The sequence below is a fragment of the Peromyscus maniculatus genome, chromosome 7 (assembly GCF_049852395.1).
Source record: "Peromyscus maniculatus bairdii isolate BWxNUB_F1_BW_parent chromosome 7, HU_Pman_BW_mat_3.1, whole genome shotgun sequence".
In the NCBI taxonomy this organism is placed as follows: Eukaryota; Metazoa; Chordata; class Mammalia; order Rodentia; family Cricetidae; genus Peromyscus; species Peromyscus maniculatus.
Window position 1 is genome coordinate 77071668 of NC_134858.1, and position 122851 is coordinate 77194518.

At 41.6% G+C, this 122851-nt stretch overlaps 1 protein-coding gene and 2 long non-coding RNA genes across 3 annotated transcripts; 1 reads left to right on the forward strand and 2 right to left on the reverse strand.

Annotated features, from left to right (window-relative positions):
- Window positions 1-11860: 11860 nt before the first annotated feature.
- LOC121831121 (uncharacterized) lies at window positions 11861-13047 on the reverse strand. Its single transcript, XR_006074517.2, has 2 exons — window positions 12918-13047; window positions 11861-12218 (listed from the first exon to the last, which is right to left on the reverse strand). It is a non-coding gene; the product is annotated as an uncharacterized LOC121831121 (long non-coding RNA).
- Window positions 13048-29777: 16730 nt separating this feature from the next.
- Window positions 29778-47857, reverse strand: LOC121830910 (uncharacterized). Its single transcript, XR_006074231.2, has 3 exons — window positions 47763-47857; window positions 30375-30469; window positions 29778-29896 (listed from the first exon to the last, which is right to left on the reverse strand). It is a non-coding gene; the product is annotated as an uncharacterized LOC121830910 (long non-coding RNA).
- Window positions 47704-116373, forward strand: Cep162 (centrosomal protein 162). The gene is made up of 27 exons (XM_006983709.4): window positions 47704-47961; window positions 49178-49294; window positions 52402-52513; window positions 55312-55458; window positions 55748-55931; window positions 57769-57836; window positions 63276-63394; window positions 64846-64876; window positions 65299-65415; window positions 69583-69774; window positions 70493-70574; window positions 76381-76663; window positions 78321-78582; window positions 84980-85110; window positions 85400-85627; window positions 86266-86406; window positions 88059-88171; window positions 90113-90218; window positions 94105-94231; window positions 95708-95871; window positions 96627-96731; window positions 100485-100697; window positions 105525-106177; window positions 107687-107828; window positions 109452-109550; window positions 114273-114407; window positions 116002-116373. Exons 2-27 carry the CDS (start codon window positions 49238-49240, stop codon window positions 116209-116211), a joined length of 4221 nt encoding a protein of 1406 aa, XP_006983771.1. The 5' UTR covers window positions 47704-47961; window positions 49178-49237; the 3' UTR covers window positions 116212-116373.
- The last annotated feature ends 6478 nt before the right edge of the window (window positions 116374-122851 follow it).

Below are 122851 nucleotides of genomic sequence, written 5' to 3' on the forward strand. Positions count from 1 at the left end.
TCTGTGGCCCAGGCACAAAATGCAGTTGCTATAAGTTCTGAACAAGCCTTGTTGTGATACAATTTAAGGATCAATAAGGCCCTGTAAATTACTATGACATTTTTAGTGATGCCATGTCAATGGACCTTCTACGTTCTAACAGAAGCATGTTGTTGAAACACTTAAAATGTCTTGGCACACTTTAAAAGTGCTTTCTATAAAGGAGACATGAAATTAATGGTGTGTTTCAGTCAACACATCCTACATGATGCTTTCTTTCCCTTTCCTCAAAGCCACAGAATTAAACAAAGTGGGCCTACAGGAGCCCTTTAGACATTTCTCTGATGGTAAGAACATGTGAGTAGTGAGGAATGAAGTCAGTGTTACAATCTCTTCTCACACTCCTATGTGCATGTGGCCAGCATTGAGCTAGCCTTTATCATCTGATTTCTTACTTAGAGAAGTTTTAGATATAAGTGCTTCTCATGTCATTTCTGTGGTGTGCTGGGAGCAGGGCGTGGTTTACTTCTCATTTCTGTACCCTAGTCTTTGTTTTGGTGGGCTCTAGCCTGCCTCTTTCCCCACCACTTTCTTCATGCCCCGTTCAGAAACATTCACACCTACTGTGACTGCTCTCACTCCACCCACAGCATGTTTTCAAGGCTGTTTTTCTGCCACACAGCAGTCTCCAGCCATCCAGCTTCTAACTGTAGGTGTACATTAGCTTGGAAATGCACACCCCACCCTTGGTTATCTTATCCATAACATGTATAAATATTACCTCATTCATACTTGCCCTGGCTCCAGAGATTAACTCTGAAGTGTCATGATAAATGTACAATTTAAAAAAAATAATCGTTTCCTCAAACTTGGTCGGTCTCATTTCAAACTTCATCCCTGTTGCGATGGGGCTACAAGAACTTGTCATCTTTTACACTGCTCCATTTCCAAAGACTGGAGCCAAATATGATGTCATATGTTCTGGTAGCCCAGCACTTATCTAAAGGAAAGGGCTTACCCAGGGCTCTTAATAATGTTTTTATTTGTTATAATAACACAGAGAGCATACGCTGGAAAACATATTTTTAAGGGAAGCCAGTGAGACAGGCTTTAACCTTTAGCCATGAAAAGGGTTTTTTTTTATAATATTTCAAAAATAAGACAAATTATACTTGTCAGACAGAGTAAGCATTGATTGGCAGAGGTTTTAGTCACTAGCTTTTAATGCTGGAAAAATGTGCTGGCCAGCGTAGCGCTGTGCAGGGGTTACAGCAGGCATCAAGAAGTGAAATATTTATTCCTACCCAACATACCTGAATAGTTAGTTTTTTAAAGGAAAATAAAAACATTAAGATTCTGCCATGTTCTAATTAGCACCCATTGTATAGTTAAGTCTCATGAAAAGGAGGTGATGTCATGGGAAACAGCAGATTTGCAGAGAGAGAACAGGACGTGGCCTTGGAGGGGAATGATCCTGAGAAAATATCTTCCTTGAAGATAATCAGTTCCACCTCCAACCCAAGGATGTGGAAGTACTTGTGGTGATATTTTATTTGTGCTGAAATGTGGTGATATTTTATTTGTATGCTAATAAATAAATAAAGCATGCCTGGAGATCAAGGGGAAAAAGGCCAACCATTTTTAAGTAAATATAGAAGTCAAGTAGTGGTAGCACACGCCCTTAATCCAATCACTTAGCAGTCAGGGTCTCTGTGTGTTCAAGGTCACACTTGGAACAGAGCCAAGCGTGGTGACACACGCCTTTAATCCCAGTACCAACCATAGAGACCTGGAGGTCTGTACAGACAGGCAGTAACAAGGAAGTGAGGTTGCTGGGCTAAGAGTCAGTGAGAGAGCAGAATGGCAAGGCAATAAAAAGGCACGGGTAGACAGGAAGTAACTCACCTTTTGGTAGCTGCAGAGCTGGAGAGGTACAATTGGTGGAGATCACTATTTCCCTGATCTCTAAGGCTTTCACCCCTATATTTGGCTCCATGTTTTTCATTTAATAAGACCATTTAGAAATTCATCTACAAGTACTTAAAAAGCCTGAAAAACAGTGCAAATATGTAGTATAGTTTGGTCAGTTCTACGCACACTATTCTTTCCCTTCATATTGAAAATAGATTTTTTTTCTAATACACTATATCCTGATTATAGTTTCCCTTCCTCTACTCCTCCCACTTTCTCTCCATCTCCCCTCTCATCTGGATCCACTTCCTTTCTGTCTCTCATTAGGGAAAAAAAAAAAAAAGACAGGCTCCTAAAAGATAACAACAAAATATAACAAAATAAAATACAATAAGGTAAAATAAAAACCATCACATCAAAGTTGGACAAAGCAAACAAACAGGAGAAGAGCCCAGGAGAAAGCACAAGAATCAGAGGACCCCCCCCCCATTCATACACTCAGGAGTCCCATAAAAACACTAAACTGAAAACTATAGCATATACACAGAGGACCTGGTGCAGACCACTGCCGGCCCTGTGCATGCTGGTTCAGTTGCTGTGAGTTCATATGTGCCTTGCTTAGTTGATTCAGAGCGCCTTGTTCTCCTGGTGTCCTCCATCCCCTCTGACTCTTACACTCTTTCTGCTTCCTCGTCTGCAAGGTTCCCTGAGCTCTGAGGAGAAAAACTTGATGAAAACACCCATTTAAAATTGTCATGCTGCTTACTATTTGCACATCCCATCCTCTCCTCCCTGACCAGCCTGTGCTGGAATTATATCTACAAAATCACCCCTCCCACTGGTCTGCAAGTTTCTGAAACTCAATTCATTATTCCATCTCCGGTGTTTAGGACAGTCCTGGGCAGCAGGCCTGTGAATGATTTACTTGCTCAATGAGTATTTTGTTGGTCCCCAAGTTTTCCATAATTCATGTCCGATTTCCTTTCTTCCCTGAAAGCCCAGACTTATTGTCTTTGCCTCATTACTACCCTGTCTATACAACATAATGTTAATTTTTGACCTATGTCCCAGAATTTCCTTCACTGTTATTTTGCCATGGTGTCCACCTTAGACAAGACATAAGAATAAATACTATAAATAAAAAAGTTACCCACAGCAGAAACTTTCTCTTCATTCTTTGGAGTTAAACTTTAAATACCATGTACATTTCAATAGAAATATACACTATAGCCAAATTTAACTTAATCAAAACAGTATTCTCCTAAAATACTTAATTAAATAACTGCTCCAGAAAAGGGCCAGATTCATCTTGCATAATCGAAGACCCAATATTATAATAACGTCCTCCAAGACCCAGCAATAACTTATATTGAGTTTTATTTTAATATATTAAAATTAAGGGGGAATCTGAACTCACAATGTAGCTGCACCTTGTAAACCTCCCATGACCAACAAATTACTGCGTTAAAAAGTCCAGAGGCCATCCTCTTTGTGACTGGACTTGATATTTGTCAGAGTAATCTGAATTTCATTTTTGCATTGCCTAGGGAAGTGTCTGTTTCATACAGGAGCCAAAAAATCCATTGTTGAGCATCATAACAATTTATGAGCTTCCAAGATGCTTCCTATTGTTCTGACAAAGTTGAGAATTTCTGAAGTATTTTCAATTAAGACATACCAAAGGCAGGATAGTTGGAGACCTTAGGAATGAGGAACAAACATCATCTTCTGGAAGTTAATCCAACAGCAGAGTCCAAAGCCAGGCCTAACTTTGGTATCAGAACAAATTTCTTGCTTCAAAATGAAAATCAGCTAAGGAGCATTCTGCTTTTGGAAGTAACCCAGTCTCAAAAAATAAGGAAAACACCTGACATTGACCTCTGGCATTTATATGCAGAAGCACACCCATGCACACACACATGAACATGTACACAAAGAATCACATTGTGTCCAGAATAAGTATTATAATCCTTATTGAGAAAGGAATCAAAAAGATGAATATGACATGATGACATGCTGTTCAGAGGAAAACTCCTCTGTCCTTCAAACAGTGTTTTGTGGAAAGAGCATCACCATTGGGCAAGATGGTGTAAAGCATGCTGGTATTAGATTCAAAATGACCTCTGGCTAGATCCTGACTGGATCATGTGTCAGCTGTGTGACCTTACAGAAGTCATTGAGCCTCTCTGATCTTCACAGACTCACCTGCAAAATAATTTAATATATATTAACATAAATCCATCTAAGTAAGTACAATGGCTGCTCTGGAATAAAAGCTTGATGTTGGTGGCTATTATCATTATTATTAGATATTAGACTATTCACCACAGTCATTAAAATTATTTAATTCATACTCCATCCTTTTTGCACTTACAAATTACTTAGAAATCACCTCTTATAAAAAAAAATATGTCGATTGAGAAAGAATATAAGGATTAGTGATCAGAAGTATATGCTCTACCCCAAAGTTTCTGATGCTTATCATAATAAGGATCACCAAAATGCCAGAATCACTATTTATATATACAAATCTTCTGTTAATGGCATTAGTCAATTCCCTGAAACAAAACAACTGTGCTTATTTAACTACAAATACCTCTTTAATGTTGGGTTCTTCCTTACAACCTTCCAGGGCTACCGCAGTTAGTTGAAGAGGATTTAGTAATGATGACATAGAAAGACCAATCAACGTTATCCAATCATTTCAGCAGACATCTGAAGTGAGAGAATAAAAGAACAAAGAATAAAATACACACACATATGCAAGAACAAAGCAAAGTATCAGTGCCAAAGACCTGGGATGAAAGGCAGTAAGTCAGTGAGCCTAAATGCTAACTTAGGGAAAGCAGGAACAACATCCACCAATATCCTTGGGGAACAAGAACAACAACAAAACACTTTGTCTTGCATTTCATGACACTGTGTGCTTACAGAAGATATCAGGAAAACAATAAAGACAGAGCTAAGAGCGGGGATGTGACTGAGGTTTGAGAGACCACCGTGGTTGGAAAAGAGACAGCACACACATAAATGTTATCCCTACACCATGGATCGACCAATGGATATTTCTCCTAAGGAGGTAAAATTTGGAATATCAGGTATACCATGCAAGTGGTCACAAGCATCCAAAACGAGGGCAGGAAAGACACTGAGGGAGGCAAAGGCTGATTGCCATAAAGAGAAAGGCAAGTTGTTGGTTGATGTGCAGCACTATGACTGCTCCTGACTGTATGGTCATTTGTATGTGCACATATTAAAAATGATAAATTATGGCATGTGACAGGGCTTGGGGTTTGTTGCATTCTTTTCCAAGGGAGTGCAGTTCTTGAGATCAGTCTTTAATGCTGTCCTGGTTGTGTTTCTCTATGTTCATCTGAGAAAGAATGGTGTTTCTTTCTCCCAAGTGGTGAACCGCATAAACAATTTGAGTTAATTTTGAGAACTTCAAAAGCAGTTATCCATTTTCCTTTTCTATAACATACTACTTGAGTCTGAATGGCTTATAGAACAGAGAGTGAGAAGCCCAAACAACCTGGAGTGGCACTGGGTATGGTGAGGGCCTCATGACAAATGGCTATGATGGGACTACATAGAAGATGTCATATGGCAATAAGGAAGCCAAAGTTTAAGGCAGCTCAGTCTTGCTCTCTTTTACCAACTCTTTCCCCAGAGCTGGCCAGAGTCCCAGAAGAGCAGATTTAATCCCTTCAGTGACGTAATGACCTCTCACAAGCCCTACCTCCTTTTTTCTCTATTTATTCTCTATAATATTGTGTTCAGCAGTCATTTGCTAAACGTAGCTGAAAGTTTTCCTGTACCCTGCCTGATCTGCAGCCACTCAGACCCAAATAAACACACACAGGCTTATATTATTTTTAAACTATGGCCATTGTAGGCTTCTTGCTAGCTAGCTCTTATATCTTAAATTAACCCATTTCTACAAATCTATACTTTGCCACATGGCTTGTGGCTTACCAGTATCTTTACATCTTGCTTCTCATGGCAGCGGCTGGCAGTGTCTTCTCTGCCTCTCCTTCCTCTTCCTGTCTATCTGTATGGATTTCCTGCTTGCCTCGACACTGCCTTGTCATAAGCCAAATGGCTGTATTTATCAACCAATCAGAGCAACATATATTCACAGCATACACAAAGACATTCCCCCATCAGCTAAACTCATGGATGGAGATATATATATATATATTCATATATATATATGAAAAATAGTCATTTACCTCTTAATAATTTCTTATCTTTCCAAAGACCTATCTAGTGCCAAGTGTGAGTCCTTTGGTTCTGGAGCAGTAATACTATGTACAAAGCGAGAATGTGAAGACCATGTAAAGTCATCATAGATATTACTTACATGGTTGCGTAAGGTATCTTCAGAGTTGTGCTAAGGTGTCTTTTTAAAAAAAATCTTTGAGAATTTCACACAATGTATTTGATCACATCTACCCTTTACTTCCTTCCCTAAATCTTCCCAAGTCTACTGCCTACTCCCCAAAAAATTTATGTCCTTTTTTTTTCCTTTGTGATAACCCACCAATTCCAGTTTGTGCTCCCATTTACTCCTGGGTATGTGGCCATCCACTGAAGAATGATCTACCTATCAGGGGCCACACCCTTCTGACTCTCCTTTCTCCAGAAATCATCAATTGTCAATGGTTCCTCAGGCATGGGGGGCTTATGAGCTCCACACCTATCCATGTTAGAATATTAACTGGATTGATCTTCTGTAAGTCTTGTGTAAACAAACACAGCTCTTGTGCATTTCTGATCACAGCAGCCCTGTCATGCCCAGAAGATACTTTTCACTGTGGTCTTCCTCTACCTCTAGCTCTTAGAATATTTATACCTCTTCTTCCACAGCGGCCCCTGAACCTTGTGTGGGGAAGTGCATGTTATAGGTGTCCTAGTTGTAGCTGAGCACTCCACTGACACATTTTTTTTATACTTTGGTTGTACATTACCCACCATCCACAGCGAAAGAAACTTCTCTAATGAGAGCTGCACTAATCTGTGAGTGTAGAGACATGCATGTAGAGGGCAGTTTGTTACTATGTCCAGTTAACAAAATAAGAATAGTAGGTTCATCCTTGGTAGGCCCACCTCTTAAAGTTTCTACCCCATCATAATATCACCATATAGATAAACAAGCTTCCCTGATGTGAACCCACGAAGGATAAACCACATCCAAATCATAGCAGAATCTATTTATGGATGATATGTGAATTATTTGAATTTTTCTCTAGAAATAGCTTTGAGTGTACAGCATTATTGGTTAAGAAATAGCTGAAGGAGTCTACCATTCTAGACACTTATTTTAAGTATACCCAGAATTCTACCTTGTTAATCTTTGGACATCAAAAGAAAATGGCCACTTCCATAGTGATATACAGCACCCTCTTCAGGCAAAAGGAGTAGAATTACCCATAAGGGAAACATCTTTAAAGGGAATTTGTGCATGAATTTCTTTATTGTTGTCCTTTGACAGAAAACAATCATTTTTGCTGAGAGAAAAACAGTGGCATGAAAGGAGTATTGTGCATCTCTTGATCATCTCTATTTTGGAGTCACAGACCCTATGAATTGCTCCTTTCCTCAACAATTAGCAGACACAAAAGTTTGAGGTCAGTTTCTGGGGTTTGTGGACCTTTGGGTCTCTGGATGTACAATCAAGCCAAGGCCAAGCATTTCTGCCCTAAAGGACTTCAGACCTGACCAAGGCAAATTCATGGTCCTCTCTGACAATGGCCAACATTTAACAGTCTTATACTTTTTTGGGACTCAACATGTAGTTAAAGGTACATAATGTTGCAAAGGAGAGAGTCAATTAATGAGATAATTTCTCCTAAGAAAGACAACTGCAGGCAGAAACCACATAGTGTCCATGAATTTGAAAAATAATGAAATCTTATAAGAACCATTTGGCAACAGATACATTTGTATTTACAAAACAATATGAATAGACCTAATTGGTTGTATTTAATAAACATTTGCTCATTATAACTCCCACACTGATAGGAAATTCCATAACATAGGAATATTGTTATCTAAAGACAACTAGTGAACTTTTGTTACACAAGAACCAGGTGATGCTTTCAGCAATGGTCCTTGCTTATAGTTTAATCATATTCACCCAAGATCTGAAGAGATATAGTTAGGACTAGAGAAAAGAAAATTCTGAGAGTGTGGGGTGTAACTTCCTATGAAGCATTCTATTCTCATACACCCTGTGACCTTATAGAAATGGGAACCATGAAAATATTTTCTAGCTTGGGGGGTTAATCTATAGTTCACTTTCTCCAATGTGTTCCACCAAAGACCAGATGGGATTCTAAAATGAACTAGGCTCTCACTACAAAGCACCCTTGTAGCCTGAGGCATGAAGAGGTATTGCAAATATGTGTGCTATGTGGAGGTCCCAGCAGGATTTCCACAGAGAGCCTGTCTAAAGATGCATGTCCACTCTGGGAAGCACACCACTTTGAACTTCTCAGTTCACTCTAAGCACTGACCTTGTAGCATGGGCAAAGAGGCCAATTCAAACCATGTGTAAAGAATAAGGTCAGGGCAGACCCAGTACTCCCACCCCACTGCCTGGCCATGGTCCCAGCTTCAGACACTTCACAGCTCCTTGCTTGTGGGACACGCTCTCTAAACGCACTACAGCATCATAGCAAAAGCACACATCTCACCACGAGGAAGTTTGGGCATCATTTGTCCCTGGATTGAGTTGTGGCGCTACCAGAACTCTACCAGAACGTCTCCACTGCATGACTTTAGACAAATTACTGAGACTGGGCCTTCAGGGCCCTCACATGTATAAAGGGATGCTTACACCTAAGTTGTAGGATACTACAAATGCTAATTAAGATAACAAAACATACAGGGAAGCAGTCTAGTGCCATCATCAAGCTCTGTCAGCCTCAGTTTCTTTGCCTGTTAAACGTCAACAATATTTTCCCAGTGAGATCCTCATGAGCATCCAGCGAAGGGCAGCAGAAAATATTGAGCAGAACATGGCAGTAAAGTGGAGGCTCAAACACAGCAGTGCTATTTCCCTTCTATTTTTTCCTACACACAGCGCAGAGGGAAAAACTAATTGTTTTCCTACTATCTCATGGTCAAATTAAGAATGTTGAGTGTTCTTGGGCCAGTGAGTCGAATCAGCAAGTAAGGGCACATGCCACCAAAGTCCGATTACCTGTCCCCAGACCCCACGTGGTTAAAAGAGAGAACTGACTCTGGGAAGTTGTTCTCTGACCTCTGCAGGCATGCTGTGGCATGGGGGAGCAGATACACCAGCACAAAAACGAGCAATCAAACAAATAAATAAATAAAGGAAAAAGAAACCTACAACAGAAATTTAGTGTTCTCAAAACTATCTTTTTACATGCCCTGAACATTTTTTTTTTTTGCACAATGTCTACATTCTCTAAAAAGTGCTAGCATGTGTTGAATACACACAGTTTCTAGGACTACAAAGCAGAGGCAGAGTTATACAGATTCTGTGAAACCTAAAGAAAACACACCAGGAGAGTATCAGTTTGGAATTAATTATGTGTCATGGAAAAATTTGGCAATCTTAGCCAATACATATCTGGGTACTTCTTCAAAATCTCATCGCAACTGGTGTTTAAAAAAAAAAAAGTTTGGCCATCAAATGAAAGATTTATATAATATTTTCATAATAGCGATTTTCATCCTGTAGCCAGGTTACCTTAAGGAGGAGAAAACCCAGTTGTGCAGCCTACCATGAAAATAATTCCAGGAGCAACCAGACCTCGGTATTTGGAGAACTCTGCTCTCAATTCATTTCCTCTAATTCACTTGATTTCCCCAGCTCTCAATTGCCAGTGCATGTGTCTCAAAAAAGGCTATTGTGCCACCAAACTTCCAAATTAGGTGCTGGACATGTGCCTTCCAGATGCCCGACAGAAAAGTGGTTAGGAACGCAAGAAGATTTATGTACACTTGACATTGGTTAATGTTTTGTCTGCATGAATATATGTGCACCACGTAAGTGTGTAGCGCCCTCAGAAGCCAGAAGAGGGCACTGGATACCCTGGAACTGTAGTTACAGATGGTTGTAAGTGACCATGTGTCTGCTGGGAACTGAACTGAATCCACTGAAGGACTAGTAATAAGTGCTCTTAACAGCTGAGCCGTTCTCCAGCCCCACTTACAGTTTTTAATAACCATCTCCCTTGTGCTAGTTCCACGGAGAAAGCAGTAGGTTTTTAGTGCTAACTCACTTCCATCTACATGAGACTGCACATGTGCACGCAGTCACTGAAAAGCGGAGTTACCAGTCTCTGTTGTGACCTTCACTCTTGGGTTTGAGCACAGGGGAAGCATTGACAACTGCAGCTGCTCTGTCAAGTGTCACATAAGGAACACGGGTCACAACTGCTGACTTAAAGTCCATTGCAACCTGTTCTTTGTAGAAACAATGACATGGGGAGATTACCAAGGGGCTCAGTGCTGTCATGGTATCCATGTCAGGAGCAAACCAAGATGAATTTGTCCCAGGGAACACCAGGAAAATAAGGCAAGTTTCAGTGCACAAACCTTCAGACTCAGTTGCTAAACGTCAGTATTTTTGAAGGGAGTAAAGGCTTTTCTCTAACAGAAGTCCTGTGTATATATGAGCCTACTAGTATTTCTTTACATGGAAAAAAACTATTTCTTGCAAACAACTAAATAAACAAAAAGAACTATGCAAACAGAATAGTCTTCATTACAATGTTTAAAATTACATTTACAGAAAGCAAAATATAGGAACACACAATCAGATTGATAGTATTATTATGTTGCTTTAAGAGAACTGGGTAAGAGTCCATCAAACTGGGAAGGTAATGCCTCAATGCTCCATATGAAAAACAATGATCAAGATTTTCCCTTTTAATATTAAATAGTATTTTATGCCTTCCTCTCTTACAATAGCAACATCTATTTATTCTGCACCATTAGGTGCCACTGAAAAGACCATTCAAAGCCCCTTTGTTACTTCTTGGTGACATTTTGGGGCCTTTGGGAATACAAGTTATTACTTCTTGGTGACATTTTGGGGCCTTTGGAAACACAAGCAACAGTCACTTCTCACTGTGCAATCGGTGATGACAATTTACTTTTTAGGATAGAGCATCCATCTTAGCAACTTTTCACACGACGTGCATGTGATGCTCGTGTCAACATCAGGCAGAGCAAACAAGGCTTATGAGCAGGGACTAAGTAACAGATAAATCACGTCCTGCACCGCGGATGTAAAATGCTCCGTTCTTCCCGTGCATTATTGGCTTTGTGCTGTCTCGCCACTGCCACAGCTTAGGCGTTTTTTCTTTCCCTCTCTTTTTTAGTATGACTGCCAGCATTTTGATGTCATATGTTTTGCCTTACTGAGCCATTTGGACCACAGGTGTGCCACTGTGTTTTTGACGGAGTGTTGCTATTCCAGAGTGCTCCATCCAAAACACAGCCCCACACATGTAATCCAAGCCCAAAGATGAGTCAATCATTGCATTTGCTGTGGTACTCACGAGAACTTTGTACCAGCTTTACAGCCCTGCTAACACATATCCTAGTAAAAGGACAAGCCTGAAATTTTAAAGACTTACTCTCTCTCATATGAATTTTTAAGGGAGAATTTCTTTGTGTGCATCCACTCTACTGGAGTTAAATTGTTGTCAGATTGCAAAAGGCTTTTTTTTTTTTTAACAAATAATCCCCCTTTCACATGCCTTTTTAACACCCTTTAAATAGGAACATTTCCAAAATGCCGTTTAAATAGTCTTCGAAGTCAGAACCAGGAACTTTAAAAGAATTTCCTAACAATGAAAATGCTGGTTAAGATTCTAGCGACCCTGATAAACACACAACAAATTTCAGGAACTGCATGCCAAAGGCTTTAGTTTCTTATTGCATGAAGGAAATGCCCGCTTTGAAAAAGCTCACAACAAAGAGAATGGCCCGGTTTGGGAGGTTTAATCTGGGTATTATTTTCAAGGCACACTTTGGAGAGGGTCTTTGAGCTCCTCGAGCACTCCATTAGAATTGTAGACTTGCCTTCGCCGGTGTTTATTTCTTGAACTGATTGCGGTTACGACATGATTAGTGGCAAAGATGCTTAAAGGGAGGGAGGGACCAGAAGGACAGGTGTCACAATCTCTGCACGCTTGTTTAGCGCTTGCGCGGCCAGCTCCACAGTGGCACATTTGGCACGATGTGGGTGGCGGCCTGACTTCAAATACTCAGCTGCTCTGGCTCCCAGGGCACTGACAGACTGTCTCCTCCACTTCAGAATCCTCCGGTGATGAGTCTCCGACCTTTTAAACAGAAAAGCCTGACAACCATATGGTGATTTAAAGAGTGCTATCTAACGACACGAGGGCTTTATGAAGCACATCCCTACGTCACGCCACTTCATGCGGTCAGGATTGTCTGCTGTTCTTGTGAGAAGCCACCTCCCAGTCTGTATCCTTTAACAAAAGCGTGGGCCTTGACTAAATGGGAGGGGGTGGGGAGGATGTGGCTTGTAAGGCATCTATCCCAAACTTCTCAGAGGGGCAAAAAGATCATGTGTGTAAACAATTCATAATCTTAAAACTTCTTCCCTCCAAAGCAATTGTTTTTTATCTCAAAGATGTCGGGGGCTACCACTGCAAAGCCGTGACTTTTCTATTGTACCATCAGTTGGTAGACAGCCTCGTCATCAATCTTAACATTTTGTTGAGAAGTTTTAATTACAAAGTTCTTACAATGTTTGGAGTGAGTTCATGAGTTCCATGCCTTCTGTTTTGGATTAGGGGTTCAAAAACTCAGTGCAAATAGATGACCTGGCCAGCAATTCATGATGATACTTCAAACAAAATCCTTGTCAGCCAGATAATGCCTCTGTATATGCAGGTGTTCATACAGCCAATACTAAACATCTCCCAGGACAGAATCATACATTTAACCAAGTTGTTTTCCTTTGGGGAAAATAATGAGAGTTTGGTGTAAAATCCTGGGTAATGTTTTCATACCAGAAGCTTCCCAATGTCATGAGGAGTTGTTACATTCCAGGAGGCAGAAAGGCAGAAGTAACTGTGCATTAGGCCCCTCCTCTTCGAGGCTGGCTTCAAGGCTCCCAAAATTGACTGTGTTACCAAGCAATACCAGGTTCCCCTCCCATGTGACATCACACAGGGAGGCTCCAGAGCACTGTCTAAAGCAGGCTTGCTTCGGTCAAGGTATCTCTGACGAGCTTCTCTGACAGGGAAGCCAGGAAGTGTGTCTGCCTCTACCACTAGGCCCTGGCAGTGGTGCTCACAGATTTGCTGGAGTTGAGGGAAAGGGGGTGCTCTTTGATTCTGATGTTCACAGCACCCTCTGCTGCCACAGAATTGGGACTGTGCACCAAAACCAGCGGTGCCCAGGGAACAGCCCAAAGAGGCCTAGATAGCCACAAGTGGAATCTGAGAGCATCACAGATGTACTGAGATGTTGGCTGAGCCCATTTCTCCATCACTCCTGTATCCCCAGGATACAGACTGCAGGGTTGCCTGGCCCAAGCACAACCCAGTCCCTCTACCGGAACCTTCTCACACCTGCTACCCTGCCTCTCAGCTTCTCCATAGCAGATTAAAGAACTGGCATGCTGTTGGGGAAGGAGGGAAGCTAATGGGTTCTGAAAGAAAATAGGAAAGACATGTAGCAGGGTTGACTTGACTCAACCCTAAGAAATTAAAAACCTGCTTCCATTTTTTTTAACCACGTTGTAGTTTCACAACAAATTTACACATGAATGCTGTCACTGTTGGAGGAAATGGATAAGAATTTGGAGTGATTTCCAAGTTAGCAAATGAATGTGACATGTAAGACAATCTCCATGTCTTAAACCCTGTGGCTGGAACACAGTATATTCCAGCAACTTCCAAAGCAACGAAGATGCCAGATGTCCACTGTCTTGTATTTCAGTACCTGGGGCCCTTTTCATTTGTTTTCTTTTACAATGTGATGATGCTGGAGATGCATCCTGTTGTATAAGATCTGTCAAAAGCCGCAGATGACAAGTGTCAGTACACTGCCCACTCACACCTCCTTGGTTAGACTGTGCCTAGTACTGGCCAGGCAAAAATCTGGTATGCTGTTCTCAAAAATATAAGCAGCCAAACAGGAATGGATTTTCTTTCTTAACTGGAAGGGGGGGATGGGTGTCGGCCCATGGGTTTATTTCCATGGTTCTCTTCCATCTTAACTAAGGGAAAAGCTTGCAAGTCCGTTACTCCAGTATTATATTGGGAATTTTTAAACAAATAACCATTTTTTATAACATAAAGTGTGTCCCAATTCACCCCAAGCCCATGAGAGAAAGGAAAACCGCTTAGTACAGAGGACAAACGCTACTAGAGCGAGGACCTCTCCCAGTGTGGTGCCGAGAGCAAACACACATTCACATACTGTTTATTATACTTCGGGAATTAAGAAAAGTTCCGTGTGGGGAAATTTTTCCTAGCTGTATTTAGAGAGTGATCTGAGATGTGGGAAAGTTGTCTATTGCTTATGTTATTTTTTTCACCCACTTTTGAATTCTTTGAGGCTCCATTTCCCCTGAGTTCAGCGGATTGCCACCCACCTTGGCTCTTCCTGCCTCTGCCCCAACAGGCTTTCTTTGTTGTTTTATCTAATCAGATTCAGAGGCCCTGCTAGGGTTGGCCCACTTGGACTTTGCAAGGAGGTTATATTTCTGATTTCCCAGGCTTCAGAAGAACTAAAAATAACTGACTGAACATCTGAAAGGCAAAGCTGTTCTATCTGCCAGTATCATCAGGAGATGGAGTTGGGCTTAACCAAGAGAGAGGCTCTCTCTGCTCTATGCAAACTTGTAGCTCATATCAACCTGCGTGGCTGGAGCTTCTGTGTGTTTCATGCTCATAGGCGACATATTTTCCTTACGTTCATCCATTAAAATTATCCATATTAGGGGCTGGGGAGATGGTTCAACCGTTGAGAGTTCTTCTTGCTTTTCCAGACACCCAGAGTTCAGTTCCTACCATCCATCTGTGTCTCACAACCACCTGTAACTCCAGGAAATCTGACGATTCTCCTCTGGCTCTCGAGAACCAGCACCCAGGGTGATATACCTTTACACAAACATATACATGTACACATAAATACAAGCAGATCTTTTTCAAAGTATCCATATTAGCACCTATGCTTCAATGACAATCTTAAATATAAAATTATTCATGGGTCATGTTGACCTTTCTCCTTGTTGAGTCATTAGACTTGGTAGACAAGGTGTTCTCCACATATGAGCTAAGGCCCCGACCCCCCAAAAAAACTAGTCTTAAATAACACCAATGGAATGAATGTCCTCTGTCTGAAGGATCATTATTGCCATCTAGAACCACATTCTACGTTTTAGTCTCATGTTAATTCTTTTCCTATTTAATGTGGAACCTAGCAGAGAAAATTGAACAATGTGTGCCCCTAAGACTCATTATGAAGGATTTGCTAATCAACACGAGCAAGATTCATTTCACAAGCCTCTGCTGGCTGGGACTTCCACCCTTGTGTTCTCTAAAGATGGATAATGCTCATGAAACATGGTGAGGGAACATCTGTCATACATGAAAGATAAAAGATATCTGGCTTTTCTTTTTCATGTTTTATTTTTTTAGAGCCATAAAAATGAAAGAGACTAAGTCAAGGGGAAAAGTTAAAAAGGGGGTGGGGTGGGGTTTGTACTGCTAACTCTGCTAGGACATCAGAGAAGATATAGAATTTCAGTTCTGAACAAATATATGAAACTAGAGACTATGAAAATAAATATTTAGCCATATTCGTAGTTATACTATTGTAAATGTTAGGCGGTTCAGACTGGATTAAAAGGCACAAACAAACATTGTTGGACCTGCTTTCTCTGTCATGTTGACTATAGTAATCCTGTCTTACAAGACTAAGCAATAAAAAAGATGGTAGACACTCCAAGATAATATTAAATAGCATCATTACTAATAATCATTGAAAACATAGAAATGTTACATGGAAATTGTAATAAGTCATTGTAAATATGGCATTAATACCCCCTGTAGGGAGTGAATGGAGTCCTTGGTGAATGTGTATTGTTGGACATGAGTGTAGCCTTGTAAAGGACTCCAATGCCTCAGACCCATGGGAGTGGCAAAGCCCCGAGTTGGGAGAGGCTTAGAGGGATGGCAAAGTATTCCTCTCATCCTAGGGAAAGTGTTGACAATGTGTGTAGAAAATGTCCATCATGCCCAGATGTCCATTGCCTGAAGATTACCCCCCTACAGAGTTGGCTACTACTGAGATCAAGCTAAACCTGCCTCTTTGTTCAGTTGTATATCATCCTGCTTCCTTGTTCATCTGTACGCAATAACCACACCTCCCTGTTCAACTGTATACAATAACCACACTGAGCTTCGACACCCCCCCACACACACACACACACTTAGGCATAAATAGCCAACTGGCCACTGTATCCCCATATCTGTGCTGTCTCAGTCAGTACTTTGGAATAATAAGAGTGACATAAGTGGGGGAAGAATGAGTGAGACCGTCGCTGCACAGGAACAGAAATGAAATCTCCCACGCTGAATCACAAAAGCTTTAGTAGAGATTCCTCACTCTCTGCATGATTTTGTAAACATTTATCCAGTTCTGACCATCTTTTAAGCTGCACTGGGACAAGGATGATATCTGAAACAGTCCCAATTGTCCTCCAAGACCCACCAGCACACAGTAAGTACTTGCAAAATACTCACCAATGGTGAAAGAATGAATAGGTGAATAGACTAAGTAGATGTGGCTTCCTTCCCATGACATTTTTTGGTGAGAAACATGAGATAGATCGATGTTTTCTGTGAACATTGGCCACATTTCATTTTCCTCCTTGCTAATACGGCTTTTCAGTGTAAAATTTTGCAAGGGTTGAAACAGAACTCCAAAGCCTTTTTCCTGCAAACTGAATCCCTCTGTTACTATATAGCCATTCCAGGCAGAATTCTGTTTGAAATGAAGAAAGGCTGAATAGATTAGGGAGGAACAGGAAATCCCTTTGAAGAAGAGCCTGAGGTACAAAAAAGCCACAAGCCACAAGCATTGACACTTGTTAAAAAACAAAAATGATCAATATCTCCATTCTCTTTCCTGCTCCAGTAGCTTTCATGTTTCTTTTCACTCCAAAAGCTTCTTTGGCTAAAAGAAAAAAAAATATTTTAAAGCATACAAATTTATCTCAAACCATGTTAGATGTTTAGGGTATCAAAAGCATGAATATTTTTGTAAAAGTATTTTCATAGGTCTAGACTTGCTCACAGAATAGTGTATACATATATATATATATATACATGCTAATATCAATATATTATTAATAATATTTAGTTATAATATATTTAATTTTATATAATATAAATTATATATTATTACTAATAATATATTCATTGCTAATACACAGACAGCTAATATTTTATTTTATGTAGCTCAAGTAACTTTGAAGTAGAATCTTGCATGCATTGAGTATTTTGAATACGTTATCTTCACAATAAATGGAAGAAAGATTTCCCCAGACACATTAAACAATGTCACACATTCAAAACCTCTTTCTTTTGCATGCGTGTATGCATTTCTTGTATAAAACATCTATTAACATATACAGAAGTCTATCAGAGACAAGTGTGAACTAGGGTGTCACAGGGGGAAAAAGGATGTTTCACTGATGAGCACATGGGAAGGAATTGATCGGCTATACTGAATGGTGTTGTTGGTTGATTTTTGCTCTTTTGAGAAACCCACCACTCAACTCCCAAATAAATCACACATGGAGGCTTATTCTTAATTATAAATGCCTGGCCTTAGCTTGACTTGTTTCTTGCCAGCTTTCCTTAACTTAAATTATCCCATCTACCTTTTGCCTCTGGGCTTTTCCCATTCTCTTACTTCTGTAAATCTTACTTTTACTCTATGGCTAGCTGTGTATCTGAATGATTGGCCCCTGGAGTCCTCCTCCTCCTCTGGCTACTTCTTTTTTCCTCCCAGATTTTTCCTTCTATATATTCTCTCTGCCTGCCAGCCCCACCTATCCTTTCTCCTGCCTTGATATTGGCCATTCAGTTCTTTATTAGACCATCAGGTATTTTAGACAGGCACAGTAACACAGCTTCACAGAGTTAAATAAATTCAACATAAAAAAATAACACATCTTAAAATAATTCTACAACAGAATGGAGCTATGAGGATCTGCTGGGTAGGTAGAGGATATTTTGTACTTGGAATCTTAGACACTTTAGGAGGTGCTTAAGGGCTAACTGGGAGTCAAGGGTGAGATCTGCAGGTATATTCTGGGTCTATATGCCTGTTTCTCTTTAAAGTTTCTTTATCTGTATGCATTAGTTCTACATGTTGGTGGAGTGTGGGGGGTTTGTGCATATATAAAGAAGTCTGCCTGTTCCAACAAAAACACACTTATTTTCAAGTGTTTGATAATTCAGGGCTCCATGAAATGGGTCATTTGAAAAATTAATCAGCTGCTTAACAAAACTATAGTACCTCTTCCTCCAGTTAAAATTGAGTTTCACAGGTTACACAAAATACTTTACAATGGATGACAGAAATTTCAGAGTAGTTTTAAGAGTGATTGCTAACTGACAGTGATGAAGGGTTCCTTAAGCTAAGATGCTTAAATTCAGTTATCCATCTACACCTACACACTGAACATCTCCAACTACTCCTTGCATCCAGCAATTCAGTGGATGTAAAACTTGCTGGATTATGTGCTCAGTGGCTATACTATCCATCCATCCATCCATCCATCCATCCATCCATCCATCTATCCATCCATCCATCCATCCATCCAATCATCCATCCATCCATCTATCTATCTACCCATTTATCCAAACTATAAATCTTCAAGTTTTCATCAACTTCTCTCTATACCCCAGCCTACAGGTCACCAAGACCAATACAGTTTCTTCTAGACAAGCTCATGAATTGACTTTTCCCTCTCTTTCTCAATACTCCATTCTTTTAAAACCTTGATACTTCCTGCTGGACCATCAAGGTTACCTCCAACATGAATTTCTTGTCATCATTCCCATCTTCCTAACCAAGCTCAATTCAAGTACAAGAATTCTTAAGCACAAATATATTTTAAAGACTTCTATGTGGAGAATATTACCAAGGCATATGAGGCCTTTCACATTCTACCCTTGGCCTTTTCAGCTCCAATATGAGCACCTATTGATCCATATAACATTTTTAATTGAAAGAAATATTGTCAAAGGTGTAGGAAAATAATTTGTGACAAGATATATCCTGAGTAGCTCACAGAAATTTTGTTAAGGTTGAGAAACCAAACTGAAAAATAGGTGGGGGAGACCGGGGGATTATCCAGGAAGAAAAAGAAAAACAGCATCAAGGAAAACCAGTCAAAAGCAGAGTATGCAACTAAGCCAGCTGAAGACCCTATCGCTACCACCATAGAACAATGATCCTGGGCTGCAGAGACAGCACTGCTGTGCTCTCCAGACACAGTCTGTGGCCTAGTGTCACCCACCCTGCCATCACCGTCACCAAAAAGTGCAAACCCTGTGATGCCATGAAGATTATTCCTCTTCAGTGTGTTTTTCTTCTTCTTTGTCCCATTAAACTAGCTATAGGTCCACCCCTTGCCTAGGGGTAGAGACTCGGGGTGTAGGAACAGGGGGGAGGCATTCCATCTTCATAGAGAAGCTGGTCGTAGAAAGCAGACTCTGATGCTCAACGGTAATGGCATCACTGCTTCTACTGCTCAAGCTATGCAACTTTCTCAAAAAAAAAAAAGAGAGAGAGAGAGAGAGACATGCTCATTTTGCCCTCTTTAAATAGAAAGATAGGCTCTATTTGATAGTAGGTGATGCCTACCTATCTGCGACCTAACGCCATCTCCTCTGTGGGAACACTGATTGGTACCTCTGAGCAGAGCTGGCAGCTCTTTTGGTTTTGGGCCATGGCACTCAAATGCAGCACCATTTACATCATTTGTCACATGTCATTCCAAGTGTTTCCCTCATCTTCAGTGAGTTCCTGTCTCTAGGGATTATATGTTTCATCTCTGTACCTTCTAAGATCAGCACAGTGCTTGAAGCTGAATATGCCATCCATTACATTTGGTGAGTAATTTTGGTGGCTGTCCTTAGGAAAATACCTTGGACTCTGTGGTCCAGAGGCCTAAAAACACTGATCTTGACGCTCAGTAGTCAGGGCACATCTTCTTCTACCTAGTGACAGAGAGTAACAGTTCATAAAGCAACTGCAAAATGGAGGTGCTCTTGGTGTGAAGTTGACCCTCACCCTCTTAAACAGCACTCCTCCACTCCATTCTCACTCCTGCATCCATTACAGCATGTTGTTGCAAGATATTTGATCACACTGTGTAAAGAATGTCACTGTGATTGGTTTAATAAAAAGCTAAATGGCCAACAGCTGGGCAAGAGGTATAGCAGGGACTTCTGGACAGAGAGAGCTCTGGGAAGAAGAAAGGCAGGGTTGCCAGCCAGACATGGAGGATGCAGAATGGGCAAAATGGAGATAGGGTAATGAGCGCATGGAAGAATGTAAATTTAAAAACATGGGTTAATTTAAGTTATAAGAGCTAGTTAGGTCCTGAGTTTGATTCCTAGAAACCACATGGTAGCTCACAACCACCTGGAGTCCTCCTCTGGTGTGCAGGCAGAGCTTTCATAATTACTAAGTCTCTGTGATGTTTTATGAGTTGGTGGCCCAAAGAAAAATCCATTTACAAATGGCGTCCAGGGTGGGGGTTCAAATACCCAAAAATAGGGCCTAAGAAATCTAAGAAAAGCTCTGGACAAGGAGCTAGATGTGGATTTCTAGTCCTGCACTTGGGCCAGTGCTCAGCATACAGAGGCGCCTCTACTGGCTGCTGCCTGTGGGCTGGAGCTAACTGCCAGAGCCATGTGCTAAGCTGAGCCATGCTGGTGGGTAACAGCAGTTTAAGATTTATCTCACACAATCAGAGAAAGCTGTAGATGTTCAGTAAAGATAGATCCAAATGGGAAAAACTTCTAAACAGGTTACAGTATGTTTTTAAAATGTGCATAAGCTTTAAAAAAAAGAAATTGGGTATTGTCAGTGATAGTAAAAGTAAATGGTTTATAAATGAGATAAAGTCTTTAAAGAGAGACTAAAATAATATAAAAAGGATAAGCCACATAAAGATGGAAAATACACAGACTCTGTGTAAGTGGACTTTTCTGTCCTGCTAGCCAGTTTCCAAATAACCACACAAGGACTTAAGAATAGTTATAACTGGTTAGCTGATAGCTTAAGCTTGTTTTTAGCTGGCTTTTATAACTTAAATTAATCCATTTCTATTCATCTATGTGCTGCCCCAAGGCTCATTTGCCTCATCTACATACTTCCCATCTTGCTCACTCTGCATCTCATTGCATTCCTCCAATTCTGCCCTCCTCTTACCAGCATTCTCTCTGTGCCCCGAAAATCTTTTATTAACAATGAGAGCAACACATCTTCACAGTGTACAAAAGGATTATTACACAGCATTTCCCCCTTTTTATCTATTAAAAAGGAAGGTTTTAACTTTAACATAGTAAAACTATATATAACAAAAACAGTTATCAAGTAAGAATTACAGTTATGCCGGGCGGTAGTGGCACACGCCTGTAATCCCAGCACTCGGGAGGCAGAGGCAGGTGGATCTCTGTGAGTTCGAGGTCAGCCTGGTCTACAGAGCTAGTCCAGGATAGGCTCCAAAGCTACAGAGAAACCCTGTCTCGAAGAAAACAAAAAAAAAGAATTACAGTTACAATGTCCAGTCCATTTGTTTTTTGTTTTGTTTTTTGTTTTTTTTTTTTTTGCAAAATTAGAGAAAATACTCTAATATCTATCATATCTTTGTGAGTCTAAAGTTTTATATCTAATTTATCTTTTATCAAAGAGTTTAACTATTTAGTCTTTAATTCCATCAAAGACCCATAAGGGTGTAATGTTATCTAATGACAGGGACATCCAGCTGCCTGGTCAGTCACCCAAAGTTCTTCTGTAATGTTGAGGGATCCACCTTCAACCTAGAGGCCTAGAATATCTGACAGACTTTTCTGTGAAGCAGGAATTTTGAAGGACTTGTCTTGGCAAAGTTCAACAGTCACTTTCTTTTGTGTCCTGCTGGTCCAGTTTGAACAGTATACTCTCAGCAATTGAGGCAAGGGTGATTTCTTTGCTGAAATGGCTAGAATTTTGCCACAAAAAAAAGCAAACTCCATACGGAAGTTCTTTGATGTCCACCATTTTCTTTTGAAGTGAATTGGTGCTATCAGGAGCAGACGTGTCTCATTGTCATGAAAAGCCTTAGGTTATATATTAAATGCCATATTATGTAGGTCTTTGAAGTGTGTGAAGACCATATATCTATCAAAATATATCTGTTTAACATTGAAAACATACCTAATAAGACTACAAGTTTGATTATTATACATGTTTAACTACTAGCCTGTATTTTTAATTATACATTACATTTTTAAATGAGTTACATAAGCATAAAACCCCAAACAAGAGTAGAAACATAAAGTGTAGAAAAATAACTGTAAATTTGTATCAATAAACCAAAATCCATACCAAAGTAAAATATTTTGAGATTCATAGTTGTTTTTGGATTAACATAGATTCAATAATTGACCCTTTTTCCCATGATTTCTATATCATATCCCCCTTTTCCTTTAGAAATTTTCTTTGAATTTAACTCTTTTGTTTAGCTTTTTTTCTATGACCAATAACAACTTGTAACCAACCCCCCTAAACAATGATAAACATCCGTAATATATTGAATAACCAAAACCCACCCATACCCGTCCCTTGGGAATGTAGGTGTCATTTTCTATACTATTTCCTGTTGTCTATGGGTGCTGGTATCTTTAGGGTAAACTTCAGAAAATTAGGATAATGGTTAAGTCTTGGCTGGAGTACTTTGTGAGGCTAGACCATCTCAGCCAGCCCCTTTGAAGCTGTTCTGGATGCAGCATTCTGAGGAGACTGTAACAGAGCCATTTTGAAATGCTGGATCACCTGGGCCATCCATTTTCATTGCCCTATTCTGAAAATACATAAACTTTAAAAGGTAACATACATGTCTGCATTATATAGACTGTGTCTTGTACATAAGTTAACCAAAGATGATTTTTTTGTTCTATGTTTGAACAGGTAAAAATATACATTATGGGTTTTATAGTTTTTCTAGGTTTATTTTTTTATGTCTTTAGCCAGGGTTTTTTTGATATTTTTATTTTATAATTAATTTAATTTTACATATCAGCCACAGATTCCCCTGTCATACCAGTATAACATGAGCATGTAATTATTTTCAGGATGTATACAGCTTTCAAGATTCTGAAGATAATAAAATATATGGTAAACACTGAAAATTTTATCAATAATAAAGACCCAATCCCTGTGGGAGTCCACAACTGACTCAGTTTCCCAGTTTGAATCTGAGGTCTATTCTGAGTCAATAGAGTTCAAGCTTGTTTGCTCCAAGGCTGTGAGAAAGTTCTGATTAGCCCATAAGAGGGAACATACTATCTGGCTAGATGCAAGCTGCTGATGCCCTCCAGAGGTACATTGAGATAGAAAATGAAACTGCCTGTTCCTTGGTGCAAGGCAGGATAGATAGTTGTTGAATGCCTGTGCTGTGCATTGTTTTACCTCTGTCCTTCAAAACTGTATATAAGCTGGCTGTGAAATAAACTTGGGGATGTTTGGCATTGCTGTCCGGCATTGACCAGAAGACTTCTCAACTCTTTTCTGTCTTCTTCATTGTCTCTTCAATCCGCACGTCTCTACCCAGCTACCCAGCTGACTGTCGGCAGGCCGGACAAATTCCCCAGTCTCATCCCTATCTCTGTAACAGAATACCACTGCAGCCTTCCCTCACCCTTCCCTTCACCTCCTGTGGATCCCACTGACCATCCTCTTCTACCTCCCTCCCAGTCCCCAACTCCAGCAGGCACCCCTGGCTAACCCAAGGGCAACTCTTCCCAGGGCAACAAGTAGACTGAAGGCAGACCCATACCTCTCCTACTGCTCCTGAAATCCAAATCTCCAAGCCTCATTGCCAGCTCTGTGGCAAGAAACCTATTGTGGTCTCCCTTTCCTTTTTGATCCCATCTCTAATGCATCACAAAAGTATTCTCCAACCTTCCCTCCCCCAACTCATCCCAGTTACCCAGCTTCCAACACCAGCAGGCATTCCCTATGAACACACCAGCTGAACAAGCCAGAAAAACAGACAATGCACAGCCATCACACTCTCCAAAAATTCAGAGAAGAAACAGAAACCCAGGATCAAAACACCCACCCAACAAAGACAAATCCAGAAATCAGCTCATAGAACTTTAATCATCCAAATCCAGATGCCAAGATGCCAGCATAAGAACACAATCAACACCAGCCAAGGCAATATGTCTCCACTAGAACCCAACTATCCTATTTCATCAAGCATTTAGCCATCAGGACAATGCAAATCAAAACTACTTTGGGATTCCATCTGAAACCTGTCAGAATGGCTAAGGTCAATAACACAAATGACAGCTCATGCTGGAGGGGATATTGAGCAATGGGAACATTCCTCCATTGCTAATAGAAGTGCAAACTTGTACAGCTACTATGAAAATCAATATAGCAGTTCCCAGAAAGTTGGGAACTGATCTACCCAAGACCTAGCTGTACCACTCTTGGGCATATACCCAAAGGATGCTCCACCCTACTACAAGGACACTTGCTCAACTGTGTTCATTGGGGGTTTTATTCATAACAGCTAGAAACTGGAAACAACCTAGATGCCTCTCAATAGAAGAATGGATTTAAAAATGTGGTACATTTACACAGTGGAGCACTACTCAGCTGTTAAAAAAAAATGGCATCATGAAATTTGCAGGCAAATGAATGGAACTTGAAAAAAATCATCCTGAGTGAGGAAAGCCAGACCCAGAAAGATAAATATGGTGTGTGTTCACTTATAAGGGGATATTACTTGCTAAGTAAATGGAAACCAAGCTACAATGCATAGACCCAGAAAGTTCAGGCAAAGAGGAAGGGTCTGGGAGGATGCAGGGATCTCCCTGAGAGAGGGAAATAAAATAGATTTTATGGACAGACTGGGAGTAGAGTCAGGACATGGGGGGAATCAGGTGAGAAGGGGAGATAAGGTGAAGGGAGAGAGTTCAGGGAAAGACAACTGGAATGGGGGGGCATGAGGAGGTGGTGTGGAAACCTAGTGCTGTGGAAGCTTCCTGGAGTCTATTAAGGTGAGTCTAATGAGGACTCTCAGTAGTGCGGGATACAGAGTCTCAACTGGACATCTCTTGTACCCAGGCAAGGCTTCCTGTGTTGAGACTAAGATGCATTCAATTGAGTCATTGGCCCAGGAGGGTGGGATCCTGTGGAAATCCTAAAACAACACAGGCTGTTGCTGAGACAAGCTGACAGTAGGGGCCCCATTGCCAAGGACAACACCCATACAACTCATTGAACATGGAAAAGTTGGTGCTTACTTGGAGCACTTACCTCACTCCTACATTCTAGTCTCTTCGGCGCAGGAAGGTACTCTGCAGGATACGGAAAGAGAAACGTGGACACCAACCCAGCTACAACCTTTGAACTACAATCTGTCCTGGCTACAAAATTATGCTGGGCAATGGTGACACAGAATGTGTGGGAGTAGCCAATGTTATTTGCTCTAAGGTCCACTCTGAGAAGGAACACACACCTAATACTGCTTGAGTAACCAAGAACTAAGGACTAGACAGCCCAGAGACCTAGGATAAAACCAAACACTACTGGTCTTTAAAAAAAAAGTTGCTGGGAAGGAGGTGGTGGTGCATGCCTTTTAATCCCACCACTCATGAGGCAGAGCCAGGCAGATCTGTGTGAGTTTCAGGAAAAGCTCCAAAGCTACACAGAGAAATTCTATCTCAAAAAAAACAAAAAGGGAGGGGGAGGTTAATAAAATATTTCCTAGTGATATTCTGCTATACTCATAGGTCAGTGCCTTATCCAGTCGTCATCAGAGAGGCTTCCCCTGGCAGCAAATGGGAATAGATACAGAGACCCACAGCCAGACATTATAGAGAGGTTGAATCTAAAATTAGAGGTCTCCATCAAATCCCTCCCCTCAGAGCTCAGAGAATCCTATTGAAGAGGAAGTATAAAGATTATAAGAGTCAGAGAGGATGGAGGAAAACAGGAGAACAAGGCCCTCTGAATAAACTAAGCAAGGTGCATATGAGCTCACAGACTGAAAGCAGGAGGCACAGGGCCTACATGGGTCTGCACCGGGTCCTCTGTGTTTATATTATAGCTGTGATAGCTATTAGATTAGTATTTTTATGGGATTCCTGACTGTGAGAATGAGTGAGTTCTGATTCTTTTGCCTTCTCTTGGGACTCTTTTCCTCCTGTTGGGTTGCTGTGTCCAACTTTGATATGATAGTTTTTGCTTCATCTTATTATAATTTATTTTATCATGCTTGGTTGTTATCTCTTAGAAGTCTGTTCTTTTCTAATGAGAGATATAAGGGGAGTGGATCTAGAGGGGAGAGGAGATGGAAAGGGGGACTGGGAGAAGTAGAGGAGGAAAAACTATAATCTGGATATATTGTATGAGGAAAAAAATCTATTATTAATAAAAGGAAAAAAGAAATTTTACAATAACAGATGAAATGCTAAATATATTTTATGTTACTAATATCAACCAAGAGATACTAAACCAATATGCTCATTGGCCTTAGAGGCTAATTTTTTTGCCTTTAGAGTGTTTGGGTTTTGTATTTTGGAGACATAGTATTTCTACATATCCCAGGCTGGCTTGGAACTTGCTGTGTGTTGTGGAATATTTTGATCACACTCTGACACTCCCAAGACTGACAATAAAGTTTACCTTGAATCAAGGGCAGAGCTAGCTAATAGCTGACCAGAATTAGCCAAGAGGTTTTGGAAGACTGAGGACATATAGAGAGACACAGGAAGTAGTAGGCAGGGGCTCATAAAGATTTGAGAGCCCTTTTTGGATTGAGGAAAGAGAGAGAGAGGAGGTCATTGGTGTCATTGGTTGCTTCTCCACAGCTTTTCTAATCCATCAGGTCTTTATCCTGATATCTGATCCCTGAGTTTTATTTAATAATAGAACAATATAAGTAATCGCTTCAGCTGTGTGGCTCAGAGTGGTCTCAAACCCATGATCCCCAGTGCTGGCAGATAGGCTCCACTGTGCTCAGATCCATTCATTGTTCTTAGCACTAAGACTTCAGCAGTATGATTCTTCAACTAACAGGATTGTGAAGGTCGGTATCTCTTAGAAAGTTCTAGGCATCTAATAAATGGTGAACATGGCACTTACTCTCCCTATAGGCTCCAAACTTGCTAAAATAAAATTGGCCTGAAACAGCTGACATTGGGACAGAAATGATGCAACAGTTGAAATTGGAAAACTGTGTGAACAATAATTATGCCTAAATTCAGGGGAATGTGATTGTTCTACTGTGCAGCCTGTTATCTCTCTTTTACACACACACACACACACACACACACACACACACACACACACACACATACACACACACACACACACACACAACTACTTTCTTGTACAAATTACAGCTTTCATCAGTGTGCCCGGAAAGCACTGGCAGCAAGGTGTAGAAATTTATTACAGTATTTTTGAAGGTGGTGTTCTGAGCACCTTTATATTGCATACGTTCTGAATAAGTTCTGTCCAACTGTGTCCTGCTGGTGGAAGTACAGATAGTATTTCTATGAAACTATTAGAGTATATTGTTTACCTTAGTGCATGGGGCCCCCTGACTTAGACCCAACACACTAAAATTAAAATACTCAAGTTTCCACTTTATGACCTAGATAAAGAAACACTGGGAAGAATTTGGTTACAATCCTCAACTGATATCTTTACCCATTCTCATCTTTGTATTTATTTCATTACAGTCTGTTATTACTTTAGATTCTTTCCACAACATGAAATCTTTATTACTAACATAACTTACTCTATCTTCATGTATCCTAAAATAGCTTTATAAATTACTTATAATTCCTTATTCTGAAGTTTCAAAATATAAAACTCTCACATTTATGATATACCCAAGGAGTAGGCATAAACCTGAGCAGCCCTATTGGTAACAGCTCAGAAATGTTGTCATTTTCTTTATGATTATGAGAGTAGTTATGTGGCTGGATAAATGGCTCAGCAGTTAAAACCATGTACTGCTCCTACAGAGGACCTGAGTTCTGTTCCTAGAGTCCATCGGTCAAGTACCTCCAGAGGATCCAATATCCTCTTCTGCACTATGTGGGCACCTGCACACATCAACACACAATCACACGCATGTACACACATTTTTAAAATGAAACAAATATGTTTTAAATAAGTGTATTTAAGAGGAAATAAAAGCAGAAAGTTTAATTTTTATCTATTTTATTAATTTTATCTCTAATAATTTATGCTTCAAAAAATAAATCTCAAGTAAGAATAATACATTGTTAACTAACAGTTATCTATATGCTGGTGATTTGTATTTTAGTCTAAGTGTCTTCATTGTTCAAGCTTCATAAAAGGTTCCTTGTTCCTTGTTCAATAGAGATAGCTAAAAAGAAAAATGATAAAATACAAATAAATTAAATATGGTTTCCCAGCTCAGAAAATCTTGATATACATCCCATGCATTTTTCCATGACATTCTACACACATACTTAACAAAATTTGAATTATAATTCCAAATTTAATATTTGAAATTCTGCCTCATTCTAAGATTTCATTTCATAAAGCCTGGGGAACTTTTTGAAAGAGAAAAATAGCCTTTCTTCTCTTGAAAAGTTGCCATCACTAAATAATGTAAGATGAACGCCGAGTACTATATGTTGGTGGTATTATCCAGGCTTTAAAAGGCTGTTGAGTTGAGCCAACACTATTCAGTCCTCTACAGTTCAAGAAGCTACTGTTCCTGGTAGCCTGCTCCTAATTGGCTTGCATTTCATTTCCTGAGAGTTCCTGCCAATTTGCCCCCTCCCCGCATCATCTACCAGGCTGTGGCCTCTGCGGCAGGCAGTGCTGGGAGCTCTCAGACCCTCCTACGTAATCCTCCGTGACAGCCCACATCAACTGGTGGCTTGTCTGTCACTCCTGGTACCAAAACAAACCCACTAGATGTTTAGGTTCAAACAAAGCAGATTCATGATGGTGACACGTCCAAGCTCTACAAAATGAGGTCTGTGCCTTAGAGTTAAACCACAGCTGGCACTCTCTCCTACGCGGCTTTCCCTCTGATTCCACCATAGAGTTACACAAAGAAGTGAGTTTCAAACCAGGGTTCAAGTTTGTAATGTTAATTAATGATTGTGTCTCTTTTGTCTCTTTGTGCAGTAGTTTTGTTACAGATTTTTTTAAAATAGAAATTCTGTTTAAGGATAAATAACATAAAATGGTCAAGATTCTAAAACGACTTCTAAATATCGAAATCTCGGTGTTTTTATTCAGTTTTTTTAAAGAAAAAAAGTCAAGTATTGACATCTCTTTTGTTTGGGGGGGGGGAGAGTGGAGCGTAAATCTTGCATCTTTACCTAAGGTTTCCATAACTTGTATTCACAGCATACTGGTGGCATTATTCAGGACTTTAGAGGATGCTGATCTGAGTCAGAATTACACATTTTTCTGACATCTGGGTACTACGTTCCTGGTAGACTGGCCCTCATTTGTTTCTGCTCCATTTCCTATGAGCTCTTGCCAACTTGCCCCTTACTCTGCCAAGCTGTCTCCCACCCTGCCAACCTGCCCTCACCCTGCCACCCCACCTTGACCTGTGGAATCCACCAGGTTGAAGCTCTACAGCAGACAGGAATGGGGACTCCCGGGCCTTCCCACTTAATCCTCCATGTGCAAAACAGCTTTTCAGAGCACGTGCTTTGCCAAATTGTGCTTCCTGTAATGAGAGGGAAGAAATGAAGCTGATGAAGAAATTTGCCTTCCTTCGAGTTACATTCACTTATAAGAAAACCATGACACAAAGAACAGTCTTCAAAGACACAAGGACCATAGCTTGAAGGCCATTAGCAACAGTTATCTTTACTTGACTCCAAGGAACTCTCTACAAGAGTAGTAGAAAATTAGTAAGTTTTTTTTTTAACTTAATACACATTTGTCAGAATTGAGGCCCAAAATGAAAGAATGTTGCCATCACTATAGTATTGCTCAGAGTAAAAGAATCAGCTTTATTCCTATACTAATTTGATCCTGGAAATCAAGAGACCTTGTGGATTCAGAGAGCTGAGCAACTGCTGAGCAGGTTAAATAGATTCTATGATCCCTTCCTCTCTCACTGTTCTGCCTTAGAGACAGTCATCACTGCTAACATTGGAATTAGGGAGAGTGATACAAGATCAAAGTGTCATCGGACCTACCTAGCAATAATGCAGCTCAGAGATCAAGGTCTCCGTCTATACACAATGATGGTTGGCACGTAGTAGAGGACAGAGGGAGAAAGGGAAGGATCCGTCTGTAATAAGACATTTGGTCAAGATGTAAGAATATTTTTAAAGTATCCATTTAAAGCTTAATCTGTCAAATCATAAAAATTAGACCAACGGACAATAAAGTCAACAGTTCAACAAAATTCTTCTTATACAAAACACTGGTGAGATATGAAAATTAATAACACAATGCCACCCTGAAAGAGTTTATGATCTGATTAAAAAAAAAGAAATGGAGAAGAACAGAAGTTAAATAGATATGTAAATAAAATAGGGGAGGGGAGAAATAATTTTTCTACCTGAGGTAGAAGCAATAAAGTGTTGTCTCCAACTTCAAGCGTCAGAAGGTTACTGCAGAGTGGTGTGAGTACAGAATGACTCCAAACTGAATGGTTCTCCTCATTGTTTAATCTGTGTAGATGTTCACGTGTGTATGAGTAAACTGTGGGTGCCGTTCCTTGTGACCCGAGGCTCACCAGTTTAGCTACACTGACTGGCCACTGAGCCCTGGAGATCCTTTTGCCTCCACCTTCCCAGCACTGGGATTATAAGCACATGCTACCGCACCTGGGTTTTTATATGAGTGCCGGGGGTTTGAACTCAGGTCCTTGTGCCTATACAGCAAGTACCTTAGGGGCAGGGCTATGTCCACGGGCCTCTGAGCTACTCTCCAGCCCCCTCCGAGACTTTCCCAGTGTCTGGATTCCTCTAACAGTGAGTGGTGTCGCACGGCCATTGCTGCTCTCATCGTTCATGACTGTTGGATATGGAATATTGTGAGTGACAGATTATTCATTCATGACTGTTGGATATGGAATATTGTGAGTGACAGATTATTCATTCATGACTGTTGGATATGGAATATTGTGAGTGACGGATTATTCATTCATGACTGTTGGATATGGAATATTGTGAGTGATGGATTATTCATTCGTGACTGTTGGATATGGAATACTGTGAGTGACAGATTATTCATTCATGACTGTTGGATATGGAATATTGTGAGTGACGGATTATTCATTCATGACTGTTGGATATGGAATATTGTGAGTGACAGATTATTCATTCATGACTGTTGGATATGGAATATTGTGAGTGACAGATTATTCATTCATGACTGTTGGATATGGAATATTGTGAGTGACAGATTATTCATTCATGACTGTTGGATATGGAATATTGTGAGTGACAGATTATTCATTCATGACTGTTGGATATGGAATATTGTGAGTGACGGATTATTCATTCATGACTGTTGGATATGGAATACTGTGAGTGACGGATTATTCATTCGTGACTGTTGGATATGGAATATTGTGAGTGATGGATTATTCATTCGTGACTGTTGGATATGGAATATTGTGACTTTCCTTTCTTTGACTGTCACCCTGAGAACCATTCTGTTGCTCATTAAAACCTCCTGCTGTGGGCAAGGGTAGGATAGAGATGAAATTCATTTTGGAACTTGTTAGAAGCACTGATGAAAGGTTTGCTGGGATTGTGGAAACAAGTCTCTTTATATTTCCTTATTCTTTTAAATAAACCTTGTTTTCATCAGTAAGATTTATATGGTGGCTAGAGAACATATGTGTGCTTTGCCTTTCTGCTTAAAGCAGTTCCCCAAAAACTTCATGGAAAAAATTCAAATTTTCTCCCAATCCATATGAAATACTTATTTATACTTTTTCTGTTAAAATTGACTGCATAACTACAAACAAATACCTGAGCAAAATGGTTTCAACCCACTGAATACGTCAATATTTGTGTAGGTAGAATCTGCTTTCATGTCTAAATAGCATGCTTTTAATGTCTATACACACTAAAAATATCAAGCAAGTATGAGCCACACAGGTCTAAAACTATTTTATAAATATCCAAAGAATTAAGAACAGTTGTTACTATCAAGAAAAGGCCATGAATTAAAATGATGAGGTCTCCAGCTAGGATTTTTTTTATTCTAGATCATGCCAGGAGTTTACTGTACCTATCTGAGGCAAAGAAAGTGATTCCAGATATGAGCAGGCCATCCCTAGGAGCAAGATGAAGGCTTCCTAGATCTGAGAATTGTGATCTCGGATAGCAAGCCCAGCAAAATAGAGCTGGCTGGAGGAAGAGGATGGAACTTGGGGCTGGGAGATAACCACATGGATGTTTGTGATGGTTAATTTTTGATTGTTTAAGTAAATAGTCCTTAAAAAAGAATTTCATCTGTTTAGTCAACAAACTTGTCCCTGAGTTGTTATTAAGGCTTTTTGAAACACATAAAATTTCCTGGGATTCCAAGACACAAACATTAAAAAGTCTTTTATAGCCCTTATTAGAAGAAAATAGTAATAATGGTAGTTATCAAATCATTGATTCTACATACACTAAAGGGTGTGATTTAAAAAGAGTAAATTTATGTACAACATGTTATTAGGTACGTGGTTTTGTTTAAAATTTCTGTGTTTTAGGGTATTTAGAGCCTACAACAGTGTAGTGTAGATGGTATTCTTTCTGTCGAATCCATGAGGAGTTTGGAATAGCCTCAAATTTCAGTCTAAATATCTTATCTGGATCAAACATAATTTCTTTCAACCAGACCTCAGTCCTTCAGGGGCTCCTATGTCCACTGGTGGCTTCTTAGGATGGCCAGGGCCTAGCTAGGCAGAACCAGTGTTGCTGAGAAATACAAGCAGATCACTGGTAGTAAAAACAATCTTACAACTCCAGACAAAGGATCTGGTTGCCCAATATCCGCTCATATGCCAAGCCACTCATTAGAGTTTGGTTTTTGTTGTTGTTGTTGTTTTTAGATTTATTTATTATTTTGTGTATACAAGTATTTTGCCTGAATGCATGTATATGTACTATGTGTGTGTATGGTACACGAGGAGGCCAAAAGAGGGCATTAGTTCTGTAGAACTAGAGCTATAGATAGGTAGTTGTAAACCACCATATGGGTGCTAGGAACTGGACCAGATATCTGGAAGAACAAGTGCTCCTAATCACTGAGCATCTCTCCAGGTCCTGCTCAGCAGTTTGTTTGTTTTTTTAATGAATTAAATACGTATCAGCTAGTGTTTGCCATATTGACTATTTTTAAATTTACAGTTTAATAGCAAGTACATTCACACAGCTATGCAACTGGTGTTCAGAAATCATTTGACGTTGCAAAGCTGAGAGTCTACATTCTTTAACAACTCTATACTCTCGCCATTCCAGTTCTCAGCAATCACCACTCTGCTCTGCGTCTACTACATGTACTTCATGAAAGTGGAATCACGCAGTAGGCTATATGTGACCTGCTCCATGTACCACAGTATCTTTGAACACAGTATCTTTTGAGGCACAACAGACTATACCGATAATCATCTCATAAGGTTTTAAATTATTGTATAACAAAGAGTAGCACCAATGGATAACCTTATGATTTAAGAAAACATAAGTGCAAATGATTTTAACTTGCATGGGCTTTCACAGTTCTAATAATTTATCTAAAGCAAAAGAAAAAAGCCTCAAACCAATATATGTTGCCCATAACTCAACCAAAATACTTATCAATAAAGGATCTTTGGGGCTGGAGAGATGGCGCAGTGTTTAAGAATACTGACTGCTCCTAGAGAGGACCTGGGTTCAATTCCCAGCACCCACATGGCAGCTCACAACTGTCTGTAACTCCAGTTCTAGGGGATCTGGCACCCTCACACACACAAAACACCAATGCACATAAAATAAAAATAATTTTTAAAAAGGGTCTTTAAATTACAATTTATTGTAAATAAGATAATACATTTTACAACAGCAGTTTTTCCAATGAAAAGTCTGAGACACATTTTACCACTTCTCATGAAGTACACTAAGAAATGTATTCAAATATATTCCAGAGCATAACTTTACTTCCTTCTTTGCTTCTTATTTTCAAGAATATTTTTTGCCCATTATAGAATTACAATACCAACTAAAATTATAAATTTATGTTTCTAATCCAAGTAGTTACTGATAGTTTTTATTTTAAATGTTGTTCTTAAAAATGAAAGTGAGTATACATGTCAAAAAAAAACCAGCTGATGTTCTTATAACCCACCAGATAACCCCATTTCCCTTAAAAAGTTGTCCTTATTTACAAATGGCAATGTGCTGTGATGTTTTCTTTTCAAGTGTTCTAAAAAAAATTACAGTTTTAGCTTTAGTTATTTCCCACAAAACTCCAGATTTCAACTCTGCATTGTTCTTTCATGACCTCTGATGGTAAAAATGCAAAGTGACATTATAAACACTACCAACAAAAATACCTCAAATCCCATTCACCTCAGTAGAGTAAAACTGTATACCCCTTTTCATGTGCACATATCTTGACAAGGCGATATCCTTACTGATGTGAAAGTAACACTGGACAATTTCAAACTACTTTAAAGAATGGAAGAAGTTCTCCTAGTTGAATCCTGTAGGTAACAGAAAGGACATTTTAGTAATATAGTAGCTTACAACTCAATATGGCTACAATCTATAAAGTATAAATTAAAATATAGATACGTAGGATAAATAATCAGTGCCTATATCTATGTGTGCATAAAGAACAATAATGAAGCATGATTATATATTAAGAATTGAGTTATTTGTGCTTATATATTAGTTCAACTTAGTAAGATTACTGTCAAAGCCTTGGTTTCTCTCCCTATAAAAGCTTTCCCTTAATCAATTTACCTGGGACTATAATCCCAGAGAATATAATCCCAGGAATAATGAAAAAAACAGGAGTTAAATCAGAAAGGAAGAAAATACTGAGATAAGAATGCATTGTCAAATGATAACTTCTGTGGCCAAACTATGCCATTTTTGATGTCTTCTGCAAAGGCTTAATGAAATGCCTGAGGCTGGGGAGAGTATCATTTCTTCATGGACTGCCACCCACCACCGGTGAAAGTGGCCCTGGGACTTTGACTAATACATAATTATTTGTCAGTTGCATGTATGTAGTAGCTCAATGGACATTTTATGCTGAATTTGAAAAATTCCAGGGAAAGAAGTCTCCACTCTGGCCAGAGGTGAAGCATTTTCCAATTACACTTAAGGGCAGCTGGCCAAAGTTTGTGAGAACCAATTGTGAAAGTGATTGTTGCGTGTGGCTAAGGGGACTTGTGACGGACAGAGTGACATTGGGGCAATAGGCCCTTTGCACTTCTCCGATCCACCTTCTCTGCTCATTAAGTCCGATCTATCATAGAGACTCCTGTAAGGGGCTGGTCAGCCACAGTCTCTGCAAGAGGTTCTGTGACATTAGCTAGCAGTCCTGCTGCTCTCGATGGTTCTAAGGCATTGCTAATACCATCATCTCTTTCTTCCCTTAGCTATTAGAATGCCTCTCACCTTTGGCCAGCACTCTGATGGTCTTCTATTGCCTGATAGAGAGACCCAAACAATCCTTCTTGTCAGGTTATGGTTGCTGCAACTGCAACAGAGTCATCATCTGTGCAGTCACCTGCCACAAAACCACTTCCCTTGCATGATGACGGGGCATTTGGGGGACCTACATTCACCCCTTCCCAAGACAATGGCTGTACAGATATAGGATCCAAAGAGATGTTCCAGTGAAAAAGTACACTTGTAAATTGTTTACATCCCTATTATTCATTTAAGGTCACAGGGTGAACCAAAGACTCGTTGTGACCTTCATGAGACATATTTGAACTTGGGCTTGAACTTGAATCTTACATACCCTCCATATGGTTCTCACTCATATCAAAAGCCATGGTGACTTTCCTTGTCCTTGTCTTCAGTGTCAGCTCAGACTCCTTATCAGAGAGCCCTTAAAAGATCTAACGTCCTTTCCTCAGTGTGATATCATCTTGGTAAATGGCCATAGTGTGGCCTCCTTGTGGAAAGAAAGAGAGATCTTCTGATATTAGTCCTCACTCATAACCACTCATCTTTCCTTTAACTGATGTGGTCTTGGTCTAAACTAGGCACCAGCCTGGATTTTTCATTGTGATAATGTTAATCTCTCTCTCTCTCTCTCTCTCTCTCTCTCTCTCTCTCTCTCTCTCTCTCTCTCTCTCTCTCTCAGATATAAAATTTTAAATATAGAGAGTTAAAGGAAATACAGTACTTCCAAAAATAATTTTCTGGTTTACTTTTAGTCACAAAATGAATTTATATCAAAGAAGGGACTATATATTAGACATTTGAAAATAATTTTATCTTTAGTCTTCTATTGCTATAACAAACTACAAAAATTGGTAAATCCTTAAACATAATAATCAAAGGCTAGTTTTGGTTGCATCGAAAAGACACATCTTTTCATGTGTGTGCTGGTTAGTTCTTGTCAACTTGACACAAACCTAGACACATCTGGGAAGAGAGAATCTCAACAGAGGGATTCCCTCCATGAGGTTGGCCTATGGCCATACCTGTGAAGCATTTTCTTAATTGCAGCAACCTGCTGTGGGAGGTGTCATCTCTAGGTAGGCTGGCCAAGACTATAGAAGAAAGGTAGCTGGGTGAGCCAGAGGAAGCAAGCCTGTAAGCAATGTTTCTCTGTGGCCTCTTGGTTTCTACCTCCAAATTCCTGCCTGAGCTCTTGCGCTAATTTCCCTCCATGATGGACTGTGACATGGAAATGTCAGTTATATAGAACTCAGTTTCCCCAACTTGCTTTAGCTCATGGCATTTATCACAGCAACAGAAATCAATCTTGAGAAATGTACTTATTAGCCAATCTCATATCCTCTTTCATAAAGTTCCTATTCCTGCTTTTACTCCATCTTTATATTTTATTTTTACTACTGAGCCTGGAGGATTCTCTATATATTCAAATATTTTCTCTGAGTCTTTAGCTTATCTTTTCATCCTCTTATAAGGGCTTTCATAAAATAACACTTTTTTTTAACTTGATGAAGACCAATTTATCAACTTTGTAATTTTCCATTTATGTAATGAATATAAAACCATGTTAATTATCTTATTTTGAAGTGTAGTCAAATTGTTATGGTTACTGGCACCCCCAGTGGCCATTTACAGAATTATTGGAGAATTATTTTTAAAAGTTTCATAACTGAATCATCATCCATGTCGTCACAATATAATTGTAAATTGGCAGCTCTGCATGCCCTAAGGAAAGATCATCTTCCTGTGTTTCAAAAACATTTAAATAATTACAAAGATGGCTGTACAATTTCTCAAAATTTCATTATGGATAATTATTTTTATTTTTCTTAGGGAAAATTATAGCATCAGCAAAACTTTGAACACCAGATTTCATATGTAAAAGAATTAAGAAAAATTTTAATTAAAACAAAAGCAATCAGGATATGGACAAATGAAGAAAAGTAAACAGTAACAATAAATAAATAAAAGCAGCACTATATGGTCTTTAAACTTAATTTTCTTGTGACCAGAATAACACAAAGCTTTCAGTGTCTTTCCTATTACCTTCCCAAGTAAAAGGAACCCACATCTTAAGAAGAGGTAAAGAAACAGGACTTTGTTAAATTTAACTATTGTATAACTAAATTTGCTGCTCCTTAATGCAATCCCAGGATGCCCTTGGTCTGCATCCCTCTGATGTTTCAGGTCTCAGTTGCAGCTGTGCTGTGGATGCTGACCACATTCTCACACTGTACAGTGTCATCAGAAAATGAATTGAGGGCTTTTTGTGAGGTATAGTTCTTATCCCTGAGAGACTCAACTTGGAGCGAAACAAACACATATATGTATCAAAGTTGATACATATATGTGTATCATATATGTATAGCAGTCCAGGAATCACTCACACAAAAAGCACATAGGAAAGCTGTGACAATTATGAAAAACTATAAATGTAGGAACCTTTGATCTATCCAAAATGGTACCTACTGGCATTGCCTACTCGCTTCTCCATTTCATAGAGATCCTAACTAGATGCATGCTTACCATGAGAGTTGATATTATGCAGTACTTAAAATTAGTCATCTTTCAGTCAGTATGTCAGAGCTGGAATCTTGGATATGCTTCTTTTTAATTGTGTGAACTTCAGAAATTTATTATTTAAATGTTGGCTTCTATAAGGTGTAGTTAATACTACTTACTTTAAAAGGTAGCCAGGAAAATTGAGTTACATGAAAATGTATGCAGCCATGCCTAGCACAAAGCTCTCAAAATATAACTAAAAAATAATAATAAAGTCTAACAATTAAACAGAGCATCAAAAACTTAGTGAATGGTATACCATATAATTCAGTGTGGCAAACATTTGAACCTTATAAAAGTGTTTTGGGGGTCAGACCTTGGTTCAAAACAATGGCTATTCACTCTGTAGACACAGTAATATTCATTATACATCCTCTACATCAAAGCTGTAATGATTACCCCTACAGGACTACTAGTAGACTATTAGTCTAACAAAAGGACTAAATACCACAACTGAGCTTCAAGTAATAGTGTCAGCTTTAGTTAGTACAAGGGAGATGAGACTATATGAATAGGTCACACCAAATGCATCATATAAGGCCTTATAGATGTTCATAGAAGTTTAATGTAAGTTCAATAAGAAATCACTGAAGAATTCTTAATAATGAACTAATCTTATTTATGTTGTCAAACAATGACCTCTTAAATTATATAAACAATAGTCTAGAGGTGGGTAAGTGAAGAAGTAGGAGGCTAGGAAAGTAGTTCAGGGAATAATGTGGTGGGTCAAGACATCAACACTTAAGATTTAGAGAAGCAAATAGAAGGGAGACATGCTTTGAAGGAACACTGACATTATCAATTATGTATAGGGAAGAGAAAACTCCAAGACTTCTGTCAACAATTGCATTCTGTACAACACACTGCAATGGGAAGTATCGGTAGAAGAAATAGGCATAGAAAGGGAATAAGAGCCAGGCTTCTGGGGCTGAGGGGACAGCTCAGTGTGTAAAGTGCCTGTGGTACAAACATGAGGACCGGAGTTCGGATCCCCAGCACCATGTCAAAGCTAGGTGGAGGTGCAACCTGCCAGTAATCCCAGCACTCAAGAAGGCAGAGACAAGAAATCCTCAGAGCAAGCTGGAGAGCTAGACTAGTCAAAAATCAGAAAGCTCTGGGTTCAAGTGTGTGCTGTGGAGCATTTGCTATAATGATGCAAAGATGTGTTGCATTCTTTTATGTTGCATTTGTTTAACTCTGTGAAGCTGTGTTACTGTGCCTGTCTAAAATACCTGATGGTCTAATAAAGAGCTGAACAGCCAAAGCGAGGCAGGAGACAGGATAGGTGGGCTGGCAGGCAGAGAGAATAAATAGAAGGAGAAATCTGGGAGGAGAGGGGAAAAAAAGCAAGAGAAGGAGGAGGACACAAGGGGCTGGCCACCCAGCTACACAGCCAGCCCCAGAGTAAGAGTGAAAGTAAGATATATAGGAGTAAGAAAAGGAAAGATGCCAGAGGCCAAAGATGGATGGGATAATTTAAAGTTAAGAAAAGCTGTCAGGAAACAAGCCAAGCCAAGCTAAGCCTGGGCATCTATAACTAAGAATAAGCCCACTGGACCTGTAACCTACAAGCCCCAATTTTGAGAAAATCAACAAGATAGACAAACACTTATCCAAACTAACTAAAAGGCAGAGAGAGAGAGAGAGAGAGAGAGAGAGTCCAAATTAACAAAATAAGAAATGAAAAGGGAGACATAACAACTGACAATGAGGAAATCCAGAGAATCATCAGGCCACACTTCAAAAACCTCTAGTCCAAAAAATGGGAAAATCTAAAAGAAATGGACAATTTTCTGGATAGGTGCCATATACCCAAATTAAATCAAGACCAGATAAACAATTTAAATAGACCTATGACTCCTATGGAAATAGAAGCAGTCATTAAAAGTCTGCCAACCAGCCAGGCGGCAGTGTCACACGCCTTTAATCCCAGCACTCAAGGGGCACACCCAGGCAGATCTCTGTGAGTTCGAGGCCAGACTGGTCTGCAGAGAGAGATCCAGAACAGGCACCAAAACTACACAGAGAAACCCTATCTTGAAAAAACAAAACGAAACAAAAGTCTCACACAATAGAAACAGAAGAAGCATTGCCAAACCCTTTCTATGATGCTACAATTACCCTGATACTCAAACCACACAAAGATGCAACAAGGAAAGAGAATTATGGACCAATCTCCCTGATGAACATTGATGCAAAAATACTCAATAAAACACTGGCAAGCTGAATCCAAGAACAAATAAAAAAAAAATCATCCATCATGATCAAGTAGGCTTCATCTCAGAGATGCAGGGATGGTTCCACATACAAAAATCTCTCAATGTAATCCATTAATAAACAAACTGAAAGGAAAAAAACCACAAGATCTCATTAGATGCTGAAAAAGCCTTTGACAAAGTCCAACACCCCTTCATGATAAAGGTCTTGGAAAGATCAGGAATACAAGGAACATACCTAAACATAATAAAGGAAATTTATATCAACCCGACAGCCAACATCAAATTAAATGGAGAGAAATTCAAAGCAATTCCATTAAAATCAGGGACAAGACAAGGCTGCCTGCTCTCCCCATAGCTATTCAATATAGTACTTGAAACTCTAGCTAGAGCAATAAGACAATAAAAGGAGATCAAGAGGATACAAATTGGAAAGGAAGAAGTCAAACTTTCACTATTTGCAGATGATATTGTGGTGATATTTTATCTGTGTGCCCCAATGAAGCTTATCTGAGGATCAGAAGGAAAAGCCAGCCATTATAGTAAACATAGAAGTCAGGCAATAGTAGTACACACCTTTAATCCTAGCATTCAGGAGGCAGAGATCCATCCAGATCTCTGTGAGTTCAAGGCCACACTGGTAATAGAGCCGGGCATGATGGCACACACTTTAATTCTAATACTAATTAACCATAAAGGTCTGGAGGTCTGTAAAGACAGACAGGAAGTGACAGAGCTGAGCAGAAAGAGGAAGTGATGTAGCTGGGCAGAGAGAAGAAGTGAGATGGCAGGGACAGAAAGGCATATAGGTGTGAGTATACAGGAAGTAGATCTCTTTGGAGGCTGAGGAGTTGGTAAGGTGAGGTTGGCTGTTGCTTGTCCTGTTCCTCTGATCTCTTGGTTTTCCCCCCTGTATCTAGCTCTGTTTTTTTTATTAATAAGATGATTTAGAAATTCATCTTACATGATATGATAGTGTACATAAGTGACCCCAAAAATTCTACCAGGGAACTCCTACAACTGATAAACACCTTCAGTAATATGGCAGGATACAAGATTAACTTTAAAAAAATCAGTAGCCCTCCTATACACAAATGGGAAATGGGCAGAGAAAGAGAAACATCACCCTTTACAATAGCCACAAATAATATAAAATACCTTGGTGTAACTAACCAAACAAGTGAAAGACTTGTATGACAAGAACGTTAAGTCCTTGAAGAAAGAAACTGAAGAGGATATCAGAAAATGGAAGAATCTCCTATGCTCATTGATAGGTAGAACCAAGATAATAAAAATGGCAGTCTTACCAAAAGCAATCTACAAATTCAATGCAATTCCCATCAAAATCCCAACACAATTCTTCACAGACCTCAAAAGAAGAATATTCAACTTCATATGGAAAAACAGAAAAGCTAGGATATCTAAAACAATCCTTTACAATAAAGCAATTTCTGGAGGCATCTCCATCCCTTACTTTAAGCTCTACTATAGAGCTATAGTGATTAAAAAAACAGCTTGGGCCGGGCGTGGTGGCGCACGCCTTTAATCCCAGCACTTGGGAGGCAGAGGCAGGTGGATCTTTGTGAGTTCGAGGCCAGCCTGGGCTACCAAGTGAGCTCCAGGAAAGGCGCAAAGCTACACAGAGAAACCCTGTCTCCAAAAAACCAAAAAAAAAAAAAAACAGCTTGGTATTGGCATTTAAAACTGACATGTGGACCAATGGAATCAAATAGAAGATCCTGACATTAATCCACACACCTATGAATACCTGATTTTTGACAAAGAAGCCAAAACTGTACAATGGAAAAAAGAAAGCATCTTCAACAAATAGTGCTGGCATAACTGAATGTCAACATGTAGAAGATTGCAAATAGATCCATGTCTATCACCATGCACAAAACTCAAATACAAGTGGATCAAAGACCTCAACATAAATCCAGCTACACTGAACCTGATAGAAGAGAAAGTGGGAAGTAACCTTAAATGCATTAGCACAGAAGACCACTTCCCAAATAAAACACCAGTGTCACAAACACTGAAAGTAACAATTAATAAATGGGACCTCCTCAAAATGAGAGGCTTTTATAAGACAAAATGACAGCCTACAGAATGGGAAAAGATCTTCACCAACCCTACATCTGACAGAGGACTGATCTCCAAAATATATAAAGAATTCAAGAAATTAGACAGCAAAATACCAAACAATACAATTAAAAATGGGCTACAGATCTAAACAGAGAATTCTCAACAGAAGAATCTCAAATGGCCAAAAGACATTTAAGGAATTGCTCAACATCCTTAGGCATCAGGGAAATGCAAATCAAAATGACTCTGAGATACCATCTTACACCTTGTCAGGATGGCTAAGATCAAAAACACTGATGACAACTCATTTTGGAGAGGATGTGGAGCAAGGGGAGCACTCCTCCACTGTTGGTGAAAGTGCAAACTTGTACAACCACTGTGGAAATCAGAATGGCACTTTCTCAGAAAATTGAGAATCATTCTACCTCAAGACCCAATGATACCAGTCTTTGGCATATACCCAAGGGATGCTCAAGTATATCACAATGACACTTGCTCAACTATGTTCATAGCAGCATTATTCGTAATAGCCAGAACCTGGAAGCAACCTAGATCTATCAACAGAAGAATGTATAAATAAAATGTGGTACATATATGCAATGGAATACTACTCAGCAGAGAAAAACAATGACATCATGAGGTTTGCAAGCGAATGGATGGAACTAGAAAATATCATCCTGAGTGAGGTAACCCAGACTCAGAAAGATGAACATGGTATATACTCACTCATAAGTGGATACTAGAGGTAAAGCAAAGGATAATCAGACTACAAACCACAGCTCCAAAGAAGCAAGGAAACAAGGAGGACCCTAAGAGGCATGTATGGATCACCTTGGGAAGGGAAAACAAAGGAGATCCCAATGAGAAAACAGGGGATGGGGGGGGGCAGCAATAGAAGATAGGTGGTGGGGGATGAGAACATGAGGGAATGGGATGGTCAAGCTGGGGGAGGGATGAGTGTGAGAGCAATATAAGAGATATCTTGATAGAGGGAGATTCCACAAGGACAACCCCAGATTAGACTACTAGCAATAGTCGTGAGGGTGCCTGAACTGGCCTACCCTGGTAATCAGATTGGTGAATAACCTAACTGTCATCATAGAGCCTTCATCCAGTAACTGATGGAAGCAGATGCAGAGATCCACAACCAAGCACCAGGCCAAGCTCCAAGAGTCCAGTCAAAAAGAGTGAGGAGGGATTATATGAGCAAGGGGAGGTCAAGATCATGATGGGGAAATCTACAGAGACAACTAAACCAAGCTCAAAGGAACTCACAAACTTTAGGCTGACAGCTATGGAACTTTCATGGGACCGGACTAGACCCTCTGTATTGGGGATGTAGCTGAGTTTGTTTGAGGGGCCCCTGGCAGTGTGATCAGGATCTATCCCTGGTGCATGAGCTGACTTTCTGGATCCCATTACCTACGGTTGGACAACTTACCCACCCCTCATAAAGTGGGAGTGGGGGGTAGAGCTTGGTCCTGCCTCAAATGAATGTACCAGGCTTAGCTGTGCCCCCCATGGGAGGACTTACCCTGTTAGAGAAAAAGATGGGGGAGGGGAAGGCAGGGGCGGGAAGAGGGATGATAGGGGAATCTATGGTTAGTATATAAAATGAATAAAAAAAATAAGCCTCCATGTGTAATTTATTTGGGAGCTGGGTGGCAGACCCCCAAAAGACCCAAAAGAGTAAAAAACAACCAACATTTTGGCATTTCAACATGAGCCCATAGAAAGCTGACCTACAAGGAAGACACTCAATAATCAACCTCTGGCCTCCAAATACTTGTACACAAAGGTTCACCCATGCACATGTGAACATGAATACACACATGCAAAAAGGAAGGCTTCCATTACACTAGAGATGTTTGTAGAATATCATGTGAATATATATAAATTGGTAATTGTATATAGAACACTAGAGCTCAAAAGGAAATTTAGAACAAGATTTTTTATTTTTTACAACACCATTCAGTTCAACATAATAGCCACAGATTCCCCTGTTCTCCCCCTCTAGCCCCCCTCCCCCTCCCCCCAGCCCACCCCCCATTCCCACCTCCTCCAGATCAAGGTCTCCCCGAAAACCAGGATCGACCTGGTAGACTCAGTCCAGGCAGGTCCAGTCCCCCCCTCCCAGACCGAGCCAAGCGTCCCTGCATAAGTCCCAGGATTCAAACAGCCAACTCATGCAACGAGCCCAGGACCTGGCACCAACACACAGCTGCCTCCCAAACAGATCAAGTCAAATGACTGTCTCACCCATTCAGGGGGCCTGATCCAGTTGGGGGCCCCTCAGCCTTTGGTTCATAGGTCCTGTAATTCCATTCATTTGGTTATTTGTCCCTGTGCTTTATCCAACCTTGGCTTCAACAATTCTCGCTCATATAAACCCTCTTCTTTCTCACTAATTAGACTCCCAGTGCTCCACCAGGGGCCCAGCCGTGGATGTCTGCATCCAGATTCCTCAGTCCTTGGATGGGGTTTATGGCACAACTATCAGGGTGTCTGGCCATCCCATCACCAGAGTAGGTCAGTTCCTGCCGTCTCTCGACCATTGCCAGCAGTCTTTTGCGGGGGTATCTTTGTGGATCTCCGTGGGCCTCCCTAGCTCTCTGCTTCCTCCCCTTTTCATGTGGTCTTCATTTACCATGGTCTCCTATTCCTTGTTCTCCCTCTCTTTTCTTGATCCAGCTAGGATCTCCCACTCTCTTTCCCTCGACCGTCGCCCTTCATTGTAGAATAAGATTTTGATATCAACTAAAGTTAAGTAGTAGAAAACCTTTTTCTTCAATCTAGCAACATTCTGTGATAAAATTAGGAATAGCACCAAGAATTGTTTTAGTAACTTGGTGTGGGCGGAAGGTAAACTGGAAAATCTAACAAAAGAGGGACAAGGTGGAAATAATTCCCCAGATTAGAAAACACTCAACAACAGGTAAATACAGAACGAGGTATTTTGAAAGTGGCATCTAGAGAGAGGATCCCACAGCGTGTTTTAACTCTCACTGACAACTAGAGTGAGACATGAAAATAACTAGTAAGGCTTAAGGTCAGGAACCATGGGTGACGCTCCAAGTCATATGTCGGAAGATGGATAGGAGCGTCACTGGAACAGATAAGGCAGGTCAGGATGGTGCAGACACAGACATGGCTTTCAGATTTAGTGAGAAAGGGATGAAGAAATTACAGCCTGATGAACTCGATCCTGAGAGACAGTCAAGGACATCTTCTCATAATGGTTGTGTGCTATCAGAGGACGGATCGATAAAGGAAGAAAGGAATGGGGTAGGCGAGACCACTATGGGTTTGCAATGGACTAAAGTTGTTCTTGTGACATGGGGAGCGTCTTAGTTAGGGTTTGTATTGCTGTGAAGAGACACCATGGCCACAGCGATTCTAATAAAGAAAAACATTTCATTGGGGTGGCTGGCTTACAGTTTCAGAGGTTCCGTCCATTATCATCATGGCAGGGAGCATGGTGGTGTGCAGGCAAACACGGTGCTGGAGAAGCAGCCGAGAATCACACATCTTACAGGCAACAGGAAGTGGACTGAGACACTGGGCAGCATCCTGTGCATAAGAAACCTCAAAGTCTGCCCCCACAGTGACCCACTTCCTCCAAGGCCATACCCACTCCAACAAAGCCACGCCTTCTAATAGTGCCACTTCCTATGAGATTATGGGGCTAATTACATTCAAACTACCACATTGGGAGTTTCAGCAATCCAAACCTCCAGGAAAGTCTCAGCAAAATGGTGGAGGGGGCTAATTTCAGAATCTGAGCAAGGCACAGGTGGTAGAAGATGGTTTTCATATACGGCAGAAGCAGAATCTACTAGTACAAATAGTGACATTACTAGTTGAATGCTCAGTTGATGGTAAAATTGTTGTATGTTGAGCGAGACTGAAATTAGATACAGATGGAAAAGTCCCCAGACCTTCCCCGTTTGTCTACACCAAGTGTTACTATATTTTTTTTTCACTGAGGTCCTTTGGCAGCTGTCTGGGTCACTCGTCTGTTTTACAGTACCAACATACACAGGGCAGGGACTGTGTTCACTCAGTATGTACTAAAAACAGAACCATAAACAGAATTAAATTGACTCATAAATTGTAAGAATTTAATAATGCACAGAAAGCTTCCAGCAAGTGCTCAGTAAATGGTAGCTTAAAACATTGTTAATATAATTCTTGCCTATGGTTATTGTACTTATTATATTTAGACAAAAAGGTGGAAATGTATGATATTTTGTTTGTGATCTGACAAAAGAGTTTGCCTGGAGATCAGAGGGCAGAGCTTTTATCTGTCAGAACACAAACAAAATATTATATGATACGGGTTTCTATTATATTTTTATCGGAATGTTTCTGGCTTGTAAATACTTGGATGGCAATATGTATTGTTGAGTGAAAAGTTCAGAATTTTTGGAAATTTTTAGAAATACAAAGGAGGTACAGAATTAGGTCTACCAGAAGCAAGCTCCTCTACTGTTTGAAGATTTTACTTTGATTCCTGAATGGTCCTCTGAGACGCGGAACGTGTCTGCGTGTATATGTATTGAGAGAGCGAAAGAAGGGGGTTGGGGAGAGCAAATGGGAGAAAGAGAGCGCAAAAAACCCAAGCAAGTCACTGGAGAGGAGAGCTTTGAAAAGTAGGATACCAGAAAAACCAGAGCCCCTGTGCAAGTGCGGCTGGCTGTCTCACTGGGAATCTTGGTATTGTGAATTTAAAATGCCTGTCCACTAGGTGGCGGACCTCTCTTCTTCAAAAACTAGAATTATTTCTACCAGGTTTGTGTTTCTCTCACAACACCCACACATGACTTGTTACGTGAAGGAAATCCAACCTCACAAATCGTTTTTGAAAACTTTCAACCTAGAAAACAGGGTTCAAATGCAAGGAGTGAGAAGGACTAGAAAGAGGAGCAGCCCTTTGCGGAAGGAGAAGCACCGGGGGATTAAACTACAACTCCCAGGAAGCCCTGCGCTGCCTCCAGATTGTGTGCTTGCGCCGGGTTCCCGAGTCAGGCTTTGCTGCACTCGGGTTTTTAGGGATCAAAGGAAAAGCTGCTGCCGCACCCACGTCCCTTACCGGCCGCAGCATCCTGCGGAGCCTGGTGGTTCCATTCTCCACTTGCAAAGTCACTGGGAAACTGACAGCTTGTCGGAGGGCTCCCGTGTGTCACGTGACCTCACGTGACTCCCGGAGCCTGCCCGCCGGTGGAGGTCTGTTGCCCTGACAACAGCTGGCCTGCCGGGACTTTCCGGAAAGCGCGGGCTCCCGGTAGCAGGTAGGTCAGGCGCTGTCGCTGCATGCGACCCTGTTGATATTTCCAGGTTGTATCTCAGGCCGGGTCCTCAAACTTTTATTTGCGCGCTATTCCGCTCCTCTGACGGACTCCAAGTCGGATGCGTCTTTGCTTCTGGCCAGCCCCCCAAAATCTGCGCTTTCTGCAGCCTGGACACCACCAGACTGAGGGCCCTTTCGTGGGGTCCGCTTGTGACCAAGCTATTTGTGCAATGCCTTATCCAGACTCCCTGACCTCTCGGTCAAAAATGCAAATAAAGACATTAGTTATTTATTGTCCTGCAGGTTGGAGGGGATATTATACGCTCGAGTCCTCCCGCTCCTGTCCCTTAGAAAAGGCAACCAGGGTTTGTGATGCCCCAGGGAGTTAAATCTGAAAGCTAGAAGCTAGCACAGATCTGAAGGTGGCCTCGCAGAGGGGAAAGAGTTGAGCTTTGAGCTGCAACCAGGCTAGATCACACTCAAGATGTTCAGGGCATTGTTTCTGTTAGCCTGCCTTTGCTTCAAGAGAAACAATTCATCATGATTAGCGCATCTGATTAACTTTCAAGGGTATTTTGGACTTGTTTGGGATGTTTTAAGACAGGTGTTTAGCACCCTGTCGCTCAGGCTAACCTGGAACTCACGCTGTAGCCCAGGCTGGCCTCCGCCTAGATAGCCCTCTGCCTCCTTATTGTAGGGATTTCAGGTATGCACTACTAAATTCTTTATTGTATTGTCTTATAAATTCACTTTGTTTATGTCTGGCGACATCCCTGCTTGTAGGAAATCTGTTTTGCAAAACCATTAATTTGAAAATAACTGATTGAATCAAGCAGCACAAACTGTACTGTGCTTTGCAAGAAAAAAGTGCTCTCTCCACTTCCTGCTTTTTTTTTTTTTTTTAATGTCTGTGAGGACCTGGCTTCTGAGAGGTATTAGCAGAGACAAATATGTATACAGTGGAAAATATCTTGGGGCCCAACTCTTAACAATTGGGTGAAATGTAATTACAGACTTGAGTAGAAGGTTAAACTTCACAAACTACTTATTTTCTCAAGTCAGTTTGCTTCAGAGAATTAGGACTCCCCTAGCATGTCATAATTGTGATTGTATCCTGTCTTGATGAGATTTTTCTGACAGTTAAGTAGTGTTGTTTTAATGATGATTTCCTCAAGAGGTGTTTTGTTGTGTTGTGTTTTTCTGTTTCTGTCATTTAGCGTTTCCAGTGCCTTAAGTACTTTTAGGATGCTTTCTGTGTGAAGTGAAAATTACTAACTATGGCTCACTATTCCAAAGAAGAACTTGATGAAGAATTTGAACAATTTATGAAGGAGGTAAGTTCAAGCTTTCTAAAGGTAGGTTGTAAATTTGTCTCATAAGACCCATCCTTAAGTGCTTTCATTTGAAAACATAACCACTGTGGAGGGATCAGCTTGACCACACAACTACTGTGACAGGCTTAGGGGCCCGGACACAGCTGCTGTGACAGGCTTACTGGCAGGCAACACCTGGATCCAGGACAAGCCATAAGCTGACCCCACCCAAGGATGGGGAAGTACCTGACATGCCAAACATTCCAACTGTTAGATAAGGTTAGACAAGATGGCCGGATGTCCCTGAGCCTAGTACACGCCTTCTTTTTGCTGAGATACCCACAGACAAATGTCAGCCAGTCAGGGTCCTGAACCCTGGAAATTCCCTCACCCCAACCTCTACTATGATAAAAACCTTACCCCACCTGGACTCTCTACCCTCACCGCTGTGTGAGACAGACAGAGATGAAGCTTGGCCTCTTTGCTATTACTTATGGAATTCAGTCTCTGTAGTGGTCTTTTGGGGGTCCCCGCGAGATCTGGGCATAACACCACCCCATCAGCAAGTGCATTCCTTCAACTCCCACCTACAGAAGATACCCAGCAGCCCTTGGTTCCTTCTCATTTCAAATGCTGGTACCAGTTAGCTCAATGCCATCATACCTAGTCCACCCCCACAGTTCCCAATGAATATAGCATTCTTTCCATGGTACGTGTGGTATACATACACAAGTGCACATGCACGTGTGCACAAACCCAGAGAGAGAGAGAGAGAGAGAGAGAACCATCATTTTAAGAGGCATGCTAACTCCCTTGATCATTTTGATAAATTGTTGAACAATTTAGTTAATTTGGATCCCACTAGATATCACTCTTTAACAGTTTGCAACTGGGGCAGTGGTTTCCCTCTGGGTTTGTTTCTCATCAGTAATCTGTACAAGATTGTTTAAAGATAAGTGAGGTAAACCAGGTGTGGATCCTGACACTGGGAAGCCATGCGATAAACATGATTTCTTCCTATGGAGTTGGAGGTGGGGAGGGGGTTGTGGAATGAGGATGGAGAAGGATGAAGAACATAGTCTAGGAGAAATCTTACGTTGAAGGGGTGGGCTCAGGAGCCCCTAACTAGCTGTGTGAGGCCACAGGACTGAAGAGGAACCTAGTAGAAGGATGCTCCTCAATTCATAGGTACAGCATCCCAGGAGGCGTCAGTTCCCATAATGGGGTCAGCGGATGACTGGTCCTATTTTTGTCTTGGCAGGCATTTAAAAAGTCTTCTGGTCCCTGGGGGAAAACGTTTTGGATGAAGCCACATTTTATGGGACTGAACAGTTAATTCAAGAATTGCTATGTAAAGGGAAAGCTAGGTAGAGTACGAGAGAGGTAGAGATGAAGAACTCATCCTATATCCCCTAGCCTAAAGTAAAGCAGACTCCGGTATTCCTCCCTTAATTCCACAGTTGTGCCAGGTACTGTTTGCTAGGTACTGGAGACCCGGTGCTGAGCGGGTTATAATCTGAGGGAAGTGGGAGGAGAGGAAGCGGAGGAGGTGAAGGTAGGGAGTTGATGTGTGTGTGTTGCTAAGGAGCAAAGAAATGCAGAGGAGAGGTGACCCTGCTGCAGGTTCTCCTGAGAGCAGAGGAAAAGAATGGACTCTCTGAAGCGGGGAGAAGGGCCTCCCAGAATGAGAGCTTAGAGGCGGGATAAGGAGAAGGGTGATGTCTAGTTCGCTTTTCTCAGAAGAGGGAGGCTACCTTATCGTCTGGAAGGGAGGAGGTGTTGGAGTTAGAAAAAGAGATTCAGAATTGTACCAAGGAGTAGAAAGGGACAAATACATACATGTTGCTTGATATCGGGGACAAAATGTTTATTTCTGTGGTCACTACATCTCCACCCCTTGAGACTCTAGAACTCTGTGTTTTAGAATCATTGTAGTAAGTTTGTTAAATTGCTACTTGTTCTTGGACCCTAGGAAATATACAGAATATAGGATTTTATCGTTTGTTTTCTAAGCAAATATGTTGATCATATGTTCTTTGTTGTTGTACCTATCTTAGTTAGGGTTTCTTTCTTTTTCTTTTTTTGATAAATGAGGTCATTTTATTTACTTTTTCATTTTTATTGAAAATAGATTTTTTTGTTTGTTTGTTTTTTTTGGTTTTTTGAGACAGGGTTTCTTTGTAGCTTTGGAGCCTGTCCTGAAACTCGCTTTGTAGACCAGGCTGGCCTTGAACTCACAGAGATCCACCTGGCTCTGCCTCCCAAGTGCTGGGATTAAAGGTGTGCATCACCACTGCCCATCGAAAACATATTCTTTTTCCATTCAATATATCTTGACTATATTTTCCCCTCCCTTTGCTTCCCCCAGTCCCTCCCCATCTCCTTTCCCATCCAGATTCACTCCCTTCCCGTCTCTCATTAGAAAAGAACAGGCTTCTAAGGGATAACAAAGCGTGACAAAATAAAATATAATAAGATGAAGCAAAACCTATCATGTCGGAGTTGAACATGGCAAACCATCAGAAGAAAAAAAGCCGCAAGAGCAGGCACAAGAACCAGAAACCCACGCTTTCTCACTCTTAGAAGTCCCATAAAAATTTAGTCAGGGTTTCTGTTGCTGTGAAGAGACCACGGCAACTCTTATAAAGGAAAACATTTCACTGGGACTGGCTTGCAGTTTCAGAGTTGTAGTCCATTTTCATCATGTCAGGAAGCATGTGCCACTCAGGCAGACATGGTGCTGGAGAGGTAGCTGAGAGCAGGAAGAGAGAGACAGGGCCTGGCTTGAGCATTTGAGACCTCAAAGCCCACCTCCACTGACAAACTTCTTCCAACAAGGCCACACCTAATAGTGCCACTCCCTATAGGCCCATGGGGGCCATTTTCATTCAAACCACCATGGAACCTTACTTGTTTAATTCTAGATATGAAATCAGTAGTCCAAGACGTATGTTCGATTTTGAAATTTGGTCACTTATGTCTGGAGATGGAATTTATACGTTATTTCTTAGACTGTTGTTCATGTGATAATTGAACTGTGAAAGAACTAAAGGAAACACATGTAGTTATAGCTGGGATTTTGTAATTTGAAATGTATTTTAAAATTTAACCTTTTGTATCTAATGCAGCTTTCAGATGATTCTTTTGAAAATTCAAACAAAACACTTAGACAACCTAAAAAAGAAACGAAGAAGAAAGATACAGTGCCGTGGTGGATAACCGAAGATGATTTTGATGATGGTAAAGCCTGCTAATTTTTCTTTGTTTTAGATGACCACAAGAGGTCAGTCAAGACTTTTAATTCTGCAGTTACTGCATTATTAAACTGTAAAGAAGACTGAGGTTTGAGTTGGTTTTCATAATATCCCACTTTGTTACACATTATGTAATTGAGAATGTCTTTTTATATTAATTTGCATTGAGATCATTTAAATTAAGGAGATTAGTCAAGCATATTTCCATATTTACTTACCTTGTATATGATATAAATAGACGTTAGGTGGTTTAATAATCTGCCACTATATTCATGTAACCACATAAACAAATAAGTAGAATTTGGAATCACAGTTTACTAATAAGTAATGAAAAGCAATAATTGACTGCCTCAACAGTAACACGTGCCTTTGTTTTCTCTGACAAGTGTTTAGACTTTTCCCAGGATGTCCCTAGTCACATTGTGCAAATGCAGTGTGACTTTAAGTATTGCTTACATAAATAATAGGTGTGCATCATATGTAGTGCTGTCTAGGACTCGAAGCAAGTCACACTGGACGACATAGACTTCTGCTTACGTTGCTGCCACAGTTGTAAAGAATCATGACTACTCCCATGTTCTCAGTACCCATGGGTCAGGGTTAAATGCAATTATGTTGACTAGCAGTATTTCTGTTTCTCCTATCTAGGGGAAGATTGTACCTATGGCTTTTATTGTTGTCGGTGTGTGTGTGTATGTGTGTGTGTGTGTGTGTGTGTGTGTGTGTGTGTGTGTGTGTGTGTGTTGGGGGTTGTTGTTGTTGTTTTTCTTTCCATTTTCCCCCTACACGATCGAGCCTGAATTCTCTCTAATGACAGTTGAGGTTCTGCATCATCTGATGGTAGCCCTCCTCTCTACGATATGTGATCTCGCCACACTCAGTTGCTCTGTCTTCTAAAAACACCTTTGGATGCCCGCCTCTGTGCCTCGCTTACTGCTTCCCTGTGTCATAGGCCTTCCTCTCAACCTCCTGGTCCAGGCCTGTCACTGCTCTGCACAGTCCTGCAGTAGCTCTTCCAGCTCCCCATTAGCACAAGTGTTTTCCCCAACATCACAGGACGCCCCCACATTGTGTGGCGCTCCTGGACTTGGCAGCTTTGGATGGGATGGGAAGCACTTCTTTTCCTGTGTTAGCATAGAATTCACAGTGCTCCTTAGTTGTTATTGTTGGTGATGGTGTTGTTTATTTGTTTGCTTGCTTTTAACACTGCAATACATTAACAGAATTTCTCAGTGAAAACTTCAAGGTTTTTTTCATGAATTCCTCAAACCACATAACAATTAATTATGCCTACATTCTTTACAAAGAATTTTTTTTCTAGAATCATTTTTCCCATTAGTATTCAAAAAAGATGTAATAGGATAAAAGTACTTTGGAAATTGTTGCCAAAGATTTGGGACTTAATTAGCATTGAAGCCTTTTTTTCTAGAAGGTACCAAATCAGAGTAGAAATATGCAAATATCCCAGAAGGAAAGAATGGCTCCTAGAACAAAAATACTTGCCTGTAGCAACTAAAATTACGAGTTGTTTTTAAGAAAGGTGTCAGTCCAGAGTAGGTGCAGTTAATAAAAGAAACAGGCAAAGCTAGGCGAAGCACAGACCTTCAGACTTCACTAGTACTGGAGAGCTGCGCTACACTCCACCCAGAGTGTAGCCTGCCCCGTTCCCAGTCACAAGCATTTAATGAGTTCAAAGTGCGTTCCGTGTACCAGGCACTATCGCACTCACTAGATGGGAGTCCTGCAGCAGATTGAGAAGCTTCTGAGACACCTGTATACCCATCCTAAGGAGAGGGATACATTCATTACCAGTCTTGAGTAGCTACCAGTAAACATTAAAACTGAGCAAATTCTCATAGAATGTTGGATTTTGATTTTTTTTTTCAGTTGTCTTAAGGCTAGAGTGTTCTGCCTAGTGAGTGAAACTAGTATTTTCTTATTGTTCAGTAACTAAATTATCTGTGAGTTTCTGTTGTTGGTCTGGGTCACAGCTGTTGGATCCAACTTTAGAGCCAGAGTGAGGCATTACCACAGCAGCACCCCAGCTGTGGTTGGCACTCAGTCATCTGCAGGGTCTGTGGAGAGATCGTGACTTTGTACAGCTGTGTGGAAGTTACTGCGTGATCTAGTAAGATCATTATTCACATCAAGCCAGAAAATAACTTGATTCTGGAGCCCAAGGTGTTTTTGTCAGGTTGATAGCTGAGGCTAACTATGACACAAATCAATCATAAAATACATGTAATATCGCCATTATAACTTCGTTTCAGAGAAAGTGTGACATTCAAGAATGTTATTAGAGACTGTGATAGCCTCGCCTCTCCAAAAAAATATTACACATAACCTGGTGTGAAACTTTCCTAGTGTTTGTGAAATGATGACTTCAGAGATGTCCTGGCGTTTTCTTGAAATGATATTTACAAGGAACTTATTTAGCTCTCATATCTGTCCTTGAACCTACTCTCCCCGTCTTGAGTTTGGTATGTTGGTTCATAACCTCCACAGTCTGTTTCAAGCAGCAAAACTGGGTAAAGGAATCTTATGCAAACTTTTAAAATGTTCTTTTTAAAACAAAGGGTACTGTAATCAAACAGAATTAGAGTTTTTCTTTTGTAAATTCTAGGTCTAGTTGTTTTGTTTTTATTCACTATGACAGATTTGTAGCCATTATGTACAAAATCAATAAGACAGTTTCCTTGTATTGGCATAGTGATCAGAACAGCTCCCTGAGTACAACCACCTGAGTATAGATATGAATACCAACTCATCAAGTCTCGTTCCTAGGACTGCTTGGGACAAATGTGAGCTATTTGAAGACAAAGAAGACGTCTCAGCCTATTATGGACTCAGAAGAGGAGTCTGCTGAGAAAGCTCAATTTCTTAAGAGCAGTGGGACCTCCATCTTAAGCGTTGACAGCCTAGAAGCCAATGGTGAGGAGGATGTGAGTCGGGAAGTCATTGTCACGGTACTTCAGAGACTTTTGTAGCAGGGGGCTCAGCCATCCTGAAGCTTCCATCACAGATGGTACGGACAGATTATATGATCCCCCCAGAGAATCAGAATCACAGCTTAGAGACAAAGTCTACCCTACAGTCTTTTGTAGATCTCCTTGATGGGGGCGGGGGAGAGGGTTCCTGTACAACATCAGCAGAAGCATCGCTTAATTTTATCAAAGTCGTCCATGTTAACAAGGTATGTTTGTCATTCATTTCTATGTAGAGTTAGTCGTTTCTGAGCTCCATCATAGTACCCTGGGGCTGGGCTTGGACACATTAGAAGAAGAAGAAGAGAAGGAGCAGTTCTTTGCCAGACTTGAAAAAGGCTTGACATCTTCTATTGATTATTCCAAATTAAATCAAGAACTGGATTCTGATGACTCCACACAGTTCAGAGCTTTACATAGGTAAATACAATAAAAACGTTAACTAATGTTTGTGCTTTTCTGTATTTCTATATGTGCATGAATTCTAGTAGATAAATATATAACAGACAGATCCCATCCTGTTTTTTAATGTGTGGAGGCCAGGGTTTGGTGCCAGGTATCTTCCTTAATTACTCTCCACGGTTTCTGAAACCATGTCTTTAGTGAACCTGGAGATGGCCCGTTCAGCTAGAATGGCTGGCCAGCAAACTTCAGGGATCGCCTGTCTCCAGCTCCCCATTGTTGGGATTACAGGCACACGCACTGTGTGTGGCTTTTTATGTAGTTTCCTGGGACATGACCTCAGGTCATCTTGCTTTATCTTTTGAACTGTGTTCTATGTTGATTATAGTCAAGTTTTTCTAATGTATGGACAGAGTATGTGGATGTGTAGTTGAATCTCCATTCTTCCTTTAAATACATGACATTTCATACCTAAGATACTATGGAAACTAATAGTACACTGCCAGGTCCTTGCTGGGAAAAATACTGGCTTTCTATGGACAAAGGAAAATGAAAGTCCATATTATTTTAAACTTGGATTTAAAAAAAAAAAAGAAGAAGAAGCCAAGACAAGTTTGGTTTGTGTCTTACCTCTGTGCATAGTGAGTGTTGATTATCAGAAACCTCCGTTATCTAGAGATGCTAGTTGACTGAGCTGGCCACTCTCTTTAGAGCACAGTAAACCATTGCCACTCTTTGTCTTTGTAAGGCCTTGAATTTCCTTAGTTTAGCTATCCATGTAGCTGTTTTTCCTCTCATGAATGAAAATCAGGTTGTGGTCTTCTCTAGGTTCTTAAGAGCACAGAAGTAGAATTGAAAGAGTTGGAGGATCATGGCATGTGAACATGCACATGGTTGGATAACCATGGCATGTGGATGGCCAGAGCCAAATCTCAGCAGATGAAGTGGCACCTGGACCAGCATGAGCTCTGACAAGCTTCCAGCATTGTAGATAGTGGCAGTTAACAAGTCTTCAGTCAGAAGCAGTGGACTTTATTTCTCACAACTGTACCAGTACCTGGTTTAAGGCTCTGTCCTGGTTACTTTCTAATGCTATGATGGAAAACCGTGACCGAGGCAGCTTATAAAAGGAAGAGTTTACATGGGCTGAACGATTTCAGAGGGCTAGAGCCCGTGATGGTGGAGCAAAGGCGTAGCGGCCAGCAGCAGGGACACCCCCAAAGCTCACCCCTAGATCCACAAGCACCAGGCAGGAGAGCTAACTGGGAACGATGGGTTTGGGGACCTGAAAGACCACCCTACTGACACATCTCTTCCAACAAGGCCACACCGTTTCTCATCCACTAACTGAAGAACAAGTGCTCACATATGTGAACCTGTGGGGTCATTATCATCCAAACCACTGCAGGCCCCCTATTCAGCTTCCATTAAGAGTTCAATTGCTTATTGGCATACAAATGCTAATCCTATTTTGTGGAGTTTTGTTGTTGTTTTGGCCTTCTTCTAAACTTTGCTTAATTCTCATAGCTCGTAATTCCTAATCTCTAGTGAAGAAGAGGTGTCTGTCTGGTTCATGGGATGATGTGTGTTCATATTAATGCACACACGTGTAAAATTGTGTGTGTTTGTATCTAAAAAATGGCATTTTCTTTTGATTACTTATGCAGCTACAAATTAGTTTTAGGCTTTAAGAATCTTTTGTTTTCAAAAAATTTTCCTTCTATCACCCTAGTTTTTAGCTTTGATAAAACTTCGGTAGAACAATGGTACTTTAGAAAATTTGAAACAAATAATGCAAAATATATTGTATGGATATATATTAACCCATGATATTGCATGTTAAATGTTTTTCCAGTTATCACACTAACACAGAACCAGCTGAAGATGGACATGAGAATGAATCAGAACATGAGGGACTGCCAGGTAACTTCACTGAAAAGATAATATAGTGTATATATAGTACAGACATTGGTAAGAACGGTACTGAAAAGGTAGACCACACTGTCTCTGAAAGTGCTGTGAGCAGCAGTGTGCAGAGTGCCTGTGCTATTGTCTCAATAACTAAGAAATTAGTAAGAGGGAACCACTGTCTCATATAAAGTTTGTTGTGAAGACAGTGGGGATCCAAAGGCAGAACCAAGACCTCCAGTGTGTGGTGCCAGAATGTGGTACTTTTCCCTCCTTTGGGCTTTTTTTTTAAAGATAAAGTCTTGCTTTACATTGCTGGATAGCCCTGAAGTTACTCTGTAAAGCAGGCTAGCCTTAAACTCACTGCATAGACCAGGCTATCCTTGATCTCGGAGATCCTCTTATCTTTGCCTCCCAAGTGCTAGTAATAAAGGTAGGTGTGTGTGGGTTTGTCTGCTTTTACATTTAAAGTGGTTTGCTTGGCTGGGCTGCGCTTTGCTTCTCTGACTAACATGGATGGCTGCCTTTGGTGTGTAATTGATGAGTGTCTACCCTTTATAAGTGGTGTTTAATGTTTTTATTGGTTTTGTTCTGCATTCTCCTGGTTTACTTACAGAATTCACTACTCCCTCTTTTGGCTTTTTATTAACCCTTTTTGTTGTATTTTTGTCTTAAGTGCTACAAACAATACACATTTTTAATCTTATTTGAGGGTATTCAAATAACTTTCTATTTTATATGCATTTTAATAACATCAAATCCCCCGCCCCAGGTGCCCATTTTTAGGTATTTTTTGGTTCTACTTCTCTTAAAATACCAGCATATGTTGTTACTGTTGTTGAAAATCTTTTAAGGAATGTCAAGTACATCCTTGTAAAGGTTTGTGTTGGTCCACTGCTCACTGTGGGGTCCTGTACTCTACTCCTGTGTGTGGATTGCAGTTTCTACACATACTGTTTTCTTCAGCGTGAAGAACCTCCTTTAAACCATCTAGTTTAAATGTTGTTACAAAGTCTCTTAGCTTTTCTTGTTTGAAAATATGCTTTACCTTCATTATTAAAGAGTATTTTCAGCCTGGGCTACAGAGTGAGTTCCAGGACAGACTCCAAAGCTACACAGAGAAACCCTGTCTCGAAAAACCAAAAAAAAAAAAAGTATTTTATATGAGTTATGATGGATCATATCAAGGCTTGGGAAGCTGAGGCAGGAGGATTGAGAATTTAAGACCAGCTTGGACTTTGTAGTGAGACCCTGTTGGAAGACAGAAATAACAGGACACTACTTTCTTGATGTAGGGTTTGGTTTTTGTTTTTGTTTTTGTTTTTTTGATAGAGTTGGATTTTATTTTCAATTTTTTTCTGACCACATTTCTCATGAAGTCTCTCATAACTTTTTATAGTTACTCTGCCTGTACAGCCATCCCTAGGTATCTGGAGCTATTGGCTTTAGTCCCCTGCAGGCACTAGATGCCAGGTTCCTTTACAATTGGCTTGTATTTACATATGACCCATGCACATCCCTGTGTGCCTTGTCATTTCTGGTTTACTTACTTTACACCTGTAAGTGCAGCGTAAACAAGTGTGGCTCTGCATTGTTTACAGAATGATGACAGAGAGGGAAAGGTACATGTCTAGTGCAGACAAGGTTTGTTTCCAGATATTTTTACTCCACCGTTGGTTGAACCCGTGGATGTAGAACCTGTGGTTACCATGGGCACGCTGTGCAGCCTGCTTGCTTTTGTTTCCAAGGCTTTCCCTTTGCTTGTATATTTTAACGTTCACGTCGCGGCTGTCTAGGCTGCCTTTCTCGTTTGCATCCTGCTGGAAATGGTTCAGCATCTTCGCTCTGTCATTGGTGGTGGTTGTCACCATATGGTGCTGTGGCCGTCCCTGTTGCCCCTTCCCTGTGCTCCTCGTCACAGGTGCGAGAGCAGTGAGCTCCATCCCTCAGGCCACCGAGAGCCTTTTAACGACTTTCCACCCAGGCCTCTGGCTCTTGCTGCTAAGCCCTAACATTCACTGATCCTTTCTTCAGTCACTTGACATGCATCCATTTCTTTCTTTTTCCCTAAGAGCTCCTTTGGATTTAAGTTTCTTCATTCTCCTTGTCATGTTGATTTTTATCAGATCGCTACAATATTAATCCTCCTACAGATTACAGGATTTGTTCTAGTCTAGGTCTCTGGACTGCTTGCTCTGGATGTGGAATCCTATTCTTCGCTTGCTTTTGTTGGTGGTTATGGATTCTACAATATCTGGATTTCCTTGTCTTCTTTAAAAATGTCCATCCTGTTCTGGTAGACAGTCCGTGTGCAGCCTTTCGTGTTTCACGTAGGGGTGGTCTGGAGCAGCCCCTGGGGGTATCATTTGTCTGCGCAACTGTGGCATTCCCTCCTGAGGTTTCTTCCAATGGTTCACAGTGATCAGTGAGGGCCTTCCCCTCACACAGTCCCTGCCATGTGTCACCTGAAGGAACTGTCCAAGCTCTACTTTCCCAGCGCGTGACACAACCTTCACTTGAAGGGTTTAATTTAGTGATGACCCAGAAGGACCCTCATCCCCAGGGACCCATGCAGATTTCTTCTGGAACTCCTTCTGCCTGTGTACGCCCATGCCTCATCACGGCCCCACGACTTCTGCGTGTCTTGGCCTCTCAGAACTCTTATTTCCTCAGCTCATTGAGACTCCCCCATCTTCCCCCATACTCCAAAAATGCATTCACCTTCAGTGATTCTGGAGCTCATGTATCATTGGTTTATATTTCTTCAGAATTATTCAGTCTCTAAAAACAAGTACTTCCTATATTTTGTGCCAGAGTCCAGCCACATCTGAAGAGGCCGAAGTTAATTCTTCTCTCGTCTTTGTTTTTCTCTTAACTCTTTTATAGTATCTAAAACAAAAATCCCTACTCAAGAAGGAAATCACCTCACAAACACAAGTTACATATTTTCCAAAAACAAATTAAAATCTTTACATAGGAAGAGATCACATTATGATCACAAGTTACATGTTTTTCTTAGAAGCCACATGTGGTTAAACATTTTTCTTTGTATTAATTTTCCCACTATAACGTCTTCACCCCCAAACAATGATTCTTTTATTGTCGGTTAACAAAGTTTTAAGCAGGCCGAGTGTATTTCAGCCAGTTCCTTTGTATGGGCAGGCAGCTGTCTGCGGTTTCAGGGTAGCAGATTCCTCTCCTATTTCTGCTCTACAAAACTTGACTCAAGTGTTCTAGCTAACCATCTTTTTTTTTTCTCTATACACAATAGAGTCATTTAATTTCCTTTCACAATTTTGTTTTTTCAAGGTGTATACCGACACCTGTGATTAATTCTGTAAGCTACATGACCAAGGAACTCAGCCCTAACCCAGGGTCCAGGGCCATAATTGCCTTCTTTGATCCTCAGCCCGGTTTTCCACATGGGTCTATACTACATGAAACTTCCTTGTTTTTATTTCCATCCTCAACAAGTCTCACATCTCTGTGCATTATTGCTCTATAAAAACCATCCCCATTAGGATTTGCAGGTAAATTGCCCAGTGCAGAGTGGGTTTTTTCCTATGAAACAGTCACAACTATACTAGATACAGTCGGATTCTCTCACACAGTAATCACACCAGGCCAGATACAGTACACACAAGACAGCAGCGAGCAGGAGACACACACACACACACACACACACACACACACAGGCTTTGCTTCTCGGGAGTGTGTCCATCATAGCTGTGCTAAGCTGCACTCCATCAACCCTGTTGCCGACTGCAGCTTCTCTGACATGGCCACTGCCAGTTTTGTCTCATTGTTCACGATGGATTTTAAATCCAGTTCCTTCTATTCTAGCAGACAGAGATTGCACCATGCGCATAGTTTACAGGTACATTTGCCAATAAAGGATAGAAATATCTCCAAATAGGAGTATTTAGACTGTAATTGTCTCTGGTTTACGTCATCTGAATTTTAAGAACATAGTCTTGTTTGGAAAATTATAATTTTGAAGTGAAGCATAGGGAATATTTTGAATGTATAATATACTGTGGTGTATATGGCTCTCAGTGTTGCTATGGTTGGTGAGGCTGGGGACTGACCCAGATGGTTCTCAGAGAATGACCACCTGTCTGGGTTGTTCCTTGGGCTTTATGTCAGTTTAATTCACTTGGATGTTTCTGAAATCTCTGACGTGTTTTCCTTCTAGTGACATTTCCTTCTTATTTCACACTAACTCTGTTCATGACAGATACCCATGAAGGAGGCTGGTCAGTCATATGTTAGATGGTAATATTTTCCTATAATTTGTTCAGCTACTAAGTGAAGACATTAAAGTGTAGTTGGGATAATGTACATTAGCAATTTTCCCATTTAGAAGGAGAGGCTGGGTACTTGCTTGGCATGTCCAAGTTCATTTCCACACTGCAAAGAGAAAAAAGAAAAAAAGTGATGTATGGCTTCATTAGCTTTAATGTAGACTAAGCAAAACTAGCTATAATACTGCCAATCAGTACTACTGCACATCATATTTGGCCCTTAGATTGTGCATGTTATGTATGAAATACTCCTTAAATACTGCTTAGCTCTCGGATCTCAGTGTCCCTTGAGATCATTGCTGTTGTCGTCTCTATGGGTGAGAAAATTAAGGCCAGGGATTTTGTGATGGACCATCATTCTGAAACTGAAAGTGGTGGGATAAAGAACTGAGTCTAGGCCTTCCGGCTCCAGGTCCCACTCTCAAGCACGACTTTCACATACTATCTCTATACACCCACACTGTAACTCTTTGCATTCTGAAAAAGGATTCCTTTCCTTTAGCCCACTGATCTCAATCAGTTTCTTGATTTAAAAATAATAAACAGCCAGGCGTGGTGGCACACACCTTTAATCCCATCACTCAGGAGGCAGAGGCAGGCAAATCTCTGTGAGTTCAAGGCCAGCCTGGTCTACAGAGTGAGTTCCAGAGCAGTCTCCAAAGCTACACAGTGAAACCCTGTCTCAACCAAAATCATCATCATCATCATCAACTTAAAAATTGATGAAAGAGATGTTGGCCATTGAACTCCTGCCCTATCTGCCCCATGAATAGACTGATGAGATCAGTTAACTTGGAGATGCCTTTTTCTCACACTACAAAGACACTAAGATATAGTCAGGAGCTTTACACCAAGAATTGTCCAGGAATGAAAAACAGAGGAAGTCATACAGGGCCAGGATTTATGTAAGGGACATGTCAAAGTACAGAAAATAAAATAACCTAAAATAGCCTTCATTTTAAATTGAACTCATTCATTTAAAAAAGAAGAAGAAGAAGAAAGAAAGAAAAGAAAAAAAGATCCTGGGAAGTACCTTATTGCTAATACCTCAGTGGATTATATTTGGAGATACCTTCTTAATAAGCCAGTAGTCCTTCCTTGAAACTTACTTTGACAGTATGATCCTTCTGTTTCTAATAATTTCCTTCAGAAACATACAGTGATGATTTTGAAGATGCTGAGGATGTTGATGCACCTTTGATTACTAAAGATGAAGAGACCCATCCCAAAGAAAACTCAGAGTCAGGAAAAGCGAATGTCCCCACACAGGTATTTCTCAGTTGTCCTTCAACAGTTCTGTAACTGCTTTTATCTCGCCACATGACCACTTGAGGTACAGAGTTCTTCATGGCCTTGCTCATTGTTAACTTCAAGTCTCAGGGTGTCAGTATAACTTAAACAATCATAATAGTTGATGCTTTTAGATAGGATGACCTTTGCTGTATTAAAACCTAAGGTACATTTTAGCAATTGAACACAATTAAATGTTGATACTGCTTTTCAGTTGGTCTGTGAACTGGCATTGTTGTATGACTTGACCTTGTGTAAGCTGTAAATAGGCCTTCTCAGGATTGGCAAGAGTGGCAGTGTTAGTGTCTGGAACTCCTGTGCTTAAGATGAGGGGCCACACTGCTCTGCTCACAGCCAGTCTGCTGTTCCCTAGGTCTGTCATCCCTCAGTTCTTACCAAGGTGTGTTTAGGGCTACCATTAAATATTACCTATGTACTATAATTTATCACTTAAGCTATATAATAGTCATTAATGGAATCATTGTTATTTATTATTTTGGTTTGATCTGGACAGTTTTTGGGGGGACTGTTAGGACAAGATGTTTTAAGCTTATGTAAAACAGTAGATTCTCTAAATAGAAACACTTGGAGGTTATACATAAATGGCTTTGGTTTTTTAATTTATGTAATACATTTCCTCAATATCACTCAGTCTGCAAGAAGCAAGATGATTTTTAAATTAACAGCAAAATTAATGTGACCTCATGGCATCTTTAGAAATAGATGGTATTTATGTTTGAAATTTGGCAATCCCAACATTTTATGAAAAGTAATCAATAAGGGGCATGATATTACCATTTATCAAGAAGATGTACTCTGCATAATAATGTGGAGCCCTCCCAGAGAGCTGAGTAAGAATCAAAATAATAAGAAAGTAAAGTTGTTACTGTAGGAGACCCTACACTCTGCCTAGCCAAGAAGGGAATCCAGGGCAATGCTACTTAAAAACCTTAGTACTGAAGAACTGCTTCTCTCCTGCCATTTGGTAGCAGCCTGTCTAAAGTGATGTCCTTCAAACTGTAGAGGAAATGGGGAATTGGATGCATGTTTGGTAATTAATTTTTGAACAGTTAATTGATTGATAATGTTATAATTGTAGGCTCCTGTGTAACATAGCCCTGTTACTTTGATATTTTAAAAAAAAAAAAAAAAAAAGACAGAATTTTTGAGCACAGTAGATGAGCTGGTGACCTCTAACTACTTTAGGCAAAGCTTCTTAAGGCCTAAAATAGTTTTGGTATTTGCCCAGGTTTAGAAGAGACAGGTAGACATTCCTACACAGCTGTGGCCCAGACAAGTGTTGGTGAAGGAACCTAGAAAACATGGTTCCTGATCTTCTTGTAGCTCCTGCTTCAAAGAACTGTGGGCATTTCTGGGGTCATTCATATAATTTTGCTTCCACAATATGTAATTTTCTTCTTTTGACTTAGGAGGAAGAGAAAACCGGCATGCTGGCTAATGGTAAATATTAATTGGCAAGTAATTAGGCTGTTTAAAAACCTCATCTATATAATTTTGAATGAAATTCTTTATTTTGAATATCTCTCTAAGGAATTAAAATTCGTAACTTTCTCGGTCATTTGTCCTTTATGCCTATCTTGACCCCATCCTGTTATGTTTGAAATATTTCCTTTTCTGTTTTTCTCGGGCCTTTTACCTTCTAAATAAATGTATAGATATAAAGAATCACTTGTGTTTGTTTTGATGTTAGCCTATTATCTGGTACATACTATTCAAGTCATGCATGTGGAAACACATGAGTCTACACTAACAACATTTATATGTAAACATTCACTTTTGAGCATTGCATGTGCCTGATTGTACTGGACCAAAAGTCACACAAAGTCTCCCACACGCCCTATGCTTTTTTTATGTTCCTGCAGTTGAGCTGCTCGATTCTTTAGACTCCGTTGAGGATGTTCACCTTCCTGATCAAAAGAAAGCAGGCCTGAAAGCAAAGGCCCTCCCAGAAATGACTGGTGGGGAGCTGACGGGAACAGGTAACGGATGTGAAAGTTTGATTCTTCTCTGACTATGGAATGCTCTGTGACTAACTGTCTTCATTTCTTGAAAAATCCATGAAATAACCATCTGGACATTAAAGGCATTCAATCTCATAGATTGAATATGCTGTCAATACAAAAGGAGTGCTCTAGGTGAGGATGAATTGGTTGTTGTGTCCTTCCGTGGTTTTCTGTTCAGCTCACCATGTGCAGGAGAAATGAACATATGTCTCAGCTGTGCTTTACATAGTTCCCTCCTTAGGAGAAGACTGGGTCGTGCCCTTAAATTCGGAACTATTTTCCTTAAAGCTTGTAACAATTTTGTGATAATGCCCTTTCAGCACTAGAATCATTATTGCCAATTGGCTCTTCCATGAAATTAGGATTGTGCCAGGCAGCATATTTTGTTTTAATGTAGAATATAATATATTCTTGATTTCTCACATGGGTAGTTGCAAATGGGAACTTTTTAACTGTCTTGCTTTGGGGGTTGGTCAAGTAAACTGAGACACTTCGATAAAAACAGTAGAGATCACAGACCTACTCTAAGTATCTTGTATTTATTTATACTAATTACTTTCTTGTTGTAGAAAAGCTCATGTAATCCCAGCATTCAGTAGGCTGAGACAGGAGAATGGCGAATTAAAGGTCAACCTGGGCTATATAATAAGACCCAATCTTGGAGGTGGCAGTGTGGCTCAGCCAGTAAAGGTATTCGTTGTCAAGTCTGACTACCTGACTACCTGAGTTCAATCCCCTGGAGCCCACATTGATAGAAAGGGGGGGTTGGGGGGTGGGGCACCAGCAGATTGTCCTCAGACCTCACATGCACCATGGTATGTACACATAATACACATAAATAATGTTTTTTAATTTAAAAAAGACCAGGTCTCAAACAAATAGAGAAAAACAAAAAGTACTTAAAATGAAAAGTTAGACATTTCATCAGGACATAGTTTTGACACCCAAAATCTACCCTGACGACATGTTTGCAGAGCACGTCTCTTGGTTTTACTACTGTTGCCTTATGCAAGCATGTTGCCTCCATGCTAGCACAGTCTGTCTGTCTTCTCACAGTTTTTGGTAAGCCATCATGAGCTCTTTTAAAAGATGAGGATAGAACTATAGCTGTCCTACTCCCAGTATATTCTAGGTTTGTGTGTGGGAAATGATCAGGAGTGTTAAAATGTGCAGGAAACAAGTAAAGAAGGCAAGAGTTATTATGTGATTTCTGCTGAGGACTACAGAATTATGGAGGTAGCACACTTGATTGTTTAAATTGGCTTTTGTTACAATTTTAATTTTCAAAGCAGGATTTCAGCCAAACATCTGGGGATTTATGATTTTTTTCCCTGAAACACTGATGTTATAAAACAATAGGAAAACCACTGCTATGGGCTATAAAGAAAGACTCAGAAACCAAAAGTATATTACTCAAAGTAGTAATACATTTGTTGTTCCTGTTTCAATGGTTTTGAATCTGTAATGATTCTTTTAGGCTGTCACTGGGAGCGCAGTGTGATTTTGTTATACAGATTTGTGTTCATATTCCCAGCTTTGCTGCTTATGAGCTGGGACCTTGGACAACTAATGACTTTATCCTATTTCCTCCTCTTTAAAATGAAGCCTTGTAATGGTCAGCTGCTGAGGATGCAGCATAGTACATTGTTAAGATCATGGCTCAGTGAGATGGCTCAGAGGTAAAATGGCCTGTTGTGCAAGCCTGAAAAGCTAAGTTTAATCCTCAGAATCCATGTAAAGTCTGAAGGAGAGAACGGATTCTACAGAGTGTGTGTTCAGTGCTGCTCTGCCACCCCCTCAGCGTTCAGGTCATTCTGTAATGTATTCAGCAGATCATTCAGTGACCTCCTATTATTATAGAAAAAAGAAAGCACATTATACTTTTTCATTTTTCATAAAAATTACTTCCTCAATTGTCCCCCTGTGGGTGTGACTAGTGGGCGAGTAGGTTCACTTCTACATAAAAGACAGCAGAACAGACCTTTCCCTCAGATCATCTTCAAAATACCTTGCTCTTTAACTGTCGGAAATTCTGCTGTAATAGTACCCTCTACTTTTAGGCTTTTTTCTGTTTAAGATGTTTGTTATTTTGTGTATGTGTTCCAAACAGTCTTGGTGACTGTGACCTGGAGCATTAAAAGCCTCACTGTAGGGCAATACTACACATGCCTCCGTGACACTCATCTCCTCCTACATTTTGAAGCCCTTATCTAATTATTCGTTTGTCAATAAAAACCCGGGAGTCAGATATTAGGGTGCAAACCTGATTGATCAAAGAAGCAGTGTCGAAGCAACCAGTGACCCCTCTCTCTCTCCTTCCTTAATCCAATAGCCAGAGAATCTTTATGAGCCCCTCCCTACTACTTCCTGTGTCTCTCTATATGTCCTGGGTCCTCCAAAACCTCTATGGCTGATTTTGATCAGCTAGTAACTAGCTCTGCCCTTTGATTCAAGGTAAACTCTATTGTCAGTCTTGGGGAGTGCAATGAAAATAGCCCACAACAACATTTAATGTGGAAAAAAAAATCCCTTATGAGCTGTGTTCTGTACAGTTTCTATTGTGTATATAGAACATGAGGTTCTATAAACTGTATAATTTATTTTATTATTTAAGCATTAATCATAAATGTCAAAAGAGGAGACTGGTTGTTCTATTTATATTTTTTCCCATTCTATGGCTTATTCTTTAATTTTGAAAAGTCCACTGTTAAAATTATCAAATATTAAGAAAATATTCATGAAAGTATTAGGTCATTATTCCCATTAGTTTTTCCCAACATTTGTCAGCTATTGAGAGGGAGGGTCCGAGGGCAGAAAGAGTAAGAGGTGACATCAAGGCTTCTGGTTTGGGTGACTGAGTAAATGATGTTGTTGTTAGCTAAAAATAGAAAATTCTGGGAGCAAAGCAAGTTTCAGTGAGGAATATAATGAGTTTAGTTGGAAGTGTATTGTCTCTTTTAGAGAGTTTGGTGTTCAGAAAAGGGATGACCGATGTAGATTTGGGACTACTGAAGCAGGCATACATGAAGGTGAAGGGCTAGCTAAAACTAGCTGGGGGCTACAGATACAGCTTGGTTTGTAAGAATGCTTGCTAGGTATTCACAAGGCCCTGGGTTCAGCCGACAGTGCTTTCTAAGACAAGCATGATGGTGCATGCCTTTAATTCCAACCCTTGATCAGAAGTTCAAAGTCATCTTCAGCCATATAGCAAGCTCGAGGCCAGCCTGGGCTACATGAGACCCTTTCTCCAAAAAAAAAAAAAAAAAGGGGGGGGGGAGTCTAGAGTGCTGGCTCAGTGGGCAAAGGTACTTGCCATGCAAACCTGGTGAGCCAATCTCTAGAACCAACATAGGCAGACAGAGAGAATCAATTCCAGTGCTGTCCTTTAACCTCCACTGTGTAATTTGTATTTGTATGCGCATACCATATACATCTAATAATAATAACAATAGAGTTTTAAAACAAAGGGAAGATGGAGGGGAGGAGAAAGGGAAGAATGAATTGGATTTTTTAAAAAGTCCTCAGAGGGCTTTAAAAGAGGACTAGAGATAGACCACTCTTGGGCCATTGATAATAAGAATGGAGAAGCACTGACTGGAGTGGTAGGAATGACAGATAGAAGGAAAGGTGTAAAAGAAACGACCAGGTAAAGGATAATGTCAGATGCTCAGAAAGGACACCTGACGGGCTTGGCCATCAGGAAACAGCTCTGAGTCGGAGCAGCTTCGACAAGATGATGGAACACTCGGGGGTTTGCAGAGTTGGAGGAGCATGCTGGTATTAGAACCATCCCAGGCTGAGATTACCACACAGCAGCATGAGAATGGGAGTGGTGAGGCAAGGAGAGGACCCTTCAGAGGAGCGTGTCCACTTAGGAAGTGTGAGAACAGCTGTATCCGGCACAAGGAGGCTGGTTAAGGACAATGAGAAGGCCGGGACAATTATATCACCAGGACCGTCTTCACTTGCTGTGACTTCATAATGATAGCCTACCCAGGTTTCTGCTCGACTCTGCTTTTCTAATATTGCCATTGTCCCGCAGCGCTGTTCACCATTCCTGAGAGACTAAGGAATGACTTGGGTGCTTCATCTCTCCTGTGCACATCACCTTGTGATACCTAGGAATCGCATTTATCTCAACAGGCGTTTCTTATGGCCAGAGCAGTGGGGACACTGAAGCCCTGCACCAGGCTTACTGTCACGTAGCTCATTCTCTGGGGGATACAGACGAACCAAGAATTGAGGCTAGCACTATGGGAAACGTCAAGAACTCAGGAAAAGATCATCTTCAAGAAAATGAAGAGTCCTCAAAGAACATTTCTACCACAGAATCTGGTAAAGGCTGACAGCTTTAGCAGAAAGATGCTGGGTGGATTATGAATGGACAGAATGCCTCTACTGTTTGCCCTCTTTAAACAGTGTCCATTGAAGCATATTTTACATACGGTTTGCTGCGGTGATGGCTACTCAGTATTGGATATAAAGGGCATGATCAAATGGAACCTCACCTGGATTAACTCCAAAGTTAGAACTAAACACAGAATGTAGCTCACCTTCTAGTGAATGTGCCTTAACCAAATTAAGCAACAAACTTGGCATACATATATATGTGTATTAATGCTTTTTAACAGAAAATAGTATTTTGAGATTTAAAAAAAATTCCATAGCAAGTATGTATGTGAGGTCTGGATATAGATAATGGAGATGTATTTTATAAGTTCAAAGAAAGGCTTCCTGGTGCAGTTTTGTGATGCAAACTTCATTTATTGTGCATGCTATTTTGTTAACTAAATGAAGTAGAGAAAATTTTGATTTTTTTTTTTTTTTGGTTTTTCGAGACAGGGTTTCTCTGTGTAGCTTTGCGCCTTTCCTGGAACTCACTTGGTAGCCCAGGCTGGCCTCGAACTCACAGAGATCCGCCTGTCTCTGCCTCCTGAGTGCTGGGATTAAAGGTGTGTGCCACCACCGCCCGGCCAAATTTTGATTTTTGTGGCACTCCATGTGTAATTTAGGCAATGTTTTGGTTTTTAATTTAACTTTTCTCCCCTTTTAGATCTGCCCACAGTAGAGGAGCTGATGAAACCCATCAGGATAGACTCCTATGGGGTCAGTGGCTTTGACTTGCCACCCATCAGGTATGAGGTTTGCCAGTGCCCTGTGCAGGATGGTTGCTCAGCTGAGTGGTGTTCACTGTTTCCCTTCTTGTGTTGTCACGGAGACCTTCAACCAGCTGTTCTGTGGTAGACGGTTAATCAAAAATATGGGCTTGCACGTGTCTGCCTGTGAGCCACTTTATGTCTGTCTTCCATCCATCAAAATTCTCCCAGTACTGCAAGAAAAAGAGCTGCAGAGAAAGTTGGTGCCATTAATCAGATCTAATGTTTTCACTGAAAATATGATTTCCTCATCTTTCAATGGCACGTGGATAATTGATTCACCATCAGGAAAATTAATTGTATTTTTATATGAATCATAGGTTTTCTATTTTATGAATCAGTTAGTTCTGACGTAGTCACCAGCTGGCCGTCATCTCACAGGGCTAGCTCTGAGGTCATGAGAGAAATTGGCTTTGTGGAAATCTTCCAGCTCCAGTGTTTAGTGGCAGTGTGCGCAGGGTTCCATTGTTCATCAGCACAGGATGACAATCACAGTAACCTGTTGCAGACAACTTTGCATTCATGTAGCATTTATACTATCCTATCCTCTCCCTCACGTCCTTATAACATGTAGGACAGGCATCTTCAGACTCCTCCCTCAAAGATGACTCTGAATTAACTGGATCTAACTAGAGCCAGATGATGCTGATGCTGGCACCTGACGTACTTTACATGACAGTAGTGGACAAGAATGGCACATTCTTTATGTGCGTTAATTCAGCCCTCCAGCAGCTCTGAATGTAGCCCACTGTTTCCCTTAGTTCACAGACAAGAAACCGAGGTTTAAGGTTAAAATAATTGTCCAAGGTCAGATGTCTGTAATCAGAGAACCCAGTTAGCCCGTGTGCTTAGCCACTTGCATGGTTCGGTCTGTGATCCCATGAACTATTTTCATGAAATCATCCTGCCCCCATCTCATTTGTGTTTTCAGATACATTTTTGAGCCCCTACCTTTACCGTGTTCTCATTGGGTGAATCTGCTCGTGGGTTCTTGGCCTTGTCCCACACTTACTGTAGTCGAAGGGAAGATGACACGGTGAAGCCCACACTAAAATCCCCCACTCGAATGCTAGGTCTGGTCCTCACACTGCTCTCTCCAATGCTAGTCGGCATTTGGAACGGGGAGCCTGTACTCCCATCCATGTTTGAGGGCATGTAAATGTTGCTGACGGATTTTCTTATATGTAAAACTATTTTAGCCCTATGAATTCTAAAACATACATCTTTACATTTGTTTAAAAGCTGAGAACAGACAGCCCTTGTAGAGTAGACCTGTTTTCAGTTATTCAAGGTATATGCCCATAAAGGGAATTGCTGGCTCACACAGAAATCTGTTTTTTACCAAAACTATTTTTAACAGGAGCCGTACTTTCTGACATTCCCACCAGTAGTGCACAAAGGATTCTAGTCCCTCCGTCCTCAACACCACCAATTGTTTTCTGGTAACTATTTTAATGGAACTTTGAGGTCAGGAACCTAGAGGCAGAAGCCAATGCAGAGACCATGGAGGGATGCTGCTTACATGGCTTGCTCAGCCTGCTTTCTTATAGAACCCCCAGCCCAGACATGGCCCCACCCACAGTGGGCTGGGCCCTCCCCCGTGAATCATTCATTAAGAAGATGCCCTGTAGACTTACCTGCAGCCCCATCTTAGGGAGGCGTTTTCTCAGTTGAGGCTCCCTCCTCAGATGACGTTAGCTCGTGTCAAGTTGACATAAATCTAGCCAGCAGACAGCTGTCGTGCTGAGGGAAGTAAGTCAGCCATGAAAAGACAAACACCAAATGCTCCTGCATGTTTGAAGTCCATGAAATAGAAAAATCATAGGACAAGAAGAAGAAAGGCAGGCGCTGCAGCAGGAGAATGGCAGTGGTGGGGACGGGGTGGTCTTTGATCCTTCTAGAGTTTCATCTGCACAAATTCAACAGAGTATGGGGATAGATATGGTAAAGTTTGTTCATCATTATAAACAGATTTTACCACTGAAACGCACACTTACAGTGGCTAAAATGGTAAGTTTTATGTCAAATACATATAACACAAGAAAAATAAATAAGCATAGCAAAAAAAACCCCAAAGGGACAATAATTTCAGAAATGTCAGTAATGCACCATTAGAATATTTAAAGCCTTTAGTGAGCTGTAAGGTAAGTAACTTAACTGCTATAGCACATAGTCCTTGAAGTCCTCGTAGTGTACCTTCAGACAGTTATTTCTCACTCACTCATGAGTCAGTGAGGTTGGGTGGGCTCTGCTCTACGTAGGCATTTAGTGCCCTGTGTCTCAGTCACGACCTGTAGCTGTGAGGCTGTCATGTTACCCAGCCAGTAAAGACATCGCATGTCACTTTGCTTGCATTCTGTCAGTCAGCACTACCGCTCTTAGGAAATCAGTTGAAGGAAGGTGGAAATGTGATTTGCTTGTGTGCCTAGAAAGAAAAGCGTAGTAGTTTGGTAGTGTCTAATTAGTACCTAATGACCAGATGGCCGATAGCCGTCATTCTTCTTGACACAAAGTCCTACTCGGAGCTCTCGCCATCTGAAAGGCCATGACACCCTAGTGAAGCACAGCCCTCTCCAGTTTGGGTGTGATTCTTTACCAGTCAATGAGTGAAAAGACGGGTAATGTGCTTCCTTACCCCCAGTCAGCATCTAATAATGGAACTGGCTCCATTTAGAAACAGAAAGTCTGAGGGAAACAGAGCATCAGTGTAACCACTTAACAAAGAACTAAAGGACCTCCTAAAAACCATAAATAATGGGATTGCTGGATCAGCTCATTGTGCTTTTCTAGAACTACATCCTAATATATTGCTCTGGATAGCCGCTGCTCCTGTTCCTTGGAGGATTTATCTCAGATTGTCAACATTGGCCAAGCCAAAGTGGTTTTGTGAGGAGGATGTGCCGTGTTGGGTGACATGCTTTTTCTCAGTCTCCTTCCTGCCTCAGGTAGTTTTGGGACTCCCATTTTCTGGCTCTGGGGAGTTGTTCTGCTCTGCTTTGCTCTTGACCATGATTGGTGGTCCTCCATCCACGTTGGGCGCCAGATGTAGATGTAACCAATCGTCTTTTTAAAATAAGAAACACAGAGCCAATGTAAAAGAGAAAGCCGAGAGGTCAGAGCTCAGAGATAAAATCTTACCTCCTGCAGTGCTCCTAACTTCCCCGAGAGAGAGCTACTTCCTGTTTGTCTGTGTTTAAATAGTCTTTCTGTTCTGCCTTCTCATTGGTTCTAAACCCAACCACATGACTGCCTCATCACTGCCTGTAAGTACCGCCCTCCCTCTCCATGGCTTCTCGTCTGTCTTGCTCCATGTGCCAGTAACCAGATTTAAAGTTCCTTTGCTAGATGAAATTTTAAATCTACTTGAGGTATTTGGTTCTTGACCCTCTGGGAACAGTAACCCCGTGTGAAGAAGACACGGGATCTATGGCCCTGTCAGAAACATTCAGCACTCTTTCAATTGAAAAATCTAATGAAATTCTATTTCTCATACCATCTTTCCAGAGTGAGTCCTTTGCTGATGTGTATACGTGACAAGTAAACCCAATAGATCTTAATATTTCTTAGTATTTCTTTTCAGTTCTGTCAGTTCTCTGGAAGAGCCCATCTGTCCTGCGTTCATCTGGTTTTTTATAAGATCTTGCTGAAAGCAGCCAGTAATAGCCAGCACATAGTATCATTATTCCTCTCCAGCCTTTTATTCCTTACTGCTCCAGGTGTGGCATGTGGTCCCCTCACAGGAAGTTAGAAGTGGTAGATGAGCAAGTGTTTTGCATTAAAATGCCTCTCTCCAGCTTCTGCCATCAGTTTCCTGGCACCTAAAACCCATCCATGCTAGTGCCCACATCCTAATGGCAAGAATTAATAAATGTCCGAGAAATGTAGCTGAACTGGTACCCAGCAAGAACAGGAAACAGTTTGCATTGGCATCTAGACAAGGAAGGAGCTGATGTATTTCCCACTGACTCCAAGTACTTTAGAAGTTTCCAGCATTTACTGAGTAGCTTGTCTACATAGTATAAAAATGGTAGCCTCTTAAAATATTCTTCAATCACAAATCATAATATATTCGCATTTTTAAAACCCCTGTGGCTTACTGGTGTTTAACTAAATATAAGACATTCTCTGGAAATATAGTTCCCAAATTTAAAAAAAAAATGATATAGCCAGGTGTGGTGGCACACGCCTTTAATCCCAGCACTAGGAGGCAGAGGCAGGCAGATCTCTGTGAGTTTGAGGCCAGCCTGGGCTACAGAGCAAGTTCCAGGAGGACTGTACATAGAGAAAGTCTGTCTTGAAAAAAAAATCTTTATTAGTGTTGGAGTGTATTATTTCAGGTCACCATGTGCATCCCTGATACCCATAAAATGCCAGAAGAGGGCACTGAGTCCTCGGGAACTGGAGCTACAGGCAGTTCTGAGTCACTCTGAGTGCTGGGAACTGAACCTAGGTCCTCTGCAAGAGCAGCAGTGCTCTTAACCACTGAGCCACCTCTCCAGCCCCTGTTTCTGACATTTTTAATACTTGTCTAATTTATTTCAGTTCATTAAATGGTAAATGGTCTAATTTTAAAATCCTGGTGATTTTTATGTTTTTATTTTGAAATTTTCCTATGCTGTGGTTATTTCTATGCTTTTTAGTACACTCTATGATTCCCTGTCATAAATTATAGTCCTTTAGAGTCTTACAGAGATATATAAAAAAATTCCCCTACTTCAGATATGTGTTGATTGATATAAGCCAGGCAGCGGTGGCACAGCGCTCAGGAGGCAGAGGCAGGTGTTATCTCTGTGAGTTCAGGGCCAGCCTGGTCTGGAGAGGGAGTTCCAGGACAGCCAGGGCTGTTGTATGGTGTTCTGTTTGTGTTCTGACAAATAAAGCTTGCCTAGAGATTAGAGAGCAGAGTTAGCCACTAGTTAACCCCCAAGGCCAGGCATTGGTGGCACACACCTTTAATCCCAGCACTTGGAAGGAGGAAGCAGGAAGATCAGGAGTTCAAGGCCATCCTGGGCTATAGGAGATTGAGCCAGTATAAAACAAAAACAGAGCCAGGTGGGTGGTGGTGGTGGTGGTGGTGGTGGTGGTGGTGGTGGTGGTGCTGGTGGTGGTGGTGGTGGTGGTGGTGCATATCTTTAATCCCAGCACTAGAGAGAGGGGAAACAGGAATATAAGGCAGGTGGAGACGGGATCTCAGGCCCTTTTGGTCTGAGGATTCAGAGAGGTAAGAAGTGATTGTGGCTTCTCTGATCTTTCAGCTTTATCCCGATATCCTGACTCCTGGTTTTTATTGATAAGACTAATTAGGATCATGCTTCACAGGGCTGTTACACAGAGAAACCCTGTCTTGAAAAACAAAACAAACAAACAAACAAAAAAACCAAATACATATTGATTTAGTAAGAAGTTGTGGTAAAAGTTACTGTGCTGCATTAAAATTATCTGAAATGAGTCAGGCATAATGGCACATGCTTATAATCTCAGCACTCAGAGGTGGAGGCAGGAGGATCAGGAGTTACGCATCCCCTTCTAAAAGGTGAGTTAGAAGCCAGCCTGGGCTTCAGGAGACCCTGACTCAAAAGAACAGAAAAAAGTATAAACAGTTACAGGATAACCTGGGAGCGTCCCAGACTAACTGGTATTGCGTTGTATTGTATGACGTGTTTAACGTTGTAACTTCATTTGAAGAGTTACAGCTCCTATGTCTGTACAAATGGGGGCGGATAACCATGGAACTTGAGGGATTATGCTGCATGCAGTTTATACTGTGCCCTCCCTTCATCTGTAGCCGTAAGAATGCAGCTGAGAGTCAAGAAGGGGACTCTGTGAGCTCCATACCCCTGAAGATGCACGCACACACCGTGACTGAAGACCTCACCCTCAGGAGCCCGTTTCCCCACAAACCGGGTGAGAGTGCGGCTTTACACAGGACAGTGGGGGCCAGCGTGGGCGGCGGCTGTCCGGCAGCAGCTGGTATGGAAGAGCGGTTGGACAAAATGTACCTTGAGATTTTGAGGAAAAAAACAGCTGCTAACCCTTCACTATTACCTCAGGATGACAAAACGAACCAGGTAAGAAGTATATGCTTGAGTTCGTGGGGCTGATGTCATCATCCGTGGGTGGCGCTTATTACTAGACCAGCCAGTCTCCCAGTTCAAAGTGCCACCCTACCATTCACTTGCTTCTTCTCTTTTATTCTTCTCTCATACATTAAACCCCAGCCACAGGTTTCCCTCCCTCCATTCTTCCAACACCCCCTCTACATTCTCTCTCCCTCAGATGCACTTTTCTTTCATTACTCTTCAAAAAAAGAGCAGGCCTCCCAGGGATTTAACAGACACAGCATAACAAGTCACAGTCAAACTAGGCACAAACCCTCATATCAAGGCTGGACAAGGTCACCCAGTAGGAGGAAAAGGGTCCCATAAGCAGACAGACGAGTCAGAGACACCCCCAAACCTCACTGTTAGGAGTCCTACAAAAACACCCAGCTACACACCTATACCTATATGCAGACCTAGCTCGGACCCATACAGGGTCCATGATTGTCTTCAGTCTTTGAGCCCCTATGAGCCCTGCCTGGTTGATTCTGTGGGCCATGTCCTTGTGGTGTCCTTGGCCCCTCTGGCCCCTGCACCCTCCCCTCCCTCTGCCCTCCACAGGGTTCCCTGGCTCAGTCTAGTGTTCAGCTCTGGGTCTCTGGATCTGCTCCCGTAGGTTCTGGTCGGCACCCCTGTGGTAACAGTTGGGATAGGCACTGATCTCTGAGCACAGCAATATCCGTGTCCTCTTGCCCTTTCTCTCCTTTCTCTTTCCTTTGAGTAACTGGTTTAAGACTTGGGTAGTTCCAGAAGCTAGTCTCTGCATCAGTGTGTTGCTCACGGCTCGTCTGCCTCATAGTCTGCACCACAGGAGAGTTGGCATTTTATAGGATTGTGATTAGCAACTGTGACGAAAGGCACATTTCATTGTTCTTTCTGTTTTTATCTTTCTGCTTTATAGTTCCTATGGTTCCAGTGTTCTATTTTTACCTTCTAATTTTGTATTTGCTATAAAGCGTCTAGGCAATGTGCTGTATTTCTTTTTTGTTACTGTGATAAAATACTCTAGAAAAAAAGTGACTTGGGGAAGAAAGGCTTTGTTGCTTCACAGTTCACGGTGCAGCCCGTCGTGGTGGGAAAGTCAAGGCAGCAGACATGAGAGAAGATGAGAGCGATGAATCCCAGATGCATCACAGTTCCTTTCCCCTTCTGTATAGTCCAGGGTCCCAGTCAGGGAAAGGAGAGCCTTCTCACCAGTCAGGAGAACTTCTCACCCCAGGCTCCCAGGCCATTTACCAACCAGACTCTGTCAGGCTGACAGTTCACTAGCCATCAGAGTATTGATATTTTCAATGTCCCTTAAATCCAAACAAAATTGAAATGACAATTTCAGTTGTCATTTCAAAATCACTTCCTCCTTGATGTATTCATTATTCTAGTAACTACACACACCTTACTTTCCAGCAAGTTTATTTTGCTTTAAAGTACTTTGTCCTAATGCTAACTTTGAAGATGGGCTTCAACCCACCGAATTCTAATAAATTAGAGAACCTTGCTGTAGTAGTATGTCCTTCTCAGTCCTCGATTATTTGCCAATCACAGTCTTGCCAAGTGTTAAATTTTCATTAACAACAACAGTCATTGAAGTTTATTTCCATACTCAAGAGTTTTTTCTTGTTGTATACAGACTTCCAGGACTCGGCTCAGCACTGGGGAAGAGGGACCTGTAACCGGCAAACAAGTTCTGTATAAGAAGGTCAGAAGTGCACCTCCTCTGCTTAAGAGAAAGCCACAGAGTGGACTGTATGTTTCCACTCGGAGCTCAGGCTATGGCAAACCCAGTTCTCCGCTCCAGTTACTTTCTGCTCTTGAAAAGAAAACTTCGAAGGACAATACAAAAAGTAAAAACGTGAGGTCCATTCCCACCTCAAATCAGTTTAGGAGAAAAGGTGAGAATACATTCTTTTCAAGGTAAGAGTTTGATGCATATAGCATATTATTTCATTTCCTTTGTTTTTTGTGGAGGAGAATATTAAAGAACTGGGTGTTCCGTTTAGGGTAGGAGTAGTTTAGAGCCTTTGACCTAGGGTGGTGGCGATGAAGACAGCGAAAAGTGGTTGATGAAAAGATGTGTAAAGGTAAAACTGATAATATAAAAATCTGATTGGGTCGCTGCAGTTTTGGGTCCAAGCAGCTGAAGTACTGAGCTGCCACTCCCTGGGGTGAGGAAAAGTGAGGTAAATTTTTGGGCTGAGAGGAAGGAGAGATTCTAACTTGAAGATGACTATTTTGATTTACAAGTAGTGATGAACAGAAGGCAGTTAGATTGAAAGTCTGGCATTCAAGAGGAAGTAGACTCAAAATACCATTTGAGAACTTACTAAGACCAGAAGAGGCATTTTGTTTTGTTTTGTTTTGTTTTGTTTTGTTTTGTTTTGTTTTGTTTTGTTTTGTTTTGTTTTAAGCAGTGATACTTTCTGAGCATGAGGATGTCCTTGTTAGCTCTTTCTCTTGTTATGATATAAAACCATGACCGAAAGCAACTTGGGGAAGGAAGAATTTGTTCTAACTTACAGGCTACAGTCCCTCGTTGTGGAAAGCCAAGGCAGGGGCTTGAAGCAGAAACCACAGATTACTGACTTGGTTGCCCTGGATTTCTCAGCTACCTTTCTTATACATCCCAGGTCTCCTGGCCTAGGGGTTGCACCGCCCACAGTGGACTGACCCTTCTACTTCAATTAGCAGTCAAGAAAATGCCCCACAGACATGCCATCCACAGACCAGTCTGTTAGAGGCAATTCCTTAACTGAGGTACCTTCTTTCCATATGACCCTTAAGTCTGTGTCTTTCGACACCTGAAGCTATGACAGGGTACCTGGAGGGTAAACCCAAACAGCTCACTAACTAGCAGATCCCACAGGACCCAGGGGATCTGCAAAGCTGGCAGAGTGGGGCAGGAGAACCCTGACAGAACCTTCCATCTAGGGACGTTGTGTCTCCAGGGGGGTCTCTCCTGCCACTCGCTGCCCACAGGGGAGGAAACTGGACTCATGAGAACTGCTCTTCGGTTATAGCCAGCCGGTGGTCCTCAGCAGGGCAGGGCAGTTCCCTTGCAGCACTGACTGAAAGGCAGATTGAATGGGAGTGTAGGGGAGGATGTGGGTGGAATTAGTGCTTCAAGTAATAGAACGTTCTGGAGGAAAGTTCCTGTGGAAGATGGAAGCTGGTGTAGCTGACTTGGGAAGAGGAGTTAAGAGATGCCTTGGGGGCCACCACAATAGCACTGTGGGTAAAGATGTTGGCCGCTCTAGCCTAGCAACCTGAATTAATCCTGGAACCCACATGAAAGTGAAAGATAGAACCAACTCCTAAGGGTTGTCCTCTGGCCTCTATACCTCCACACATTTATACACATATTATACACACAATAATAATAATTTTAAATTTTTTTTTAAAAAAAAGGAGAGGCTGGAGAGATGGCTCAGCAGTTAAGAGCACTGGCTGCTCTTCCAGAGGTCCTGCATTCAATTCTCATCACTCACATGGTGGCTCACAGCTTCTGTAATGGAATCCGATGTCCCCTTCTGGTGTGCAGATATACATGTAGACAAAACACATACATAAAATACACAAATGAATAAGACCTTTTTAAAAATTTGAAAAAGAAACTTGTGGCTTTACTCTTAGTAGCTGTAGTGACTATATGTGTGCCATTAAGAAAGACTGAATGGAAGGAAAAGGAAAGGATAGTGCAGTAGATAGAAGGAAGTAGGGCAGTGCCCTTGCCTTAGAAGACCTATAATGGTGCACAATAGGACTGCATTATCGAGGAACGTGGACAGTTCTGAGTTCTAGGAAATGCGGAGGCACAGGAAGAGAGCACAAGCTGGCAGTTGGCTAGATGTGGGAGGGAGGAAATCTGGATGTTCCTTCTGTCTGCTACAGTCTTCTCAGAAATCAAACGCCATGCCATTAGATAGCAGTGAAGAGGAAAGAAGGGAGGATGAGAAGTAGGCGTCCAAGAGGTTACTAAGCTGGAGGTTAGAAGGTCATTGCATGATTGGTGATGATAACGTAGATCATGCCCGTGTGAGTGAGCAGCTAAGAATTCGGAAGGAACATTAAGGAACCAAAGGCAAGGGGTTGCCAGCCTGAGGATGCTGAAAATCATTGCACATGAAGACAGAAGTGTCATGGTGATTGAGAAGAGATCAAGGTAAATGATGGGTTGATAGTTGAAGGCAACAATATTTTTATAAGTTAACTAACATTCTAAACGTGTTTTTCCATATTTTAAAATCTTACAGTATTTGTGACTATCAGAATCTAAACACATTACTCATTTTTATACTAAAACATGCAGTGATGGACTATACCAGGCTTTTTCTTTTGAGTCACCAACCAGTTCCCAAATCATGACACAGAGACTTCGTATACTTATGAATGCTCGGACCTAGCTTAGGCTTATTTCATGCTAGCTCTTATAACTTAACTTGTTTCTCTTCATCTACATTTTGCCTCGGAGCTTTTACCTTTCTTTCTGTATGTCCTACTCTGTGTCTCCTGGCTGGCGGCTGCCTAGCTGGCCCCAGGCATCTCCCTCTCTTTCTCTCTTATTCTCTCCTCCTGCTTCTCCCCCAAGTCTAAATTTCTCCTTCTATTTATTCTCTCTGCATGCCAGCCCCACCTATCTCTCTCCTGCCTAGCTATTGGCCATTCATCTTTTTTTTTAGATCAATCACATCTTTACATAATTAAATAAATGCAGCAGAAACAAATGTAGCACACCTTCACATAGTTAAAGTAATATTCTGCAGCATAAACAAATGTAACACATCTTTGCCTAGTTAAAATACTGTTCCACAACAATGGACCTTGTCTAGCTATTCTTTTACTGAACTACTTTAACCTCTCTTTAGACTGCTAAGTATGGTTTTTGTATCTATCTCTTTATTGATACTCTGCCCAGAGTGGCTTTAGTTTTATTCAGAACTGTAATTCTTTTGGAGTGATTGTTACAGGTTGGGTTCCTTGGGAAGCAAACTAGTGTAGAGAATGCAATTCAGATCAACATTGGTTAGAATTAAAAAAAATTAAGCCCAGTTGCTTAACCAATTGAAAGTCTTTTCTCTTTGATGTAATGGTGAGTTTAGAGATAGGGAGCTGAGAGATACACCGGAAAGAAACCAGATCCCTTCTTCCTTATTGCAAAATCTGTACAGTGTGACTACTGTCTTCTTTGTAAGAATTTTTTTTTGAAAGAGTGTGTCTATGTGGAGTTATGTGCATGTATGTGAGTACAGGTACCCATCGAAGTCAGAGGCATCAGATGACCTGGAATTGGAGTTACAGGTGATTGTGATCAGCCCCCTGGTGTGGATTTAGGGAAGCAAACTTAGGTTCTCTGCAGGGAGAATGCATGCTCTTAACCACTGAAGCATTTCTGCAGTTCCCTCTGTCTCCATTCTTACAAAATGATGTCTGTCTCCACGTTCTGTCCATGAATAACAATAGATGAGCCAAACCCTTAGCATTTTCTTAGAATCTCTGCCCTGAAACACCTACCGAGGAGACTTTTGCTTCCAGCATTTGACTAAAACGTGTAGCCACCCCAGTTTGCATACAATTTGGGGGGACAGTTGTGTTGAGCTGAGCACATTGCTGCCTGTGAGAGAATTAGGTGTCTGTTAGTGGGAAGTGGAGGTGAGTGGCTAGCAGACTTGCCATGCGGGGCTGCCTTTTTTTCCAGTTACCTTTTATTTAGCATTTCATGTTTATATTTTCTTTTGTAAAGTAATACTGTTATGAAAAGAAAACTTGCTGATGAGTTAAAATTCAAAAATAGGAGAAAATAAGAAAAAGGAAAGGTAACAAGGAATACTGTGCAGTGCTGAGTGCTTAAATGAGGGGAGAAAATGAGTGGGTGGGTGGGTGCGTGGGGGTGGATGGGTGGGTGAGTAGAGAGTAGAAGTAGATAAATGGACTAAATGTTTTCTAAGAGTAATACCTGAAAATGCCAGATGAAACCCATTAGTTTATATACTGACCTAAAAATCAGTTTATAACATATGATGAGATCACACTTTATAAGTTCTTTTTATTTTTTTAACTTTTTAACTTATTTTATGTGTATGGGTATTTTTGCCATTTTGTGTGTGTGTGTGTGTGTGTGTGTGTGTGTGTGTGTGTGTGTGTGTGTGTGTGTGTGTACCATTTGCATGCCTGGAATGTGAGAAGCCCAGAAGAGGGCATTGGACCTCCCAGAACTGGAGTTATAGACGGCTGTGTGCCACCAGATGGGCACTAAGTATCAAATCTGGGTCCTCTGGAAGAACCTTCTCCCCAGCCCCTAGAAGTTCTTTTTAAATATATTAGATGTAGGTTACTTAAATCTCCAAGGAGATACACTTCATCCTTAAAAATTACATGTTCTAAGAGATCCCCTTAAGAAAATAGATTTTGATAACTTTTGAGAGATTGCTAAAGCCATAATGTTATTTCCTGGCTTTATTTTCAATTTTATGTATTGCCAAACACTTCCTTCCCTTCTAGGAAATATGAAGTAATATATTCTCCTTCCCCACGCCACTCAACCAGTGGTTTTACTTTTTTCAAGGTATATTTTCTCGCACAACCGTATCTCTCTCAGTTTGGAGATTTAGTTCTTGCGTCTGGTTGTTAAAGACATTTTGGATGTCTGTTACTGATAGTAGCTCCACTGTGGAATTACTTTGGTTCATTTCTTTTTGATTGAATGTTATTAATGCATCGTTTCTTCAAAGAGGGCCTCAGGGTTTTAATTCTGCAGTGTTTTTCTGTTTGAATTTCATATTGAGAATTTTTCTTTCTTAGGTAATGGGGGGTGGGAATACCGGGTAGAGTCTTGCAGAGGACCTGGTTCTTTTGCCAGCACCCACGTGGTGGCTCCCAACTGTCTGGACCTCCTGTGCCAGAGGATTCAGTGCCCCCTTCTGGCCTCTGTGGGCACCAGACACAAGCACGGTGCACAATGTACGTTCCATAAACACTCCGACATATGGAGAAAAGATTAAGGAATGGAGATTCTGGTGTAAAAGGACTGGTCGGCTACACTTGTACACACAAAACCACCTGGTTTTGGCTGTCTGGTCCTAACAGTGATGTGCTGGCAGAACACACCTAGACCTTGGTCATGGTATAACCTGCCAATGATTGGGAGGGATCACATGTTCTTCTGCAACGATTCCATCTTTTTATGAATGCTCTAAGAAACTTCTTTAGAAACATACATGAAACACACTAAGTATGATGATGACTATAAGGAAAACTTTTATATGCCTACAAAAAAAAGATAGAAATGAATCTTTCTATGAGGAACTATTGAATTATTTTCTTCTTTTAGCTTATCTGTGTTTTCCAAATATATGATAATAGTTTTAATTTTAAAAAATACATTTAACAAATCTTCAGGAAATCATTGTTAAAAAATAAAATAAAATTTGAAGTTACTTATTCACCTTTAAGGCATCTGGGTAATGTTTATGGAATGTACAGAGCCTGTCACGTTTGAATATGGGCTTTAAGATTTTACAGAAGCATGTCCCTTACAATGCTTATTGCTAACTGAATACCATACTGGCCTCAGAATTTCTTCCCTCGTTAGAGTTTACAAGTTACTGTAAAAGCAGAAAATTAGACCAAATATATATTAGTCACACTCTTTTCTAATGCTAGATGATGCTATTGAATTATAACCGTACTAATTACCCTTTGAAGTCAGACTTAAGCTAACTGCTGTGGTGTCCTCCGCGATGGACGTTGCTCCATTGATGCTGTGATGCCCTGTCTCACACTGAATATCAAGAGTGCTCAAGACACTGACTCAGAACTAACAGTCTTCATACTACCAGCTGCTCTTTCTGATTCATCATGTGGGCATCCTTACTGTGACTCTCTTAAAGAATAATTTGTTTAAAAGTGGGAAAGTCTTGAAGTTACCCTGTTCCACAGTCCCCTCGCATTTATCATTATCCCCATCTGTAGATGTTGATTGTGGTGGTTGCTGGGGTGCAGTGGGTGGCTGCTGGGGTGCAGTGGGCGGCTGCTGGGGTGCAGTGGGCAGCTGCTGGGGTACAGTGGGTGGCTGCTGGGGTGCAGTGGGCAGCTGCTGGGGTGCAGTGGGTGGCTGCTGGGGTACAGTGGGTGGCTGCTGGGGTGCAGTGTTGTGGTGTGGTGTCTCAGCCCATGTAATGATCTACATTTTACCTCCACATTGCCGCTGTCCTCATATTTATTGTCCATCATTGCTGAATGCACATTCAACCTTCCTTTTATTATGCTTTCTTCTGTTATCTATATAATATTTAGAAATATTATCTGGAACAAAACTCATCAAGCCTGCAGCTTTGAATAAACCATCCCCCCAAAGTGAAGGTAGCCTAGCTACTCCTAAGAGGCCTGAAGATGCCACAGCTGATGCCTCTGACCAGTTTCAGACTGTAGGTATTGAAGTTCATGTTAATAATTTTCATATCTTAAAATCATTTTAAAACTAGATTATAAGTAAAGAATATATTCATTGTATACTGTTAGAAAATATGACAATTGAAGTTGATTAATGTGTACAAATGAAATAAGAGATGTCTTTCCCTTATTCACATTGCTCTTACTGGTTTCTTTGTAATAGAGCATTATTAACCGTGTTGGTCCCAGGCTCTGTGTTTCTGTTTTTGTGTGCTAGTCTTAACCATACAACTAGGATAATAAAGTCATGCTTCTTTTTGAAAGGAGCCTTCAGGATCCTCTGGTGGGAACAGAGAGAAAGAATTGCTAATGTTGAAAAGAGCTCAGGACGCAGAGGAAAAATGGAGGGGTGCACAAGCCCTAATTGAACAAATTAAAATTACATTCTCAGAAAAGGAGAAGGAGCTGGAGAACGCGCTGGAAAATCTAAAGAGACAGCAAAAAGAGGAGCTCTTCAAACTGAACCAAGAAAATTACATTCTTCAGGCCAAGGTACCGAACACACTGTTCTGTGATTTTCCTTCTTTTTTTTTTTTTTTTTTTTTTTGTTGTTGTTGTTGTTGTTGTTTCAAGACAGGGTTTCTCCATGTAGTGTAGTTTTGGTGCCTGTCCTGGGTCAGCCTCTATTTGAGGCTGGCCTCAAACTCACAGAGATCCACCTGGCTGTGCCTCCCGAGTGCTGGGAGTAAAGGTGTGCACCACTGCCGCCCGGCCTTATTTCCTTGGTATCCTGGAGCCGGGAGCTGTTCAACTTGATGTATGTGCCGCATACAGTACAGACTTGGTTCTTGGTTCTCTCCAGAGTGAACTGAACCGTGGAGAAGTCAAACTTGGCCCATTTTGATGATTTTTCCTGGGTCATCTGTTCTTTTAGACACAAATCGGTGAGTTCATCGACCTTCAGAGAAGTGAGAGTTTTAGCAAGAAGTGCAGTAGAAGGTCTAGAACCAGAGCCACCGTGTTTGTGGGTCCTTCTCTCACCAGAAAGCCACCCTGCTGGCTTGACCGTGCTCACAGCACTTCCCAGACGGTCAGTGACGGAGACTGTCTGGGTCTGAGAACCTCTTTATCGCCCTCACTTCTTCTTCATCTCCCTGCACAAATAAAACGATTTCTCCATTTTCTTCAAGTTAAGTAGCTTTGAAGAAACAAACAGAAAGCAGAGATGGCTGCAGCTTGGAGAAACCTCGGATCCCATCACTGGAGAAAAACTGAAACAAATCCAAAAAGAGATACAGGAACAAGAGACGCTTCTTCAAGGATATCAGCAGGTGGGGGGGTCCATCAGCCTCTGACAACTTGGGTTTTGATCCTTTAACTATAGAAGTAAGGTATATTAAAATACTGCTGTGGTCATTCAGCGTGCAGTTATAGTGAGGTAACAATTTGACTAGTGTTCTTACCCCTCACCTTTCTCCCCCTCTCCTCCTCCTTCCCTCCTGCCCTCTCTCCTCTACCCTGGAACTCACTGGTTAGCCCAGGTGGGCCTCAAGGTTGTGATCCACTTCCTAAGTGCTGGGTAGTTGCCCAATTGGCCTGCACATTTCTTATTAGCCACATTAAAGTAGCTAAGAACATCAGTTCTGGATTCAAATAAAAACTTCATTTTAAGTCTTAACTCTAACACCTGTTGTGGAGCCATGTGCAACCCTCTTGCCCCTCTGTCTTTATGAGTAGGGATATAATAAGACAAGGGACTAGTGAAATTCAAAATAAAACAATACAAACCAGCCTCCTAACCTGGCACACAGTAGCCAATCAGAAACCGTTGCATGCTATTTTAATAGCCATGTTCCTTAGAAATGAGTGTTTTTCCTTAGCTTTCTACAAAGTTTATAACAGGTTTTGAGCAGTTTGTTATTATTTTCAGCATATCAGTCTGCACTCACGTGCTGACGCCCCAAGGATGAACATTTTTTCTTTAGTGTAAGCTCTGTTTGTTTATAGTGGCAGGGACTTCTGGTGTGTATAAGTCTGGGCAGGTTTAAGATCTGGCATCCTCACACAGACACACATGCAAACAAAACACCCACGCACATAAAATAAAAATGGATAAATTATATTTTTAAAAAAGATGTAGCTTCCTTCTCTGCCTCCCTTCTTGTCAGATTCCTCCAGCTCCTTAAACTTCTCTTTGCAACTATAATCTGAGCTCGGCGCCATTCTTTATTGCCCAGAGAAGATTGGGAGACAGCATTTTCACACCAGTTGCTCTGAATGTTTGGGCCATAGGTGCTGCCCTCAGTTTAGTGAGAGCCATTCAGGTCCTACATGCACTGTGTCATCTTGCCATACAGGGAGGGACTTAAGATTTCAAGGGCCCTAAGCATGTCAGCGGTCCCCTCAAAGGACAATATACAAGTTTTGTGTGTGTGTTGACATGCCATCTGCCAGGTCCTACTCCACACGTGACAAGATAATCCATAGTTCTTGTTACCACCTCAGAAGCTTTTAGTTTTCAGCAGATTCTCAATATAAAGTGAGGTCAGGAAGTCAGAGCACCTAATCACAGGTCCATTTGTTCCATGTCTAATTACCCCACTGTTAGAAGCCAGGCTCCCGGAATCGTCCTCTACCCCTGAGTCTTTTTCCTGCTGCCCTTTCTCTCCCTCTCCCATCACATAGGTGATAGGATGCTGGACTCCTTCTCCACTCTGCCTTCTGCTTTTACACTAACGCAGGACTCTTCAGTTTGGGGGAATTTTGTAACTGTTTTTCAAGGACGTGTTTTTAGCACTTTAGAAAGAGTTATGTCTAGGGAAGTTGACTTCTAAGATAATAAAAGATATGTGAAAAGGATTTTGTAAAATTAAAATTAAGGAAATTTTAAAGACCACCTAAGTGATTTATCTATTAGCATTCTATTTTATGTTATAAAGTACTGCTAACTTTTAACTAAAAATCATTTTTCTGTTTTTAAAAGGAAAATGAAAGATTGTATAATCAAGTAAAAGATCTCCAGGAACAAAATAAGAAAAACGAAGAGCGAATGTTTAAGGAAAATCAGAATTTATTTAGTGAGTTAGCCTCTTTAAAGTAAGTTCTCTTGAATATACTTACCTGTTTCTAAGCATATTGTTACCACATTAATACTGTGGTTTTTTTCTTAGAAATGGAAAATACTTTTATGTGTATCTGTTTTCATTTGTGTATTGATTTCCAGTCTTGTAACTGTTAGAGTGCATATTCAGAGGATTTTTCTTTTTGTGATTGATAGCTAGTATATACTCCAGTATTCTCAATATATCCACATGTGAGTTTGACATTTTAAGAAAGTGAAAGTAGAACATTTGTCTTTGTCAGTAGATAACTATTCCTTAAACAATGATTTGATTAATTGATTAATAGTACAAAAGTAAAATTAAAAGCCACTCTGTCAGCTTGGCCTTAGGTTCTGTAGAAACAGAATAACTCTGGAAAGAGAAAAAGAAGTCATAATTCTAGAAAAAGAAAAAAGAAACAAGGTGAAGAAGGAGAGGGAGAGGATGCAAAGGGTATGGCTTAGCTGGAACCTGGCTTCACACTGATGCCACCAGGGAGCTCTAGAGAATAGACCACGCCACAGTTTGTGCCACTGGCTGGGATGTACCTGGGAGGGGACTCAGAATGTCTTCGGGGTCAAAGGCTGTGGTTTAGATGAAGTTACTTGTTGAAAAGGGGCCAAAAAAAAAAAAAAAAAAAAAAACCCACCTATGAGTTATTACTCTCCAGCACTCACCACAGAGCAGTGGACACCAGAGCCTGCTTACTCAAGGCCGACCCTGGTCCATCACCCTACTGTTGGAAGAACAGACCCCAAACCTACAAACATGGGCACACTAGAACACTGCCTTCCACTAGGAATGACTTCAGTGCATCACTCCACATAAATGCCCAATCGTTCAGGACGGGGCCAGAAGTTTTGGTGACCATGATTGTCAGGAATGCCAACCATATTTGTTAACAGGCTCCCTTTTTTAGATGGCTTATAACATGAAAATTGTATCCATTAGCATATACTGACCTTTCATGTAAAATAGAAAAATATACACCCTGTAGTAGACAGGCGTGACAGCTCTACAGATTGGTGAACAGAGGGAAGGAAGAAAGGAGAGAGAGAGAGTTTTAATGTCCCTTTTTCCTAGTCAGTGTGGCCCCAAAGCCAGGTGTGCTGATGGATGCTTGAAAATACATCTTACTTCAAGATGCTTCTCATAAGGATTTCTGGCAAAGATCCTGTCTGAACTGGAGATGTAGCTCAGTTGATGAGGTCTGGGTTCAGTCCCCAGTACCACACACACTAGGCCTGGTGTGCGTGCCTGCAGTCACAGTACTCTGGAAGGAGGCTTGCAAGTTCAAGGTCAGCCTCAGCCATATAGCCACTTAGAGACCAGTTTGGGCTCTGTGTCAGTTATTGGCTAAATAAACATAACTTTAAAATTACTACATTTTTACTACCTGACATCTAGAAAGAGCTACGCCAAAATCTCAAACTAAGTGAACTTCCGTGATAAAATAATTCACTTAAATAATTATTTAAATAATTTATTTAGAGCATTAGGACTATATTATTTTATAGAAATTTCTTGAAAAAAAAAATCTAAAATTTGAATCTGAGGTCCAGATATGTTTTTGGTTTTGTTGTGTATAAAGTTGGGATTTGTGTTTGTCAGAAGAAAAGAGTCAGCAACTGTAAGACCCAGAGTATACAGAAAGCTCTAGAAAACAAGCTCCACTTCATTTTCTCTGAGAATTAGAAGCAAATGTTTTTAATTTCAATTAATTAAATACCAAAAATCTTAGTATTTCTGTTCTTCTAAAGTGAAAAGTATAAGCATTTCCCTCAAGTCTACTTCTCCTTAACATGTCCATACTTTTCATCTTTAGACTAATATTTTTTCCTCCAGTGATACATATAGTGTGAGTTTATTAGGATATTTTATATTAAAAGGAGTATCTTGTTTTTTAAAGTCTTTTCATTTTAATTTTCATAATCAGAGAACAGATGCACAAGGATCGTTTCCTGTCTCAAGTAGTTGAAAATGCAGAACCCATCAAAAACCAGAGTTTTACAGAACTGCTAGCAGAATTACGGGTGGTACAGGTAAGTTGAATAAGATTTAAACTATTGCATTCGGTGAAGTTATCACAGAAATTCCAGTACGTGTAAAAAATTATACTTGTAATAAATATGTAAATAAAATATATTTTAAAAGATGTTATTTGAAAACTAAGAAGTCTCTAAGATGAGCATTTAGTGTGCGTGTGACTTTAATGTACAGAAACCCTGGGAACTGGTTGACATGGCTCCACTCTGCAGTGCATCATCTCCTCAGGCGTTTACCATATAGGACCACAGCAGGGGCATTGCACTTGGGCCACAGATATACATTATTTCAAACAGATTCCCGGGGCTGAAAAGATGGCCCAGCTGTTGGTAAAGAACATGTGACTGACTACCCTCTCAGAAAACCCAAGTTCAGTTCTCAGTACCCATTTCAGGCAGCTCACAACCATCTCTAACTCCAGTTCCAAGGGATCCAGTGTCTCTGCCATCCAAGAGCACCTCCACTCATGTACACACACACTTACACACATAATTAAAAATAACAAAAATAAATCCTAAAAAAATCAAATTCTTCATTGTAGTACATACTCTGTGCTAAAATAGGAAAACAGTATGGCAGTGACCGTTACCTTTAAAAGTAACTTTTCTCCTGTCTCCCAAAGTGTTCAGTGCACATCTAGACAGCAGATTGTATTACAAATATTTATATCGCAGATACCCAGGATAAAGGTGGGAATCAGTTGGTGGTCTTAGTTCCTGGACAAACGATCTTATTCATGAAGTCCTTTCCTATGCCTGTGTCTTGAAGGGCACAGCCTATGTTTTCTTACAGCAGTTTCAGTGTTTTGGGTTTCCTGTTGAGATCTTCGGTCCACTGAAGTTAAGTTTTTTGCAGGGTGATAGATAGCGGTCTATTTTCATTCTTCTACATGTGGACATCCAGGTTTCCCAGTACCATTTGTTGAAGACACTTTCTTCAGTGTGTATTTTTGACATCTTTGTCAAATACAAGAAGGCTCTAGTTACTTGTTTTCATATTTGGATTTTTTCTTTTGTACCATTGGTCTACCTGTCTGTCTGCTTTTGTACCAGTAACATACTAGTTCTATCACCGTGAATCTGTATGTTCTGAAATCTGCAATGGTAATCCCTCCAGTGTAGATGTAACCAACCATCTTATTAAATAAGAAACACAGCACCAATGTAAAAGAGAAAGCCAAGAGATCAGAGCTCAGAGCTAAAATCTCACCCTTCCTCCTGCGAGCTCCTAGCTTCCCGAAAGAGAGCTATTTCCTGTGTGTCTGTCCTTTCAAGTATTTTGTTTTGCCTTCTCATTGGTTGTAAACCCAAACACGTGACTGCCTCGTCACTGTCTGTATGTACAGCCCTCTAGGTCTTAAAGGCGTATGTGTCTCCAATGCTGGCTGTATCCCTGAACACACAGAGATCTATGGGATTAAAGGCGTGCGCCACCACCCACCACCGCCACTCTCTGTCTATGGCTCTAATAGCTCTGACCCCTGGACAACTTTATTTATTAACATACAATTAAAATCACATTTCAGTACAATTAGAATACCACCACACTCCAGCGTGCTCCCTTTGCTCGGGATTGCTTTGGCTATCTGGGGTCTTTTGTGGTTCCATATGAATTTTAGAACTTTTTCTCTATTTCTGTAAAGACTAAGATGGAGATTTTGATTGGGATTACATTACATCTGTAAATAGCTTTCAGTAAAATGGCCATTTTCACAATATTAATGCTACCAGCTCATGAGCAAGGGCTGTTTTTCCATTTTCCAGTGGCTGTCTCTTTCTGTAGAGGTTTGAAGTTTTCATTGTGTACACAGTGACTCCCAAGGGAGGCAAAGTCCTATTTGCCAGGTAGAACCCCCACCCTGTACACCATACTGACACGAGGCAGCCTCTGTCTCTGTATCTACGCAAACCTAGAGCAGATTCATTATCTACTTAAGCACTGATTGGCTGAATTCAATAATACTTCAAATTCTGTAATGAAGTAGGCACCACTAGACAGCATTTCTTTTTTTATTAAATTGTTTCCATTTATTTTACATACCAACCACAGTTGCCCCCTCCCTCCTCTCTTCCTGTACCCTCTTCCCACCTCCTGTCCCCTCCATCCACTCCTCCGTTCAGAAAGGGGCAGGCCTCCCATGGGAGTAAACAAAGAATAGACAGCATTTCTAAGTCAAAAGTAATTAAATGAATGGTATTTGCAGAAAGATACATAGATTTTGAAAACTTGGAAGCTCATTTCCTTGAAAAGACATCCATGGATCACACAGATTAAACAATGAAATGAGTCTGAGATGTCCATAAAATCCAAAATGACATGATGCTTTATGAACACATTTATTTTCTTTTATCAGACTTAACTTTAAATCATAATATAGTATAATACAGGAATTGTGAGAATTTGTAGTTTTATTACTGTGAGACATTCTTCAGCAATTTTAAGTCCAATGTATTTGTGTATGTGTGTGTGTATGTATGTATGCATGTATACACAGAGAGAGAGTGTGTGTGCATACCATGTGCTTATACCATAAAGTAAGCAGAAACTGTAAGCCAATTTCATAGAAAGTGAGAAGAATCAGTACACAGATCAGGTTGTATAAAACAGAGGTTCAGGTTTGTGTGGGCGTAGAAGGGATTCCTAGGAATCTCTTCCCCAGCTGCAGACTGAACTCTGAAGGGTAGGTATGAATTTTGCAAGCCAGAGGAGTGAACATAGCCGAAGTATTGACAGTAGTATGGAGTACAGGATACTTGGGGATTCATTTAGCTTTCATTTCAACTTTTAAATCATTCTTATTTTATGTGCATGAGTGTTTTGCCTGCATGTATGTCTATGTACCACACACATGTCTGGTACCTATGGAGGCCAGAAGAGGCCATCAGATCCCCTGGAACTGGAGTTACAGATGGTTGTGAGCCACCATGTGGGTGCTGGGAGTCAAACCTGGGTCCTCTGGAAGAGCAGCAAGTGCTCTCAACCACTGAGCCATCTCTTCAGCCTCTTAACCTTTATTTTAATGTCCAAACTTTTTATGTAAGTATGATACAAGAGTTATCAAAATAAGCCAGGCATAGTGGCACGAAACTTTAATCTCAGCACCCAGGAGGCAGAGGCAAGTAGATAGATCTCTGAGTTGGAGACCAGCCTGATCTACCTAGTGAGTTCTAGGCCAGCCAGGGTTACATAGTGAGAATCCTCCATAAATAAATAAATAAATAAATAAATAAATAAATAAATAAATAAATAATCTGCTTTTAGGTATATAGGCAGTAAATCAGGTAATGATGGGAGTGCTAGTGAGGGAAATTTTGCATTTTCAGAGAAAATGGTCAGGCAAGGTCTTCCTGGGGCTTCTTTGAGTAGTTCTGACAGGAAGGAGCAAGCTACCTACCTGGCAGAGGGATACGTGGCAGATCCTTTGGATAGGAGTACTCTGGGTGTCGGGGGTGTTCAGAGAACAACAAAGAGGCTTCTGTGGCTGGAATGAACAGATTTATAGTAGTGTGCCCAGTCTAGTCATGCCTGGGTTCTGTGACACTCCAAGTCACAGTAAGTACAGGATTGACCCTAAGAGACTGGAGGGGTGTGGCTGATCCTGCTAACTGCTGTGAAAACAGGCATAGGGGTGGAGAGGGAGAATGCTTAGATGTAAGGTTATCCCAGCGGTCCAGGCAAGGGGCTTCGGGAAGAACACATTAGGATGATAGAGCAGGGCTCCAGTGTGATGCCGAGAAGACAGGAACCAGAGCCAGAGACTGCAGGAAGTTAATGGTTCGGGGGTAGAGCACCCTCTGTCCCTTTTAGATAAAATGTGACCTGATGGAATGAGAGGAGAGCGGTTTGGAAGTAACCTACTTTTGTATTCCATCAAATATCAAGAAAGAGAAAAATCATCTGATGGAAGACATCAAAAGACTGAAGCAAGACAAACAAGCTCTGGAAGTGGACTTGGAAAAAGTGAAGAAAGAGAGGGACCAGGCCAAAGACCAGATTGCTTATGCCACAGGTGAGCACGGCTGAGACCGTTCTCTGTTCTCTGATGGATCCAATAGTGAATTCAAGTAAAAAAATGAATGGTATCATTAAAATACTTACCCCGACAGTAACTTGAAATCTTTGATGCTAGTGATATGCCCCGCCTGCAGGGCTACAACGGGTTCTCAACCACCCTAAGGAGGGAATGTAGGGACAGGAGATACAAAGGAAAAGACACCACGTCTAGATTCTGATCAAGGTGCCACTTTATTTTTCTTCCAGAAAGGTTTATATAGTTCCGCAGGGTGGGGGGAGCAAGAAGCTGTCATCTGCATAAGGTGGGGCAAGCTAACAGGATGTTTGTATAGGATGTTTACAGGGTGAGAGGGTCAAGGGCTCTGAATCAATGTCCTGTTGCTAGGCAACCTGACTGTAAGCTGATCTAGTTCCCTGTCTTATTGGGGGTCTGTATTTTTCCACTAACTAGAGATTTTGTCATTGTCCCTGACAGTGATAAAATGATGTATACTTCTTATTTTTAACTAGAATAATTGCAATATCAAGGGGGAATCAGGCATTAACTGAATCCATAGCTTTGTGTTGAGTCATTTAGAGGCCTGTAGTCTTAGCCTGGCCGAGAGCTTCCTGAAGGCAGAGCTGAAGCCTGCTCTGAAGGATTTGCCACGTGAACCCATAACCCTGTATTATTTTATAGGGATGAAAAGAAACATGGCATGGCACCCACCAGGAAAAAATGGGGGAGAAAGATAAGAATGAAAGGAATTTAATATGCGGGAGCGGGGAGAGGGGGTTTACAAACAAACACCAAGAGTCTTGGAGAATGGCACTGGAGCCAGGCCCAGACAGTGAGATTCGGAAGTAAAGGACTAGAGGGAGGCTCAGGCCACACCCTCAGCACATTGCTGGCTCAGGGCGGCAGAACACAGGCTGGGAAGGTCAGAGGAGTACTGTTTGTGGGTCAGTCTTCTCTCTACAGTACCTTCGGCTTCAGTGTACAAAAGCTGTACAAAGAACCCATTCTCACTGCTTATGACAACACCTTGTTCCCTTTCCTTTTCTCTAAAGTAGAAGAGTGACTGTTATTCTTAAAAACTTTTTAAACGTCAAAAATGTTTTTCATATAAATTTGTTGTGTTAACGAAGCCACTTGTAAATGTATGCCATTTTTATTTAACTATAAACTTTCCTTATTTTTTATTATTCCTTCAATCTATTTTTCCCCTGAAAGCAACTTATTTTCATGTCAGTGGGAAACAATCACACATTTCTAGACAGCCATAGAAGATTTGGATTGTGAACACAATCTCTTGTCTCCACTACTAAAGGACTGAACTAGACACTGATGTGTAGATCATTTGTGCATGCCTCTCGTGTCTTCATAATGCTTTCATTAGATAGACACCGGTTTTTTATTTAATATTGAAATTTCGTTATTTCCATATTTTGAAAAATTACTATCAGGTTATTGGGTTATTTTATTGTGTAGGTGAAAAACTGTATGAAATAAAAATCTTAGAAGAAACACATAAACAAGAAATCAGTCGTCTGCAGAAGCGGTTACAGTGGTACGCCGAGAACCAGGAGCTTCTAGATAAAGATGCAGCTCGTCTCCGAGAGGCCAATGAAGAAGCGGAGAAGCTGAAACTCGAGGTACTTTTGTACATGAGCCTCTAGCTGTGGTGCCCCTCCCCTGTGGCTTTGCCACTGGTCCCTTACTGTTCGTGTTGTCTCCTGAACTGGAGACGAGTCCAGGGACTTGCTCCTGCTCCGCCGTGGTCCCACATGCCTAGCTCCAAACCCGTACTCGGAACTTACAGCTGGTTTGGGTTTTGATTTGAGTTTAGATGATTAGTCTTTCTAGATAGACTGTAGATAGACACCAGCTACTTACCACAGCCTGTAGGGACCACGTGGCCTGACCAGTAGGGGCCTGACTCAGCACCTCCTCTGTGACACTCCCGTGCGTTGACTCCCTCCGGCCACACCCGCAGCTCCTCCAGACTCATCCCACTTGCTGCCTTGTCCTTGATTTTTCATTCTCTCCTCCTCCTCAAAACTCAAGTTTCTAATCTTAGATCTTCCTCCCCACCCCGACCCTGCTTTTCCTTTCACTCCATTCTGTTTTGTTGATAGCACCTGTCTCTCTGTAGAGGGATTTTCTTTACTTGTTGATTTACTTGGCTTATCAACCATCTGCCTCTACAAGCGCAAGGATCCAGATTCTCTCGTTTGCTGGCGTCTCCTGCCCCCAGTGCTGCACCTTGGAGACACTTGGAGCAAAGGGATAGCTCAATCCGTGTCTGTTACAGAGTTCATGAGTTAACATTATGTATCCCCCACCTTTGATGCTCTCCTGTTGTTGGAAATACACTTCTTGCCTCACCGCATCCTCCCTTTGTGGACAGATTGAAAAACTGAAAACTGAGTCCGGGAGCCCAGCTGCGCAGCAGAGGTTACGCTCGAAGGAAAGAGCTCTGGATGCCAAAAGAATTCAGGACCTGGAGCGGCAGGTAAGTGTCAAAGAGGAACTTTTATTGAAGCACTTTTAATATATACAGACTGAATTATTCAGGAAATCCTTCAAGTGCCCGCAATGAAGTGTGTAACAGATTGCGTAACCCAGGGCTCACCCCTGCACAACATTAGGCTGATGCTCTCAGTCGGAAGACGGAGACCTGTTGATGAGAGATCTCTTTGCCTCTCAGCTCTAGGAAACTCTAGGAAGATGGAAGCAGACATTTGGGACATTGGGTATTGAGTTTTACTCCTGCTCCTTGGGAGACTGAGGCAGTAGGTTCACCCGAACCCAGGAATTCAGGGCAATCTTAGAAACATAGCAAAATGCTTTCGCTTCTTTTAAGATTAGCCCATATCCTGACCAAAAATAGGTGGGAAGGGAGCACAGGAAGAAAGATCCTAGAATCTGGAAAATTGTCTAACACTCGGGAAATGTTACAAAACAAACACAGTGCACAAAGAACGTTCAGTTTTCCGGCCCGCTGGCCATCAGCCTGAACCTTGCTCCCGACCGGGCATCACAAGCATTCACCTCAAGGTCGCTGTAGCAAGAAGACTTTATTACACTCTTCCTGTGGAACTTCTTAAGATGAGGAATCTTTTATTGAAGTAGTTTTGGAGGGATATAGACAATTTCCTTTTATTTTGAAAGCACCCTATGTAGCATTTCTATTCGTAACTAAATATTAAAGTATGATGTCTCTAGCCTTTGATGAGGGAACAGGACTTGTGTAATCACCTCCTGGTACTTAAACAGACGGCTATTATTTCATCACAAATCCAAGACTGTGAGGTCATCAAGGAGCTGAGTGGTTTTAGCAGGAAGGAAACTAAGTAAAAATTCAACTTTGTTACTTTCGCAGGACCTTTTCTGGTTCTAAGAGGTATGGCTTTGTAATTTGGTTCGAGGGCCAAGAGAAGCCCAGGACAAAAGTGTCTTGAAGAGGGAGAGATATTTTAAAGTGAGTGTAGTATGGTGTGGGATTGTGCTCGGATTGTCTTTGAGGCATGGAGTTTCCATTGCCCCGTGTAGAAACAGCTGTCCAGAGCTGGGAGAGGACAGAGACAAAGGAATAAGTCCATTAGATGGTCTCCTAAAGAGAGACCTTGTCCAACTGGATGTGTAGGAGTATGGAAATGGATGCTTAGCATGTGTGTGAGACCTCCAACGGTGGGGCTAGGGCGCTGGCTGGGTTATTAAAATGTTTGCTGTGCGAGCATAAAGAGGTGATGAGTTCAGGGGCTGGAGAGATGGCTCAGAGGTTAAGAGCACTGGCTGCTCTTCCAGAGGTCCTGAGTTCAATTCCCAACAACCACATGGTGGCTCACAACCATCTATAATGAGATCTGGTGCCCTCTTCTGGCATACAGGCATACACATAGGCAGAATACTGTATACATAATAAACAAATAAACCTTTAGTTCAATCCTTAGGGCCTCCAGAGACAGCTGGGCACGGTAGCATACAGCTGTCATCCCAGCAAAGGAGGGAGCAGAAACAGAAGAGCCCTGGGGTGTACTGGGCATCTCGCCAGTAAGCCCAGTCCACAAGCCCCAGACACCAGGGAAAACTCCTATAAAAACCTGCCTCCTGAGACTACCCCCGAGGAACAGTACTCCAGGCTGACAGGCTTGTGTCTGCCAGTGCAGCTGCATACCCACACTGTCTCCCCACCTCTCCTGTCCCCGGGTGGGGCTCCATGTTGGCCAGAAACACACTGTTTAAAAGTCCCACTCTTTGATTAAACATTTGTCGATTCTCCATCTTAGGGCATATCTTTGAAAATATTCTTTAATAATATTTTTAGTTAGGCTACTACATGTACATATCTGATATGCGTACTTATTCTGTCTCCTTGAGCCCTTTTGTAAAGAGTTTATGCCTGAACATCTGCTTTCTAGCCAGAGTATATCATGATATAGTTAGAATCATTTCAAGCCATGTTCTGAAATAGATCAGTTGTAAGTAAAGTGTATTTTCTAAATAGAACATAAGTAAGAATTAGGTTAATTGGATGTACTTTATAAGAAAAATTTACATTGTATCTATTCATGCTTTGAATGGACTATATCATAGTTTAACTGTCATGATATGACATTTTTAATATTAAAATAAATATATTAATTTAAAATACTTTTTTTTTTTTTTTTTTTTTTTTTTTTTTTTTTGGTTTTTCGAGACAGGGTTTCTCTGTGTAGCTTTGCGTCTTTCCTGGAACTCACTTGGTAGCCCAGGCTGGCCTCGAACTCACAGAGATCCGCCTGGCTCTGCCTCCCGAGTGCTGGAATTAAAGGCGTGCGCCACCACCGCCCGGCTCTTTTTTTTTTTTTTTTTTTTTGGTTAATTTAAAATACTTTAATCTAGTTCTCTTTTTAATACTTGTGGCACGTATATCTGCCCTAATTACTAATTCACTCAGATAACTAGGTTGTTAATACCAGAGGAAACAGATCTGAATGTTGTCCTGATAAAATACATTTCTAATATGTGACTGGATAGATCTCAGTTGATAGCATACCATGAGTGTAGGCCATTTAAAGAAACAGTAATGCTTTCTGCTGACTTTGCAGATGGTATGCCCTAAAATTTCTACTATGAGTTGTGTTGTCTGCTAATAGGATTTTGAGCTCCAGCAATTAGGAAAGTTAGTCTTTTTTTTTTTTTTAGACCAATTCCATACTAAAAGTCAGCATTTATCAATGTTCCCTGTATGCTGGTACTCTGCAAAGGCTTATCAAGAGGAAAGTGAGTTGATCCTCCTTGTGTGAATCCTGAGAGTTAATATTGTTGCTGTCTTTGTTTTACCCATAAAGCAAGAAATTTGGATTGAGGGGACCAAGGTCCTCTTGTGAGGAACCAGACATGACCCTAACCATTGTGCTGCATTGTGTCTCAGATATGTATTATTGCATGCTCATGGGCTAGGGAAGTGTTCAAACAGAGACTGTTGGGTTTAATGCATAGTTTATAGAATGTCATGGCCATTATACCATTTTAAAGCAGGTACAGGCGCCTGTAATACCAAGCTGTGGTTTCCATGCACTGGGGCACAGCACTCACTTACAGAAAAGTCTTAAATATGTCTTTGATTTTTAGATTGAGTGAAGTAGTCTTTTATGAAGACTTTAAGAAGGTCATTTTAGGAGAGAGAAAGATAGTTCTACAGTTCAGAGCACTTGCTGCTATTGCACAGGACCCAGGTTTGATTCCCAGCACCCATGTGTCAGCTTACCACAGTCTGTAACTCTAGTCCCAAGTTGATTCAATGCCATCTTCTGACCCTGTAGACAGTGCATGTAATGGTGCTCAGACAAAACACCCATATGTGTATTTTTTTTCCTTTTAAAGGGTAATGTTAAGTCTCCTTGGCAGGGAGGGCTGACGTCCTAGACAGGCAGGTTGCTTAGGCAGTTCTTTGTCTGTGGTAGTGTGTCGCCTGCTCTGTGCAGATCAGTACATGAAGTGGTCAGCAGGCAGAACAATAGCCCTGTACTCCAGACAGGCTACCACCAATAGAACGGAAAGGCTGAATGAAGGTGTGCTTTCAGTGATCTCTGTAAGTGGAACAGGTTCATTAGATGTTAGAAGGCGATCTTTTGAAATGACTACACTCCTGTGCCTTTGACTCAGGGTGGCGGATGTAAACATTCTCGACATGGATGGTGTAGCATAATCTAAGCTTAGATATTAAACTGCTTCTTCGTGTATATTTGTCAACTTACATATGTTTAACACGTTTTCATAGGTTAAAGAAATGGAAGGAATTCTGAAGAGAAGGTACCCCAACTCTTTACCTGCTTTGATACTGGCTGCCTCGGCCGCTGGTGATTCAGTAGACAGAAATACAGTGGAGTTTATGGAAAGAAGGATAAAAAAGTTAGAAGCTGACCTGGAGGGCAAAGACGAAGAAGCCAAGAAAAGCCTCCGCACCATGGAACAGCAGTTTCAGAAGATGAAGGTAGGTGCAGGGTAGCGGAGATGGATCAGGGGAGCAGGTCATTCCCAGCCCCCACTTGAACCAACAGCTCCGAGCATCCTTGCCCACCAGTGTGGTTCCACAGAAAAGAAATCTCGGTCCATCGTGTCTTCTTGAGCTCTGTCAGCAACTCCTTTCTATTACAGACAGAATAATCAAGCATAAGATATCCTTTTTTTAATTAATTGTTTTATTTATTTTATATCCAGGCCACAGTTTTCCTTCTCCTCCTAGTCCCTCCCTGCCACCCCCAGCCCTGTCTCCACCCCCCAATCCACCCCTTGAGTTCTGTTTAGGAAGGGGCAGGTCTCCTCCCATGGATATCAACAAAACATGGCATATCTAGTTGCAGTAAGACTAAGCACCTCCCCTTGTATTAAGGGTGAGCAAGGTAACCCAGTATGAGGAGTAGAGTCCCAAAAGCCAGTAAAAGAGTAGGAGACTACTCCTGTTCCCACTGTTAGGAGTCCCACGAGAGGACCAAGCTACACAACTGTAACATATATGCAGAGGGCCTAGGTCAGTACCATGCAGGCTCCCATTGGTTCAGTCTCTGTGAGCCGCTATGAGCCCAGGTTAGTTGATTCTGTGAGTTTTCTTGTGGTGTCCTTGACCCCTCTGCCTTCTACAATTCTTTCTCCCCCTCTTCCCTGAACTCCATGTAATGTTTGACAGTGGGTCTCTGCATCTATTTCCATCAGTTGCTGGATGAAGCCTCTCTGATGACAATTGGACTAGGCACCAATCTGGTCATAGGAGATGGCTAATTCAGGCTTGCGTATCTGCTATTGCTTTGAGTCTTATCTGGGGTCAACCTTGTAGATTCCTAGGAGATTCCCTTGCCTTAGGTTTTTACCTGACCCTGAAATGCCCACCACTTTTCAGTATCTTTCAGTACTCTCTCCCTCTGTCCCCTCCCCGCAACCTAATCACTCATGTTCTCATCCCCACCCTCCCTCAGTCCACTCACAAAATCTCTTCCATTTCCTATCCCCAGGGAGATCCAGGCATCCCCCCATGAACCCTCCTTGTTACCTTGTCTCTCTGGGTCTGTGGATTGTAGCCTGGTTATCCTTTATTTTACAGCTAATATCCACTTATGAGTGAGTACATGCCATGTTTGTTACCTCACTCAGGATGACTTTTTTCTAGTTTCAAACAGCTGAGTAATATTCCATTGTATTAATGTACCACATTTTCTTTATCCATTCCTTGGTTGAGGGACATCTAGGTTGTTTCCTATATCCATGGCAACTTAATTACAAATAAAGTTGCCATGGATATAGTTGAGCAGGTGTCCTTGTGATATGACTGAGCATCCTTTGGGTATATGCCCAAGAGTGGTATAGCTGGTTGGAACTAGAAAACTAGAAAAAAGTCATCCTGAGTGAGGATGGTAGATTGATTCCCAGTTTTCTGAGAAACTGCCGCACTGATTTCCAAAGTGGCAGTACAAGTTTGCACTCTTACCAGCAATGGAGGAGTGTTCCCCTTGCTCCACATCCTCTCAAGCATGAGCTGTAGCTTGTGTTTTTGATCTTAGCCATTCTGACAGGTATAAGATGGGATCTTGGAGTCATTTTGATTTGCAATTCTCTGATGGCTAAGGGTGTTAAACATCTTAAGTATTTATCGGCCATTTGCTATTCTTCTGTTGAGAATTCTCTGTTTAGATCTGTACTCCATTTTAAAATTGGATTATTTGGTTTGTTGATGTCTGGTTTCTTGAGTTCTTTATATATTTGGAAAATCAGCCCCCTGTCAGATATGGGGTTGGTGAAGATCTTTTCTCCTTCTGTAGGCTGCCATTTTGTCATATTTACAGTATCCTTTGCCTTACAGAAACTTTTCAATTTCATGAGGTCGCATTTCTTAATTGTCAATCTTAGTGCCTGTGCTATCAGTATTCTGTTCAGGAAGTGGTCTCCTGTGCCAGTGTGTTCAAGGCTATTATTACTCACTTTCTCTTCTATTAGGTTTAGTGTGGATTTATGTTGAGGTCTTTGATCCACTTGGACTTGGAGTTTTGTGCAGGGTGATAGATATGGGTCTATTTGCATTCTTCTACATGTTGACATCCAATTAGACCAGCACCATTTGTTGAAGATGCTTTATTTTTCCCATTGTATAATTTGGCTTCTTTGTCAAAAATCAGGTGTCCATGAGTGTGTGGCTTTACATCTGGGTCTTCAGTTCAATTCCATTAATCCACCTGTCTGTTTTTATGGCAATACCATGTAGTTTTTATTACTATAGCTCTGTAGTAAAGCTTGAAGTCAGGGATGGTGATACCTCCAGAAGTTCTTCTATTGTACAGGATTGTTTTAGCTATCCTGGGGTTTTTGTTTTTCCACATGAAATTGAGTATTGTTCTTTCAAGGTCTGTAAAGAATTGTGTTGAGATTTTACTGCGGATTGCATTGAATCTGTAGGTTGCTTTTGGTAAGATAGCCATGTTTATTATGTTAATCCTACTGATCCATGAGCATAGGAAATCTTTCCATTTTCTATCTTCTTCAGTATCTTTCTTCTAAGACTTAAAGTTCTGCACAAGATATCCTCACACACCCCTGTCAGTATTAGAGTCAGAGGAAATAAGTCAGGAAAAAAAGATTAAAACACCTCTGCTGTGTGTTCAGAAGCAAAGGGGAGAAGACACTGCCGTTGTGGAAATGTTTCCACTGAAGTTCATCTAGTCGTGGGTGTGGGTAAAGAGATGAGGCAGAGGCACCCACCTCGGAGGTGGGATGGGTCACTGAAGAGCATCCTTCCCCGGGAATTTAATTCCTGGATTTTCTATTCTTCTGTGGCACAGAAGTAAATCAAAACCTAAGTGCCAAAACAGACCAGGAATGAAACAGGTCGTGGCTAAGGCAGGTTTTCTACAAGTTCCGCTTTGTGAGAGTGCTGGCCCCCAGGGCTGTGGGGGCTTTGTGAGAGTGCCGCCCCCCAGGGCTGTGGGGTTCCGTCTTTAAAGGCTTTTAGTGCTGCTTTGCAAGCCTGTTGCATCCGGCTCTGATTAGTTCCTTCTTGATTTTTGGAAGTGTTCACTCCAGCTCCCTCAGGCTCCTCTTGCCCCAGCTGCACATCTCATATGCACATACCACCACCATCCCTCGTTAAGTGGTAGTTCTGGGGATAGACACAGGGCTTTGTATGTACTAGTCTGGTGCTCTACCCACTGAACTACAGCCCAGCCCCATGCACATGCATGTTTGTTGATACCCCGTGAACAATTTCTGTGTGATCACATCAGATACCCAGACTAGATACTTCATAACTATTTTAATCAATTAGCCACTAATTAAAATACTAGGAGGATCAAGTGTCATCTTACCACATGTACCTAGATACATACCTACTACCACACAAACATTCAACTAAATGATTATAATTATTGTGAACAGTTCACTGAACAAATCGGGACTCTCAAGTATGAACTCTAACCTACTACCCTGTTTCTGTGTATATAAACCTACCTACACTAATTTTCCTCCTCTTGCAATCCCCTACCCCCATTCCACTCCTGCCCTTCTTCCTTTCATTTCTGATTTTCAGTAGACACTGACATTCAACATATCCCGCTTCTGCTCCTGGGTAGCTCTGTATCTTCTTACCCCATGTTTACTCAGTCTTCAAGACCAAATGTAAATGTGACATCTCCATGCAGTCTCCGCACCTTCCTCGGTCTCCCGGTAGTCAGCGCGCCTCCGCCACTGTACTGTGTAGCTTTGCTCCAAGTGTCATAAGACTCGGCAGCTGTGTATTGCTTCCCTCCCCCAGACCACTATCTTTTGGAAATCACAGCTGAAGGTCATTAGAACCAAGCACGGTGCCTGGTATAAAGTTGTAGCTCGGTAAATACTCATAAATGAGCAAACATTGGTACCTGACTCCAAATAGAATAAACTGATTGTTCTTTATATTTCACGTTGCACTAAAGGTGCAGTATAAAAATTCTAAGCTGTTGCACTCCCTGTTTTGAAAAGGTATTGTTCTCAGGAGGTAGAAGCAAGAAGATGGATCACAGGTTCAAGGCCAGCAAGACCCTCTCTCAAAAAACAAAACAAATGGAAAACGTACTATTTCTCAGACACTTCAGTACCTCCAGTTGCTTTACACGTTTATACTCTGGGTATGACAGCTTGCATGGAGAAGCAGCATCACAGGCTAACATTAATTGAATTAGTTAACAGCATAAAGTACCAATACTATCTATCGCTTTTGTAAGCCTCAACTATTTTTTTCTTTTTGAGACAGGGCCTCAGGTATCTCAGGCTGGCCTTGAGCTCACTGTAACCCCAACAGATCTTAGACTCCTGACCCTCCTACCTCCTACCTTTTCAAGTTCCAGGGTTGCAGGCCAGTGCCGCTATGCACTGCTCTTAACCTTACTTTAAAATGCTAAGCACCTGAGGGCTGCATAGGCCCAGGTGTTATCTAATATATATGAATCGGTTTTTTTTTTTTTTTTTTTGGTTTTTCGAGACAGGGTTTCTCTTGTGTAGCTTTGCGCCTTTCCTGGAACTCACTTGGTAGCCCAGGCTGGCCTCGAACTCACAGAGATCCGCCTGCCTCTGCCTCCCGAGTGCTGGGATTAAAGGCGTGCGCCACCACCGCCCGGCAATGAATCGGTTTTTAAATGATGTAGTTACACCCTTCAGAGAATAAGCCTTCATTACATCTGATTTTCAAAGGAAGTTGAAGACATAAGACTATGTGAGTGTTTGGACAGAGGACACTCGAGAGCTTCCTGTAAGTAATGACGTGTTTAACGGAGCTTTGATAGGACCTGAATTCTTTCCTCAGATCCAGTACGAGCAGCGGCTGGAGGAGCAGGAGCAGCTGCTTGCCCACAGACTGAAGGAAGCGCCACAGAACCAGCGCAACAGCTCATCCAGGCTTAAGGCCCTTGAGACAGAACTTGGGGAGGTAAAGGAAGCCCATCAGGTCACCGTAAGAAAGCTGGAAGCAGAAATCGATGTGCTTAAGCATCAAAATGCCGAGTTAGAACACAAGAAGAATGGCAAGGAGGATGAGGACCTCCAGTCCATAGAATTCCAGGTAGAGCAGGCGCATGCGAAAGCAAAGCTGGCGAGACTCAACGAGGAACTGGCCGCCAAAGGGAGAGAGATCCAAGACCTTTCGAAAACCGTGGAGAGGCTCCAGAAGGAGCGGAGGATGATGCTGTCCAGGCAGAGCCCCAGGAGCAGGGAGGAAACGTCCGCCAAAAGGCCAAAGAAAGAAGTTCTGAACCCACATAGAGGGAATGCAAATTCCTTCCCTGGAACCCTAGATGCCAAACTGTACCACCCACACACCTTTACTGACTCTGATGTTTCAGAGGTTTTACAAGAAAACTACAGATTGAAAACCGAACTAGAGGGATTGGTCTTAGAGAGAGATAAGCTGAAGATGGACTCGGAAGCAGCAGTGTACCAATTTGAAAACTCCATGAGAAGGTGAGAGGTTGAACTGTCCCTCAGTACATGGGAACACAGCTTTTTTAATTATAAGGCATATTTTCTCTATAATGACTTGGAAACACATTCATAACAACATTTTAAGAAACTGTAGTTGATTGATTGTGAGAATGCTGGCCTAGCGTACATAGAACCCTGAGTTTGATCCCCCACCACCACAGAAACAGGGTGTTCAGTGCCTAACGCACAACACTTGGTAGAAGCTGGAGAATCAGAAATCCAAAGTCATTCTTGACTACATAGCAAGTTAGAGGCCAGCTTGGGATATATGTGACTTGCCTTAAAAAATAATATTTATTATATTATGTGTATGTCATGGTAGTAGTATGTGAAGATAGAAGATTTTCAGTGTAGGATTCTCTACCTGATGAAACACCAGATTCTGATGAGCTGAAACCTTCATGCCAATGTCTTTGGGGTGGCGGGCAAGTTTCTTCTTCACTCATAAACGAGTTCTTCCCCCGCAGGCTCCCATGCCTGTCCATGATTGCTAACTATTATTTCCAACTGCCAGTCAGTCTTACCTCCATTACTGCCTGACTTTGTTGTCTGTAGGATACTGCCTATAAATGTTCCCACCTGTACCACCCTCCTTTCTGTACTAAAAAGTCCATCATACTTTCCCGCCCCATCTTCATTTCTTTCTCTCCCAGTCATCTTGCTTTTAAAATATATATATATATATATATTCTTGAAATGCTGTCATAGTCATCTGGTCACTGTGTCCTTCAATAACTCCCCACTTCCTTTAATATCAACACCAAATTTCTCTGCTTGGCATTTCAAATCCCATAGGCACTCTCATATCCTCTCTGCGCCTAACTTGCCCTGTTACTTTGTGCCTCTTGCTCGGTTGTTTGAAGTTCTGCTTCTTCCACAGAACGCTTCTTGGCACATCTCAGAAAATCGCCTGCTCCCACCCACAACTCCTACAGAAGCATTAGTTATCCCCAGCCTTGTAGCTCCCAAAGAACAGAGAGAAGATTGCACTGCCCTTGCATGCCTATGCCTAACAACTACCTGGTTTTGCTCAGCAGGATGAGCATGGGGGGGTAGCACCTACAATGCTTATTTTATTGATTGATTGACAGCAGTGTTAGCACCTAAGTCAACATGGCAGCACCATATTGAAACCTGTTTCTCCAGTGCTGGAGAATATAGCTTCAGATGGAGGAGAGTGGAAGGCTCAAATTTTAAACTCCATTTGTGCTTAACTTGACCTCAGGCTAGACTGTTTATAGATTTGCATCCTTGGTGTGACCTCTGTGTGTCACTTTTCTAAACCCATTACTCTTACAAAACGTAGAGGATGCTAGCCTGTGAGTGACTGGAGGAGCTCAGAACATGCGTTGAACACACCTCACTGGCAGCCAGTAGTAATCCCAATGCCCTTTCCTGCCTTCTCTTCCAGGCCTTGAGTAGTGTTTGGGCTCCCTGAGTTAGAGGTGTGAGAGCCACTCTACACGTTATCTTGTGTTTGTTCCACAGGGTCAAGGACGACACTGCGGCACACATCGCGTCCCTCAAAGAGTCTCATCAGAGGGAAATAGAGAAACTCCTTTGCCAGAATGCAGTAGAAAACTCCTCTTCCAAAGTAGCTGAACTGACTCGAAAAATCACAACTCAAGAGGTAGTTGGCCCTTCTTGGACGTTAATAGTGTGTTTTTAAGACTACTGCTAGAACATGATTTAATTTGGAAATGTTTAAAATTTATTTTTTCAGGTTGATGATACAAATGGAAAATAATTATTGACTTAATTTTATACATATAGTGGAGATACCATTACCATATTTTTAACATTTTACCTTAAAGTTACACCCTATAAATAAGTGTCTCTACAGACTCGGCCCTACATTTCCCAGATCTTCCTCTCCATAGGGCTGTCTCAGTATGCTGAGGTATATGTCTAGCTGAGTAGGACCTTATCACTTGAACATGCATGTTGACCTTCCTCCCTGCACCCCAAGTCCCAAATGACAAGTGGCTGTCCTCACACATTCTTCCTCTTGTTACCTTTCATCATGGAACAAATAACAGCTCCAGTGACTGAGGCACTAGAGATAAAGAAATGAACAGAGACATACAGCTCCAGCCCATGGGAAGCACAGCCTTCCAACAGCTGTGGTGGGGGATGCTGACAACCCATCAGCATCTCCTCCTTGGCTAAGGCTAACAGGTACATCATCTACTCAGACTATCTGAAAAGAGCTGCCCTGTGGCCGTTTTCTGTACTATTAGGATGAAAACAGAACTTTTTTTTAAAAACAGGAAACATAAGCAGTAGTGAATGAGGCTGTTTGTTTTGCTCCTCATCCTTCCTGGAGGTTTTTATTTTCATAAGACAAGCTTAATGGGAGGCTTCAAGAAGTTACTGCCATCTCTCCCACCTGTAACCACTTCCCACCATTATAATTACAAACAAATTCTTCATTGGAGAAATTTAAACAGGGACAGGTTATTGAGTATTTTTAAGTCATTGTAAATTACCAGATGTAAAAATGTTGTTACACCTTTTAAGAAATGCCCTATTACAAGTGCGTGTTGGTGTTGAAGCACTCGGGAGATGAAATGTAAGGAAGTCGGGACAGTTCTCATAATGCAGTAAGAAGTATTTTAAATGCTTTTCTAAAGTATTCTTCAAAGTATCACCCAATGTAGCCCTGCAGATCCTGGCCAGGTGTCAGAGGCAGCTGCCATTGCACCCAAATGATTTGCAGGGATAGTCTGGGACAGTGAGAGAGAGAGCAGTGTTGACTTAATACCACAGTAACACAGATAACGTGTTTCCCTGAGATGATAAATGTAGTAGAATTCCATGGAAGTCAGTTGCTGCCTGCTCTTTAGAACAACAGTGAAGGTGTAGTGTCACAGAGTAGAGAGCTAGGCATTCCACACGTTCTTAGAATGTCTGATGGAAAGCTGTTCATGGATTCCAATCCTTTGTCTAAAATTATGACCTGACATTTTTAGTTCAGAGATTATGACTATTATCTTTATTTAATAATCTAACATCCTTCTTAATCACAAAGTATGAAGATAATACTATCCACTTCCAAACTTACACTTGACTGAGGTTTGCTTCTAAAGGCTTGCTTCAGTCTTGAGCTGGCTTATATTAACTACACAGTATTCAAGGGGGAGCCTTATGAACCAAATCCTCCCAACCCTGCTCAGCTTCCAAGATCAGACAAGGTCGTGCGCATTCCGGGATGTGTGGCAGTAGACTAACCCTACTTGTCCTATTTCTCTAGGTACTTATAAAACATTTCCAAGGTCAAGTTAATGAGCTGCAGGGTAAACAAGAATCCCTTGCACTTTCTCAAGTTCGAGAAGAAATCCTACAGAAACAGGTAAGAAATAACCAAAATATTGGACTAAATAAGTTTTTTTTAGGGATTTCAATTATATTAATATATGTATAAATTGTTTTTTCAAACAAATCCACACACTAACATAACCTAGAAGTCTGTTAGTGTAGAAAAATCATTAGTAACTTAGTCTGCTTTCTAAAAGTAATCAGTCTAGATATGAAAACCCAAGTCTGTTTTAAGGTGACTTATACAATCAACCTTCATGCATCTTTAACTAGGAAGTCTTGTAGCTTAACTTGTTTATAGTACAGGCTTCCCAAGCATGACTGCTAAAGAGGCAGCCCCCTCAAATCCAAAGTTCCTTCCCCAGTGGCTGAAGACCTGTTACTGCACACTTGGTGAAAATGGTATTTCTGGAGACATTGTTTCCAGTCACTGTGGAATGTAGGTGGACTCCAGCTGGACCTGGAGATGCAGGCACAGCTATTCCTGGGTGCGACTTACAACCAAGCAACAAAGACAGAGAAGCCAAAGGCCCCTAATGGACCCGAAGCCAGCAGAGAGAGGCGACACTGCTTGGTGGTCTACCCCAGGCCCTCTTGTAGGTGGAAATTTCCCTGGTTCTGGCTTGCCCAGCAGTCCAGATGAATGGTCCCGCAGCTACTTATAAAATAATCACTCAGAGGCTTATATTAATTACACACTGTGTGGCCTATGGCTTCAGCTTCTTGCTAGCTGGCTCTTTCATCTTAAATTAACCCATTTCTATAAATCTCTATGTTGCCACATGGCTGTGGGATTACTGGTCTGCTTTTGACCATGGCGTTACCGGTCTGCAGGCATCTTGTTGCTCCTTCAGCAGTGGCTGGCGTCTCCCCTGACTCCGCCCTTCTTCTCTCTGTATCTCTGTTTAGATTTCCCACCTGGCTGTAAGCTTTCTTGCCATAGGCCAAAACAGCTTTATTTATTATCTTTAAATCAGAAACTAAAGAGAGGCCAAAGGGTCATTGCATGGTGATTTACCAGAAGACACAACAGTTATAAAGGTATAGGTACTCAGCACAGTACTGCCGAAGTCCATAAAGCCAAAGGGACAGACTCCAATGCTGACAAGTCATGTAGTCAGGAGACCAGCAAGAAAACATGAACTGAAACACTATGGGGCAAAGTCATTTCATCCAACATCAGAAAGAACATTCTCCAAGGTAAGTCATGCATTAGGCCACAAGTCAAGTCTCAGTATTTTCAAAAATTATAATCTTATTATATAGCCTTAGACCACAGATAAAACTGCATGTCAACAAAAATACGTAAAATGTGGAAAATGAACAGCCTTCTCTCAGATGACACATTGTAAAGTGGAGACGTTAAAGAGAAATTGAAGACTCGCTCTGGAAACATGACGTGAAAGGACAACATGCAATTCTGTAGCCGCAGCAAGAGCACTGAGAGCTTGTCTAGGGCAAATGTTCACGTCAGAGAGAAAGCGTGCAGAACCAAGACGAAAGATTCCTAAAGTGCTTTTTGACAGAACACAAAACTGACAAACCTTTCATTAGACTTGACAAGAAAAAAAATCAAAGACCAAAAGGGAGAGATCTTACTGATCTGACCCAGTTCTAAAGGACCATAAGGAAGTGGCTGTGCATCATTATATGAAACTGGTAGGCCCAAAAGAAATGGATAAGATCCCACATGCAAACACACCAAAAGCGAGTCAAGAAGTATGGAATGTAAGAAGAACAACAAAGAGTAATACAGGCGGGACAGTAATTTAGTCTGCTGCCTAAAACCGAGAACCCAGTGACCCAGGTTTCTACAAAAGGTTTATTTTAAAAATTCTTCCAGTTCCTTTTCAAATAATCCAAGAAACTGAAGTGAAGAGAACTCTGCCAGCCTTGTTGTGAAGCCATTACTGTGATACCCAAACCACACGACACAATATGGGAACTGCAGGCCTGTGTCTGCACTGAGTGTAGATGCAGAAACTGTCAAGGAAATGCTGGCAGCTGAATTCAAGAGCACATCACAGTGCTCAGACACGGTGATCACAGTGCTCAGACACTGCAGTGCTCAGACACTGTGATCGCAGTGCTCAGACACTGCAGTGCTCATACACGGTGATCACAGTGCTCAGACACTGCAGTGCTCATACACGGTGATCACAGTGCTCAGACACTGCAGTGCTCAGACACGGTGATCACAGTGCTCAGACACTGCAGTGCTCAGACACTGCAGTGCTCATACACGGTGATCACAGTGCTCAGACACTGCAGTGCTCATACACTGATCACAGTGCTCAGACACTGCAGTGCTCATACAATGTGATCACAGTGCTCAGAAACTGCAGTGCTCACACTGTGATCACAGTGCTCAGACACTGCAGTGCTCAGACACTGTGATCGCAGTGCTCAGACACTGCAGTGCTCATACACTGTGATCGCAGTGCTCGGACACTGCAGTGCTCAGACACAGTGATCACAGTGCTCAGACACTGCAGTGCTCATACACTGATCGCAGTGCTCAGATACTGCAGTGCTCAGACACAGTGATCACAGTGCTCAGACACTGCAGTGCTCAGACACTGATTGCCGTGCTTAGACACTGCAGTGCTCACACATATGGTGATCACAGTGCTCAGACACTGCAGTGCTCAGACACGGTGATCACAGTGCTCAGACACTGCAGTGCTCAGACGCAATGATCAGCTGAAGCTCCGGCCAGAGATGCAAGAATGGTTAGGCTTGATACAAAACAGTAAGCATGGTCAAACACCCCTAGGATGAAAGTTTTCCTCTAAAGTCTGGAACAGCAACAAAAGGACAGCCACTGTCACCGCTGTTACTTAGTAATATAATCTTGGCAAAAGAAACTGAAGGCATCCAGCTTGAAAAGGAAGAGGCAGATGATCTCTGTTCGCAAATGATATGGCATTGTGTATTGAAAGCCCTACATTCTCCATTTTAAAAAAACTGTTAAGTGATTTTAAACAAATTCAGAAAAATCGCAGGACCCAGAAATCAGCATACAGGGACTGGAGGGACGGCTCTTTACTTAAGAGCACTGGCTGCTCTTCCAGACCTGAGTTCAAATCCCAGCACCCACATGGTGGCACACAACCATTTGTGACTCCACCTTCAGTGACAGGATCTGGACAAAACACCCACTTACTGTATTAAAATAACTATTAACAATTAAGATAACTGAGGCTTCTATTGATACTATTTTATACCTGCTGAGCATGGAGTTATACTATATTATTTTATATTAATATTAGATGTTAGAAATTAGAAGCTATAAAATCAGCTGTAGCCCCACTGCCCCAAAATATATTTTGCTACACCTTTTTCTGTCCACACAGGGGTGCAAACAGTGTGGAGGTGCAGTCCTTTGTGTGTGTCTATGTGCATGACTTTTAAAGGTTTAAAAGTCTTTTTTCACCTGAGAATATATTGAAATAGATTTTTCTGTCAGTGTATAGCTCCATTAGCTATTTCTTACACCATTTATTTAACAAGATTGACAATAGTAGAAACAAGTATATATTATTTGGTCTGAATGGACAGTGCTAAGTACATGGATTAGTTTATTTGATTCTAATCATAACCAAGGAGTGGGTACTGTTTTTCCCATTATAAAGGTCAAATTTATACCAAGAAAATGAAATAACTTTACCATTGTGACCAGCCAGCATACAGGAAGAAATGCTAACAATGGACCCATCAGTAGCAGAAAAATCTAGGTTCTAGAAATACTAAGGACAAAGTAGTCAGGAAAATCCAGCTCTTGTGGCCCTTACATTCTGTGGAATCACACAGTAAACAAGTGTAATAAGCTGAGGCTGGTATCTAGAAAGTTCTTAGCACTAACTCACTGAGGTTTGTCCGTTAAAAGTTCTCCTTGAAGACTCAAGCCAGTGGCATCTGCCTTAGGAGTCCTGCCACCCACCCCTTGGTCCTCCCCACCCTACAGATCCTTGGCGGTGTTAGAATTCTCATTGACTCGTTGGCTCCAAAAGACCGGGAATGCGCTACAGGTGTTGCACAAGACAGCAGTGACTTAGAATGACAGAATCATTTTCCAGCCATGAAAAGTTTATGAGGAGCTGGTGATGTAGCCCAGAGCTACACTATACATTGTATACATGAAAACTGACTCATTCTTCAGGACTCACTTGCAAAAATAAGTTTCCAGAAATTGAAATGTTTGACCATCCATTGTGTATATGATCCCAGAACTCAGGAGGCAGAGCCAGGCGGATCTCTGTGAGTTCGAGGCCAGCCTGGTCTACAGAATGAGATCCAGAACAGGCACCAAAACTACACAGAGAAACCCTGTGTCGGAAAAAATAAAGAAAGAAAGAAAGAAAAAAAAGTGTAGGGGCCATCAGAGACTTACAAATAAAAACTGAGTTCTTCCTATCACTGAACACTGCAGTGCTGCATGACTGAGCTGGACTCCTGATCCTAAAAACAGTCACTAACACCTGGAAGCCGAAGAAAGCGCCCAGCTCATTTGTACCCCGTTAACAGTCATGGGAGAAGGTAGTCCAGACATCTGGAACCAATCAGAATGTGGGTCAGCTCAGATAGAATGACACTTTATTTTTTGGACGTGAGAGTGGCAGCTATTAATTTCTAGATGAATCCAAGGTGCCACTTGAGAAATTTTATTACAAATATTCTTGATTTTCAAGATTATCTCTTTGAGAACAATGGTTTCCTTGTGATTGTGACGTTTCCATTCCTACTTCAATTGCAGATTACAAAACTCTTGGAAGAATTGAAAGAAGCCAAAGAAAACCACACACCAGAGATGAAACACTTCATGGGCTTAGAGAGGAAGATCAAGCAGATGGAGATGAGGCATAAGCAGAGGGAACAGGAACTCCAACAGGTGAAAAGGCAGGGGTGTGTGCAGCCAGCAGGTGAAAAGGCAGGGGTGTGTGCAGCCAGCAGGTGAAAAGCAGGGGTGTGTGCAGACAGCAGGTGAAAAGGCAGGGGTGTGTGCAGCCAGCAGGTAAAAAAAGCAGGGGTGTGTGCAGCCAGCAGGTAAAAAAAGCAGGGGTGTGTGCAGCCAGCAGGTAAAAAAAGCAGGGGTGTGTGCAGCCAGCAGGTGAAAAAGCAGGGGTGTGTGCAGCCAGCAGGTAAGAAAAGCAGGGGTGTGTGCAGCCAGCAGGTAAGAAAAGCAGGGGTGTGTACAGCCTGCAGGGGAAAAAAAGCAGGGGTGTGTGCAGCCAGCAGGTGAAAAAGCAGGGGTGTGTGCAGCCAGCAGGTGAAAAAGCAGGGGTGTGTGCAGCCTGCAGGTGAAAAGCAGGGGTGTGTGCAGCCAGCAGGTGAAAAAGCAGGGGTGTGTGCAGCCTGCAGGTGAAAAAGCAGGGGTGTGTGCAGCCTGCAGGTGAACAGGCAGGGGTGTGTGCGTTACTGCGCGCTTTACTAAGCCCCTTCCCTTGCTGTGACTTTTGCACTTCTACCAAACGCTTCAAGCGTTCCCATTATCGCTTATTTGTGTTGTATGTCTGCATGTGTGTCTGCACCCCAGAAAAGACATCAGACCCCACGGGACTACAGTTCTAGATGATCGTGAGCTGCCATGTGGGTGCTGGGCATTGAACTCAGGACCCCTTGAAGAGCAGACACTGTTCTTAACCACTGAGTCACCTCTCCAGCAACCCCACCCCCTTCGTTGTCTTTTTAATTCCTTAAAAGTATAGCTTTGCAGAAAAAGTACGACTTAAAGCCTCAGATACTTTAATATTGACTTGCCTTATATTTTGAGAGAGAAAACTTAAAGCACTGATGGGTACCTAATAAGTTTTACATTTATTACCCTGGGAACAATTTTTCATATTCAATCACTTCACATGTCTATAGAATTTTGGTTGGAAGATGGTCATGGATTCATTACGTACCTAGCACTGGGGCAGGCTTACTGCATTCACCGACAGAGAATGTGATGTTTTCGGCCTTGATGCCCATGCTCAGCTTTACCCTACAGCGGTTGGCCGACTCCAGCTGCCATGACTGAAGTCTCCTGGATTAGACTGTTGTAAAGCCTGGCTGATTTGTTTTCTAATGAGGCTGCCTTCCTGGTTTGCAAGCTGCATTCTTGAGTGACCTCTACTTGAGGCAAGAAAGCCCTTCGATGTGTGTCTCTTCTTATGAGGACACTAATCCTATCAGCTCAGGGCCCCATCAGTACAACCCGATTTAACCTTATTTCCTCAATCCAATACAGCCACACCAAGGATCAGAGCTACAGCATGTGGTTTTGGGGGGTGATGAGACATTCAATCCATAAAAGATAGTGAGAAATTTACATAAACCTTTGAAGACAACAAAAAAAATTAACCTTTACTAAGGTTGATCTGAGTTCCCCCCAAGAAGCCCTGGGTGTACCTTCAGTGTACCTGTCCCGTTCTTTAAAACTGTCCGTGTTCCTCGTTTCCACTATGAATTGGAATAATACTGTGAAATGTTCGTGTTTTCAGATAATACAGCAAACACGGCAAGTAGTGGAGAGTGAGCAAAACAGGGAGGTCGAGAAGTGGAAGAGGCTGGCCCAGTTGAAGAACCGGGAGCTGGACAAGTTCCGCACGGAGCTCGACTCCATGCTGGACGTTCTGCGGGAGCTGCACCGGCAGGGCGTGGTTGTGCCCGTCGTCCCTCTGGGGGATGAAGTAAACACGGCCGAGTTTTAGTCGCAGCTGGGATCCGAGTGACCCCATGGGAAGACGGATGAAAATGAGCCACTGTCGGGGCAGCTTTTGAAAAAACGAGGCTCCGCTAGACAGGCGTGTGTGACGGCCAGAGCAGCAATGCTAGTCAGAATAAACTGCCCCGAACCGACAAGGGAAAGAACATTTGTCAGTCACGGTGTGGTTTACTGGAAACGGTTAACTAATCACATTGGAGATGACTCCACGAGCAGGTCCCATCATGTGGGAAGACCACAACTGGCAAGGTTTATTGCCGAAGGGCTCGCTCCCAGGCCACAGCGGAGGGAGAGCGGGGCTTGTCCTCAGCCACATTCCATAGATTAAAGGTGTGCTTTTCATTATCCGTAGGACAGGAGAGCGGCTCTTTCTCGTGAAATGGGTGGAGGAAAGTGAGCTGCACGCGGGGACAGTCTCATCAACTGCCCGCTGAGCCATGGAGAGCTCAGTAATTTAAATGACAGCCGTAACTTCTGTACAGGGAAACAGCAGCAAGTTCGCTTGGGTTTTTGGACCTGATATAAATTGACAGCTAATGGCACAGTTTGATGTATCCATTCCTAGGCCAGGTCTAGTAAATGGCAGTCCTAATTTTTGGCAGCTCTAAAATTATAAACAATATAAGAAGTTTTACCTTTTCTGTTGAAAAAGAAATACTATGTACATTAGAAAAAATAAAATAGCTCTAGCTTACCTTACAATCCCATTTTTTTAAAAGCGGATCGGAAACGTGTGAGATGATGGTAGACCAAAGCTGCAGCCAGTTTGCCTTCAAGGGTCTCTCCCAGTCTGCCTTACAGCCCCTTGCTGGAGAGCATGCTGTTCATGAAGACATGCTTGGTGTCTGTCCTGGGTGCTCCTAATCATCCAGAACACCTGGTTGCTCTTAGTAGCCCTGGGGAGCATAAGAGCTACATAGTACATTTTAATTTTTAGTCACAAGAAACTGTGAGCTAAATCTTTAGAATATATTTTACATTAATAACACATTTCGATTTGGACTACATTCCAGCTGCATGTGCCAGTAAATGCAATTCTGAGGTAATACTTGCAAAGTAGAACATTTCATAAGGGACAGGTGAGCAAGTCTAGTGAAGTCATGAGCAAAGGCTGTGAAGGGTGTGTGTGTGTGTGTGTGTGTAGAACCCGTTAAATACAAGTGTAATTACCGTCTTAATGCCAACATTCTGTAGTGTGTTTTTTTTCTGAGAGGGGAGTAAAAAAGCATATCATTTTCAATTTTTTCTTGTACAACATTTCAAAGTTATAATACAAATAATTTATTTTATTATTTAGGTGTTGTGTGTTTATCAGTATACATGCCTATGAATATACAGCTTCCCACCCCACCCTTTCCTTTTGACTGATTCTATATAAGAGCCATTCAAAGTATAAAGCTGGTTCTAAAACACAAGAAAAACTTGCAGAAAAGGTTGGTGTTGACTAGTAAGCCAAGTCCAAATACATTATTTCTGTCTGTACATGGATGCCCTTCACGGCCATTTTGCCTTGAGGAATGGGGCTTGGCATATCCTGGAGCTGTTGCAGTCCTACTGGTCCATCCAATCTGAACATCCTTGTCTCCTAAAGGTGGGCTGCTGCAGTGGTCTAGAGAATGCACAGGAGAGGGTGGCATGCTTAACACACAGTGGCTCTTCATGAAGTAATGGTGTTCAGAGGGCCCTGTTTACTACTGCATGGTCCCTAAGAGTCTAGTTCTCTTGTTGAGCTTCGTCTTGGAAACAGAGGGGGAGGCATCCTGGCTTTACTGGTGCAAATGTGCTTAGAGGCTAAGATGGCTTAAGAATGAGAGAGTGGTGAAGAGCATAGAACCCAATTTTTAGTGGCAGTAGGATAGAGGCTATGGCCCTACAGTTTGGGGTGACATGGTATGAAGGCTCTGACAGAGCTCCGGATGTGGAGCTGCTAAATTCCAGTGTGATTTTCTTCCTTTTTGACCGTACAGGGAATCCGACCCAGAGTGCCATAGATGCCAGGCAAGCGCCCTTTTTAGTTTTGAGACAGTCTTGCTGTGTGGCCCAGGGTTAAGTCCAACTTGAATCCTCCTGCCTTGGTCGCCTCAGTGCTAGGGCTACAAGTGTGTGTATCACCCAAGTGGGCTTCAATGAGAGCTTTTCTTTCTGATAGTGCCGGTGTTCTAGTTTTCAGACAGGATCCCATCTAGTTCAGTGCTGGGATTTGAATCCAGGGCTCTGAACTATACATCCCCAGCCTGATGAACTCTATTCAGAAGTAGGCAATAGCAGCTTTTCACCACAAGAGGGAATTAACCTTGCATTGACTCAAACATCAATGGCCTATCCTAAGGCAGGTGCCAAGCAAGATAATGCTGGTTTACCTTGAGGCAGAAAGCCACCAACCCTGGCTGCTTCTATACCTGTAAGTGGACTTAAGTCCCAATAAGCTCCCAAAGGTGAGATATGAACTGTAACCCACAAGGAGGTGTGGTTTTTCTAATTTATACAAGTAGAGTCCAAGGGATTAATGGAAAAATGCATATGAAGGAACATTAAGTTGGATCAGACTAAACATACTGATATGCATCCACAAAAGCAGAGATTCTGAATAAAGAACTCATAAGATTGGGGATGTAGCTCCATCAACAGAGTGATTATCTAGCATGCACAAAGACCTGGCTTCAAATCCCAGCACTGAAATAGATGAGATCCTATCTCAAAACTAAATTTTGCATTTCAAGAAGTTAGAAAGGGCTTCTAACAGTTTGTTTGGCTGAAACATGGATCAAAAACAGCTGATAGAAAATTGGAGATGTTTAGGGATAGAAATGTTACCATGTAATTGTCAAATGTATTTATATGCTGCAAGGGTTGTGGGAGGCCAGCTCCCACCTCTGGAAGGGTTCTTATGAGAGAGGGATAAGAAAAGATTACTTAGAAAGAGGCCTGGGGCCGGGCGTTGGTGGCGCACGCCTTTAATCCCAGCACTCGGGAGGCAGAGGCAGGCGGATCTCTGTGAGTTCGAGGCCAGCCTGGGCTACCAAGTGAGCTCCAGGAAAGGCGCAAAGCTACACAGAGAAACCCTGTCTCGAAAAACCAAAAAAAAAAAAAAAAAGAAAAAAGAAAGAGGCCTGGAAGACTAGAAGACAGACAGAAACACAGGATAGCTTCAGGAGGGCCTGGATCACTACCCAATGGCTCAAAGTGTAGTGGTGTTTGCTTCACCCATGACCGAAAGAAGAAAGGCAGAGGCAGAAAGATGTGAGCCCACTGCTGAAGGAGCAGCAAGATGTCAGCAGATGGGTAACACCACAGTCACGTGGTAACAGATTTATAGAAATGGGTTGATTTGCCATGAAAGAGCTAGCTGACAAGCAGCTAAAGCCATAGGTCATACAGTTTGTAAGTAATGTAAGCCTCTGTGTGTTTACTTGGGTCAGAGCAGCTGAGGGTGAGAGAGATTTGTCTGGACCATTGGGGACAAGGCAGAGACCTGGAAACTTCTGGCTACATTGAAGGTTTATTCAAAGGCTTTTTACAACATGCCAAAGGGAGAGGCAAGAGACCTCCCCCTTGCAAGGTCAAAGCACACCATACAGCCAAGTGTAGACCCTTCCAAACACCTGGTAAACACGCCCATAGTCAAATCATCCCCTTATACAGCCCTGCTGGGTAAAGCAAGCTCAGATACTCAGACCCTGAGTAAATTCTCACTAGGAAACCTCTGTGGGTCTCCACAAAGAGTCCAGGAGACCACTCTGCCAGCCTGCATGTTTAGGTGGACTTTCTATTTTTAAGTTTTTGTAGCAGCTTCTTGCAAGACATTTTTTTTTCCATCCTGATGACTGTTGCTAGAGTTTTCCCCAGTCCTGCTTGGCCCATGGTCAGGACAAATCTCTCACCCGCCAGGCCCGCAGCTGTTCAAGCCTAATCAAGTAAACACACAGAGACTTATATTGCTTACAAACTGTATGGCCGTGGCAGGCTTCTTGCTATCTAATTCTTCTATCTTAAATTAACCTATGTCTATTAGTCTATAAGTTGCCACATGGCTCATGGCCTTCTGGTACCTTACATCTCTTTTGTCATGGTGGCGGCGGCTGGCAGTGTCTCTCTGCCTCATCCTTCCACTTCCCCGAATTCTCTCCTTGTCTTGCCCATACTTCCTGTATGGCTACTGGCCAATCAGTGTTTTATTTATTAACCAGTCAGAGCAACACATTTGACATACAGAACATCCCACAGCAATGGGCCCCTTTGAATTAACTTCAAAGGAAGGGACAGTGCACATCTTTGCTCTTTACCAGAAAACCTGTTTGATAGTAGTCTTATAATCTATATATAATATAAGATTTTATATATAGATTATATATCTATAATATAACCTATTGATAATCTCCTTGGCGTTCAGAAAGTCGTCTCCATTCAGGGCCTGAGAATCAACTTGTTCTTCTGACCATAAGCAATGTCAGCAGGGTGTGTTAGAAAAGTATATACAAATGTGTAAGAACAACGATGCTTTGCCAGGAGGGAAGAGCCTTCTAATGGGCTTCAGCAAAGCCTTGTTGCCTCCACCTTCCTTCCTTCTGTCTGGTAGCTTCTATTTTAAGAAGTGGCATTGTGATCCTTTTCTGTCCTTTGGCATTACAAACTATAAGAGGAGGCAATTAGTCAAATTGTCTATAACCCATCACTTGCAAAATTGGTGTGTTATTAGGGGCATAAGATAGGGCCCTGGCACTGATAGATGCTTGACTAGGTCCATCCTGGATGACTTTCAAGCCTCCTAATTTCTAGCTAGCTTCCTAATAGTTTCATGACTCTTACAAGAAAACCTGCTGCAAAAGTACCACAGAAATCAGTGGCTTCATGGCAATGACTGCTATAGTGTTTTATAAAACTAAGTTTACTAAGAATTTTTTTAAAACAGCATCTTGCCATGTGTTCCAGGGTGGCTTTGAACTCCTGGCATTCCTCCTGTCTCAGCCTCCTACGTGCTGGAATTTTTATAGGCATGCCATTCTGGATTTAAAAATCAAAATGCTCTGAGTTTCTCAAATCATTATTTGAGATTCTATTTAGGACAAAATTCTGGGAGTGCTTTTCTAATTATAAAGCAGCCTTTAAAATCATGATGCTTTTCTAAGGATTAATGGGTGATGCAAATAATAGGATTCTCATAATATCACCAGAAGTAGTGAGAGTGGAAAGGAAGAAAAAGCAAAATAGAAGCATTCATAAGTGCCCTCAGCATGATATTGCTGATGGGAGAAATCATCAGCCAGGTGAGCGTTACCTTGCATCACTAAGTGTGGCGGGAAGGCTGACTCGCTCATGCAGTGATGCTAATGTCATGCAGCTGGTTCTAGTCAGTATAAGGAGTTTAAGCTGCACATCACTGGGAAAGACATGACCAAAATTCCAGATGGCAGCAGGCCTGTAAGTGCAGGGGCACACCAGTGACTGCTCCCAAAGGAGGGCCAGAACAGGGCTGGGCATACAGTAACTCGAGGAAGGATCCAATTCTTCCAAGAGTACGGTAATGAGGGGATGTCCCTGAGACACAGCCATTGTCATCACGAGCCATTTAGAGTTTGGGTCCTTTGGCAAGACATTATCCCATTAGTCCTGAAAGTGAAGCACCATAAACAAAGACAGAAAAGCCAGAGACATGGGACAGTGAGCTGAACAGTCCCGAATATGTTAAGTGCCCCTAACATGATGCAGGAAATTGTCTGAATAAGCCGAAGTGGACAAGAGAGATCTTGCAAGGTAAAATTATTCATGAAGAAACAGGCTGATAAATACTCAGCATAGGCCACTTCTCCCATCCAAAGACAAAGGACCATTCCAAAAGAGGTGTAGGCTCAGAATATAAATTACAGTCTACTGTGTGCCATCATGAATGTGCCCCATCTCATCTCATCTTGGAAGCTCAGCATCAGGCTAGGTTAGTTCTTAGGTGAGAGGATATGAAGTCACAAGCTACACTGAAACCTAGTGGAACTATCGTCTCCCTTGAGTTTTGAAATGTATTGGGACCTGTGACCCATGAACAGGAATTTTATAATCTGTATCTTAGACTTTTCACACCAAGGAACCAAAAATATTTTCTAGTTCTACAGGTCTATAGATGGAGAGGACTTTTTACCCAGGACTAACACTGCCTGAGGTGGTTAAAATAATGACAATATGCAGCTTGGAGTTGATACTGTAATGGACTGAAACTCTAGCATTTTGCAACAACTATATTTTACATGGAGGATGAACTGGGCCAAAGAAGACAGGAAGGGTTACTGGCTCTCAACATGACCATATCCTCATCTCTGGAAAATGGTCCGACGTTACTTTTCATGAGGAGAGTAACTTTAGCAGACGAGATCAAGAAGGGAAGACTTGGAGTGGGTTATCCTCCATAATCCAATAGAAGTAAACCAGACTCCTCGTAAGAGGAGAGCAGGGCAGTAAGAGACAGAGACAGTGAAAGCTATCACAGTACCACGAGATCATGACCCAAAGATCGAGCCCCCTGTAGAAACGGATAAAGGCAAGATGGTGGATCCTTCCCGAGCCTCCTACGTTAGGTGCTTCCCTTTGCTGTGCAAAATACCTGAAGGAAGTGAAGGAAAAGTGTATCTGGGTCATGG

Coding starts and splice junctions, on each gene's coding strand:
- Cep162 (XM_006983709.4), top strand. CDS start 49,238: ATGGCTCACTATTCCAAAGAAGAACTTGATGAAGAATTTGAACAATTT. Junction 57,837..63,275: donor AGAACATGAGGGACTGCCAG/GTAACTTCACTG, acceptor AATTTCCTTCAG/AAACATACAGTGATGATTTT. Junction 109,551..114,272: donor AAGAAATCCTACAGAAACAG/GTAAGAAATAAC, acceptor CTTCAATTGCAG/ATTACAAAACTCTTGGAAGA.